Genomic DNA, 144,179 nt, shown 5'->3' on the forward strand with positions numbered 1-144,179 from the left:
TCTCTCTATCCCCCTCTCTCTGTCCCTTCTCTCTCTCCCCCGCTCTTTGACCCCCTCTCTGTCACCCTCTCTCCCTGCCCCCTCTGTCTCTGTTCCATCTCTCTGTCCCCATCTCACTGCCCCCTCTCTCTCTGCCCCCTCTCTCTCTGCCCCCCTCTGTCTGAACCCCGTCCCCGTCTCTGTCCCCCCCTCTCTCTGTCCCCCTCTCTCTGCTCCCCTCTCTCTGTTCCCCTCTCTCTGTCCCCCTCACTCTGTCCCCCCTCACTCTGTCGCCCTCTCTCTGTCCCCTTCTCTCTGTCTACCTCTCTCTACCCCCCTCTCTCTCTCCCCTCTCTTACTTCCCCGATCTTTGACCCCCTCTCTGTCGCCCTCTCTCTCTGCCCCCTCTCTCACTGCCCCCTCTCTCTGTCCCTCTCTCACAGTCCCCTCTCTCTCCCGCTCTCTGACCACCTCTCTGTCACCCCCTCTCTCTGCCCCCTCTCTCTCTGCCCCTCTCTCACTGCCCCCTCTCTCTGTCCCCCTCTCTCTGTCCCCTCTCTCTCCCCCGCTCTCTGTCCCCCGTCTCTCTGTCCCCCCCTCTCTCTCTGTTCCCCTCTCTCTATCGCCTTCTCACTGTCCCCTCTCTCTCTCCCGCACTCTGTCCCCCTCTCTCTGTCCTCCTCTCTCTGTACCCCCTCTCTCTGTCCCCCCTCTCTCTGTTCCCCCCTCTCTCTGTCCCCCTCTCTCTGTCCCCCTCTCTCTGTCCCTCCTCTCTGTCACCATCTCTCTGTCCCCTCTCCCTCTGTTCCCTCTCGCTCTGTCCCCCTCTCTTGCACCACCACTCTGGTCCCGCCCCCCTCCCCTCTCTGTCCGCTCTCTCTCTGTCCCCTCTCTCTCTGTCCCCCTCTCTCTCTATCCCTCTCTCTCTCTCTGACCCCCTCTCTCTGCCGCCTCGCTCTGTTCCCCGCTCTCTGTTCCCCCATCTCTATCGTCCTCTCTCTGTCCCCCCCGTCACCGTCTCTCTGCCCCCTCTCATTCACCGTCTCTCTGTCCCCCCCCCCTGTCCACCCCTCTCTGTCGCACGCTCTCTGCTCCCTCTCTGTCACAGTTTCTCTGTCCCCCTTCTGTGTCCCGCTCGCCCACCCCTCTCTCTGTCCCCCCCCTCACTGTCCCTTCTCTTTGTTGGCCTCTCTCTGCCCCTTCTCTGTCACAGTTTCTCTGTCCACCCTCTCTCTGTCCCCCCCCGTCTCCCCTCTCTCTCTGTCCCCCCCCCCCCGTCTCCCCTCTCTCTCTGTCCCCCCCTTCACTGTCCCCTCTCAGTCACAGTCTCTCTGTTCGCCCCCCCCCCGACCCTCTTCTCTCTGTCCCCCCCTTCACTGTCCCCTCTCAGTCACAGTCTCTCTGTTCGCCCCCCCCCCCCGACCCTCTTCTCTCTGTCCCCCCCTCACTGTCCCCTCTCTTTGTTGGCCTCTCTCTGCCCCATCTCTGTCACCGTCTCTCTGCCCCTTCTCTCTCTGGCCCCCCTCCTTCTGCCCCCTCTCTCTGTCCCCCCTCTCTGTCCACCCTCTCTGTCTCCCTCTCTCTGCCCCCTCTCTCTGTCACCGTCTCACTATCCCCCCTCCTCTCTGTCCCACCTTTCTCTGTTCCCCCTCTCTTTGTCCCTCCCTCTCTCTGTCCCCCTCTCTGTCTGTCCCCCCCTCTGTCCCCCTCTCTGTCCCCCCTCTCTGTCTCCCTCTCTCTGCCCCCTCTCTCTGTCACCGTCTATCTATCCCCCCTTCTCTCTGTCCCACCTTTCTATGTTCCCCCTCTCTCTGTCCCCTCTCTCTCTGTCCCCCTCTCTCTCTGTCCCCCTCTCTCTGTTGCCTCTTTCTGCCCCCTCTCTCTCTGTCCCCCCTCTCTCTCTGACCGCCTCTATCTCCCCACTCTCTGTCCCCCTCTCTCTGTTGCCCTCTCTCGCTGTCGCCCCTCTCCCTGTCCCACTCTCTCTGTCCCACTCTCTCTGCCCCCCTTCTCTCTGTCCCCTCTCTCTCTGTTCCCCTCTCTCTGTCCCCCTCTCTCTGTCGCCTCTCTCTCTCCCTACTCTTTGACCCCCCTCTGTCTCCCTCTCTCTCTCTGTCCCCTCTCTCTGACCCCCTCTCTCTATCCCCATCTCACTGTCCCCTCTCTCTCTCTCCCGCTCTCTGACCCCCTCTCTGTCATCCTCTCTTTCTGCCTCCTCTCTCTGCCCACTCTCTCTCTGCCCTCCTCTCTCTCTCTGCCCTCCTCTCTCTGACCCCCATCCCCATCTCTCTGTGTCCGCTCTATCTCTCCGCTCTCTGACCCCCTCTCTGTCGACCGCGCTCTCTGTCCCCCTCTCTGTCGCCCGCGCTCTCTGTCCCCCTCTCTCTCTCTCTCTGTCCCCCTCTGTCTCTCTCTCTCTCTGTCCCCCACTCTTTCCATCTCCCCACTCTCTGTCCCCCTCTGTCCCCTCTCTCTCCCACCCGCATCTCTCTCTCTCTCTCTGTCCCCCACTCTTTCCATCTCCCCACTCTCTGTCCCCCTCTGTCCCCTCTCTCTCCCACCCGCATCTCTCTATCCCTCCTCTTTGTCCCCCTCTCTCTCTGTCCCCCCTCTCTCTGTCTCCCCTCTCTCTGTCCCCCCTCTTTGTCCCCCTCTCTCTCTGTCCCCCTCTCTCTCAGTCCCGCTCTCTCTCTTCCCCCATCTCTGTCCCCCTCTCTCTCCCACCCGCCTCTCTCTCTGCCCCCCTGTCTCTGGCCTCCTCTCTCTTTCTGCCCCTCTCTCTCTGTCCACCCTCTCTCTGACCCCCTCTCTCTCTCTCCCCTCTCTCTCTATCCCCTCTCTCTCTGTCCCCCCCTCTCTCTATCCCCTCTCTCTCTGTCCCCCTCTCTCTGCCCCCTCTCTCTGTCCCCCTCTCTCTCTGTCCCCCTCTCTCTCTATCCCCTCTCTCTCTATCCCCTCTCTCTCTGTCCCCCCTCTCTATCCCCTCTCTCTCTGTCCCCCTCGCTCTGCCCCCTCTCTCTGTCCCCCTCTCTCTGTCTCCTCTATCTCTCACTCTCTCGCTCTGACCCCTCTCTGTCCCCCTCTCTCTCTGTCCCCCACACTCTCCATCCACGCACTCTCTGTCACCCTCTCTCTGCCCCTCTCTCTTTCCCCTCTCTCTCTGCCCCTCTCTCTTTCCCCTCTCTCTCAGCCCCCCTCTCTCTGTCCCTCGCTCCCTGCCCCCCTCACTCTGTCCCCCTCTGTCTGCCCATATCCCTCTCTGCCCCTCTCTCTCTGTCCCCCTCTCTCTGTCCCCCTCTCTCTGTCCCCCTCTCTCTCTGTCCCCCTCTCTCTCTGTCCCCCTCTCTCTGTCCCCCTCTCTCTCTGTACCCTTCTCTCTGCCCCCTCTCTCTGTCCCCCTCTCTCTGTCAACCCTCTCTCTGTCCCCCCTCTCTCTGTCCCCCTCTCTCTCTGTCCCCCTCTCTCTCTGTCCCCCTCTCTCTGTCCCCCTCTCTCTCTGTCCCCCTCTCTCTGTCCCCCCCTCTCTCTGTCCCCTCTCTCTGTCCCCCTCTCTCTGTTAACCCTCTCTCTGTCCCCCCTCTCTCTGTCCCCCTCTCTCTCTGCCCCTCCTCTCTCTGTCCCCCTCTCTCTGTCCCCCTCTCTCTGTACCCCTCTCTCTCTCTGTCCCCCTCTCTCTCTGTCACCCTCTCTCTGTCCCCCTCTCTCTGTTCTCCCTCTCTCTGCCCCCCTCTCTCTGTCCCTCCTCTCTCTGCCCCCACTCTGTCACCATTTCTCTCTCCCCTCTCCCTCTGTTCCCTCTCGCTCTGTCCCCCTCTCTCTGCCCCGCCCCCCCACTCTGGTCCCCCCTCCCCACTCTGTCCTCTCTCTCTGTCCCCTCTCACTCTGTCACCCTCTCTCTCTAACCCTCTCTGTCTCTGACACCCTCTCTCTGCCCCCTCACTCTGTTCCCCGCTCTCTGGTCCCCCATCTCTATCGCCCTCTCTCTGCCCCCCTCTCTGTCACCGTCTCTCTGTCCCCCTCTCTCTGTCCCCGTCTCTCGGCCCCCTCTCGGTCACCGTCTCTCTGTTCCCCCCCTCGCTGTCGCCCGTACTCTGCCCCCTCTCTGTCACAGTTTCTCTGTAGCCCCTCTCTCTGTCCCCCTCGTCCTCCCCTCTCTCTGACCCCCCTCACTGCCCGCTTTCTGTCCCCGTCTCTGCCCCCTCTCTCAGTCCACCCTCTCTCTGTCCCAAACCTCTGTCCCCCCCTCTCTGTAGCCCTCTCTCTGCCCCCTCTCATTCACCATCTCTCTGTTCCCTCCCCCGTCCACCCCTCTCTGTCGCCCGCTCTCTGCCCCCTCTCTGTCTCCGTATCTCTGCCCCCTCTCTCAGTCACCGTCTCTCTGTCCCCCCCCGTCACCGTCTCTCTGCCCTCTCCCAGTCACCGTCTCTCTGTTCCCCCCCCCTCCCGTCCACCCCTCTCATTCGCCCGCTCTCTGTCCCCCTCGTCCTGCCCTCTCACTTCCCCCCCTCACTGCCCCCTCTCTGTCCCCGTCTCTCTGCCCCCTCTCTCAGTCCACCCTCTTTCTGTCCCAAACCTCTGTCCCCCCCTCTCTGTAGCCCTCTCTCTGCCCCCTCTCAGTCACCATCTCTCTGTTCCCCCCACCGTCCACCCCTCTCTGTCGCCCGCTCTCTGCCCCCTCTCTGTCACCGTCTCTCTGCCCTCTCTCAGTCACCCTCTCTCTGTTCCCCCCCCGTCCACCCCTCTCTGTCGCCCGCTCTCTGCCCCCTCTCTGTCACCGTCTCTCTGCCTTCTCTCAGTCACCCTCTCTCTGTTCCCCCCCTGTCCACCCCTCTCTGTCGCCCGCTCTCTGCCCCCTCTCTGTCACAGTTTCTCTGTCCCCCCTCTCTCTGTCCCCCTCGTCCTCCCCTCTCTCTGTCCCCCCTCACTGCCCCCTCTCTGTCGCCCGCTCTCTGCCCCCTCTCTGTCACCGTCTCTCTGTCCCCACTCTCTGTCTCCCCCTCTCTGTCCCCTGTCCCCCCCTCTCTAACCCCCTCTCTCTGTCCCCCTCCCTCTGTCTCCCTCTCTCTGCCCCCCACTCTCTCTGTCCCCCTCTCTCTCTCTGACCCCCTCTCTCTCTGGCCCCCTCTATCTCCACCGCTCCCTGTCCCCCCTCTCTCTGTTGCCTTCTCTCGCTGTCGCCCTCTCTCTGTCGCCCTCTCTCTGACCCCCTCTCTAACACCCGCCTCTCCCTGTACCACGTCACTGTCACCCTCTCTCGTTGTCGCCCCTCTCTCTGTCCCACTCTCTCTGCCCCCGACCCCTCTCTCTGTCCTTTCTCTCTCTCTGACCCCTCTCTCTCTATCCCCCTCTATCTGTCCCCTCTATCTCCCACCCTCTCTGACCCCCTCTCTTCCCAGCTCTCTGACCCCCTCTCTGTTGCCCTCTCTTTGCCCTCGCTCTCTCTGCCTCCCCGACCCCTCTCTGTCCCCCCTCTCTCGGTTTCCCTCTCTCTGTTTCCCTCTCTCTGTTCCCCTCTCTCTGACCCCCTTTCTCTTTTCCCCTCACTCCTGTCCCCCTCACTCTGTCCCCTCTCTCTCCCCCGCTCTTTGACCACCTCTCTGTCGCCCTCTCTCTCTGCCCCCTCTCTCTCTGCCCCCTGTCTCTGTCCCCCTCTCTCTATCCCCCTCTCACTGCCCCCCTCTCTCTCTCCCGCTCTCTGACCCCCTCTCTGTCACCCTTTCTCTCTGCCTCCTCTCTCTCTGCCCCCACTCTCTCTCCCCCACTCTGTACCACTCTCTCTGTCTCCCTCTCTCTGCCCCCCTCTCTGTCACCGTCTTTCTATCCCCCCTTCTCTCTGTTCCCCCTTTCTCTGTTCCCCCTCTCTCTGTCCCCCTCTCTCTGTCCCCCCTCTCTCTGTCCCCCTCTCTCTGTCCCCCTCTCTCTGCCCCTCCTCTCTCTCTGACCCCCTCTATCTCCCCCTCTCTCTGTCCCCTGCTCTCTGTCGCCCCCTCTCTCTCTGACCCCCTCTCTCTCTGACCCCCTGTATCTCCCCCTCTCCCTGTCCCCCCCTCTCTGTTGCCCTCTCTCTCTGTCCCCCTCTCCCTATCCCCCTCTCACTGCCCCCTCTCTCTCTCTCTCGCTCTCTGACCCCGTCTTTGTCACCCTTTCTCTCTGCCCCCTCTCTCTCTGCCCCCACTCTCTCTGCCCCCCTCTCTGTCCCCCCACTCTCTGTCCCCCTCTCTCTGAACCCCTCTCTCTCCCCCACTCTGTACCCCTCTCTCTGTCTCCCTCTCTCTGCACCCCCTCTCTGTCACCGTCTTTCTATCCCCCTTCTCTCTGTTCCCCTTCTCTGTTCCCCCTCTCTCTGTCCCTCTCTCTCTGTCCCCCCTCTCTCTGTCCCCCTCTCTCTCTGACCCCCTCTATCTCCCCCACTCTCTGTCCCCTGCTCTCTGTCGCCCTCTCTCTGACCCCCACTCTCTCTGCCCCCTCTCTCTCTGTCCCCCTCTCTCTCTCTGACCCCCTCTCTCTCTGACCCCCTCTATCTCCCCCGCTCTATGTCCCCCCTCTCTCTGTTGCCCTCTCTCGCTGTCGTCCTCTCTCTGTCCCACGCTCTCTGACCCACTCTCTCTGCCCCCCGACCCTCTCTCTCTGTCCCTTCTCTCTCTCTGTTCCCCTCTCTCTATCCCCCTCTTTCTGTCCCCCCTCTCTCTCCGCCGCTCTTTGACCCCCTCTCTGTCACCCTCTCTCCCTGCCCCCTCTCTCTCTCTGTTCCCCTCTCTCTATCCCCATCTCACTGCCACCTCTCTCTATCTCCCGCTCTCTAACCCCTTCTCTGTCATCCTCTATTTCTGCCCCCTCTCTCTGCCCCCCCTCTCTCTGCCCCCTCTGTCTGAACCCCGTCCCCGTCTCTGTCCCCCTCTCTCTCTGTTCCCCCTCTCTCTGCCCCCCTCTCTCTCTCTCCTCCACTCTCTGTTCCCCCTTACTCTCTCTGCCCCCTCTCTCTGTCCTTCTATCTGCCCCCCTCTCTCTGTCGCCTCTTTCTGCCCCCTCTCTCTCTGTCCCCCGCTCTCTGTCGCCCTCTCTCTGACCCCCTCTCTCTCTGACCCCCTCTCTCTCCCCCACTCTTTGTCCCCCTCTCTCTGTCGCCCTCTCTCTGACCCCCACTCTCTCACACCCGCCTCTCCCTGTACCACCTCACTGCCCCTCCTCTCTGTCACCCCTCTCTCTGTCCCCCGCTCTCTGTCGCCCTCTCTCTGACCCCCTCTCTCTCTGACCCCCTCTCTCTCCCCCACTCTTTGACCCCCTCTCTCTCTCCCCCTCTCTCTGCCCCTCTCTCTCTACCCCCTCCCTCTCTGCCCCCTCTCTCTCTGTCGCCCTCTCTCTGTCCCCATCTCTCTGTCCCCTCTCTCTTTGTCCCCCCCTCTCTCTGACCCCTTCTCTCTCTGTCCTCCTCTCTCTCTGTCCCCCTCTCTCTGTCTCCTCTTTCTGCCCCCTTCTCTCTCTGTCCCCCTCTCTCTCACTGACCCCCTCTCTCTCTGACCCCCTCTATCTCCCCCACTCTCTGTCCCCCTCTCTCTGTCGCCGTCTCTCTGTCCCCCTCCCTCTGCCCCCTCTCTCTCTCTGCCCCCTCTCTCTCTGCCCCCCAATTCTCTGCCCCCTCTCTCTCTGTCGCCCTCTCTCTGTCCCCATCTCTCTGTCCCCTCTCTCTCCACCGCTCTCTGCCCCCTCTCTCTCTCTGCCCCCCTCGCTGCCCCCTCTCTCTCTGTCCCCCTCTCTCTCTCTATCACCCACTCTCTCCATCCGCCCACTCTATCCCCCTCTCTCTCCCCCACACTGTACCCCTCTCTCTCTCTCTCTCCCTCTGCCTCCTCTCTCTGTCACCGTCTCTGTATCCCTCTTCTCTCTGTCCCACCTTTCTCTGTTCCCCCTCTCTTTGCCCCCCCTCTCTCTGTCCCCCTCTCTCTGTCCCCCCCCCTCTGAACCCTTCTCTCTCTGTCCTCCTCTCTCTCTGTCCCCCTCTCTCTCTGTCCCCCTCTCTCTGTCTCCTCTTTCTGCCCCCTTCTCTCTCTGTCCCCCTCTCTCTCACTAACCCCCTCTCTCTCTGACCCCCTCTATCTCCCCCACTCTCTGTCCCCCTCTCTCTGTCGCCGTCTCTCTGTTCCCCTCTCTCTCTGTCCCCTCTCTCCCACGCTCTCTGACCCCCTCTCTCCCCCGCTCTCTGACCCCCTCTCTGTTGCCCTCTCTCGGCCTACGCTCTCTCTGCCCCCGACCCTTCTCTCTGTTTCCCTCTCTCTGAACCCCTCTCTCTCCCCCACTCTGTGCCCCTCTCTCTGTCTCCCTCTCTCTGCACCCCCTCTCTGTCACCGTCTTTCTATCCCCCCTTCTCTCTGTTCCCCCTTTCTCTGTTCCCCCTCTCTCTGTCCCTCTCTCTCTGTCCCCCTCTCTCTGTCCCCCCTCTCTCTGTCCCCCTCTCTCTCTGACCCCCTCTATCTCCCCCACTCTCTGTCCCCTGCTCTCTGTCGCCCTCTCTCTGACCCCCACTCTCTCTGTCCCCTCTCTCTCTCTGACCCCCTCTCTCTCTGACCCCCTCTATCTCCACCGCTCCCTGTCACCCCTCTCTCTGTCCCCCCTCTCTCTGTCCCCCCCTCTCTCTGACCCCCTCTATCTCCCCCGCTCCCTGTCCCCCCTCTCTGTTGCCCTCTCTCGCTGTCGCCCCTTTCTCTGTTGCCCTCTCTCTGTCGCCCTCTCTCTGACCCTCTCTCTCACACCCGCCTCTCCCTGTACCACCTCACTGTCCCCCTCTCTCGCTTTCGCCCCTCTCTCTGTCCCACGCTCTCTGTCCCACGCTCTCTGTCCCACTCTCTCTGCCTCCCCGACCCTTCTCTCTGTCCCTTCTCTCTCTCTGTTCCCCTCTCTCTATCCCCTCTATCTGTCCCCTCTCTCTCTCCGCCGCTCTTTGACCCCCTCTCTGTCCCTCTCTCTCTGTCCCCCTCTCTCTGTCCCCATCTCACTGCCCCCTCTCTCTCTGCCCCCTCCCTCGCTGCCCCCCTCTGTCTGAACCCCGTCCCCGTTTCTGTCCCCCTCTCTCTCTGTTCCCCCTCTCTCTGTCCCCATCTCTCTCTGCCCCTCTCTTTCTATCTCCTCCACTCTCTGTTCCCCCATACTCTCTCTGCCCCCCTGTCTCTGGCCTCCTCTCCCTCTGGCCCCCTCTCTCTGCCCCCTCTCTCTGTCCTCCTATCTGCCCCCCTCTCTCTGTCGCCTCTTTCTGCCCCCCTCTCTCTCTGTCCCCCGCTCTCTGTCGCCCTCTCTCTGACCCCCTCTCTCTCTGACCCCCTCTCTCTCCCCCACTCTTTGTCCCCCTCTCTCTGTCGCCCTCTCTCTGACCCCCACTCTCTCACACCCGCCTCTCCCTGAACCACCTCACTGCCCCTCCTCTCTGTCACCCCTCTCTCTGTCGCCGTCTCTCTCTCCCCCTCTCTCTGCCCCTCTCTCTCTACCCCCTCCCTCTCTGCCCCCTCTCTCCCTGTCGCCCTCTCTCTGTCCCCATCTCTCTGTCCCCTCTCTTTCTGTCCCCCCCTCTCTCTGACCCCTTCTCTCTCTGTCCTCCTCTCTCTCTGTCCCCCTCTCTCTGTCTCCTCTTTCTGCCCCCTTCTCTCTCTGTCTCCCTCTCTCTCACTGACCCCCTCTCTCTCTGACCCCCTCTATCTCCCCCACTCTCTGTCCCCCTCTCTCTGTCGCCGTCTCTCTGTCCCCCTCCCTCTGCCCCCTCTCTCTCTCTGCCCCCTCTCTCTCCCCCCCAATTCTCTGCCCCCTCTCTCTCTGTCGCCCTCTCTCTGTCCCCATCTCTCTGTCCCCTCTCTCTCCACCGCTCTCTGCCCCCTCTCTCTCTCAGCCCCCCTCGCTGCCCCCTCTCTCTCTGTCCCCCTCTCTCTCTATCACCCACTCTCTCCATCCGCCCACTCTAGCCCCCTCTCTCTCCCCCACACTGTACCCCTCTCTCTCTCTCCCTCTGCCTCCTCTCTCTGTCACCGTCTCTGTATCCCTCTTCTCTCTGTCCCACCTTTCTCTGTTCCCCCTCTCTTTGCCCCCCCTCTCTCTGTCCCCCCTCTCTCTGTCCCCCCCTCTCTCTGAACCCTTCTCTCTCTGTCCTCCTCTCTCTCTGTCCCCTCTCTCTCTGTCCCCCTCTCTCTGTCTCCTCTTTCTGCCCCCTTCTCTCTCTGTCCCCCTCTCTCTCACTAACCCCCTCTCTCTCTGACCCCCTCTATCTCCCCCACTCTCTGTCCCCCTCTCTCTGTCGCCGTCTCTCTGTTCCCCTCTCTCTCTGTCCCCTCTCTCCCACGCTCTCTGACCCCCTCTCTCCCCCGCTCTCTGACCCCCTCTCTGTTGCCCTCTCTCGGCCCCCGCTCTCTCTGCCCCCGACCCTTCTCTCTGTTTCCCTCTCTCTGCCCCCCTCACTGCTGCCCCCTCACTCTGTCCACTCTCTCTCTCCCCCTCTCTCTATCCCCCTCTCACTGACCCCCCTCTCTCTCCCGCTCTCTGACCCCCTCTCTGTCACCCTTTCTCTCTGCCCCCTGTCTCTCTGCCCCCACTCTCTCTGCCCCCCCACTCTCTGTTCCCCTCTCTCTGACCCCCTCCCTCTCCCCCACTCTCTCTGTCCCCCTCTCTCTGTCCCTTCTCTCTCTCCCCTGCTCTCTGACCCCCTCTCTGTTGCCCTCTCTCTGCCCCCTCTCTCTCTGTCCCCCCTCTCTCTATCCCCCTCTCACTGCCCCCACTCTCTCTCCCACTCTCTGACCCCCTCCCTCTCCCCCACTCTCTCTCTCCCCCGCTCTCTGACCCCCTCTCTGTTGCCCTCTCTCTGCCCTCTCTCTCTGCCCCCGACCCCTCTCTCTGTCCCCCTCTCTCTCTGTCCTCCCTCTCTCTGTCCCCCTCTCTCTATCCCCCTCTCAGTGCCCCCTCTCTCTCTCTCCCGCTCTCTGACCCCCTCTCTGTCACCCTTTCTCTCTGCCCCCTCTCTCTCTGCCCCCACTCTCTCTGCCCCCCACTCTCTGTTCCCCTCTCTCTGACCCCGTCCCTCTCCCCCACTCTCTCTGTCCCCCTCTCTCTGACCCCTCTCTCTCTTCCCCGCTCTCTGACCCCCTCTCTGTTGCCCTCTCTCTGCCCCCTCTCTCTCTGCCCCCCGACCCCTCTCTCTGTCCCCCTCTCTCTCTGTCCCCCCTCTCTCTGTCCCCCTCTCTCTGTGTCTCCCTCTCTCTGTCCCCTCTCTCTCCCCCGCTCTCTGACCTCCTCTCTGTTGCCCTCTCTCTGCCCCCACTCTCTCTGGACCCGACCCCTCTCTCTGTCCCCCTCTCTCTCTCTGTCCCCCTCTCTCTGTCTCTCTCTCTCTGCCCCCTCTCTGTCACCGTCTCTCTATCCCCCCTTCTCTCTGTTCCTCCTTTCTCTGTTCCTCCTCTTCTCTGTCCCCCTCTCTGTGTTCCCCTCACTCTCTGTCCCCCTCTCTCTGTTGCCTCTTTCTGCCCCCTCTCTCTCTGTCCCCCTCTCTCTCTGTTCCCCCCTCTGCCCCCTCTCTCTCTCTGCCCCTCTCTCTCTGTCCCCCACTCTCTCTGTCTCCCCCCTCTGCCCCCCTCTCTCTTTCTGCCCTTCTCTCTCTGTCCCCCTCTCTCTCTGTCCCCCTCTCTGTCTGCCCCTCTCTCTCTGACCCCCTCTGTCTCTGACCCCCCCTCTCTCTGCCCCCCTCTCTCCCTGTACCCTCTCTCTGTCTCCCTCTCTCTCTGTACCCCTCTCTCTTTGTCCCGATCTCTCTGTTCCACCCCTCTCTGTCGCCCTCTCTGACCCCCCAATCTCTGTCCCACTCTCTCTGTCCCCCTCTCTCTCTCTGTCCCTCTCTCTCTACACCTCTCTCTCTGTCCCCTCTCTCTCTGTCCCCTCTCTCTCTGTCTCCCTCTCTCTCTGTCTCCCCTCTCTCTGTCTCCCCTCTCTCTGTCGCCCTCGCGCTCTGTCTCCCCCACTCTGCCCCCCTCTCTCTGTCACCCTCTTTCTGCCCCCTCTCTCTCTGTCCCCCTCACTCTCTGTCCCCCTCTCTCTGCCCCCCTCTGTCGCCCTCTCCCTGCTCCCTCTCTCTCTGCCCTCTCTCTCTCTGTCCCCCTCTCTCTCTGTCCCCCACTCTCTCCATCCCCCACTCTCTGTCCCCCTCTCTCTGACTCCCGTCTCTCCCCCCCCACTCTGCACCCCTCTCTCTGTCTCCCTCTATATCCCCTCTCTCTGTGCCCCTCTCTCTGTCACCCTCTCTCTGCCCCTTCACCCTCCCACCCGCCTCTCTCTTCCCCCCTCTCACTGTCCCCCTCTCTCTCTGTCCCCCTCTATCTTCCCCACACTCTGCCCCCCTCTCTCTCTGCCCTCCCCTGTCTCTGTCCCCCTCTCTCTCTGTCACCCTCTCTCTGTCGCCATCTCTCTGTCCCCCTCTCTCTCTGTCCCCCTCTCTCTCTGACCCCCTCTCTCCCTGACCCCCCTCTATCTCCCCCACTCTCGTTGTCCCTCTCTCTGTCGCCCTCTCTATCTCCTCCCTTTTCTGTCCCCCCTCTCGCTGTCCCCGTCTCTCTGTCCCCCCTCTCTCGGACACCTCTCTCATTATGTCTTCCCCTATTTCTCTCTCTCCCTCCCTCACCTTATCTCTCCCTTCCCTCTCTCTCTCCCTCTGTCTCTCCCTGCTCCTTCGCTCTCTCTCCATCTTCTCCCACTCTCGATCCCCCTCCCTCGGTGTCTCTCTCTCTCCCCACCTCCCTCCGTTTCTCTCTGACTCAATCTCTCTCCTTCCTGTCCTGCCCTTCCTCTCTCTCTGACACACTCTGTCTCCCTGGTCCTTCCCTCTCCCTCTGACCTAGAGACTGGGTGTTTGTGGTGAAGCTGTGTGTGGGGGTTGGGCGTGACATGATTGAGAGATGTGGGAAGTGGGGAAATTGGGGTAGAGACGGAATTGCGGGAGGGAGACAGAGATGGCAGGAGAGAGAGAGTGAGGGTGAGGGGGAGAGAGAAGAATGGAGGCAGGTGGAGAAACTCATGTTGGGGTGTGAGAGAGAGAGAGGGAGAGTGAGGCAGAAAGAATAGTGGAGGCAGGTGGAGAAACCGGGGTTGGGGGGGGGTGTCTGAGAGGGGACCAGAGAGAGTGAAAGGGAGAGGAGGTGAGAGAGAGAGACAGTGTGCAGAGAGAGAGAGAGAGGGAGAGAATTGAGGAGGAAGAGTGGGGGTGAGGAAATGGGGAGGCCAGGTTGGAGTGGGGGGGGGGGGAGACAGAGGGAGTTAAACCCAGCTCCTGAGCTCAGGGCGCGGTGCCCTCCCCCTCCCTGAGGACCAGGACTTGGGGCTGAGTCTGTCTCTCTCCAGCTCAGCTTCTCCAACACAAAGACACACAACAACATCGGTCACTCTGCTGCTCGGCACGCTTTAATCAACATTTTTATTGGTTACAAATGGAAGTGATGGATACAGTCAGTGGGATGGTGCCTTTTCTCACTGGCCCCTGCGTTGTGAGAAACATTGAAATGTTTCCCTGTAACCCCCCTGTGGGATAAGGATGGACAACCCAGCGCTACCCTCAGTCTGTGACCATAGCGACAGGCTGCTCCATCGCTGAAACACTGAACTGAAATGAGAAAATCCCGGATGGATTGATTAATGAGGGAATTTGATGGATGGATGGATTTGGGTGAAGGGATATTTCAGCACATTCTTCAGCTGCTGCCTAAACTTAGTCTGGGTCACGGCATAAATCGCGGTGTTTGTGCAGCAACTGAGGAGCTGCAGCATGAAGCCCAATTCCAGCACAAAGGGATGGAGAGACAGAGGGGTATCCACAATCCACAACATCCGGTTCCATATAGAATACAGCATTAACATTGACCATAACAGTATGAAATTGGCCGAGATCACAAACAGTAAAATGATGGATTTTTTTCGGTTTCTCATTTCAGTGTCAGACTGAGCGTCCCCATTGGTGTGAGCGCGGAGTCTCCTGCGGGCTCTGCTGGTCACTACAATGTATCTGACGGTGAGAACATTGAGCAGCAGAACCAGGAGAAATGGGACACACGGGGTTAGAATGTTGTGGAGGAACTCGATTGTGCCCCAGACACTGGAGAATAGAACAGCGAGTGTTCCATCACAAAACCAGGGGATGTTCCCCAGCGAATACCGAGCCGTGAGCATAAAATACCAGGAAATGTTCTTTAAACAGCTCAGCACAGTCACTGCTCCCAGAACCACAGCCGCCGTTTTCTCACTGCAATATTTACTTTTCAGCTTCTGGCAACAAATGGCCACAAACCGATCAAAGGTGAAAGTGACGGTGAACCAGACAGAGCAGTCAGTGGCTGCATAAAGCAGGACGGCGTGGATATTACACACGGGGACGGAGTACAGGAAATAAAACTGTTCCCAATAAACAATGGGAATGTGTCTCAGGATCAGGTCGAGGATAATGACCAGGAGATCCGCCGCTGCCATGGCCCCCAGGTAACGTCTGACACATGGAGACAATCCACAATCTTTATAAAGCAGGACGTAGATGGTCACTACGTTAACTGTGAGGAAGGAAAACAAACCCATTATCCATCAGCCTGGAGGCAAAGGGACCCGTTTGATCGGGAACCCAGTGAGATTTTCAAATGTGTCCCTGTATTCAGGGATTTATTAAAATAATCTGAGCTGGAATAACAAATGGGAAGGTCGGAATTACTGACAAAAATGTGACATAAACCACAAGAAACCCTCCATCCCCAAACACACAGAGACACATCCATAAGGACATATGGTTTCTAGAACATTCCCACACACTCGATCACTGGAGAGCAGACACAGGTCACTCCTTCCCAGTTCCTAATACGGAGGGTGGAAACGTTGCTGTCCTGAAGGATTCTCTCCCAGTTTCCTGAAGGCAAACTGAGTTTGGGAATTCCTGTATTTTGGTCTAAATTGTGGTCGATCCTGTGTCGTGGAGAAATGTAAACGCAGGGAAAACGTATTCCCCCCTTTAACTGCCCGAGGGGCCTTCGGAACAGTGTCTCCTTCTCCCTGGAACGCGATCTCTTCCCTCGGGATCATATCGTTTGTTCAATTCACTGACGTCCGGCCGTTCACAAACAACGTCAGGGACAGAACGTTCCGGGGAATGTCAGTTATAGAATGTCAGGGACAGAACGTTCCGGGGAATGTCAGTTATAGAATGTCGGGGACAGAACGTTCCGGGGAATGTCAGTTATAGAATGTCGGGGACAGAACGTTCCGGGGAATGTCAGTTATAGAATGTCGGGGACAGAACGTTCCGGGGAATGTCAGTTATAGAATGTTGGGGATGGAACGTTCCAGGGAATGGCAGTTATAGAATGTCGGGGACAGAACGTTCCGGGAAATGTCAGTTATAGAATGTCAGGGACAGAACATTCCAGGGAGTGTCAGTTATAGAATGTCGGGGACAGAACGTTCCAGGGAATGTCAGTTATAGAATGTCAGGGACAGAACGTTCCGGGGAATGTCAGTTATAGAATGTCAAGGACAGAACGTTCCGGGGAATGTCAGTTATAAAATGTCAGGGACAGAACGTTCCGGGGAATGGCAGTTATAGAATGTCAGGGACAGAACGTTCCGGGGTATGTCAGTTATAGAATGTCGGGGACAGAACATTCCAGGGAGTGTCAGTTGTAGAATGTCAGGGACAGAACGTTCCGGGGAAAGTCAGTTATAGAATGTCAGGGACAGAACATTCCAGGGAGTGTCAGTTATAGAATGTCGGGGACAGAACGTTCCAGGGAATGTCAGTTATAGAATGTCGGGGACAGAACGTTCCGGGGAATGTCAGTTATAGAATGTTGGGGACAGAACGTTCCGGGGAATGTCAGTTATAGAATGTCAGGGACAGAACGTTCCAGGGAATGTCAGTTATAGAATGTCGGGGACAGAACGTTCCGGGGAATGTCAGTTATAGAATGTTGGGGACAGAACGTTCCGGGAAATGTCAGTTATAGAATGTTGGGGATGGAACGTTCCAGGGAATGTCAGTTATAGAATGTCGGGGACAGAACGTTCCGGGAAATGTCAGTTATTGAATGTCAGGGACAGAACGTTCCGGGGGGAATGTCAGTTATAGAATGTTGGGGACAGAACGTTCCGGGGAATGTCAGTTATAGAATGTTGGGGACAGAACGTTCCGGGGAATGTCAGTTATAGAATGTTGGGGACAGAACGTTCCGGGGAATGTCAGTTATAGAATGTTGGGGATGGAACGTTCCAGGGAATGTCAGTTATAGAATGTTGGGGACAGAACGTTCCGGGTAACTCCTTGATCTGTCCATCACCTTTCCCCCCTACCCACCCCACCAACATGATGTACTGTACCTGGGAACACTGTAACATTAATGGGGTGAGAGACGGAGGGTCCAATCACAGGAATGGGAACTAAAGGCATTGCCAGATCAGCTGAAATGGTTAGATGTACCACATTCTCAATCCACCTCACAGAACCAGCCCAGACACCATACACCCAGAGGAGATATCTGTTCACCGTGGAACACTGTGCAGACCAGGCCTGTGTCCTGCTCAGTACAACCCAGCAATCTGTCCAGATTCATCCATTGCACTGGTCAATACAATCCAGCGATCTGTCCAGAGTGGAACCCTGCGCAGATCAGATCAGGGCATTGGTCTATGAACCCAGACCATATATCTGTCCAGGGCAGTGAGCTGTGCAGATCACAGCAGTGCGTTATCTATAAAACTCAACCAGATAGTCTGACCACCACAGCGACCTGCGCAGTGATCACCCATGAATTAATCTATAAGCCAGGAGCAGTGACCCTCTCAGCATGTAGGACTGTGTACCCCACCCCAGTACATTGATCTGTAACCCTGGAGCAGTTACCCTCCCAACATGTAGAACTGTGTACCCCACCCCAGTACATTGATCTGTAACCCAGGAGCAGTTACCCTCCCAGCATGTAGAGCTGTGTACATCACACCAGTGAATTGATCTGTAACCCTGGAGTAGTTACGCTCCCAGCATGTAGAGCTGTGTACATCACACCAGTGCATTGCTCAGTAACACTGTGATAAATCACTGTCCAGCGTGGGGAAACTTGCAGCCCATGCTGGAAGTGACGGGATGTGCAGCTCCCACCCATTTACAGCTCCCTATCTCCATTGTGCCCTGACAAGGGGGTGCTGTGGGTGTGAACATCACTGCCACAGAGAGGTGGCGGGGAAATCAGTTTAAATATCACCACATGGGAGGGGTTGGGGTATAGACAGAGAAGGGGAGACTGAGAGACAGTGTCATGGAATGATGTGTTCCCAGATTACAGAATGCTGAAATGTAGACACTTGGATAGCATCCTGTATCATGAGACAGGCTTCCCAGGAAAGTTGGGAAAAAGTGATATTGGTGTGAGGTCAGCTGCTGTGTGGTTTTGAAATTACGTTTATGTAATGTTAATAAGTGTCTTTTTGAAACAGTATATTGCTGTAGAGTTGGAGTAGGATAATAAGCAATTAAGAGAAATGAGGTCTCTGAGTTGTGAATAGTTGATGTAAAATGTTCAGTTTCAGGGTTAAAAAAATAAATTGGTGTTTTTATTTAAACAGTGGAATTTGGGAGTTCTCTGTCCCTCATATTTTAACAGTTTACGAGGCAAATTGAGCATTTCTTTATGTTTAGTTTAAATTACCAGATGAACTCAATGTTGTGTCCTAACAATTGCTGTGTGTGTATCTGTGTGTCTTTGTGTGGGGCAGGTCTGGCAGTCTCTGTGGTGCTTAAAGTGATGCAATGCCACCCTCTGCTGGCCTCCCCACGCCACTGCACAGACATTGGCAGAGGATGAATACCAACAGGGATTCATTCAGAGAGGGCGAGGGAGAGGGCAGCTGCTCACAGCACCATCCAAACTGATGTCTTATCCATGGACTGATCTAAATGTCCTTTAAATGTTGTAACTGTCCCCGCTTTCACCACTTCCTCTGGAAGTTCATTCCACACCCAAGCCAGATTCTGTCTAAAATAATTACCTCTCGTGACTTTTGTAAATCTTTTTCCTTGCACCTTAATTATCCCTCAGTTTTGAATCCCCAACTCTAGGGAAAAGACATCAGCCCTTCAGCTTATCTGTTCCCCTCATTATTTTATAAACCTGTGTAAAGTTACCGGAGAATCTCATATTCTTCAGTGAAAAAAGATCCAGCCTCTCCTTATAGCTCACTCCCTCCTTTCCCAGCAACATCCAGGTTAATCTCTTCTGAACCCTCTCCAGCTTAATTATATCAAGGTCAGTAATATCAAAGTGAATAGTCAATGTGTTTTCTAAGGTACGGGGAGACCAAAACTAGAGGATATGGGCTTAAAGTGAGAGGGGAAATATTAAAGTGACCTAAGGGGCAGCTTTTTCACCCAGAGGGTGGTGTGACTATGGTATGAGCGGGCAGGATGACCAGGCTGGACACAGTATTCCAGACGAGGTCTCACCAATGTCCTGTACATCCTCAACATGACGTCCCAATTCCGATACTCAAAGGTCTGACCGATGAAGACAAGTGTGTTAAACACCTTCTTAAACACACTATCTATATAAGATGCAAATTTTAAAGAAGTATACCTGAGGGCCTAGGTCTCTGTCCTACAACACTGCCAAAGGCTCTACTTTTAATTGTATTGGTCCTGCTCTTGTTTGATTTACCAAATACAATTAAAACTCCATCTGCTACCCCTCAGCCCAGTATGTGGTATTACTGCCACCTCCCCCTCCCCCTTCAATTTTAAAATGCCCATCCCTCTCCAGGATGCTTGCACACTCCGGCCTTCATTTTCACAAAGACCCTGAGCTTGGTTTGCCTTGTGTGGTTAGAGGGAGGAGGGACAGATTGCAGACACAGTCAGTGGGGAGGAGAGGCTGGACAGTAATCACCGGCCAGGAAGAGGGAAGTCGCACGTTAGAGTTGGGTAAGAGTGATCGGTGTTGTGGGACCAGAAATTAAGCTCTTCCTTCGTCTCTGCTGTTCAGTAATAAATATCCATTTGAGACCCTTCATTGGGCAGAGTGTGGCTGCAGGATTTCTTTCCCTAATATTGCAGACTACAGATAATAGCGATTAAAGATGTTCATAGTTAATTTCGATGGCACAGTACAAACACTCAACATCCTACAGTTGAGACAAATATCTTGCATTTGCTTAACAATACAAAGTGTTTTGTGTAGTTCAGTAATGGTAACCTGATTGTAATAAATCCACACCGAGCTGAAAGTGGGCATAAAATATAACCCAAAATCTGGGTATGGTAGTGTAGTGGGTAGTGTACCTGCCTCTGAGCCAGAACTCTGGATTTGATTCCAATTCCTGAACTTGTGTGGTAGCATTCCTAGCTCTGGGCTAGAAGGCCTGGATTTAAGTCCTGCCTGTTGCAGAGGTATGTCACAGCATGTCAAAACAGGCTGATGAGCAAACACACAGGAGAATAACGTTACAGCTTTATGGGTATTGCTAGTGTCCCTACCTCTGGGCACAAAGGTCTGGGTGTAAAGCCCACAGATGTGTCTCATGATACATCTGAACAAACTGATTAAAATGGATTTAAAATTGTGACTTGATGGTGAAGGAAGAGGTGTCAGTATTGCAATTTCAGAATTTAGGCCCAGGATGACTGAAAGTCCAGTTATTCGTGTTGATTGAAGTCACATTTCGCAGCAGTAAAGATTTATAAAATCGGAACGGTCCTGGATAGGGTGAGTAGTCAGGGTTTTACCCCAGTTTGGGGCGTCCAAAACTAGAGGGCATTGTTTGAAAGTGAGAGGGGAAAAGTTTGATGAGACCGAAAGGGCACCTTTTCACACAGAGAGTGGTGTGTGTATGGAATGAGCTGCCAGAGGAAGTGGTGGAGGCTGGTACAACTTTACAGATTACTTACAGTGTGGAAACAGGCCCTTCGGCCCAACAAGTCCACACCGCCCCGCCGAAGCGCACCCACCCATACCCATTCCCCTACATTTACCCCTGTACAGAACACTAAAGGCAATTTAGCACGGCCAATTCATCTAACCTGCACATTTTTGGACTGTGGGAGGAAACCAGAGCACCCGGAGGAAATCCACGCAGACACGGGGAGAATGTGCAAACTCCATACTGACAGTCGCCTGAGGCGGGAATTGAACCCAGGTCTCCGGCGCTGTGAGGCAGCAGTGCTAACCACTGTGTTTACCGTGCCACCCACAAACTGCAGCATGTAAAAGGCATCTGGGTACTGACAGACCTGCCGAGCTTTACCAGCAATTTCTGTATTTGTTAAAAAAATGCATTCATTTTAACACAGGTATTCTCAATACATTAAATATTTTATTTTTTTCATGACGCAGGGCAATGTAAACATATTTCAAATTGACCGAGACCATTTTCTGTTAAGGATATGGCTCTGTGTATGACAGTAGCAATGATGCACCTACATGGAACAGGGAATGTGATGGAGACATAGTTCGACAATGTACAAGGAGACCTCACATGGGGTCCAGTTTGGGAAAGGATGATATTATTATGTGATTCAACTCAGAGAGGGAGAAAATGCAATCCTCCTGAGAAGGAACGGCCTATTGCACTCTCCCTCCTTCAGTGTCCCTCACCACAGCAATGTGTGCGAGCTAAAACAAACTCTACAGTCATCGTTACCGTTCTTATTTTTATAGAATCCCTGCAGTGTTGAAACAGGCCCTTCGGCCCAACAAATCCATACCAACCTTCCCAACCCATTCCCCTATATTTGCCCCTGACTAATGCGCCTAACCTAGAATTCCCTGAACACTACAGACAATTTAGCATGACCAATCCACCAAACCTACACAGTTTGAGCTGTGGTAGGAAACTGGATTACCCATTAGAAGCTCACACAGGAAAGTGGAGAATGTGCAAGCTCCACACCGACAGTCACCCAAGGCTGGAATCGAACCCAAGTCCCTGATGCTGTGAGGCAGCAGTGCTAACCACCGTACTACCCATTTAGTGCTCCCTGACCATAATTCATTGGAATCTCCTCATTGCCTAAAGCAAAGGGAATGCAGCCAAATCTAACTCTCCCAGGATGGAATCCCATTGCTAGCAGCTATGTGAGTACAATATCTTCAGAAGCAGAAAAATGTTTTAGACAACCTCAATTTTTACTTTTGTCATGAGTTCCATTAATATCTGGACAAAGTTCTTTCAAATTAAAATTGCAGAAATTTTGTTAATCTGTGTGTGTGTGTGTATGCATGTGTTTGTGTTTGTGTGTTTGTGTGTGCGCGTGTGTGTTTGTGTTTGTGTGTGCGCGTGTGTTTGTATGTTTGTGTGTGTGTGTGTTTAGAAAGGGAAGTACTAGACCATAAGACCATAAAACATAGGAGTGGAAGTAAGGTCATTCGGCCCATCGAGTCCACTCCGCCATTCAATCATGGCTGATGGGCATTTGAACTCCACTTACCCGCATTCTCCCCGTAGCCCTTAATTCCTTGTGACATCAAGAATTTATCAATCTCTGCCTTGAAGACATTTAGCGTCCCGGCCTCCACTGCACTCCGTGGCAATTAATTCCACAGGCCCACCACTCTCTGGCTGAAGAAATGTCTCTGCATTTCTGTTCTGAATCGACCCCCTCTAATTCTAAGGCTGTGTTCACGGGTCCTAGTTTCCTCGCCTAGCGGAAACAATTTCCTAGCGTCCACCCTCTCCAAGCTATTGATTATATATTTGCAATACTCAAACAGTTTGCCATTCATCTTTCCATCATTGTTTGAGTAACATTGCCCTGGATCATAAACGTGTTGTTTTAGCAGATTAAAGTAACTAGCCTGACTTGTTCCTAAAACTGACCCTGACCCAGTGTGAGACCGATATCATCGGCCAATTCACCAACCTGGTTATATTTAACATTTGTTGTGAGCAGTGGAAGAGTGGGACTAGAAAAGGAAACAGTGACCCAAAAAGCCGGGGAACTATAGGCCGGTGAGCCTGATGTCAGTGGTGGGTAAGTTGTTGGAGGGGATTCTGAGGGATAGCATTTACATACATTTGGGAAGGCAAGGGCTGATCGGGGAAGACAACATGGCTTTCTGCATGGGAAATCATGTCTCATTAAATCGGTTGAGTTTTTTGAAGAGGTGACAAAGAAGATTGATGAAGGCAGTTTGGTAGATATTGTCTATATGGACCTCAGCAAGGTGTTCATTTAAAGAACAAAGAGCAAAGAAAATGTACAGCCCAGGAACAGGCCCTCCAGCCCTCCAAGCCTGAGCCGATCCAAATGTACTGTCTAAATCTGTCGGTCAATTCCTAAGCATATGTACCCCTCTGTTCCCCACCTACTCATGCATCTGTCCAGACTCTTCTTAAATGAATCTACCGTGTCTGCCTCTACCACCTCTGCTAGCAACACGTTCAAAATGCCCACCACCCTCTGTGTGAAGTACTTACCGTGTGTATTCCCCTTAAACTTTCCACCTTTCATCTTGAATGCACGACCTCTCGTTATTGAATCCTTCACTCTGGGAAAAAGCTTGTCTCTGTCTATACCCTTCATGATTTTGTAAACCTCAATCAAGTCCCCCCTCAATCTCTTTTTTTCCAGTGAAAATAAACCTAACCTACTCAGCCCCTCTTCATAGCAAGTATTTCATTCTGATTGGTAGACAAATGAGTAAGTTTCAGTCACATGGGATACAGAGGAAGCTAGTCACAATTGGCTTGAAGGAAGAGGGGTATTTTTCAGACTGGAGGCTTGTGAGCAGCAGTGTGCTGTAAGAATCAGTACTGAGTTCACTGCATTTCATCGTTTATGTAAAGGATTTAGATGTGAATATTGGGGCCATTGTTACTAAGTTTACAGATTACATCAGAAAGGCAGTGTAGTAGATTATCTCAGAGTACAACAAGACCACAATTAGATGGGACAAAAGGGCAAAGAGTGACAGGTGAAGTTTAATTTAGATAAATACGAGATTTTGTATTTTGTGAATGCACACCAGGGCAGGAATTATACACTTGATGGTAAGGTCCTGGGGCGTGTTGTGAAACAAAGGGATAGGGCTGCAGGTATATTGTTCCTTGAAAGTGGAGTCGCAGGTAGACAGAGTTGGACAGAACACATTTGGCACATCTCCCTTAATCAGTCAGAGCATTGTGTTTAGGGGTTGTGATGGTATGTTGCATCTGTACAGGATGTTGGTGAGGCCACTTTAAAAATACTGCATGCAACTCGGTTTTCTGCAGAAATGATTTAGACACAGATGTTCCAGAACTGGAGGTTTGAGCTGTAGGGAGAGGTTGATTAGGGTGAGGTGTTTCTCCCTGGAGTGTCAGAGGTTGAGGGGTGACATTATAGAGATTTATAAAATCATCAGGGGCATAGATATTCTGAACAGCCACGTTCTGCTCCCCAGTGTAGGGGAGTCCAGAGCAAGAGAGCATAGGTTGAAGGGGAGAGGGCGAATGATTTAGAAGGGACCTGAAGGTAAATGTTACACACAGAGAGTGGTGTGTGTATGGAAAGTGCTGTCAGAGGAAGTGGTGAAGGCAGTTACAATCGCACATTTAAAAGGTATCTGAAAGAGGAGGGATATTGGCCAAATGCTGGCAAATGGGACTAGATCAGGTTTGATATCAGATCGGAGTGAACAGGTTGGACTAACGGGTCTGTTTCCGTTCTGCATGACGCTCTGATTCTATAAAAAGGATGATGAATAATTCTGAAAGGATCTTTCAAGTGGGAATTCTCTTCACTGGAAGTTTATCGTGCCTCCATGCTCACATTGATTGAAAGCTGCATTAGGTAAATATTTGACAGAGAAGTGAGTCACGGATAATGGGATATAGAGAGCAAAGTGGAGCTGAGACCCCAACTTGATCAGCCACAATCTTAGTGTCTGGTGGAAAAGGCTCAAAGTATCTAATGACCCACTCCTGCTCTTCAGTCCCATTTTTCTGTATTCCATTCAGCCCATCAAACCTGCTAGACAGGAGCAGTTGGAGGCTACTTACTCCTATAACCTGGTGCACAGAAACAGAGGAGACTATTCAGCCTCTCAAGACTGTCACACACGATGTGAGGTGATTTGGGAAATGTAATTGGAAAACCCAGGCTGTTTATGAAAGAGGCTCCTCATCTCTCTTTACAGAGCTTCCCCTCTCTGCAACTTGTGCTCCATTTGTTGGTCATGTTGTAGACCCAGATTCACTGTGAATACAGCCCACATACCTCACCCAGCGATAGCTCACAAAATCCTCTGGTCTCCCTGACTGCAATATGTAATAACAGAACATTCATGAAAATAACACCCACTACCTTTCTAATAACAGAATGTGAGAGCATCAGAAACAGGGGCAGGTCGTTCACTCCCCAGGCCTGCTTTGTCCTTCACTAAGATTGTGGCTGATCTGCTCTCGGTCTGAAATCCTCTTTAATACCCAATGCCTCATAGCCATCACCTCTCTGACAGATCAATATCCATCTAACTCCTCTTCAAATAATTTCAGCCATCTCACTCCCCGAACACTCTTGAGAACAGAAATTGACATTGAATCCCACCTGTTTGATGAAAACACTTGCTGCTCCTATATCATGGTTTATTGATATGAATAAAAGAGGTTGAGACAAGGGTTCAGGTAAAGTGGACTCGCCCTGATATCAAGGCAGTGGTTGCCTTCTGTTGACATCAAGGAGCTTAACAAAACTGGACTTGATGGGAATCAGAGTAAACTCTCCAGTGTTTGGGGTCAAACATGGCACAAAGGAAGATGTTCACCATCTCAGTCCTGGGTCAGCTCTGTGCGAGATCCTCAGGGTAGCTTCCTCTTCACAAACAGCTTCAGCTGTTTCATCAATGTCTCCCGTCCCCACCCTCACCAAAATAAGATCAGAAGTGGGGATGGTCACTGAAGATTCCACAATGTCCGGAACATTTTGTCCCCCCTCAGCTCCTGAACTGGTCTGTGTCCATGTGCAGCAAGACCCAGACTCCATTGAGAGTTCTGCTGTTAACGTGTCAGTAACATTCATGTAACTGCACTGCCTATTGCCACAGTAAAACAAGAGTTCATTCAGCACTTCACAGGAATATGAGGAAGTCATTCAGCCCATTGACACTATTGGAGAAGAACAGGGACAACCCATTCAGTGCCTCCAGCCTATTACTCAGGAAGAGAAGGAGTCTAGTGTGATTGGCCACACCAGAGCCCCTCGAAATATTGGAAGGCAATAGCCTTGCTTCTAATGTTTTATTATTTTAAAGGAAATATAAAGGGTCTGTTCCAGATGCAATGTGACAGCATCAAGAGAAAATTCAGTGAGAGTAGCAGCCAGGAGACATTCCCTGAAGCTTCCAACTCTGTTGAGACCGCTATAGTTTTTGATGTTACTGAGAAACCAAAACCCAGAGATCCTAATCTGTGAGAGCTGGCCACACCCATTCAGTCTGCATTAAAATAAACCTAAGGCATGCCTCGCTGTTACTCAAGTGTCTTAACTAACCAGCTTGGTAACATTCGTTCAATCTCTCTCTTAAAAGAAACCAGGACAAAATAATCTCGTAAAGCTACAGCATCATCACACTTGTCAGTACATCGAGCTATCAAACAGGAACCAGGGGTAACCCAGTCAGGCCCTTGGCCCTGTCCAATCGGACGAGGAAGAAGTCAATCAGCCCCTTGAGTCACTTATACATGAACAGTAGGAGGCCATTCCCACCTCAATACACTTACACGGGGGCAGAATGAGGTAATTGATGCTGATTCCTGATGAATGTCTTATTCATGCAACATCGATTCTCCTGCTTCTCGGATGCTGCCTGACCTGCTGTGCTTTTCCAGCAATCGACGCTCTACTCTGATCCTGGATTAGTGGTGCTGGAAGAGCACAGCAGTTCAGGCAGCATCAGAGGCGCAGTAAAATCGACGTTTTGGGCAAAAGCCCTTTGAGGAAGCAAACTTCTTCAAGGCAGGTATCCTTGCAAGAGGATTCGCAGTAGGGTTAAAATCAACTAGGTAAAAACAATGACTGCAGATGCTGGAAACTCTGATCTCCAGCATCGGCAGTCTTAAGTTTCTCCTAAATGATGCTCCAACATGATGAACAAGTGGAGCAGAGGCTTCACATACAGACTGTTCCACGTTGTTCCTCATGGCTCCATTGCTTATGATACACACGCGGGACTAAAACGTGGTTTTCTAGTGGTGAGCAGAGAAGCTTCATGTCTTGTGTGAAGTCTGAAGAAGGCATCTTCCATCTCTGAGAAAACAGCCTGGTGTTCTTTATGCAGGGCGGAAGCTGGTGGGAATGGCTACCTGTTTCAGATCGAAGGTATTGTGGCTGCTGTTGGGAATTGTAAGCAACATGGCGTTCAGTACGGGCTCACGTGCCGACTGCACAATAACGTGGGGAGAGTTAATTAAGGCATATAAACTATTAGGATAGTCACGTTAGACTGATGAATGGACTCTCTATGTTCAAATAATGCTGACCGTGTTCATGTTGACCTTGTCTAGTGCATGTCCTGTGCAGTGTAACCTGTATGCCTTACTCTGTCCAAGTCTATTTCCACCCTTTGATCTGTCTGGCTATGCTTACTATGATCTGCCTCCACTGCTCATAAATAAAGTGTTTCTCTGTACTGAGATACACGTGACAATATATCAAACCAATTAATCCTGTGTAAAGTATGGAATTTCTCTCCCTGTCAATGTCTCTTTTGGAAATAAGTGATCGCTGCCACTCCTCGTGTTTCAGCATCACCATTTCTTCGTCTCTCACAGCTCTACAGATTAAACACTCAGCGTCTTCACTCTATCCTCATGTTACCATCACCCGTGTCTGTGGTAAGGAGATAATTCCTTACAAAGGAGATCAAATCTGTACAGAGTGCCTCAAATACTCTCTCAGCAAGGCTCTAAAACTGCAGGAAGATGGCTTTACTTATTTACTCGAATCATCTTACAATGAAGGACAGCACACCATTGACTGCACCCATTACTTACACAGGGTTTGATTCGGCGCAGTCAGCATAGACTTGTGAGTGGGAGATCATGCTTCCCAAATTTGTTAGAGTTCTTTGATGAAGTGACAAGGAAGGTTGACGAGGACAGAGCGGTAGACGTAGTCTTTATGGATTTCAGTAACGCATTTGATAAGCTTCCACATGGCAGGCTGCTCAGGAAGGTTACATCGCGTGGAATGCTGGGGGAACTGGCCAATTGGATACACAGTTGGGTTGTTGGTAGGAAGCAGAGGATTCAGTGGAAGGATGCTTGTCAGACTGGAGGCTGGGTCTATAGCTGTTTGTTATCTATGATTATCTATGATTATCTGTGACTGCAGACACATAGACATGGGATAAAACTTTTCAATGATCTCTGAATCAGCCAACAAGACACTCTATTGTGTCAAATTGCTCTGAGGTCTTAAAGGATAAACCTGGAGAGAAAACCTGACCCCAGCCTCAGTATCGGAAAAAGGGGACGGGAAACAGTCCTGTTGACACTGCAGAGACCTCCTTCCTAACATCGGAGAGCTTGTGACAACAATAGACGATAGACAATAGACAAAAGGTGCAGGAGTAGGCCATTCTGCCTTTCGAGCCTGCACTGCCATACAATATGATCATGGCTGATCATTCCTAATCATTATCCTCTTCCTGCCTTATCTCCATAACCCTTGATTCCATTACCTTTGAGAGCTCTCTCCAACTCTTTCTTAAATGAATCCAGAGACTGGGCCTCCACTGCCCTCTGGGGCAGAGAATTCCACACAGCCACCACTCACTGGGTGAAGAAGTGTTTCCTCATCTCTGTCCTGAATGGTCTACCCCGTATTTTTAATCTGCGTCCTCTGATTCGGCACTCACCCATCAGCGGAAACATGTTTCCTGCTGCCAAAGTGACCAATCCTGTCATAATCTTATATGTCTCAATCAGATCCCCTCTCAGTCTTCTAAACTCAAGGGTATACAAGTCTAGTCGCTCCAGTCTTTCAGTGTAAGGTATTCCCACCTTTCCAGGAATTGACATCGTGAATCAACGCTGCACTCCCTCAATAGCCAGAATGTCTTTCCTCAAATTTAGAGACCAGAACTGCACACAGTACTCCAGGTGTGGTCTCACCAGGGCCTACAGCTGCAGAAGAACCTCTTTGCTTCTATACTCAATCCCTCTTGTTATGAAGGCCAGCATGCTATGAGCCTTCTTCACTACCTGCTGTACTTGCATGATTACCTTCATTGACTGGTGTACAAGAACACCCAGATCTCTCTGTACTGCCCCTTCACCTAAATTGATTCCATTGACGTAGTAATCTACCTTCCTGTTCTTGCCACCAAAGTGGATAACCATACACTTATCACATTAAACTGCAATTGCCATCCATCTGCCCACTCACCTAACTTGTCCAGGTCACCCTGTAATCACCTAACATCCTCATCACATTTCACCCTGCCACCCAGCTTTGTATCATCAGCAAATTTGCTTATGTTATTGCTGATACCATCTTCTATATCATTAACATATATTGTAAAAAGCTGCAGTCCCTGCAGGGATCCCTGCGGTATCCCACTGGTCAATGCCTGCCATTCCGAAATGGAGCCATTTATCACTACTGTTTGTTTCCTATCAGCCAACCAATTTTCAATCTAAGTTAGTACTTTGCCCCCAATACCATGCGCCCTAATTATGCTCACTTACCTCCTATGTGGGACTATATCAAAAGCTTTCTGAAAGTCTCGGTGGTACAGTGGTTAGCACTGCTGCCTCACAGCGCCTGAGGCCCGGGTTCAATTCCCGCCTCAGGCGACTGTCTGTGTGGAGATTGCACATTCTCCCCGTGTCTTCGTGGGTTTCCTCTGGGTGCTCCGGTTTCCTCCCACAGTCCAAAGATGTGCAGGTTAGGTGAATTGGCCATGACAAATTGCCCGTAGTGTTAGGTAAGGGGTAAATGTAGGGGTATGGGTGGGTTGCGCTTCAGCGGGTCGGTGTGGACTTGTTGGGCCGAAGGGCCTGTTTCCACACTGTAATGTAATCTAAAAAAAAAGTCCAGGTGCACTACATCTACTGGATCTCCCTCATCCATCTTCAGAGTTACATCCTCCAGAAGATTAGTCAAGCATGATTTCCCCTTCAAAATCCATGCTGACTCTGTCCTATCCTGTTACTACTATCCAGATGTGCAGTAATTTCATCCTTTATAATAGACTCCAGCATCTTTCCCACCACTGAGGTCAGACTAACTGGTCTATAATTTCCTGCTTTCTCTCTCCCACTTTTCTTAAAAAGTGGTATAACATTGGCCACCCTCCAATCCGCAGGAACTGACGCCGAATCTATCGAACTCTGGAAAATAATCACCAACACATCCACGATTTCCCGAGCCACCTCCTTCATTACCCTGGCATGTAGACCATCAGGCCCCGGAGACTTATCAACCTTCAGACCTAACAGTTTCTCCAACACCAAATCCTGGCAAATATAAATTCCCTTAGGTTCAGGTCCTTCAGCCACTGTTACCTCAGGGAGATTGCTTGTGTCTTCCCCAGTGAACACAGATCTGAATTACCCATTTAATTCTTCTGCCATTTCTTTGTTCCAAGTAATATATTCCCCTGTTTCTGTCTTCAAGGGACCAATTTTTGTCCTAACCATTTTTTTGCCTTGCACATACCTAAAAAAGCTTTTACTATCCTCCTTTATATTATTGGCCAGTTTACCTTCGTACCTCATTGTTTCTCTGCTTATTTCCTTCTTAGTAATCCTCTGTTGTTCTTTAAAAGCTTCCCAATCCTCCGTTTTCCCACTTATCTTTGCTATATTATACTTTTTCTCTTTTAACTTTATATGTTTCTTAACATCCCTCGTCAACCACGGCCGCCCATGGTACTGAAGGAGGTGGCTCGGGAAATCGTGGATGCGTTGGTGATTATTTTCCAGAGTTCGATAGATTCGGCATCAGTTCCTGCGGATTGGAGGGTGGCCAATGTTATTAAGAAAAGTGGGAGAGAGAAAGCAGGAAATTATAGACCGGTTAGTCTGACCTCAGTGTTGGGAAAGATGCTGGAGTCTATTATTAAGGATGAAATTACGGCACATCTGGATAGTAGTAACAGGATAGGTCAGAGTCAGCATGGATTTATGAAGGGGATCTTTCTTCATTTTAGGAATGAACTGATCCTGCAACTTCTGCATTATACACAGAAATATCCGCCATTGTTCCTCCACGGTCATCCCTGCTAAGGTATTGCACCATTGAACTTTGGCCAGCTCCTCCCTCATAGCTCCATAATTCCCTTTATTCAACAGAAATGCTGTCACTTCCGACTGTACCCTCTCCCTTTCAACATTTACAGAGCTTTCCCACAGACTATACAGAAGCATCAGGAATGGAGTAGGCCATACAACACATTGAGCCTTCCTCATTATTGTTCCTGTTCAAACATCTCCACAATGCACTTATCCCACACAATGAATATATCCGTTAATGTGATTAACCTTGGGAAGCTATAAAATAGGAAGTGCAATAGTCCCTTTGGTCCATCGAGTTTGCTACCCAATTCAATATAATGATGGCTTGCCCTTTATTTCCACACCATTCTCCTGCTCGCCCACCATTCCTTTTCTGTCTATAAATCCTTATTTATATTCAATGTCCTGGCTTCCAGGTTTGAGTGCATTCCCCAGGTTCACCAGTCGCTGAGTGCAGACATTTATTCTCATCTCATTGCAGAATGGCCTGTCTGTACCTAATACTGTGGCCCCTTGTTTTAGACACCATAGCCTGGGGGATTATCATCGCTGCTTCCAATCCGTCTCCCCCTGTCAGAGCTTTATATATCTCACTGAGATCTCCATCCATTTTCCTAAACCCCATGGAATGCAGGCCCAGTCGCCCCAAACTCTGCTCCCACAACAAGCCTGTCATCACAAAGATCAGTCTGGTTATCCTTCGCTGCTCTCCCTCAATGTCAGGTTTGTCCTTTATGAAGGTACAGAGACCAAACCCGCACACAATACTGCACAGTGTTTTAGATGGGGAGTCACCAAGGCCCTGTATAACTGCAGTACGACACCCTTACTCCTGGACCCAAATCCCTTTGGAATTAAGGTCAGCACACCACTGATCTTCCTAACTGCTTTCTTTCCTGCAATCTTGCTTTCAGTGACTGGTGTACAGGGAGATCCAGATCCTTTGCAATGTTACAGCTCCCCACTTTGTGGGTCTATGTACCCTGGTCAGCGTGCCAATGCCATTCCCAGTATTGACTTCTGGCTTCAGAACTCACTGTGCTGCAGGGACCCCGGAGGGCTGCGAAGAAGGAAACAACAAAAAGGAGCATATGTCCCTTTGTATATCAACATGTTTCAAACAATCCCTTTACAAACGATAGGCTTCCAATCTATTGTTCCCAACAAAGGGCACACCGTCACCTCTACCCACATTGCTCTCCATCTGCCACGTATTTGCCCATTCACTCCACTTGTCTTCGTCGCCTTGAAGCTTTTTTACAGCCTCCTCACCCACTCACAATCCAACATCCTTTAGTTCTGTCAGCAGGTTGGGATATATTGCATTTGATTCCCACAACCAAATGTTTGATGAGTATTGTGAACAGTTGGGGCCTGAGTACCGATCTCTATGATATCCCAGCAACCTTCTTCTGTTACTTTTTAAAATAATATTTATTTCCTCAATCTAGGTGTGATTGGCTGTCCCTGGTTGCCCCTTGAGAAGGTGGTGGTGAGCTGCCTTGTTGAACCGCTGCAGCCCACTGTGGATTCAGTGACAGTAACACCAATGAATGCCAAGCAGCAGTGGTTAGATTGTACTTTAGTGGTGATGGTCACGGTGTGGCATTTGTGTGGCGTGAATATTACTTGCCACTTGTCAGCCCGGATACTGTCCAGATCTTGTTGCATTTGGACATGGCCTGCTTCAGTATCTGAGGAGCCACAAACATTGCTGAACATTGTACAATCATTAGTGAACATCCCCACTTCTTACCTTATAATAGAGGCAAGGCCATTGATGAAGAAGCCCTGAAGATTCATGGGCCTAGGTCACTGCCCGAGCAACTCCTACAGACTTGTCCTGGAGCTGAGTTGACTGGCCTTTATCAACCATAACCATCTTCCTACGTGTCAGGTATGATTCTAACCAGCGGGAAGTTTGCCCCTGATTCCCATCGATTCTCATCTTGCTAAGGCCCCTTAATGCCACACTTGGTCGAAGGAAACCTTGATTTAAAGGGCTATCACTCTCACCCCACCTCTGGAATTCAGCTCTTTTGTCCATGTTTGAATCAAGGTACTGAGATCAGGAGCTGAGTGGCCCTGGAGCAGCCCAAACTGGGCGTCATTGACCAGGTTATTGCTGAGCAGGTGCTGCTTAAAAGCACTGAGACCTTCCACCACTTTACTGATGATCGAGAGTAGACTGATGGGGTGGTAACTGGCCGGATTGGATTTGTTCTGCTTTTTATGCATGGGAGATATTTGGGATAATTTTCGATGTAATTGGGGAAATGTCGTTGTTGTAACAGTACTGGAACAGCTTAGCTAGGGCAGTAACAAGGGCTGGAGAACAACTTTTCAGTACTATTGCCAGAATGTTGTCAGGGTATGTACCCTCTGGGGTATCCAGTGTCTCCAACTGAATCTGGATATCGCATGGAGTGAACCAAATTGGCTGATGACTGGTAACTGAATTCCTGAGGACCATTGGAGGAGGATGAGATGGATCATCCACTCAGCACTTCTGACTGAAGATTGTTGCGAATGCATGAACGTTATCTTTTGTACTGATGTGCTGGGCTCTTCCATCATTAAGGATAGGGATCTCCTCCTCCAATGACTTGTTTAATTGTCCATAACTATTCTCAACTAGAAGTAGAAGGACTGCAGAGTTTAGATCTGATCCGTTGCTTGTGGGGTCACTTAGCTCTGTCTATCACTTATTGATTATGCTGTTTGGCACACAGGTAGCCATGGTTGGTGGCTTCACCAGGCTGACACCTCATTTTCAGGTATGCCCGGTGCTGCTCCTGCCCTCCTGCACAATCCATTGAATCAAGGTTGATCCTCTGACTTGATGGTAATTGTTGTGAGGGGGATATGCCAGGCCGTGAGGTTGTGCTGGAGTACAATTCTGCTGCTATTGATGACCCACAACACCTTATGGAAACCCAGACTTGAGCTGCTAGATCTGTTCTAATCTGTCCTATTTAGCACCGTGATAGTACCACCTAAAATGGTGGAGGTTATTCTCTATGTGAAGATGTGACTTTGTCTCCACAACGACTATGCGGTGGTCACTCTTACCCGATACATCATGGACAGATACTTCTGCAATTGTCAGATTAATAAGGCTGTGGTCAAATATGGCTTATCCGTATTGATGGTTCCTTTAGCACCTGCCGCAGACCAAGTCGAGAAGTTATATCCTTTCGGACCCAACCAGCTCGATCAGTAATGCTGCTGCTGAACCACTCTTTTTGTGGACATTGACATCCCCCACCCAGAGTACATTTTGTGCCTTTGCCACCCTCAGTGCTTCCTTCAAGTGTTGGTCAGCATGGAGGAGTACTGATTCATCAGTTGAGAGAGGCTGGTACATGGTAAACAGCAGGAGGTTTCTTTTCCCATGTGTAAACTAACGCCATGAGACTTCATGGGATACAGAGACACTGTTGAGGACTCCCAGAGCAATTCCCTTCCAACTGTATCCCACTGTGCCACCACTTCTGCTGTGTCTGTCCTGCTGGTGAAACAGGAGATATCCAGGGAAGGTGATGGGGTGTCTGGGACATGGTCATACTCACAGAATCATACCTTAAAGACAATGTCAGGCTGTTGCTTCACAAGTCTGTTTATTTCTATTCACTGTTTCCTGCCAGCTGTCCCATTCTAGAAGCATGTCCATATATTCGCCCCAATCCACTAAGATTTAATTTTGCAAACTGGGCTTGGAGCTTTACCAAAATGTTTCTGAAAATCCACGTGTTTTACCTCCATTGCTTCTCTTTCATTTGTCTCCCAATCAGTTTCTCAAACATAATTCCCATTTTACAAATCTATGTTAGTGTTGTATATGACCATTACTTTCAGTCCAATAATTTCTCCCAAACCATTTACTTACTATGTTCTATGTTCCATGTACTATTTCGTTTTCCCACACCAGACTTGGTTTTCCTGGTATTGTCAGAACGTTCTGTGAAGACAGAACTGAAGTAGTGGATTCATAGTTCTGCCATTTCCCTGTTTCCCATTCTCCATTCTCTAGTTTCAAACTAGAAGGAACCCACACTATTTTTTCATACTTCTCACATTGACATAATTTGACAAGCTATAACAATTCACCCTTATAACCTTTGTGAACATTATCTTCAGAAACCTATCAATTCCTGTCTTAAGCTGCTCAGCTCCACATCATACACGCACAGGAACATAGTCTCTGTACCAACAGAAATACAGCACGATCTATATTAGTCCCACTTTCCAACACCAGGCACATAGCCTTGAATGTTATGACACTTCCAAGTACACTTAACGGTTGAGAGATTAGCCGCGATAACTCCCCTCTCAGGAAGTACATTCCAGACCTCAACACACTCTGGGTGAAAAAAAAGTAATCTTTAAATCCTCTCTGAATGTCAAACCCTTCACTTTAAGGTGTGCTCCCTTGTTCTTGACCCTCTGTCTTAAAGGAACAGCTACTGTCTATCCACCCTGTCCATGCCCCTTGTTAACTTATCCTTCTGAATCACATCCCCCTCAGCGTCTCTGTCCAAAGTAAACAACCCGAGCTTATCCAGCCTCTCTCCATAGCTGATATGCTCCTTCCCAGGGAACATCCTGGTGAATCTCCTGTGCAAGCCCCTCCAGTACAATCACATCCTTCCTGTAATGAGGCTCCCAGAACGACATACAGTACTCCATCATGGACTAAACCAAGCCCTGTATAGCACTTATAATCTACTCCCTGATTAATAAAAGCTATACCCAAGGTTCAATTCTTAACTTGTCCATTACCCTGTTCAGTCACATTCAGGGATGTGTGGAGAAACACCCTCTGAGCTCCCTAGTGTGCTGCCAATCATTGTGTAAACCCCATGTCTGGTTCCTCCTTCCAAAGTACATCACCCCATATTTATCAGATCACATTCCATCTTCCATTGATCTGCCCATCTGATCATTCCACTCGAATCTTCCTGTAAAATCGGAACTTCCTCCTCACTGCCAACCACACGGCCAATCTTTGTGTCAAACACAAACTTACTTATCACAACTCCCACCCCTCCACCCACCCCCCTCCCCCTCCAGATTCACATCTATACCATTTATGAATGCTACAAACAATAAGGGACACAGCACTGATCCCCGTGGTACACCAGGGGACACCGGTCTCCAGTCACACAAACAGCCTTCTCCCACCACCCTCTGCCTCCTGACACAAAGACAATTTTCGTTGTACCTTTTCAAGTTATCTTTGATACTGTGAGATTTTACTTTATTTTTTTCAGTTTCCAATGTGGAACTTTGTCAAAGATCTTGCTGCAAAACTAAATAAGCGACCTCCTTAAACTAATTCAATCAAATTCATTAGGTGTGACTTCACTCTGATAAAGTCATGATGATTATGCCTGATCAAACCTTGCGACTCTGATTGGAGTTGGATTTTCTCCTTCTCTATTTTCTCCAGTAGTTTCCCTAACAGTGATCGAATACTCGCTCGTCCATAGTTACCTTGGCAAATCTCTACCACCCTTACTGTGACGTGGAATCATATTAGCTGCTCTCCAGTCCTCTGGCAACTCCCCTATGGTCAGAATACAATTAAAGACTCCTCCCTTGACTCCAACAGTATCCAGACCTGCGGATTGGTCGAATTTTATATCAGACAGAGCCTCAAACCCCTGCTCGTATTTTACATGAATCGCTTCAAGAGCTTTCCAGTCCATCTTCTTGAATTCTGTACCTGCATCCTCCTTCTCCCAAGTAAAACAGCTGTGATGTTTACATGTACCAATCTATCAATGTTCTCCGGGTTGACGCACTGATTGCCCCTTTGGTTTCTAATGGACACTAACTGTTTGCTGATTATTCTGTTCTACTTGTCCATGTAGAATACCGTGGGATTCTCCCTAATCTCGCCTACTTGCACTTCTCCATGTCCCTCTGTTATTCAGTCCCCTCTATGTTTCTAAATTTCTAAGTTTCACTACAATCACCTCTCATCTTTTGAAACTCGAGACCACAGGCTGAGTTTCCCCATCAGACAATCTTGCCATTTTATGGATTAGTCTGGAAAATATCTTTTGCAGTTCCTCTATAGTCAGTTACTCTATCTTAGATTGGGACTCCAAACGGTACACAATACTCTAAGTTTAGTCTCAGCAACACTATATGCAGCTGGTGCACGACATCTTCTATGTTGCAATTACATACACATGAATGTACACCTAATTTTTCGTTTCCTATTTGCATGCGTTCTTCCCAATTCCTTTCACTTTAACTTTTCTTATGATGTTAGTGGGAGAGTTCTTAAAAAATGATTCTCCTGAATATCCAACCATACGTTATCCATTAGCTCCTCTTTGCGTACGTCCACAAGAATCATCTTCACACCATTCCAAAAAATGTTTGCCACTTATGATTTTAGTTTCATCGATGCATGATCATCCTCCCCAGTTTTCCCATTACCTTCTATATATCCACCAACACGTTCTTTGTAATTCAGCCCAAGAGACACCCGACCGCGGATTACAAGTTACTGATCTGTAGTTCACCACTCTCCATTTCATCCTTTCTGAAACTGTTGGATAATATTTATAACTTTTGCCATATCCAGATTGGCTAAATATCTTTCCAGAATGTATTGGAAAATAACATGAAAATCTGAGATGCAATCAATACGTCTATTGCTGTTTCCTCTGAAATTCTTGTATGAAGTACATCTGATCTGTTAGATTTACAAATACTCAATCTAGCTTCCTTTTAAAAGATGGCCTCAACATTGATAAGAATGATCTTAGATTTTACTTACAGAAGTCCCATGGTCACTTGGTATTTCTGGAAAAATTTCTGGATATTCTGCCTTGAAGATAGACACAAAGAAACTGTTTCTTTCCACTGTGATTTCTCTATTCTCTTCAATAAATTACCCTGTCCGTACACCTACTGTTCCACATTTGACCTTTGTTTTTACTTTTGTTTCATTCACTGATGTATTTGTTTTTTAGCAGTCTTTTTTTTTTAGCAGTCTTTATGTTTTTTTCTTTAGCAGTCTTTATGGTTTTCTTTTGTTTGCATGCTGTTTCGCTTTTTGATTTCCTTCTCAGTTTCTTGGTCATCCGTTGCTGGGTCCTACATTTCTCCGAATCCATTGGCTTACTACAACACTTGGCATTTTCCTAAGCTGCTTCCTTTGACCTAATAAGTACTTAAAGGTGAGGCTGAAAGGTTTAGGTTGGAGAGGAGGGTGGACCAGATTGATGGGAAGGAAGATGAACACATAGGAAAGTTCAAAAGGGGGAGTGTGCTGAGTTGGAATATTGGACTAGGATAAGGTGGAGTTAGGGGAAATGGGGAAACTGGTGAAATCTACATTAATCCCCTGTGGTTGGAGGGTCCCAAGGCAGAAGAGGAACCTTTCTTCATCCATGCTTCGGGTGGTTAGGGTTTGGCGATGGAGGAGGCCCAGGACTCTCATGTCCTTGGCAGAGTGGAAAGGAGAGTTAAAGTGTTCAGCCACAAGGCGGTGGAGTTGGTCAATGTGGCTGTTCCAGCGATGGTCTCTGAAATGATCCACGTGTGTCTCGCTAATGTGGAGAAGACCACACTGAGTTTAAAGGATGCAGTAGATAAGGCGTTCTGTCTCCCTTCATCACCTATCACTTTCAACACCACCTTCATCTACCTATCGCATTCCTAGCTACCTGCCTCCTGCCACACCCCCTTCTCATTTAACTCTCAGCTCCCTTGACCCAGAAGCCTCATTCCTGATAAAGGGTTATGCCCGAAACGTCAATGCTCCTGCTCCTAGTACGCTGCCTGACTGTGCTTTTCCAGCGCCACTGATCCCCAGCAGCTGCAGTGCGCACTTTCGCCTCACACCTTCAGGGCTTGCATGATTCAGATTTATAACAGTTACTTCAAATAAAACAAAAACTACCGTGTACTCAAACAGCATAAAAGAAAAACAATGCATTGTGGTCACTGTTCCCAAAAGGTCCTTTACAGCAAAGTTTTCAATTAGCTTTTCTGATCATCCAACATCAATTTCTAAATAACCTGACCTCCAGCTCAGTGCTCCACAAACCATGCTCATGAAATCCATTTCTCCCAGCATTAGCATTCAGTTGGGTTAACACAGTTTAGATATAATGTAAACAGTACATTATTACTGCAGTAGCCACAAAGTTGTATATCTCATTTTCCTGTTTTATAACCTGCCCAACATTTGTATTGCAGCTTTCACTTTGATATATAACTCCCATCAATGTTTCCTTCTTCTTGCTGTTTTTACGCTCCACATTACAAGATTCTGTAGAATCTGAGCGACGTGGAATTTGGAGAGATTAATGGTAGAGATCATCTCGCCACATCATTTATGATCTTCTTAAGCATCATTGTGACATTTTCTCCAGATCTCCTGTTATGCTGGTGAAGTAGAGAAGGACAATGATCATTCAACAATGCTCTGTATTTCCCCCAGAGAGCTGAGACTGCTCTAACCTGGGTGGGAACCTTACAGTAGGGTGGTAAAGTATTGCTGCTGCTGTACAGGATCTTAGTGACATCACATCTGGAGTAGTGTGTGCAGATTTGGTCTCTTCAATGAAGAAAGGATTTGTTATATTGGAAACAGCTCAGAGATGGTCCCCTCAACTGATTCCTGAAATGAAGGTGCTAACTTATAACAAAAGGATTATCAGGTTGATCCAATAGCCATTGGAGTTTATAAAAATGAAAGAAGATCATATTTCAACATAGATGACAGGAAGGAGTCAACAACTGAAGAGAATTACACAGATAATGGAGGAATCCATTCCGTTCTTCAGCCTCTTACACACGACCAACAGAAGGATATTCAGGCCTTTGACCCTGTTACACCAGAATAGGACGAGGCTGTTCAGCCCTTGGAGCCGAATGTATATTTACAGGAGGAGGCCATTCAGCCCCTCGAATCTATAACACTGGCCCCTGGGTAATCCATGCGGCACCAATATCCTATTACACAGCAACAGAATCAGCCCATTCAGCCACCTCAAGTCCGTAACATAGGAACTGAAAGCGGTCACACAGTGACTGGAAATTTGTTACACTGGGATAACAGGAGGCCATTCAGACCCACTGAGTCTGTTGCAAGAGAATTGGATAAGGATAAAAATTATCTGAGACTTATTTCATGAGAAAGGAGGAGGTAATTCAGACACGTGACTGTTGTATGGGAACAAGAGAAGACCAATCAATCCCTCGGTTCCATTACTGGGATACATGAGGTGACCGTTCAGTATCTCCACCTGTTATGGAGAAATATGAGAAGACCCATCAGCCTCTCAAAATGTTGCACAGCAACGGGAAGTTTCCATAATCCCCCACTCCTCTAACGCATCAACAGGAGGTGGTCATTCTGGCCTTGGAGATGATAACATGGGAACGCCAGAATGACTTCATCCCATCGATTTTGTGCACCAGCAGGAGGATGGGTCCAGTCAGCCACACATACCGCTTATGCAGCAAGTGGAGCACACCTCTTAAAACCCTTTTGCCCATCAAACAGGAATTCAAAGAAAACGTAAAGGTTTTAGAAAGGGAAGAACTTATAATAACTGAATACATTGGGGAGTAAAATGTAACAATAAAGTATTGTAATTTAAGGCAAATTATTAGAATCCATTGTTGTGGACATTTGCAAACGTAAACCACAATTCATCGGAGTCAACATGGTTTTACAAAGGATAAGCCATGATTGAAGTGTTTTCTTGCGTTATTTAAATATGTGACAAACAAGGTGGATAGTGGGAATCCTGGAAATGGAACATATCTGGTCTTCGTGAAGGATTCAGATATGTCGCTTCTCCAAAGAGTGAGTGGTAAGATCAGACAGCATCGGTTTAGGAGTAATGTATTGGCTTGGATGGAGGATTGGTTAACCAACAAAATGCAGTAAGATGGATTAACTGTGTCATTTTCTATTGGAAAATGCAATTTGTTGGGTGCCATAGATTTCAGTTCTCATGCTTCAACCATTTGTGATCGACATTATGACTCGGTTGACGGGATAGAAAGTACTATAGCTCCATTTTCAGATGACACTAACATTGGTGGGAAATTACGTCGGAATGATGATGCAAGAAATTTAAAAACTCAAAGTTTGTGCGAAGATTTGTAGCTCGGGTGCTCGTTGTTGTGGTTCTGTTCGCCGAGTTGGAAGTTTTTGTTGCAAACGTTTCGCCCCCTGGCTAGGCGACATCATCAGTGCTTGGGAGCCTCCTGCGAAGCGCTTCTTTGATGTTTCCTCCGGTGTTTATAGTGGTCTGTCCCTGCCACTTCCGGTTGTCAGTTTCAGCTGTCTGCTGTAGTGGTTGGTATATTGGGTCCAGGTCGATGTGTTTGTTGATGGAGTTTGTGAATGAATGCCATGCCTCTCGGAATTCCCTGGCTGTTCTCTGTCTGGCTTGCCCTATGATAGTAGTGTTGTCCCAGTCGAATTCATGTTGCTTGTTGTCTGCGTGTGTGGCTACTAAGGATAGCTGGTCGTGTCGTTTCGTGGCTAGTTGATGTTCATGTATGCGGATTGTTAGCTGTCTTCCTGTTTGTCCTATTTGGTATTTAGTGCAGTCCTTGCATGGTATTTTGTACACTACATTCGTCTTGCTCATGTTGGGTATCGGGTCCTTCGTTCTGGTGAGTTGTTGTCTGAGCGTGGCTGTTGGTTTGTGTGCTGTTATGAGTCCTAGGGGTCGCAGTAGTCTGGCTGTCAGTTCCGAGATGCTCCTGATGTATCGCTACTATCAGAGGGCAAGCCAGACAGAGAACAGCCAGGGAATTCATAGAGGCATGGCATTCATCCACAAACTCCATCAACAAACACATCGACCTGGACCCAATATACCAACCACTACATCGGACAGCTGAAACTGACAACCGGAAGTGGCAGGGACAGACCACTATAAACACCGGAGGAAACATCAAAGAAGCGCTTCGCAGGAGGCTCCCAAGCACTGATGATGTCGCCTAGCCAGGGGACGAAACGTTTGCAACAAAAACTTCCAACTCGGCGAACAGACCCACAACAGATTTAAAAACTATTTGTATAGGTTGGGTGAATGGGCAAACATTTGACAATGAAAATTAAAGCGTATAAATATGGGGTTATTCAAGTTGGCCAGCCTAATAAAAAGGCAAATTATTATCTAAATGGAGAGAAACTTCAAAGTGCTTAAGTACAGAGGGATCTGGGTGTCTGCTTGCATATCACAGAAAACTTGCTTGCGGGTACTTGAAGTAATGAGGAATGCAAGCATAACTTCAGCGTTTATTTGTAAAAGGATAGAGTAGAAAGGTAGGGAGTGTTGGTGTAGCTATGCAAGGCATTAGTGAGGCTGTAACTGGAGTACAGTTTGGGTGTCCTGCAGAATGAGGTATTTCCATTGGAGGGAATTCAGAAGAGCTTCATTAGTTTGATTCCATATTTGAAGTGTTTGTCTTATGAAGAGAAATTGAGCAGTTTAGGCCTATACTCTCGAGTTTATAAGAATGAAAGGAGAGCTTATTGAGGTCTGTAAAATGCTAAATGTAATTGAACGTATCGATGTGGAGTGGATATTTTTTAATGTGGCGCAATCTCCAACAAGAGACTACAGTTTTAGGATTGAGAGATGGCAGGAAAGTGGAACAGAGGCCGCAATGACATCAGCCGTGATTGTATTCCATGGCAGAGCAGGTTCGAAGGGTTGGATTCCTGACTGATGCTCCTTGTTCATATTCAGCTTTACGACTGTGTTACATAGTAATGGGGGAGGATGATGTATCAAACAGGAAGCAGGCACTCCGGATAATTCAGTCTAAATCAGTTTGACAGAACGTCACCAGAGGAGTCACACAGTGACCAGTGCTGGGTCCTCAACTATTTACAATCTATATCAATGATCAGGAGGATGGAACAGATATACAGATACTGAGTTTGGTCATGTTGCTGTGATAAACAAGAGATTAAATTATCAAGAGAGGGTGGAGGGTCTATAGATAGATACAGAGAGGTAAAGGCAATGGATAATAATTTGGCAGCTGCAATATAACATGATATACGCTATCATATCATTTACAGGAATAATGGAATTCAGTATGTTACTGAAATGGAGAGGGATTACAGAGATTAATGATACTGTGTACTGGGGGGTTCACTCAGACCAGTTCAGACATGAGAGATTTGCTCCATCCTCCGTCACCGAATGGTTACATTGATGGCAACATACTTTGAGATGATGGATATGTCACCCAATCCTGTTTGGAAAGTTCCAGAACATAGAAGCTGAATGAAACTGTGACCGTCACAGCCACTGGCAGCACCGTCCTTCCCCCTGGTGTGAAGCTGCAGGACGTGTTAAAGGAGGTGACACCGCTCTGTGACCAGCTTCTTGTTCTGTCCGGGTCCCCTCACACTCTGCTCCTGGGTTAAGTGGAGCTTGGGAAGCTGTTCCTGGAAAATACGGGGTGGACACAGCAGATCCCTTTCCTCACACACACTCACTGCGTGGTTTCAGAGCTTCTCCTCTCTGCAGCCTCTGCTCCATTTGTTGTTCATGTTGCAGACCCAAATGTTGTAACTACAGTCCCCAGACTCCATCCAAAGTTGGGTCACCAAATCCTCAGGTCTCCCTGAATGTCTGAGGCAGCTCACAGCACAACTTCCAGCAAACCAACCCCAGCCCCTCCACGAACTTTTCAATAACAGGAGTCTGTCAGAAACCCCTCGTCTATAAGTGTTGTGGACCAGACCAGATCCCCACAAAATATTTTAAGAAGGCCGCTTAGACCCAAACCGTTCGTTATTTGGAATATAGATGGGAAGTGTGCGTTCCAGATATGTTGTGACTGGTAAAACCACTCGACATTAAGCAAATATAATCTATTCAAATGATTTAGATAAAATACTATCAAAGAAAAGAACATCTCAGGATGGCTTATATGTTTGAAAACTTACACAAACAATAGATCCCGTACCTTTTTGGCTTACACCGCTGGGCACAAAGACATAATCAAAAACAGATCGATTCATGAAGTTTTCTGATCCAGGGGAAATCAACATCAACAGAGATCTCAGAGAGAAAGGCAGCTAGGGATCATGTATTGACACTTCCAACCCTGCTGGGACCCGAACAGCTTCTGAATGCTGCAGCTAAAAACAAAACGAGGAAACCTGGTCTGGGAGAGCTGGCCACTGCCCTTCCATCGTTACCACCGTTTTAATAAAACCTAAAGGATTTCTCAGTTATTTACTTAAACTGTTTTCAGACAGCAGTTCTGCACCTCTGCCTTTAAAAGCTCTCATCAAAAAAACCCAAGAAAAAATAACCTTTTTCCAGTGATAGTATTCTCACAACTCCACCTTTAATCAAATGATCCATCAATATACAAAAATGGATTCATTTTAGATCTCCTAATCTTCCACTATTAGTAGACTGGAACGAATATATATTACATTTACTCTGAGCATACAAATGTTCACAACTCGATTCGATTTCAGTCATTTTACTCCTGCCACAGAATGCCTTTGTCTTTCTTCATCCAAGTCTCCACAACGTGTCAAAACTTACTTTTTCTCGCCCTGTCACCTGTATAATTTCAAATTGAATGGCAGCAATAATAAGCTCAGTTGAAACAGGCTGGTATTTTTCTCACTAAACTTCTCCGAAAACTTTAAGGGGTCACGATCCGTGATAAAGATTTGTCTCAGGTATGTTATTAGCAATTTAACTGCTGAAATGTTGTAATGCCAACACCAAGCTCAAGGCCTCCTTCCTCACTGTGGAATAAATCTGTTGATGTTTCCACTGGACACTCTGACCACACGTTACATAATGGAGCACTTCTCAGCTCTCCAATATTCCCTCTGAATGACATAGCTCCTCATGTCTCAGCATAAAAGAGTTACATCCTTCTGTACCCCTTAATGCTGTAACCTCTTTACCTGTTACTCCTGGCCTAGGCCAGTAAACCTTACTCTCACACGGATATGTTTTCAGAAGATCTCACACATTCATCTCAATCCCTCACAGAAACCAAACTTTGATTTCTGAACCCAATCACCATCATCAGCAATTTCAGCTTCTAATCTTGCCGTTTTAACTCTCTGCTCTTCCACACGAGTTCTCACGACTGCAGGAAGTGAATTGTTGAACTTCTCCAAAATTAGAGTCTTTCTCAGAGTGTCATAGCTTTGCTCTGTTTTTAATACCATTCCCCACCTTTCAAAATTACTTTGTTTGATTCTTTCAAACACAACGTGCGTTTAACCAGGGATGCTATTTTAGATCCCTGAAACACTGTCGGCTTCTGGCACAAGCTCATATGCACTTCAGATGGCTTTCTTCACCTCCTCCGATAGGGATGCAAATACCTATCAGCTTTGTTTGGATAAACTAAATCCACATGTTCTCTGGCCACTGCACTTGTTTAGCCACTTTCTGAAATGAAATTAATAAGGCTCCCCCATCATTCTCATCAAATTCAGGTAATGCCTGGATGTATTTATACAGTTCCTGATCAGGCCTTTGGCTACCATAGAGTTGCTCAACCTCACTATCCTCTAATGAAAATCCATACAAAGTGAAGAGGAATTTAGAATAACTTAACTATTGGAAAACCTGAGCTGAAAATGTGTTGCTGGTAAAGCACAGCTGGTCAGTCAGCATCCAAGGAACAGGAGAATCGACGTTTCGGGCATGAGCCCTTCTTCAGGAATGAGGAAAGTGTGTCCAGCAGACTAAGATAAAAGGTAGGGAGGAGGGACTTGGGGGAGGGGCGTTGGAAATGTGATAGGTGGAAAGAGGTCAAGGTGAGGGTGATAGGTTAGAGTGGGGTGGGGGCGGAGAGGTCAGGAAGAAGATTGCAGGTTAGGAAGGCGGTGCTGAGATCGAGGGATTTGACTGAGACAAGGTGGGGGAGGGGAAATGAGGAAACTGGTGAAATCCGAGTTCATCCCTTGTGGTTGGAGGGTTCCTAGGCGGAAGATGAGGCGCCTATTGGAAAACCTGACCGAATAATGGATACAGTGTGTTCTACAAATGGACTGTTCAATCTATTAACATCACCTACATATACCCTTTGGCTAAAAGGAAAATTCAGACATGCATTCTTGCATACAGTTCTCCAATCCAGGAGGAAACACCATCAAGTGAGGCTTGAGAGAGAGTAGCAGCTAAGGATAATTTACTAAAACTTCCAACCCCTCTGTGACCCCAAGCACCCGGTGATTGTTACAGCTCCAGAAAAAAACAAACTAGAACGTGTGGTCTGTGCGAGCTGGCCATTGTTACTAGCATTTATTAAAATCCCTAAAAGCCCCGTAAGTTATTTACTTGAGACGTTTTCATTAGGCAGTTTGTCCTTCAAGACCTCTTACTAATAAAAATGAGAAACTAATGATTTATTGAAAAAATTACAGCATTGTCAGGCAATTTAGATGCCTGGTCCTTCACTCAGTGGGCTCCCTCGTGTTACTGATCGCAAGGTCACCTGAGAGGGACAACCACAGGTACAGACCAAGTTACAAGAATGTGTCTCATAACTTCTGAAACACGCCTGTCCATGGACCATCACATGGGACATACCGGGAAGTAAATAACAGCTTGATACACACCATTTCAGTATTTCTGAGCTACACAATGCCAGCACTAGATGCACTAAGGAGACAAAACCCAAGGCCAGGAAAAGATACAGAGGGACAGAAAGAGTCACATTAAAGAAAGAAAGAGACAGTTAATTATTGTGGTTCTCTTCGCCGAGCTGGAAGTTTTTGTTGCAAACGTTTCGTCCCCTGGCTAGGCGACATCATCAGTGCTTGGGAGCCTCCTGCGAACAGTTAATTAACTGAAAAGATGCTGTGGAAATATGGGGGAAAAGACAGGGCAGTGGGACTAACTGGAGAAGTGAGATCTTTGTGAGTAAAATCACAGGAATGATAACATTGAATAAAGCATTGTCAGCTCAGCTGAAATGGTTTGTTACATCAAATTCTGAATCTGCTTCACCGACCACCACAAACAAATATTAACTGGGACAAGATGACAGCTCAGCATGGAGAGCTGTGCAGACCATGCGAGCGTGCTGCTCAGTAAACTGCACTATCTGCCCAGCATGGAGAGCATTGCAAACTTTACTATCATATGCTAACTATCCTCGCATCAGATTACTGCCTGCAAGGGGAAGATTTGCTTTGTGTGTTTGTGTGCGTGTGCGTGGTTGAATGCGAAACTCATTGTTTGAGAAGGAACGCACATGGAGGAAATTATTTTAAATACGAACAACTGGCAGAAGTTTTGTTAGTCAACAAAGAGAATGAGGGAAGTTTCATGGACAGATGAGGTAAAGTGTTTGAGAATGTTAAAGTAAAGCCATTGCCAGACACAATAGCAATATATATCGGCGTGCACATGAATGACAGATGGATGGGAGTTTGGTGTGAGGTCGAATCAGATTTGCTTCAGCAGGTTTGAAGCCGGGAGTGTCAGCAGCAGATTATTGGCGTCATTAAGACTGTATTTCATAGCTCAAGGTTCAAACAGCAGATGGAATAAACCAGTGCGATATATTCTGGACTGGTGAGTATTTCAAGTTAGAAATGGTCAGGGAATGGTGTCAAGAATCAGCTCATAGTCAAAGGGATCACACACGGTTGTGACTTGTTTGCTTCAGCTGCAGATATTGGCCAGGGATAGGATGGAAACAGTGGAAGGAAGTGGAGTTTGTCACCAGAGCAGTAGACGGTGACCTCCATGCTCTTAACAGCAAAGGCAATGATACAATGCATTGTGGTTCTCCCCTGAAACTGAATACATCAACATAGAGACCCGTGAGTAACACTGCCAGAGCAGAGAGCGAAACAGTAATTGAACACGTTCATTGATGTAGTTAGTAGTGGTCTGTAGAGTGAATATCTGGATTGAGAGATTCAACAGAACAATAGTATTACAGTGGTGGAAAGGACGATGGATGAGGACTTGCCATCTGAGGTAGTTTGGGCTGAGGTTAGGAATAGGAAAGGTGAGGTCACCCTGTTAGGAGTCTTTTACAGGCCTCCTAATAGTCCTAGAATCATTGAAGAGAGGATAGGCAAGGTGATTCAGGAGATGAGTGACAGTAATAGGGTGGTTGTTATGGGGGACTTTAACTTTCCTGATATTGATTGGGAAAGCTATAGCTCAAGTTCGTTAGATGGGTCAGTGTTTGTTCAATGTGTGCAGGAGAGTTTCCTGACACAATATGTAGACAGGCCAACAAGAGGTGAGGCCATACTGGATTTGGTTCTGGGTAACGAACCAGGCCAGGTGTTAGAATTAGAGGTAGGTGAGCACTTTGGGGATAGTGACCATAATTCGGTGATTTTTACTCTCGTGATGGAGAGGGATAAGTGTGTACTACAGGGCAAGAGTTATAGCTGGGGTCAGGGAAATTATGATGCGGTGAGGCATGACTTAGGATGTGTGGCTTGGAAAAGTAGACTCCAAGGCAAGAGTGTAAATGATATGTGGAGCTTGTTCAAGGAGCAACTATTGAGTGTCCTTGATAATTATGTACCTGTCAGGCAGGGAGGAAAGGGTCGTGCGAGGGAGCCGTGGTTTAATAAGGAATTGGAATCCCTTGTTAAATGGAAGAGGGCGGCCTATCTCAAGATGAGACGTGAAGGTTCAATTGGGGCGATTGAGAGTTATAGGGTAGCCAGGAAGGACCTGAAGAGAGAGCTAAGAGCAGCAAGGAGGGGACATGAAAGGTCCTTAGTCGGTAGGATTAGGGAAAACCCTAAGGCTTTCTATAGGTATGTTAGGAATAAAAGAATGACTAGGGTAGGAATAGGTCCAGTCAAGGATAGTAGTGGGAAGTTGCGTGTGGAGGCGGAAGAGATTGGGGAGACACTGAATGAATACTTTTCTTCAGTATTTACTCAGGAACAGGGCATTGTCGTCGATGTGAATACTGAGTCACAAAAAAGTAGAATGGATGGCTTTGAGGTATGTAGAGAAGAGGTGTTGGAAATCCTGGAAAAGGTGAAAATAGATAAGTCCCCTGGGCCTGATGGCATTTATCCTAGGATTCTCTGGGAAGCAAGGGAGGAGATTGCAGAGCCATTGGCCTTGATTTTTATGTCCTCTTTGTCTACAGGAGTAGTGCCAGAAGACTGGAGGATAGCAAATGTGGTTCCCTTGTTCAAAAAGGGGAGTAGGGATAACCCTAGTAACTATAGGCCGGTGAGTCTCACTTCTGTTGTGGGCAAAGTCTTAGAGAGAATTGTAAGGGATAGGATTTATGCACATCTGGATAGGAATAATGTGATCAAGGATAGTCAGCATGGTTTTGTGAAGGGCAGGTCGTGCCTCACAAACCTTATTGAATTCTTTGCAAAGGTGACGAAGGAGGTGGATGAGGGGAAAGCGGTAGATGTGGTATATATGGATTTTAGTAAGGCGTTTGATAAGGTTCCCCATGGTAGGCTACTGCAGAAAATACGGAGATATGGCATTGAGGGTGAGTTGGAGGTTTGGATTAGGAATTGGCTGGATGGAAGAAGACAGAGGGTAGTAGTTGATGGCAAAGTTTCTTCATGGAGTGCCGTCACTAGCGGTGTTCCGCAAGGATCTGTTTTGGGACCATTGCTGTTTGTCATTTTTATAAATGACCTGGAAGAGGGGTTAGAAGGTTGGGTGAGCAAGTTTGCGGATGATACGAAAGTCGGAGGAGTTGTTGACAGTGAGGAAGGATGTGGCAGGTTACAGCAGGATATAGAGAAGCTGCAGAGCTGGGCAGAAAGGTGGCAAATGGAATTCAATGTAGCTAAGTGTGAGGTGATTCACTTTGGGAAGAATAACAAAAAGATGGGGTACTGGGCTAATGGTCGGATACTTGGTAGTGTGGATGAGCAGAGGGATCTTGGTGTCCATGTACACAGATCTCTGAAAGTTGCCACCCAGGTAAATAGTGCGGTGAGGAAGGCATATGGCGTACTGGCTTTTATTGGTAGAGGAATTGAGTTCCGGAGTCCTGAGGTCATGATGCAGTTGTATAAGACTCTGGTGCGGCCGCATCTGGAATATTGTGTGCAGTTTTGGTCGCCATACTATAGGAAGGATGTGGAGGCACTGGAACGGGTGCAGAGGAGGTTTACCAGGATGTTGCCTGGTATGGAAGGAAGATCGTATGAGGAAAGACTGAGACACTTGGGGCTGTTTTCATTAGAGAAAAGAAGGTTTAGGGGTGACTTGATTGAGGTGTACAAGATGATTAGGGGGTTAGATAGGGTTGACAGTGTGAACCTTTTCCCGCGTATGGAGTCGGGTATTACAAGGGGGCATAGCTTTAAATTAAGGGGGGGTAGATATCGGACTGAAGTTAGGGGTAAGTTCTTCACTCAGCGAGTCGTAAGTTCATGGAATGCCCTGCCAGTAGCAGTGGTGGACTCTCCCTCTTTATGGGCATTTAAGCGGGCATTGGATAGGTATATGGAGGATAGTGGGTTATTATAGGTTAGGTGGGCTTGGATCGGCGCAATATCGAGGGCCAAAGGGCCTGTACTGCGCTGTATTCTTCTATGTTCTATGTTCTATAATTGTGGCAAGAAGTGTAGACTATATGAAATAACAATAATATAGTCATAACTGGTTTATAGAAATCAAAATCTGGACAGTGGTACTCACCAGGAACATCAACGATATCCAGGAAGGGATAATAAATGTATTGAATAATGAGAAGCGCGTAATAGATCTGAGATGATAATGACCACCAATAAAATGCAGAAAGATACCAAACATAATCGGATAAACTCCTGTCTATTGTTGGAACATTCCAGTCTAATGTTCTCAGATTCTGATCCATTGTTTGAATATTCTAGTTTAATGTTCTCAAATTCTGATCCATTGTTGGAACATTCCAGTCTACTGTTCTAAGATTCTGATCTCTCCTCCCCTTCTTTCTCGATCTGCTGTTCCCTGTCAGTGCTGCCGGTGATGCTCCCGCTCATGTTATGGGATAACACAATGAATGGAGCCCATTTATCATTAATAGATGGAAATCCTCCACTGGCATAATTAGAATCCATGGAGATTGGCATTAATCGCACTTACCGAACAAGTAGTCTCAGTTAACCCGTTCAAAACATCACTTTTCATTTACTGGTTTTGGATGGAATGGATGAGTGTTGCTGAGGGATGGATCATAAATCTAAATCTTTTAAATCTTTTAATTAACTTGTATATGAGAGTATTAACAGGACACTGCAGGGGTCTATATATGTTCCACTCTGTTTATGAAAGGAGGCAGTTATAAAATAATAGATCGACTGTATAAAAAAAAGTCGTTTTGGGCTATTTTCTAGATACCTGAACACAAAGTACGGTACTTATTGACCAGTGTGCGGCCGCTCCTGGTTTTAATGCCCTGTTGTCAAATCCTTTCATAACCTTGAGACAGAACCTTGAGACTGCTGCTCAGGAACAGGCCGAAGCAATTCTGTCCCTATGGGCCTCTTACAGAGGGATAAGAGAAGACCATTCAACCCATATTAGCCTGTTGCTACTTGAATAGGTGGAAAGCTGGAATATTGGCATATTTTGCTGAAATAATCATTCAAAACAAAGAGATGTGTCGCTGCAGCTGTATGAAGTGTTACTGAGAGGGCACCTGGAGTACATTGTGTTGTTTGTGTTTCTGTAACTGAGAAGGGATGGACCTCCATCAGATACAGTTTCATGGCTGCTCGTAATCCACAGGTTGCTGTCTCATTTAATGTCTCGGATCTGTTACACAGGGACAGGAGGAGGCCATGAAGCCTCTTGAGTCTATTTCAGAGGGACAAGAGGAGGTCATTCAGCCTCTCTAGTCTATTACAGAGGGACAGGAGGAGCCTATTCAGACTCTTGAGCCTGTTACATCGGGGCAGGAAATGTTTATTTAACATTCAAGTCTGTTACACATAAATATTAATTTTAAACTAGTTGAGGAATAGGAAAGATCTGATGTAAATATTAAAGTTCTAACTTTGAATAAGGACAATTGTGAAAGTGTTAGGCGAGCCCTGTGAAAGGCACATTGGGATACCTTATTCGCAGGTAAAGGGATGGTTGGGAAATGCAAGGGCATCAAAACGTGGTTTAAGAGAGTCCAGAGCCAACGTGTTCCTATTAGTGAGTTGGGCAAGTCTGGTGGGTGCAGGGAGTGCTGGATGGCTAGATATATTGATGCTCTGGTCAAGTTAAGGAAGGAGGCATATGTCAGGTAAACAGAGCTGAGATCAATTGGATCCCCAGAGGTGTAGAAGGGCAGGAAGTGTATAGTGAACGGTGAAATCGGACCAGAAAAATGTGGCCATGAGATGGCTTTCGAAATAGGGTTAACGAGGCATTGAAGCAACTCTAATAATTGCAAAATATTAACTAGGGAGAGAATAGGGCACCTTAAAGGTCAGTAAAGGCTACCTATGTGTGGAACCATAGGAGATGGAAGGGATACTAAACAAGTATTTCTCCTCAGTATTTAATGTGGAGGAGGTTACAAGAGCGAGAGAATGAAGAAATACATAGTGATATCTTGAAAAGTGTCTATATTACAAGGAGGTGTTGGACATTTAAAAACATATAAAGGTGAACAAAGCCCTGGGACCTGATCAGTTGTATTGCAGAATATTGTGGGAAGCTAGGAAACAAATTGCTCAGCCTTTTGCTGATATATCTGCAACATTGATTGCCACAGGTGAGGTGGCAAAAGACTGGAGAGTTGCTAACATAGTGTCATTATTTCAGAAATTAAGGAAAACCCAGGTAACAATAGATCAGTGAGCCTGGCGTCAATGGTGACTAAGTTGTTGGAGGGGATTTTGAGGGAAACGATGTATATGCATTTGGAAAGACAAAGACTGAAGAGGGCTTTTTAAATTGGAGATCACATCTCACTGACTCGGTGGAATGTTTTGAGGAAGTGAAGAAGATGATTGATGAAGGCAGGACAGTGGATGTTGTCTATATGGAATTCAGTAATAAAACCCAAATGTTCTACATGGTAGACTGGTTAGCAAGGTTAGACTGCCTGGAATCCAGGGAGAGCTCGCCATTTAGATCCAAACTTTTCTTGAATATCGGAGAGAGGGTGTGACAGTTGGCATTTGTTCATTAACTTGGAGACCTGTGACCAGTGGTGCTACTCGCAAACATCAATAGTGGGTCCACTGCCTTTTGTCACTTATACAAATCATTTGCACTTGAGTATATGAAGTATTGTCAGTACGTTTGTAGATAATTCCAAATTTGGTGGTGTAGTCGACAGTGAAGAATGATCTCTCAAAATATAATGAGAACTTAGGTGAGCTGAGGAGTGGCAGATGGAGTTTATTTTCGATAAATGTGAGGTGTTTCATTTTGGCAAGAAAAATCAGGGCCAGACATATAGGTAGGATCCTGTCGAAAGTTGCCAATCAAAGAGAAGTCCATAGAAATTATAGAATCCCTACAGTTAGGAAACATGATTTTCGGCCCATCGAGGCCACACCGTCCCTCTAAACAGTATCCCACTGGACAAACCCCTACCCTATCCCTCTCAGCCTGCATTTCCCATGGCTAATGCACCTCGCCCTCACATCCAAAGGTACTATGCACAATTTAGATGGCCAATCTACCCTTACCTATGTATCGTTATACTGTCGGAGGAAAACATAGCACCCGGAGGAAACTTACAGACACGGGGAGAATGTACAAACTCCGCACAGCCAGTCATTCAAGGATGGAATTAAACCCAGATCGCTGCCCTGTGAGGCACCTTATGGTGCCTTTTAGTCAAGAAAAGCTGTAAAGAATGTGAAGAGGCCATTCAGTCCCTCAATTCCATTCCACAGGAACAGCAGGTGAGCACAGAGCTATTGCAGCCTGTTACACAGGAGCAGGAGGAGGACATCTATTTTCACAAAACTTCGATTAGGAGGCAGTCACTCAGCTGCTGAAGACTGGGAAACAGGAACAGGAGGCAGTCACTCAACTGCTCGAGACTGGGACACAGGAACAGGGGTCAGTCACTCAACTGCTCGAGACTGGGACACAGGAACAGGAGGCAATCACTCAGCTGCTGAAGACTGGGACACAGGGACAGGAGGCAGTCACTCAACTGCTCGAGACTGGGACATAGGAACAGGAGGCAGTCACTCAACTGCTGAAGACTGGGACACAGGAACAGGGGTCAGTCACTCAACTGCTCGAGACTTGGACACAGGAACAGGAGGCAGTCACTCAGCTGCTGAAGACTGGGACACAGGAACAGGAGGAGCCACTCATCTGCTGAAGACTGGGACACGGGAGCAGAAGGCAGTCACTCAGCTGCCGAAGACTGGGACACAGGAGCAGGAGGGAGTCACTCAGCTGCTGAAGACTGGGGCACAGGAACAGGAGGAGTCACTCAGCTGCTGAAGACTGGGACACAGGAACAGGAGGCAGTCACTCAACTGCTCGAAACTAGGACACAGGAACAAGAGGAAGACATTCAACTGCTCGAGACTAGGACACAGGAACAGGAGGGAGTCACTCAACTGCTTGAGACTGGGACACAGGAACAGGAGCCAGTCACTCAGCTGCTGAAGACTGGGAAACAGGGACAGGAGGGAGTCACTCAGCTGCTGAAGACTGGGACACGGGAGCAGGAGGCAGTCACTCAGCTGCTGAAGACTTGGACACAGGAGCAGGAGGCAGTCACTCAGCTGCTGAAGACTGGGACACAGGAGCAGGAGGCAGTCACTCAACTGCTCGAGACTGGGACACAGGAACAGAAGGCGGTCACTCAACTGCTCGACACTGGGACACAGGAACAGAAGGCGGTCATTCAACTGCTCGAAACTGGGACACAGGGAAATCTAGAGGCTACTGAGGCCCGAGGATCCTGTTACGCAGGAACAGGAGGAGGGGACTCACTCCCCACTAGTATGGGACACTGGGAGAGAAGGGGAGTTTGCTTGGAACAAACACAAATATATGAATAAGTTGCATTCGTGGTCCACACAATCCTGCCCCACCATTCGCTAAGACCACGGCTGATCTGATAGTGATTCCCTCATTCCATTTTACGGAGACTGTCCTCTCTGCAGCCTCTGCTCCATTTGTTGGTCATGTTGGGGACCCAGATGCTGCAACAACAGTCCCCATGACTCATCCAGAGGGTCGGGTCTAACCGGATGAGTCTGGATTTGAAGGGTCCAATAACAAGAATGAAAACACAAAATAAAGGTATTGCCAGATGTTTAGTTCTCTCACATTCGCAATCCAACTCACATAACCAGCCCATCCATTATACTTTCAGGATGGAGCACTGTGTAGATATGGCTAGCGTACTGCTAAATACAACCCAGCAATGTCCAGAGTGGAAATCTGTGCAGCCCACACCAATACTTGATCTATAATCATGGTCTAAATGTCCAGCTTGGGGAGCTCTGCAGACTGCACTGGTTCACTCATATATAAACCCAGGCTGATGCATTGTTTGGTAACATTGTGTTAGATCGCTGCCCAGTGTGGGGAAACTTGCAGCCAATGCTGGAAGTGACAGGATGTGCAGCTCCCATCCATTTCGAGCTCCATATCTCCACTGTGCCTTGACAAGGGGTGCCATGGATGTGAAAATCACTGCGACGTAGAGATGTAAATGGAAACAGTTTAAATACCAATAGTTCTGATTAAGGCGAGTATCACACCAGTATTTAAAGTTGAAATACCTGAAATAATATCCAATGAGGTTTCGTGAAACAAAGTAGTTAGAGGGGGTTGGTAATGTTATAATCAACACTATTGCACTATAATTAACAATGTGAATTAGGGGAACAAATATGCAGGGGGACGGGGGAGACTTGCATGAACAATAGGGTTGTTATAATAGGTGATTTCAATTTTCCTAACATAGACTGGGGCTTCCAGATGGTTAAGAACTTAGATGGAACGTAATTTGTTAAGTGTATTCAGCAAAGTTTCCACAATCAGTATATAGAGTATCGTACTCGGGAAGGGACAAACTCGACCCACTGTTGGGAAATAGGGCAGGACAGGTGAAGGAGATAAAGAGGGGGACCATTTTGGTAAAAGTGATCAGAGTTGTATTAGTTTTAAAATAGTTATGGTAGGGACAAAATTGGTCCACAGATTCAAGTTATAAATTGGGGCAAGGCGCATGTTGTTGGTGTTAGACAGGGGATTGCAGGGAATGATTGGAGTTGTTTGATTCCAGGTAAAAGGATCTCGGGCAAGTAGGAGATAGCTCGAGTTCAAGGTTTCCATTTTGCTGTGAGGGTGAAGGTTATGTGAGACTGGAAGAGAGAACCCTGATGCCAAGAGATATTGAGGCTTTGACCAGAAAAAAGGAGGCGTGACTCATTTTCAGGCAGCTTGTATCAAGGGAATCCCTGGAGGTATACAGGGGATAATGTTCCAAATATTTCCCAGTTTCAGGAAAATGGTAGTGTCCCAATGCGTAACACATAAGAGTCACTTGACTCACCTTAATGATATTAAACCAAAAACAACTTCTAAACACGTCTTGTTATAAATACAATTTCGAGCAGAGACCATTTTTACCCTCAGGCGTTATCTTGACCGTTATCTGAACTGTACCACTTTCCTTACTATGAATGTTTCTCTTACCCTTTGTTTGTGACAGTTTCTGTCTTTAACAGTTACACGGTCTCCCACTCAGTTGGCAGGAAGGCAGGTTTGTGATGTAGAGGCAGGGCAACAGCGCCGGTTCAGTTCCTCACACTGACAGAGATTACCATGAAGGGGAGACTCTCTCAGCCTCACCCTATCGCCCCAGATGTGGTGATCCTCAGGATAAACCACCATGAGTGGTCTCCCTAATGAGAGTTTTTTGGGGCTGTATTATATCAAAGTTAGCATTTTAATTTAAAAAAATACTTAAAAAGAGTTTTTTAATATTATAATAAACCAATAACAACACAACTCAAATAACTGAGAAAAATTACATACAAAACAACTTAAAGCACTACACAGACAGAAGAAAAAAACAAAACTACACAATAAATAATCAATAAATAATACAGCTCAGCATAACAAAATGACAGTTCTCGTTCATCAAGAGCATTAACTGATACACATTTTTATGTTCACAGTTCTTCCTCTCTGGGGGTGGGGGAGTTCAGACATCCAACACAACAGAATATTTTTCCTAGCACGGAAAGTCCGGAATGTAAGGATATAATTTTTTCCCATATTCATCTGTGAAAAATAACTTGGGCAGGCCCAGGAAAACAGAAACCAAGTCCATCTCCAATTCAGTCCTCAATACGCACTCTATCACATCTGACACAGTGCACCAAAATAGATGAAGTCTGCAGCAGAACCACAAGCAATGAATAAGAGTGCCTGTAGTCATTCTGCATTTCGGACATGCTGAAGATAATCCCACTTCGCATTTTGAGAGACAATTTGGGGTCAGATAGACCCTACGAAGTATTTTCAACTGCATGGTATGGGTCCTATTACAGATCAAAATCCTTCAAACATTTTCACAAATGTCCTCCCATGTCTCCGAAGTGTTCTGAACCCCCAACTCTCTCTAGCAGACATCACAAAGCTGCACAGTCTCGTCTGAGGGGACACTCTCCAACTAATGATAAAGGGTACTGATAGAGTGTATTCTAAGCAATAAACGCCCTCTTCCCTTTATCGGATCTGTAAGAGTGTGGTAAAAGTGTGTGTGTTCTTTAAATCAAATCTCTGATCTGGGAAAAAAATACAGAAGAGGTCCCTACTAGGTAGTCCATACGTACAAGTTATTTGATCAAATGATATCATTGTTTCTCCATCAAATAACACGTGGTGGCTCAGTTGTGAGCATTGCTGTCTCGCAGCACCAGGGTCTCGGCTTTGGTTCTGGCCTTGGGTGACTGGCTGTGTGGAGTTAACATTCTCGCCGTGTCTGTGTGGATTTCCTCCCATAGTACAAAGATGTGCATGTTAGATGAATTGGTGATTGATGAATCACCCATAGTGTTCAGGGATGTGTAGGTTTGGGCATTAGCCAGGGTAAATATGGGATGGTAGGGGAATGAGTCTGGGTGGGTTACTCTTCAGAAGGTCGAAGTGGACTTGCTGGGCCCAAGAGCTTGTATCCACACTGTAGGGATTCTATTAATTCCAAATCACCCAAACATGGTACACCCCTTACTGCCCACAGTTTAAACCTGGAATCCATTCTCCCAGGATGACAACCCGGTGTACCAATTACAGGGGTAAGAAACATGATTTTGGCTGTATTGCCGTCGATCTGACGCATTGCCATTCATGCTTTAACAATATTGATAATTATTTGGTTATGACAATACTTCATAAATGTTGTCAATTTAGCTAAGAAAAACAGACGAATAAAGGTTCACTTTATCTGATAGGGTTCAATATCTCACAGTATTGATGCCGAGTCCTCAGCAGCCCAGGCACTAACATAGGATAAAAAAAGAGCTTAATTGATAGCTTTTATCTGGGTGATCTACTTCCACCAATCTGTGGGGTAGTTGCAATTTGGTTAGCTTGATAAAGAGTTGCTTATGCTGCCAAATAAAAGAGCTAAACCCGCCATTATGTCTCCTAAATACCTATGTGGGAAACATCAAAGGAAGCATTCACACGAGATATTGTAAATGAGGAAGGACATTCCTTAATAAGAGCTATCCGACCTAGCCAGGATATTGGAAGTGCCTCCCATCTTTGAAGGTCTTGTCAAATAAATGGACATAGTTCACGTTAAATAAATGATCAAAGACGGATGTCATGAATATACCGAAATTGGGAAACCCTCCCCCACCACACCCCCCGTGACCATTTAAAAGGAAACCAGGATTTGCCCTCATCAGGTATTTCCCCAAGACCTCCCACAGGCATGGCCTCCAACGTTGTAAAATTAATCATAGAGCCCGAAAAGGCGACAAGCGAAGTATTGCATTGCATCACGTGAGCTGCCGAAATTGCGGCATTTGACAAAAACATAAGACCATCTGCATACAACATAATTTTATGAGACTTTCATCCCACTTCTGGGGCAGGAATGTTGGGATAATATTCCCAATGGAATCTAAGATTGTTGCAGGGATGGGGAAGAGATCAACCCTCGTGTGCCATTTCTGCGGGTTAAAGAAGAAAATAAAATCCCTACTTGTGAGGTAGATCTGCCTCCAGACATCCACCAGCTCTAGTTCTAGACACAAATCCATTATTTGCTTACATTATAACGAGGGTATTGGGGGACCTTTGGACATTCTGTCCATCGTGGGGCCATAAGACAGTCGAAATCTCTTTCTACAATCATGTGACATGATGCAAGATAACTGAATTTGGAAAATGCATCTACCAGGAATTTAAGAGGGTGCACCGGTTGGCAATAAACATTTAAAATACTGTATTAACTCCCGTAGTTCAAGACTTTGCCATTATGATCCTTCCATGGGTGTTAATACAATCTAGTAATTTAAATGGAAGATTCTTCCTATCCATTATGACTTTTACCCCACTCTTAGTATTAAAATACGAGAAATGTCAAATGCTGTAATGTCAAATGTTCCTTGTCATCAAGGTGCATCTCCTGCAATACGACAACTCCCTTTTTTTAAGACGAGAAAGTATATTTTCCTCTTGACTGGACGATGGTTCCCCTTAATGTTCCAGGTACACCATTTAAGCACATCATTGCACACTGCAGCAACATTTGAACTCTAGAGAATTTCATATCGACTTACACATCGCTGAGCATTAATGACTAAAGACTCATCGAGCCTTAAATCTGTACAAACTAAAACTACTGCAACTAACAAGCTCTCAAAACTTTCCAAAGCTAAAAACATAAAAAAAGAAACAAAATCCAAAGTGCCAATGACACTTGATAGGGTTTTTACGCACCCCCCACCCCCCGACCCAATGGGGACGCTGACGGCCTAGGTCTCTGTTCTACAACACTGACAAAGGCCCTGCTTTTAATTGTATAGGTCCTGCGCAAGTTTGATTTACCAAATCCAATACCTCGCATTAATCCAAATGAAAATCCATCTGCCACCCCTCAGCCCAGTGAGTGATATTACTGCCACCTCACCTTCCCCATTTAATTTTAAAATTCCCTCCCCCTCTCCAGGAGGCCTGCACACTCCGGCCTTGATTTTCACAAAGACCCTGAGCTTGGTTTGCCTTGTGTGGTTAGGGGGAGGAGGGACAGATTGCAGACACAGTCAGTGGGGAGGAGAGGCTGGCCAGTAATCAGCGGCCTGGTATCACGTCATGGTTTTAGGAAGAAGGCAGTCACACGTGAGAGTTGGGTAATACTGATCGGTTTTTTGGGACCGGAAATTATGATCTTTTTCCGTCTCTGGTGTTCAGTAATGAAAATCTATTTGAGACCCTTCATTGTGCAGATTGTGTCTGCAGGATTTCTTTCCCTAATATTGCAGACTACAGATAATGGCGATTAAAGCTGTTCATAGTTAACTTCGATGGCACAGCACTGACACTCAACAAAGTAAATACAATGACTGTAGATGCTGGAAACCAGATTCTGGATTCGTAATGCTGGAAGAGCACAGCAGTTCAGGCAGCATCCAAGAAGCAGTAAAATCGACGTTTCGGGCAAAAGCCCTTCATTAGTTGAGACAAATATTTTGCCTTTGTTTAACAATACAAAGTGTTTTGTGTAATTCAGGAAAGGTAACCTGATTATAATAAATCCACACCGAGCTGAAAGCTGACACTTAAAATATGACCCAAAATCTGGATATAGTAGTGTCGTGGGTAATGTCCCTGCCTCTGAGCCAGAGGTCTGGATTTGATTCCTGAACGTGCGTGGTGGTGTTCCAAGCTCTGGACTAGAAGGCCTGGATTCAAGTCCTGCCTGTTGCAGAGGTATGTCACAGCATGTCAGAACAGGCTGATGAACAAACACCCGGGAGAATAATGTTACAGCTTTATGGGTATTGCCCAGTGATGCTAGTGTCCCTACCTCCGGGCACAAAGGTCTGGGTGCAAATCCCACAGAGGTGTTTCATAACGCACCTGAACAAACTGATTAAAACGGATTTAGAATTGTGGCTTGATGGAGAAGGAAGAGGTGTCAGTATTGCATTTCAGAATTTAGGCCCAGGATGATTTAAAGCACAGCCATCCGTGTTGATTGGAGTCACATTATGCAGCAGTAAAGGTTTATAAAATCAAAATGGTTATGGATAGGGTGAGTAGTCAAGTTTTCCCCCAGATTGGAGTGTCCAAAACTGGAGAGCATTGGTTAAAATTGAGAGGGGAAAGGTTTTGACGAGCCCACGAGTACCATTTCACACAGAGGGTGGTGTACGTCTGGAATGAGCTGTCAGAGGAAGTGGTGGAGGCTGGTACAAATACAGCATGTAAAAGACATCTGGATGCTGACAGACCTGCCGAGCTTTTCCAGCAATATCTGTATTTGTTGCAAAATGAATTCATTTTTACACAATATTCTGAATACATGAAACATATTATTTTGTTTAATGATGCAGCGACATATAAACATATCTTCAAATCGACCGAGACCATTTTCTGCTAAGGATATGGCACTGTGTATGACAGCAACAATGATGCACCTACATGGAACAGGGAATGTGATGGAGACATAGTTTGGACAATGTACAAGGCGACCTCACATGTTTGGGAGAGGGTGACATTACTGTGTGATTCAGCTCAGAGAGAGAGAAAATGTAATCTGCCTGATTACACTCTCTCTCCTTCATTGTTCCTCATGACAGCAATGTGTGCGAGCTAAAACAAAAAAATCTACAGTCATCGTTACCATTCTTATTTTTATAGAATCCCTACAGTGTGCAAAAAGGCCCTTCGGCACAAAACGTCCTTACCAACCTTCTCAGGCTTGCTCCCTTACATTTACCCAGACCGATGCACCTAACCTAGAAACCCCTGAACACTTTGGACAAATTATCATGACCAATCCATCTAACCAGCACAGCTTTGGACTGTGGAAGGAAACTGGAGCAACCATTAGAAGGGGAGAATGTGCAACCTCTGCACAAGTAGTCACCCGAGTCTGGAATTGAACGCAAAGCCCTGGTGCTGTGAGGCAGCAGTGCTAACCACTGAGCCACTGTGATACCCTTGGGCGATCCCTGGCCAGAATTCATTGGAATCTCTTCACTGCCTAATGCAAAGGGAATTCAGCCAAATCCAACTGTTCCAGGATGAAATCCCATTGCTAGCAGTTTGTGTGAGTAGAATGTCTTCAGAAGCAGAATAACGTTTTGAACAATCTCTCAATTTTTCCTTTTGTCATGAGTTACAATAATATATGGACAAAGCGCGTTCAACTTGAAATTGGTGTGTGTGTGTCAGTGTTTTTAGAAAGGGAAATATCGATTTTTATTTGCAATTTCCAAACAGTTTGCCATTCATCTTTCCACCATAGTTTGAGTAACATTGCTTTGGATCATAAACGTGCTATTTTAGCAGATTAAAGAAACTAGCCTGACTTGTTGCTAAAACTGACCCTGACCCAGTCTGAGACCGATATCATCGGCCATATCACCGACCTGGTTACATTTGACATTTGTTGTGAGCAGTGGAGCAGTGGGAATTGAAAAGTAAACATGACCCGAAAAGTTGGGGAACTTTAGACCGGTGAGCCTGATGTCAGTGGTGGGTAAGTTCTTGGAGGGGATTCTGAGGGAAAGGATTTACATGCATACTTATGCCCGAAACGTAGATTCTCCTGCTCCTTGGATGCTGCCTGACCTGCTGCGCTTTTCCAGCAACACATTTTTCAGCTCATACGTTTGGGAAGGCAAAGGCTGTTCGGGGTAGTCAACGTGGCTTTCTCCATGGGAAAGCATGTCTCACTAATTTGATTGAGTTTTATGAAGAGGTGACAAAGAAGATTGATGAGGGCAGTTTGGTAGACATTGTCTACATGGACCTCAGTAAGGTGTTCACAACATTCCAATTGGTAGGCAGATGAGTAAGGTACGGTCACACGAGATAGAGAGGAAGCTAGTCACAATTGGCTTGAAGGAAGAGGGGTATTTTACAGACAGGAGGCTTGTGAGCAGCAGTGTGCAGTAAGAATCAGTCCTGAGTTCACTGCATTTCATCATTTATGTAAAGGATTTAGATGTGAATATTTGGGCCATATTTAGTAAGGTTACAGATTACATCAGAAAGGTGGTGTAGTATATTATCTCAGAGTACAACGAGACCACAATTAGATGGGACAAAGGGACAGGGAGTAACAGATATTGTTAAATTTAGATAAATACGAAGTTTTGCATTTTGGGAAGGCAAATCAGGGCAGAAATTATACACCTAATTGTAAGGTCCTGGGTCGTGTTGTGAATCAAAGGGACATAGGGCTGCAGGTACATTGTTCCTTGAAAGTGGGGTCGCAGGTAGACAGTGTGGTGCAGAACACATTTGGCACATTTGCCTTAATCAGTCAGAGCATTGAGTATAGGAGTTGTGGTGGTATGTTGTATCTGTACAGGATGTTGGTGAGGCAATACTGCGTACAACTCAGTTGCAGAACTGGAGGTTTGAGTTTCAGGGAAAGGTTGACTAGGTTAAGGTGTTTCCCCCTGGAGTGTCAGAAGCTGAAGGGTGACATGATAGAGGTTTATAGAATCATCAGGGGCATAGATATTCTGAACAGCCACGTTCTGCTTCCCAGGGTAGGGGAGTCCAGAACAAGAGGGCATAGTGTGAAAATGAGAGGGCGATTAATTTAGAATGGACCTGAAGGTAAATGTTTCACACAGAGAGTGGTGTGTGTACAGAAAGTGCTGTCAGAGGAAGTGGTGATGGCGGCTACAATCGCACATTTAAAAAGTATCTGAAAGAGGAGGAATATTGGCCAAATGCTGGCAAATGGGACTGGAGCAGATTTGATATCTGATCGGGGTTATCAGATTGGACTAACGAGTCTGTTTCCGTTCTGCATGACTGTCAGATTCTATAAGAGGGATGGCGAAACATTCTGAAAGGACCTTTCAAGTGGGAATTCTCTTCACTGGAAGTTTATCGTGCCTCTATGTTCACATGGATTGAAAGCTGTTTAATTAAATATTTGACAGGGAATTGAGTCACGGGTAATAGTATACAGACAGGAATGTGGGGCTGAGTCCACAATCTTAGTGCGTGGTGGAAAAGGCTCAAAGTATCTAATGTCCCACTCCTGCTCCTCAGTCCCATGTTTCTGTATTCCATCCAGCCCCGCATACCTGCTAGATAGGAGAGGTTGGAGGCCACTTACTCCTATAACCTGTTGTACAGAAACGGAGGAGACCATTCAGCCTCTCAAGACTGTCACACGCTTTGAAGTGATTTGGGAAACGCTGTTGGAAAATCCAGGCACGGATATGAAAGAGGCCCCTCATCTCTCTTTACAGAGCTTCCTCTCTTTGCAACTTGTGCTTCATTTGTTGGTCATGTTTAGACCCAGAATCACTGAGAATACAGCCGCGATATCTCACCCAGAGATGGCGCACAAAACCCTCACGTCTCCCTGCCTGCAACATTCCATAACAGACATTCATGAAAATAACACCCACTAACTTTCCAAGAACAGAATGTGAGAAAATCAGAAACAGGAACAGGTCGTTCACTCCCCAAGCCTGCTTTGCCCTTCACTAAGATCATGACTGATCTGCTCTCTGTCTCAAATCCTCTTTCATACCCAATTCATTATTGCCCTCAACTCTCTGACAGATCAATATCCATCTACCTCCTCTTCAAATACTTTCAGTCATTTGCTCCCCACCACTCTTGAGAAGAGAAATCCTGACATTCAATACCACCTGTTTGAAGAAAACACTTGCTGCTCCTATATCATGGCTTATTGATATGAACAAAAGAGGTTGAGACAGGGGTTCAGGTAAAAATGACTGGCCCTGATATCAAGGCAGTGGTTGACGTCTGCTGACATCAAGGAGCTTAACAAAACTGGACGTAATGAGAAACAGAGAAAACTCTTCAGTGTTGGGAGTCAAACATGGCACAAAGGAAGATGTTCATCATCTCAGTCCTGGGTCAGCTCTGTGGGAGATCCTCAGGGTAGCTTCCTCTTCACAAACAGCTTCAGCTGCTTCATCAATATCTCCCCGCCCCCACACTCCCCACCATAAGATCAGAAGTGGGGATTGTCACTGAAGATTCCACAATGTTCAGAACATTTTGTATCCCCGTCAGCTTCTGAACTAGTCTGTGTCCATGTGCAGCAAGACCCAGACTCCATTGAGACTTGTGCTGTTAAATGGTCCGTAACATTCATCTACCAGCACTGCCTGACACTGCACATTGCCACAGTAAAATAAGAGTTCATTCAGCACCTCACGCTGGTTTCACAGGAATATGAGGAAGCCATTCAGCCCATTGACACGATTGGAGAAGAACAGGGACAGCCCATTCAGTGCCTCTAGCATATTACTCAGGAAGAGAAGGAGTCTAGTGTGATGGACCACACGAGAGCCCCTCGAAAATATTTGAAGGCGGTAACCTAGACTCTATTTATTTTTATTTTAAAGGGAATATAACGTGACTGTTCCAGATGCAATGTGATAGGTCAAACTACTCGGTGTGAAGCTAAACACTATTTATTGAAACACTAAAAATAAAATGAAAGCAAAGAAAGAGGAATTTAGAAAAACGTAATTCTATTGGACAAGTTAACAGAATAACAAATCCAGGAACTATTACTAATGAACTGTTCCAATATAGGAAAATCCCATAAACACAGCCCCTGGCAGAAAGGAAAATTCAGACACAGATTGTCCCAAATATTTCTCCAATCCAGGAATTAAAAACAGCACCAAGAGACAATTCAGAGATGGTAGCAGCCTGGAGATAGTCACTGAAGCTTCCAACTCTGTGGAGACCCCAATAGTTTCTGATGCTACTTAGAAACCAAAACCCAGAGATCGTAATTTGTGAGAGCTGGCCACATCCATTCAGGCTGCATTAAAATTAACCCAAGACCTCCCTAGCTGTTTACTCAGTGGCCTTCACTAACCAGTTTGGTAACGAACATTCAATCTCTCTCTGAAAAGAAACCAGGACAAAATAACCTCTCAAGGCCTGCAGCATCATCACACTTGTCAGCACATCGAGCTGTCAAACAGGAACCGGGGTAACCCAATCAAGCTCTTGGTCCTGTCCAATCGGAAAAGAAGCCATTCAGTCCGTTCAGTCTTTTATACAGGAACAGGAGGAGGCCATTCAGCCCCTAAAGCCACTTCCACAGCAACAGGATGAGGCCATTCAGCTCCTTCAGTCTCTTTCACAGGAACAGGAGGAGGCCATCCAGCCCCTAAAGTCACTTATCCAGGAACAGGAGGAGGCCATTCAGCCCCTGGAGTCTCTTACACGGGAACAGGAGGAGGCCATTCGGCCCCTAAAGTCACTTATCCAGGAACAGGAGGAGGCCATTCAGCCCCTGGAGTCTCTTACACAGGAACAGGAGGAGGCCATTCGGCCCCTAAAGCCACTTCCACAGCAACAGGGTGAGGCCATTCAGCTCCTTCAGTCTCTTACACAGGAACAGGAGGAGGTCATTCAGCCTCTAAAGTCAGTTACAAAGGAACAGGAGGAGGCCATTCAGCTCCTTGAGTCACTTACACAGGAACAGTACGAGGCCGTACCCCCTCAACGCTCTTGCAAAGGGACAGAATGAGGTAATTGATGCTGATTCCTGATGAATGGCTTATGTCCAAAACGTGGATTCTCCTGCTCCTCGGAGCTGCCTGAACTGCTGTACGTTTCCAGCATTATACTCTCTACGACAATCTCCAGCATCGGCAGTCCTCGCTGTCTCCAGATTGATGCTCCAACATGATGAACAAGTGGAGCAGAGGCACAGTAGTGCACAGAAAGACTGCTCCACGTTGGTCCTCCTGGCTCCGTTGCTCATGATAAACACGAGGGACTTTAACGTGGTTTTCTAGTGTTGAGGAGGGAAGCCATATGTCTTGTGTGAAGTCTCAAGAAAGCACCTTCCATCTCCGAGAAGCCAGCCTGGTGTTCTCTATGTAGGGCGGAAGCTGGTGGGAATGGCTACCTGCTCTGATCGAAGGTATTGTAGCTGCTGTTGGGGATTGTATGCAACCTGACGTTCAGTACGGGCTCACACGCCGACTGCACAATAACAAGGGGAGAGTTAATTTAGACATATAAACTATTAGGAAAGTCTCGGTCAACTGATGAATCGACTCTCTATGTTCAAATAATGCTGATCTTGCTCTTGTTGATCTTGTTGAGTGCTTGTCTTGTGCAGTGTATCCTGTATGCCTTACTCTGTCCAAGACTATTTCCACCCTATGATCTGTCTGGCCATGCTTACTATGATCTGCCTCCACTGCTCATAAATAAAGTGTTTCCCTGTACTGAGGTACATGTGACAATAAATCACACCAATCAATCCTGGGTAAAGTATTGAATTTCTCACCCTATCAATGTGTGTTTTGGAAATACACCTGCGACACCTCATGTTTCAGCATCACCATTTCTTCGTATTTCACAGCTCTGCAGATTAAACTCTCAGGTACTTCACTCGACCCTCATGATACCACCATCTGTATCTGTGGGAAGGAGATCATTCCTTACAAAGGAGATCAAATCTGTAGAGAGTGCCCCTAATGCTGTCTCAGCAAGGAAGATGGCTTTAATTACACACTCGAATCATCTTACAATGAGGGACAGCATTCCATTGACTGCACCCATTACTTACACAGGGTTTGATTCAGAGCTGTCAGCGTAGACTTGTGAGTGGGAGATCATGCTTCCCAAATTTGTTAGAGTTCTTTGATGAAGTGACCGAGAATGTTTACGAGGACAGAGCGGGAGACGTAGGGTCTCGATGGATTTCAGTAAGGTCTTTGATAAGGTTCCACACAGCAGGCTGCTCTGGAAGTTTCCATCACGTGGAATGCTTGGGGAACTGGCCAATCGGATACACTGTTGGATTGATGGTAGGAAGCAGAGGGTTTAGTGGAAGGATGTTTGTCAGACTCGAGGCTGTGTCCATTGCTGTTTGTTATCTATGATTTGGTTGAGAATGTACAAGGCAGGATTAGTAAGTTTGCAGATGACACTAAAATAAGTGGTTGCATGACCAGTGAGGAAGTTTATCAAAAATTGCTGCAGGACTTTAATCAGGTGGGGAGGTGGGCCGAGAAATGGAAAATGGAATTTAATATAGAAGTGTGAGGTCTTGCATTTCGGAAACTCAAATCAAGGTAGGAGTTTCACGGTGAATCGGAGGGTCTTAAGGGGTGCAGTGGGCACAGAGACCTTGGTGTTCAGTTGCACGGTTCTCTGAGAGTGGAGTCACAGGTAGACAGGGTAGTGAAGAAGGCTTTTGGCACATTGGCCTTCATCAGGCAGGACATTGAGTATAGAAGTTGGGAACTTATGTTGAAGTTACACAGAACTTTAGTAAGGCCGCATTTGGAGTATTGTGTTCAGTTTTTGTACCCTTGTTATAGGGAGGTTGTTATTAAATTAGAAAGAGTGCAGAAGAAATTTACAAAGACGTTGCCAGGACTCAGTGGTCTGAGTTATAGGGAGAGGTTGGACAAGCTAGGACATTTTCTTTAGAGTGTAGGAGACTGAGAGAGTCCTTATACAGCTGCATAAAATCACGAGGGGTATGGATAGGGTTAATGCTCTCAGACTTTTTCCAAGGTTTACAGAATCGAGGATTAGAGGGGATCAGTTTAAGGTTAGAGGGGAAGGAATAAAAGGGAACCTGAGGGGCCACTTCTTTACACAGAGGCTGGTACATGGATGAGCTGCCAGCAGACGTGGTTGGGGGGCTACATTAACAACATTTCAATGCATTTGGATAAATATGTCGATAGGAAAGGACTGGAAGGATATGGGCCAACTGCAAAGAAATGGGGCTAAAGTGAATGGACATTTATAAGGTGGAGATGAACCCCTCTGTTAATTAAAGCCAAACACCCAGAAAAGCTCGCCTCACCTCGTAATCTGTTAAAATATGAGCGACACAGATCTCCTATATTCCACTATTTTAACAAAACTTAACAAGTTTGTTTCTTAACTTTAATAGTGAACACTAAACAGCAACTATTCACAAATACAACCCCTCTTTTCCTAGCTACTTTCTATCTGACTCCAACTCTGTAAAAATATGCTGTTCCAACAGCCCACATATTAAACATTACAATCTCAAGACTATATAGTTTCTATCTTCCCTGCTGTGTTCACTCTATCAGCTGATGATCTCCCTGGGTCTTTTTATATTGCAAGTAGGTTTACATGAACATGTGTCTTTGATAGAGAGTGTTTGAGATGGCCAGTTCGCACTCCTGCTCTACAGCAGTTGCTCTGCTGTTGGATGGCAGGAGCTTTCCCACCAGTGTTCAAAATGCTAGGTTTGCATACTCCCCATGATATAGCAATTCTCATAATTTGGTTGCTTACCAGGTGTCCAAATAATAATATTCAAATTCTGTTGGCTTCTGGTTTCCTGAGCGTTATTTAAACTCTTTGGTTGCGTTTGAATGGCTGTCAAAACAGCAACCATAACTCAGGTATCCATATCTCAGCTAATGGTGACATGTGAAACAGTTTGACCTTTTGCTGGCATCTGTGGATTTAATTTCTATTCGGCAAAACCCGTTCTGTTTCAAAGTGTCCATACATGTTTTTGGCTTCATAACAACTCCCCGCTTCTGGAAATAAAGTGAACCAGCAGAATGAAAAGATGGCTACATTTCTTTTCCTCTAATTCTTAATCCCAATTATATGAAATACGAAAGTATTAATCTCAGTTATAACATTCATATTAATTCTGCACACCATTATAACACTGGAATAAGGCAAATCTTATCCACACTTTTTCCTTTAAATCCGCGATAGCACATCTGCTATCACATTGTAGGAGCCTCAGCATGTACATTTTGTAAGTTTAAAGTCGGTAAGGTAAGACTCCAATGAAATCGTCTCATATTCTGCTCTTTAACTGTTCCAAAAAATGCGAGAGATTTGTCATTGTCCACAACCATCTCCGATAATTTGTTTGTCATATACACATTAAAATATTGTCAGGCCAGTGCGAAACATAATCATTCTTGATCACTTGCTAAAGATCACTACATCATACAGATAAACTGCACAATTTGTTCATCTGGCCACAGCTCTTTTCCTGAGTCTTAAATATGGCTGGTGCATTATTCATCCAAATGAAATACTCGATTAAGTTTTTCTGTCATCTCCAGTGTCTTTACTAGATAACTTAACTGGCTCCACATTTTTTTTTTAATTTGAAAGGGGCCACTAAACCTGGCTTTGAAGAGATTTCTTACTACTGGTGGCAATACTAATACGTCATTCGCACGGGAAGTCCTCAAAGTTTCAGAGTTTTTATCTGCCACCTGCTTCACTCTATGTTGTGCTCTTCAGATCCTATTTAGCTAACTCACCTACTCCATTCACTCTCTCCTTCACCTCACACACAGAATCTAAGTGTGAGATTTCCGACTTCGGTCCTGTCAATTTATATTTTATTAATTTCAAAGGTCCTCTCACTTCACAAACGAATATTAACTCAGAGGAAGAAAACTGAGGAGATTTATTTGGGGCATCTCTAATGGCAAACAATATAATGGGACACCTTTCTTCCAATCATTCGGGTAACCATAACAGTACGCTGTTAACATGGTCTTCAGCGTCTGGTGCTAACTTTCCAAGGCTCCCTGGGATTCAGGTTCTGACGCACTTGATTTAAACTGCTTATCCTGAACCTATCCATGACTTCATAAACAGCTGAGCGGTAAAATGAGATCATTGGTCTGACTGAATCTTACTGCCTAGCCCACAGCGAGTAAAGAAAGCTACCAACTCCTCCATCTCATTTTTTATCTTAACATTCCATAATGGAATTGCTTCTGGAAATCTGGTAGACACATTCATTATTGTCAGTAAATATAGTTTTCCACTTCTATTTTAGGAAGGGGAGCTACACAATTAACCATAACCCACGTGAAATGTTCTTCGAATGCAGTAATTGGCAAGAAAGGTGCTGGTTTTATTACTGCCTGTTACTTACCTACCATTTGGTATGTATGTCATGTACAAAAAAAACCACGTCCGTGTGCATTCCAGGCCACTAGAAATGCTTCTGTACCTTAGCCTGAGTCTTCTGTACACCTAAGTGACCGCCTGCAATTACTATATGTGCTAGCCATAACATTGTATGCTACAGGTAACACAACGTGGTGCACTTCGTCCCATTTCCCTTCTGCACTAACCTATTGGGGTCTCCATTTTAATTTTAGGATTCTACCTTTAAGTCAATAACGTGTATATATCTGTTTTAAGTCCATTAGCCTTTCAGGACTAAACACCTCTGCCTGATCCTCTGCCTGTTCAGTTTTTTTTCTGCACCGTTACATCAACAGGGTGTCAGTTCACTAAGCGTCAACTCATTTGCCTTTTTCTTTCGTTTTTCCTTCCTGCTGTAACTTTTGAAAGTGGGATCTTGTTACTACACACTCTGGAAAAATTCCTGGGTACTTTTCTTTCAACACCTCAATTCCCTAATCTTCCGTTGTCTTCTTCACCACAAGGGTTGCGTCTCCCACCTCGCCTCCTGCTAAATCGTTCCCAAGAACAAACTGTATTCCGAGAACTGACACTCTGTTACTCACTGTCACTGCTACTTCCCTAATCTTGATTTGGCACTGCATCCTGATGTTACACAAGGGAATGCTTAATTTCTGTCCCCATTCTACAAATTATCACGCTCTTGATTAACATGCCAGAAAGAGTGAAACTACTTTCATCTCTTACTATTAGCGGCCGAGGGAAAGTGAGGATTGCAGATGCTGGAGATCAGAGTTGAAAAGTGTGGGGTTGGAAAAGCACAGCACATCGGCAGCATCCGATGGGCCGGAGACTTAACGTTTCAGGCATAAATCCTTCATCAGGAAGTGGGAGGTAAGGGAGGGGGAAGGAGGTTGAGAAATAAATTTGAGGGTGGGGGTGGAGCTGGGTGGAAGAGAGCTTGGAAGGCGATAGGTAGATGCAGGTGGGGTGTGATGGTGATAGGCGGACAGGAGGGTGATAGGACACCTATCGGTGGTAGGACAGCTGGAACCCTCAAACTGTACATCAACGTTGACTTCACCAAATTTCAGATCTCCCCTCCACCAACCTCTCCCAGATCCAACCGTTCAACCCAGCACTGCTCTCTTGAACCGCCCTAACTGGCCATCTTTTTCCCACCAATCGACTCCACCCTCCCCTCTGACATATCACTATCACTCCCACCTACATCTTCTTATTGCCTTCCCAGTGACCCTCCAACCAGCTCAGCTACTACCCTCGTATTTATCTTTCAGCCCCCTTGTCCCCCCACCATGTTCCTGACGATGGGTTTCTGCCTGATATTCGATTGTCCTGCAGTTCGGACGCTGCCTGATCTGTTGTGTTTTTCCGGCGCCTCACCTCTCAACTATTAGAGACTGAGCAGATCCCAAATCTCACAAAATTATATCTTCTTGTCCTTTTTCCCCTGTTCTTTCTGAGTAAACTTTATCTACAGAGGCGAATTCTTTCAGAGATCAGGTACTAACTCCATAACCAGCCCTTACCTCGGCTGTGCACTCTCCTGCATGATCCTCGGCTTTTCTTGGGGTCTCCTTTACCAGTTTCACTGATTCCGCTGGGCTTAGCCTCTTCTACCACATCTTTCCTCAAAGTGCCTTCATTCAACGCCCATCACGGTGTGTCCCAGCTTACTGCAGTGAAACCACCTTTTCCCTGAGCCCTTCTGAAACCATTGGCACTGTCATTTTATGTTTTCCACTCCCTTATAGTGAGAACACCTGAGGCCTTTCATCACCTTTCAACCTCTTTGGGCTTCTTTTTCACCTGTGGTAAAGTATTGTGCGTTACTCTTCGCTTTGTAATGTGTGATCTTGCCTTCTCCCAATTTCTATCCCTCACAGGATGAAAATCCTGCCAGAAATTAAATATCATCCCATGCCCCAGTGCATATTTACCTGCCCTTTCTGACGTGCTTCTCACTTCTTGAACTTTCGGTACATTCACATTAATTCTTACTATCTCTGTAAGTGAGTCTTTTATCTTCTCCAGCAAATTAATCTTCCGTCAAGCCTCACAGGCCTTATCTATTTTTTAGGCCAGCACCAACCTATCAAAATGACTGTGGTTACTTCTTTCAAACTCAATATAAGACTGACCTGGTTCCGTCTCTATTTTTCTGAACTTCTGTCTATATGCTTCTAGTACCAATTCATAACCAATCAAAATTGCCAATTTGACATCTTGATAATCTCTTTACCCCCCATCTGATAGCGCTGCATCTACCTCACCAGCTGTGCCCACCAGCTTAATCTGAACTAGCATTACCCACAAGTTCACTGGACACGTCATCTGACGAGCCATTTTTTTCAAATGAAATAAAAAAGGTTTTGACATTTTTCTCAACGAAAAATAGCAAGTTATTTACATAGTTTTATACATCCCTATGTTCTCCCTTCACCTCCATCCTGTTAATTTAACTTTCTTGTCTAATTCCCAACTTCTGAATTTCAAATACTCACTCTCTTTCTTTTACCTCTCTTTCTGTTTCTTCTCTCTCTGTTTCCTTCCCTTTATTTATCTTCTATTTCCAGTTGCCACATTTGCAATTTAAGTTTTTATAACTCTACTGCAGTTGCCTATTTCTCTGATACATCAAAGTGCTTAACCAACTCCATTACAATTTCAGCTTCCCTTTTCTTCCTGGCTAAACCCAATTCCAAACTATTTGCTAATTCTAAAAAATGTCCTCCTTCTGTCCTTCTAAACTTCCTTGGAAAATTTGGGAACCTCTTTAGTAATGTTAAAAGCCATTTCCCTCACTTTTGATTTAATCAACCACAAGTAACAAAATTAAACGAATTTTCCCACTGGTTTTATTTGAAGATCAAAATCACTAATTGCAAAGACTTGGAATTTGCTGGGACCTTTTGTATCCCAAATCTGTTCACGTCTGTCCAAATCCCATATAACAAGGCCCCAAACTGTTATGACATCAATGTCGAATCCCTCTGTTAATTAAAACCACACACCCAGAAAAGCTCACCTCACATCATAATTTGTTAAAACGTGAGCGACAGAGAACTCCTAAATTCCACTAATAAACAATTTACATGTGTGCAAGTTAGCTCGCTGAGCTTGAAGGTTTGTTTTCATAAGTTTCGTCACCATGGTTAGGTGACATCATCAGTGAGAGTCTCCGCTGAAGCTCTGGTGGTATGTCCCGCCTCTCTATTTATAGATCCTGGTTTCTTAAAGTGGGTGATGTCATTTCCGGTTATTTGAACAAGACAATGTAGACAGGATCTAAATCGATCCGTTTATTGATGGACTTCTGGTTAGAATGCCATTCCTCTAAGAAGGTCCTTGCGTGTCTTAGCATGTGTGTGTGTGTGCTTTGTCCCAGTCAAAGTAGTGCCTTGCTTTATCTGTATGTATGGAACATAGTGATAGTGTGTCATGTCTTTTGGTGGCGAGTTGGTGTTCATGTATCCTCGTAACACGACAACAGGACATTTCAATGGTGGAAAAGTGATTTTATATACACTGTTTAATCAATGTGTGTGCAGTTAAGTAACATTTTTCACATGTGCACAACACATTATAAATGAACAACAGAGACACAGTTAACGAAAAATGATGCATATGATGTATAAAATTGATAAAACATTAAAACATGATTTGATCCTCTCAACGTTCCCTCCTTTTCTGGAATTCCCAACTCTACTCTCTCATTCTTACCAGGATGTGTGCTCCAAATTCTTGATTCTAGTGTCCCAACTTATTTCAGTTAATCCCCTTGAATATATTGGTCTGTTGGGTTCTTTCCAAAGTTAGTGTCTGTCATATAATCGGAGATAAATATTCTGGCATCAGACTCAGCATTTGAACATATTTCTCTGTTGTACATGCAATGTACAAAGGACCACAGCACACAGGCATTGCCAAAACATTGGGGGATGTTCATCTATTTCTTTCGATAATGTAGTTTTCTCATTTTCCACATCTCCATATCAATATCCTCTCCTTTGTTTCTCCCTTTGTATCTAGTTAAGAAATCCACCAATTATTCTTCGTGTACCATCTCTTAAAACTCCTTCTTTCAGTTTATATCTAATGCACTCTTCAAGATGTAATGTGGTTATAATTAAGCAATGTAACTACAAAGACATGCGGCTGTAGCTGGCCAGAGTTAATTGGAAGGGGAGCTGAGCAGGAAATACCATGGAGCCGCAATGGGAGGAGGTTCTGGGGATAATTCGGAAGATAATACCAGAATGCAACCCCAATAAGATGAAACATACTCATGGGAGGACAAGGCAGCCATGAGTTACAAGGCATCAAACCAAAAGAGAAAATATACAATGTGGTGAAGATGATTGGGAATCCAGAGAATTCATTGGCTCTGAAACTACATAACGCTGGCATTACTGACACTGCAGAGCTCTTAATCGTGATCAGGGAGAGAAACAGAGGAAACACATTCACTTTAAACACAGAAGATGGTATTTCTCAAGGAAAAAGATTCAGGTGAATTAAACATTTGAATTAAGATCAGTTAAATGCTTTTGCGGAATGTATCAGATTGGAAGCAAGACCCGGGGAGACAGACCCTCAGCAGAATGAGAGTTTGAAAATGGAAGTATTTCCACATCAGAAACCAGGTTAGATCACTGAGTGCAGGGCTGATGGGTGAATAGGTCTCAGTGAGAATTGGGGAACAGACAACAGAATTGCATTGCAGCTATTGCAGCTCGAAACTGCTGGACCACAGCAACAGGAGAAGCAGACCTGCATTCAACCACAACCTGAAACTTTTTGCCAGGATAACACTTCAGTCTGTCATTGCCATCAACACCATCTATGGTTCAGTGACGAGCGTGGGTGAACATGTCAGAACTTTAACCTGATGCTAACTCATTAAAGCTACCAGACTTGACCAACAGATCTGAACGAAGCCCTGCAGTCCTGTGACGTTCAGTTATAAAATAGTGATGGACAATTAAACGAATGACTGGAGGCAAGGTCTCCACAAACATCCCCATCCGAAATAATGGAACATATCTGCACATCAGTGTAAAAGATAAGGATTTTTCATCTGCACCATCCTCTGCCAGAAGTATTGAGTCGATGATGCACCTCACTCTCATCATGATCCCCACAGAATCACAGATGTCAGTCTTCAACCAATTTCAATTGCTGCAGGTGACATGAAGAAACAGCTGAACACAGTGGATATGACACAAGCAATGGGCCCTGACCCCATTCCTGCAATCGGACTGAAGACTTGTGCTGCACAACAAGCTGTGTCCCTGGGGAAGCTGTTTCATTCCAGCTCCAACTCCGACATCTCGCTGGCAAAGTGGAAAATTACTCAGCTCAGTCCCGTCCCCTAAAACGGGAATAATTACAATCTGACCAATTACCACCCCCTCAGTCCCATCACGACAGTCAAATCGGTGGGAGTTCTTTTTGACAGAGCTGTCAAACAGCACAGAAATAACCAGCTCAGTGTGGTTTCCAATAGGTCCCCATGTGGAGATGGTGCTGTTGTGGAAATGTCACTGGATTACTAATACAGACCAGGCTAATGCTCTGGCAGCGGGTGGATGTTAAAAGCAATTAATAAAATATCGTGATCTAAAATCTGGGATCAGTAACAGTGACCTTGGAGCCAATATCGATTGTAAACAGAATTTCCTTCTCCAATGTACTTTAGGAAGTGAATCTCCCGTGATTTCCTGGGCTGGCCTAAAACTGACTCCAAAGACCCTGACATGTGATAAACATTTCAATGGTCTCTGAAACGGTCAATCAAGGCACTCATTTGAATCTAACTACTCCGAGGTCTGAAAGGATGAAACCGGACAGAACATCCGGCCTCAGCATCATTATCGGAAAAGGGAATGGGAACACAGTCCTGTCGACACTGCAGAGACCTCCTTCCTAACATCTGAGAGCTTGTGACAACATTTACAGAGCTTTCCCACAGACTGTACAGAAACAGCGGGAAAGGAGTAGGTCATACAACACATTGAGCCATTTGGTCCAACGAGTTTGCTACCCAATTCAAAGTAATGATGGTTGGCCCTTCATTTCCACACCGTACTCCTGCTCTCCCCCCACCCCTTTACTGTCTCTAAATCCTTACCTATAATCAATGTCTCGGTTTCCAGGTGCGAGCGAATTCCCCAGGTTCACCAGTCTGTGAGTGCAGACATTTATTCTCATTTCAACGCAGAGTGATCTGCTTCAAATCTGACTCACCCTGTCAGAGTTTTGTATATTTCACTGAGATCTCCACTCATTTTCCTAAACCCTGTGGAATACTGGCCCAGTTTCCCCAATCTCTGCTCCCACAACAAGCCCGTCATCCCAGAGACCAGTCTGGTCATCCTTCACTGCTCTCCATCAATGTCAGGTTTGTCCTTTATTAAGTGAGGAGACCAAAACTACACACAATACTGCACAATGTTCGAGATGGGGTCTCACCAGACCCTGTACAGCTGCAGTAAGACACCCTTTCTCCTGGACTCGCATCCCCCTGAAATGAAGGTCAATGCACCATTTATCTTCCTCACTGCTTTCTGTTTCTGCAATATTACTTTCAGCGTCTGGTGTACAAGGAGATGCAGATCCTTTTTAATGTTGCAGCGCCCCACTTGGTGGGTCTATATACACTGCTCAGCGTGCCAATTGACCTTCAATGCCATTAGGGAGGGAATTCCAGGATTCTGATCCAGCGACTATGAAGGAGCGATGGTATATTTTCAAGTCAGGATGGTGAATGGCATGGAGGGGAACCTGAAGATGACAGTGTTTCCATACATCTGCAGCCTTTGACCTAGATTGACGTGGTCGTGAGTTGGGAAGATGGACTCTGAGGATCTTTGGCGAATCATTTCATTGCAGCATATAGATAGTAAAACACTGCTGCTGCTGAGTGTTGATGGTGGAGCATTGTGGATGAAGGGACAGTCAAACTGGCTGCTTTGTCCTGAATGGTGTAAAGCTTCTTCAGTGTTGTTGGGGCTGCAATCATCCAGGCAAATTGGGAGTCTTCCATCACACTTCTGACTTATGCATTGCAGAGTATGGACAGAATTTTGGAAGTCAGGACGTGACTTACTCGCCGCAGTATTCCTAGCTTCGGACCTGCTCTTATAGTTACTGTGTTTATGTGGCGAGACCAGTGAGTTTCTGAGTAATGATTACCCACCAGGACTTTGATAGTGGGGGATTCAGTGATAGTAACACCATTGAATGCCAAGGGGCAGGTAAGATTGTATTTTATTGGTGATGGTCATGGTCTGGCATTTGTGTGGCCTGAATATTACTTGGCACTTGTCAGCCTGGATACTCTCCAGATCTTGTCATATTTGAACATGGACTGCTTCTGTATCTGAGGAGCCACAAATGTTGCAGAACATTGTACAATCATTGGCGAACATCCCCACTTCTGACCTTAAAGTGGAGGGAAGATCATTAATAAAGCAGCCCTGAAGAAGTTTTCGGCCACTGCCCGAGGGACTCCTACAGACTTGTCCTGGAGCTGAGTTAAGTGACCTTCATCAACCATGACCACCTTCCTACGTGTTAGGTATGATTCTAACCAGCAGGGAGTTTGCCCCTGATACCCCTTGATTCCAGTGTTGCTAAAGCCCCTTGATACCATACTTGGTCGAAGGCAGCCTTGATTTAAAGGGCTATCATTCTCATCCCACCTCTGGAATTCAGCTATTTTGTCCATGTTTGAACCACGATAATGAGGTCAGGAGCTGAGTGGCCCTGGTGGAGCCCAAACTGGGCGCCATTGACCACGGTATTGCTGAGCAGGTGCTGTTTAAAAGCACTGAGACATTCCCCCACTTTACTGATAATCGAGAGGAGACTGATGGAGTGGGAATTGGCCGGATTGGATTTGTTCTACTTTTTATATACAGGAGATACTTGGGGTAGTTTTTCACATAACCAGGGAAATGTCATTGTTGTAACTGGATTGAAACAGTTTGGCTAGGGGAGTGGCAAGTTATGGAGCACATGTTTTCAGTACTATTGGCAGAATGTTGTCAGAGTATGGACCCTTTGGAATATCCAGTATCTCCAACCGTTTCTGGATATCGCGTGGACTGAATCTCATTGGCTGATGACTGGTAACTGAATCGCTGTGGACCACTGGAGGAGGTTGAGATGGATCACCCACTCAGGATTTCTGACTGAAGATTGTTGCGAATGCATCAGCCTTATCTTATACATTGAGGTGCTAGTCTTTTCCATCATGGAGGAAGGGGTTATTTGTGGAATCTCTTCCTCCACTGGATTGTTTAATTGTCCTCAACGTTTCTCAACTAGATGTGGAAGGACTGCAGTGCTTAGCTCTGATCCTTAGCTCTGTCTATCACTTACTGCTTATGCTGTTTGGTGCACAAGGTGTCCTGTTTGGTGGCATCACCAGGCTGACACCTCATTTTCAGGTATGCCTGGTGCTGCTCCTGCCATCCTGAACGTCCATTGAACCAATGATGATCCTCTGGATTGATGGTAATTGTTGTGAGGGAGATATACCAGGCCATGAGGTCGTGTGGGTGTACAATTCTGCTCCTATAGATGAACCACAGAACCTTATGGACACCCAGACTTGAGCTGCTAGTTCTGTTCGAAGTCTGTCCTATTTCGCACCGTGATAGTACCACCCAAAATGGCGGAGTTTATTCTCAATGCGCAGGTGTGACTTTGTCTCCACAATGACTATGCGGTGGTCACTCTTACCAATACTGTCATGGACAGATACTTCTGCAACTGGCAGATTAGTAAGGCTGTGGTCAAGTCAGTATTTTCGTCTTGCTGGTTCCTTCACCACCTGCCACAGAACCAGTCTAGCAGTTATATCCTTTAGGACCCGGCCAGCTCGATCAGTAATGCTGTAGCTGAGATACTCTTGGAGGTGGACATTGAAAGCCTCCACCCAGAGTACATCTTGTGTCCGTGCTACCCTTAATGCTTCCTACAAATGTTGGTCAGCATGGAGGAGTACTGATTCTTCAGTTGAAAGAGGCTGGTACATGGTAATCAGCAGGAGGTTTCCTTTCCCATGTGCAAACTAATGCTATTAGACTTTATTGGATACAGAGTCAGTGTTGAGGACTCCAAGAGAAATTCCCTTCCAACTATATCCCAATGTGCCGCCACTTCTGCTGTGTCCGTCCTGCTGATGAGACAGGAGATATTCAGGGAAGGTGATGGGGAGTCTGGGATATAGTCTGAAATGGATCATCCACTCAGCACTTCTGACTGAAGATTGTTACAAATGAATCAGCCTTATCTTATAAACTTAAGTGCTGGGCTCTCCCATCATGGAGGCAGGGGTGATTTGTGGAATCTCCTTCTCCAGTGAATTGTTTAATTGTCCCCAACGTTTCTTGACTAGATGTGGAAGGACTTATACCTTACAGAACCTTAGAGACAATGTCAGACTGTTGCCTGACGAGTCTGTTTATTTCTATTAACTGTTTCCTGCCAGCTGTCCCGTTCTAGAAACATGGCCATACATTAGCCCCAATCCACTCAGATTTGATTTTGTAAACTGGGCTTGGAGATTTATCATTTTTTTTCTAAAACTCAACATGTTTTACATCCATTGCTTCTCTTTCATTTGTCTCCCAGTCTGTTTCTCAAACACAATTCCCATTCATAAATCTATGTTAGTGTTATGTATGACCATTACTTTCAGCCCCAATAATTTCTCCTAAACCATTTCCTTACTACGTTCTATGTTCCATGTACTCTATAATTTTCCCACACCAGACTTGGTTTTCCTTGTATTATTAGAAAGTTCTGTGAAGACGGAACTGAAGTAGTAGCTTCATAGCTCTGCCATTTCCCTGTTCCCCATTCTCCATTCTCTGGTTTCAGCCTGTAATGAAACTGCACTTGTTTTCTCATATTTCTCACATTGACATGATTTAACAAGTTATTACAGTTCACTCTTATAACCCTTGTGAATATATTCTTCTGAAACTCATCAATCCCTGCCTTAAGCTGCTCAATAATTGACCTTCCACACCAGACACTCACAGGAGCATAGACTCTGTGCCTAGAGAAGTACAGCACGATCAATATTAGTCCCAATTCCCTCCAGCAGGCCCATAGCCTAAAATGTCATTACACTTCCAAATGCTCGTCCAAGTACTTTTTAATGATTGTGAGGTTACCCGTGATAATTCCCCTCTCAGGAAGTAATCCCAGAACACAATAACCTCTCAGTGAAAAAAAAGTTTAAATCCTCTCTGAACCTCAAAGTTTTCACTTTAAAAGTGTGCTCGCTTGTTCTTGACCCTCTGACTAAAAGGAACATCTGTTGTCTATCCACCGTGTCCGTGTCGCTCATCATCTTATCCTTCTGAATCACGGGCCCCTCAGCTTTCTCTGCTCCAAAGTAAACAACCCGAGCTTATCCAGCCTCTCTCCATAGCTGATATAGTCCATCCCAGGGAACATCCTGGTGAATCCCTTCTGCACCCTCTCCAGTACAATCACATCCTTCCTGGAATGTGGCTCCCAGTACTACATACAGTACTCCATTTTGGACGAACCAAAGCCCTGTATTGCTCTTATAATCTACGCCCTGATTAGGAAACACAACACCCAAGGTCCACTTCTTAACTAGCCCATTAACCTTTCCAGTCACATTCAGGGATGTGTGGAGAAGCACACTCTGAGGTTCCCAGTGTGCTGCCATTCATTGTGTCCTCCCCTGCCTGGTTCCTTCTCCCAAAGTGCATCACCCCATATTTATCAGGGTTACATTCTATCTGCTATTGATTTGCCCATCTGACCATTCCATCTGCATCTTCCTGTAACTTCAGGCCTTCCTCCTTACTGCGAACCACCCAGCCAATCTTTATGTCAAACATACACTTACTTATCACATCTTCCCCCGATCTCCATCTGGCCCCTTCCACATTCACATCTTTTTTTTATGAATATCACAAACAATAAGGGACACAGCACTGATTCCTGTGGTACACTAGGATACATTGGTCTTCAGTCACACAAACAGCCTTCTCCCACCACCCTCTCTCTCCTGCTACTAAGACAAATGTCGTTGTAATTTGGCAACTTATCCATCATATTGTGAGATTTTACATTATTTTTCAGTTTCCCAGGTGGAAATTTGCCAAAGACCTTCCTACAATACTAAACAATCGACCTCCTCAAACTAATTCAATCAAATCCATTGCATGTGACTTCCTCCTGATAAAGTCATGATGATTATCCCTGGTCAAACCTTGCAACTCTGATTAGAGTTCAATTTTCCTTCCCTATTTTCTCCAGTATTTTCCTAAACAGTGATCTAATACTCGCTCGTCTATAGTTCCCTGGTCAATCTCTCCAACCCTTACTGTGAAGTGGAATCGTATTAGCAGTTCTCCAGTTCTCTGACACCTCCCCTATGGTCAGATTCTAATTAAAATATTCAGTCAGGGTCTTTCCTCCCTTGACCCCAACAACCGCCTGTGATACAACTCATTCAGACATGGAGATTGGACCAAATGTGTACAGAACAAACCTCAAATCCCTGCTCGTATTTTACATCAATCTGTTCAAGAGCTTCCTAGTCCATCTTCTTGAATTCTGTAGCTGCATCCTCCTTCTCCCAAGTAAAATAGATGTGAAGGTCTCATGTAACAATCCATAAATGTTCTCCAGCTTGACACACAGATTAACTGTTTGCTGATTATTCTGTTCTACTTGTCCGTGTAGAATATCGTGGGATTCTTCCTGATCTCGCCTACTTGTACTTCTCCATGTCCCTCTGTTATTCAGTACGCTCTATGTTTCTAAGTTTCACTGCAATCACCTCTCATGTTTTGAAACTCGAGATCACAGGCTGAGTTTCCACATCAGACAATCTTGCCATTTTAGGGATTAATCTGGATAATACCTTTTGCAGTTCCTCTGTAGTCAATATATTCTTTCTTAGATTGGGACTCCGAACGATACAAAACACTCTAAGTGTAGTCTCATGAACACTCGATGCAGCTGGTGCACGACATCCTCTCTATTCCAATTACATTCACATGAATGTAAACCTAATTTTTACTTTCCCATTTGCATATATTCTTCTCAATACCTCTCGCTTTAACTTTTCTTATGAGCTTACTGTGTGAGTTCTTTGAAAAGAAAAGCTCATGAATATCCAGCTATATGTTATACATTGGTTGTTCATTGCCTATGTCCACAAGAATCATCTTCAAACCATTCTAAAAAAATGTTTGCCACTTCTGGTTTTCCTTTCATCGATACATTCCCACACTCCCCAGTTATGTTATTACCTTCTAATTATCTAGTAGCATGTTCTTTGTAATCTTGTCCAACAGACACCTGACTGTGGATGGCAAGATAACTGGTCTGTAGTTCTCCACTCTCCAAATTCATCCTTTCTTAAACTGTTGGATAATATTTTATAACCTTATCCAGGTTGGCTAAATGCCGTTCTCTTTTTGATTTTCTTCTCAGTTTCTTAGCCATCCTTTGCTGGGTCCTACATTTCTCTGAATCCACTGGCTTACTGCAACACTTGGCATTTTTCTAAGCTGCCTCCTTTCATCTAATAGGTAAATGAAGGTGGGGTTGAAAGTGATAATCGGAGAGTAGGGTAGACCAGATTTATAGGAAGGAAGGTGGACACATAGTAACATTCAAAAGGGCGGTGCTGACTTGGAAGGTTGGAGCGAGATAAGGTGGGATTAGGGGAAATGGAGAAATGGTGAAATCCACTATGATCCCCTGTGGTTGGAGGGTCCCAAGACAGAAGAGGAGGCTTTCTTCCTCATGGCTTCTGGTGGCTCAGGTTTGGTGATGGATCAGGCCTAGGCCCCTCATGTCCTTGGCAGAATGGGAAGGGGAGTTAAAGTGCTCAGCCACAAGGCAATGGAGGTGTTCAATGTGGCTGTCCCAGAGATGTTCTCTGAAATGATCCACAAGTTGATGTTCTGTCTCGCCAATATAGAGAAGAACACATTGGGTTTAATGGATGCAGTAGTTGAGGTGTTCTGTCTCCCTTCGTCACCTATCACTTTCAACCCCACCTTCATCTACCTATCACAATCCCTGCTAACCTCCCCCCTGTCGCACCCCCTTCTCATTTATCCCCCAGTCCGCTTGGCCCATAAGCTTCATACCTGATGAAGTGCTTATGCCCGAAACATCGATTTATCTGCTCTTAGTATGCTGCCTGACTGTGTTTTTCCAGAATCACACTCTTCGACTCTGATCTCCAGCATCTGTCGTCCCCACTTTCTCATCACTCCTTCATGGCTTGCATGACTCAGATTTATAACGGTTACTTCAAATAAAACAAAAACTGCCGTGTACTCAAACAGCATAAAAGAAAACCAATACATTGTGGTCACTGTTCCCAAAAGGTACTTTCCAGCAAAATTTTCAATTAGCTCTTCTGCTCACTCAACACCATTTCCTAAATAACCTGATCTCGAGCTCAGTGCTCGACATAATGTTCATGTAAACCATCTCGCACGTGGTCACGAAATCCATTTTTCCCAGCATTAGCATTCAATTGGGTTAACACAGTTTAGATATAATTTAAACAGTAAATTATTACTGCAGTCGCCACAAAGGTGAATATCTCATTTCCTATTTTATAACATGTCCAGCATTTGTACTGCAGCTTTCACTTTGATATATAACTCCCATTAATGTTTGCTCCTCCTTGCTGTTTGTGCGCTCCACCTTACAAGATTCTGTAGAATCTGAGCGACGTGGGCTCTGGGGAGATTAATGGTAGAGATCATCTCACCACATCATTTATGATCTTCTCAAACATTAATTTATCCAGATCTCCCGTTATGCTGATGGAGTAGAGAAGGACAATGATCTTCCAACAATGGTCTGTATTCCTCCAGAGAGCTGAGACAGCTCTAACCTGGGTGGGAACCTTACAACAGGCTGGTAAAGTGTTGCTGCTGCTGTAAAGGGTCTTAGTCAGATCACATCTGGAGTAGTGTGTACAGATTTAATCTCTTCAATGAAGAAAGGATGTTGTTATATTGGAAGCAGCTCAGAGATGGTTCCTTCAGCTGATTCTTGAAATGAAGGTGCTATCTTATAACGAAAGGGTGATCAGGTTGACCCAGTAGCCATTGGAGTTTACAAAAATTAAAGAGTGTCCTATTTCAACATAGATGACAGAAGGAGCCAACAAGTGAAGCAAATTACGCAGATAGTGGAGGAACCATTCCGTTCTCCAGCCTGTTACACAGGAACAACAGGGGGATATTAAGGCCTTCGAGCCTGTTACACCAAAACAGGACGAGGCTAGTCAGCCCCTGGAGCCTGATATACATTTACAGAAGGAGGCCAATCAGCCCCTTGAGCCTATAACAGTAGGCCATGCTGCACCAGTATCCTGTTAAACAGTAACAGGATCAGTCCATTCAGCCTCCTCAAGTCTGTAACATAGGAACTGGAAGAGGTCACACAGTGACTCGAGCTTGTTACACTGGGATAACAGGAGGTCATTCAGACCCACCGAGTCTATTTCAAGGGTGTTGGATAAGGATAAAAACGATCTGTGACTTCTTTCATGAGAAAGGAAGAGGTAATTCAGACACATGTCTGTTGTATGGGAACAAGAGAAGACCAATCACTCCCTCGGTCCCATCTCCAGGATACATGCAGAAACCGTTCAGTATCTCCACCTGTTATGGGGAAATATGAGAAGCCCCATCAGTCCCTCAAAATGTTACCCAGCAACAGGAGGATTCCATAAGCCCCCAACCCCCTAACGCATCAATGGGAGAAGGTCATTCTGGCCTTGGAGACATCAGCATGGGAACACCAGAAAGACGTCAGCCCATCGAGATTGTACACCAGCAGTCAGTCACACATGCCTCAAACAGCAATTGGAGCTGATATCTTAAAACCTTTTGCCCATTAAACAGGAATTCAAAGAAAACGTAAAGGTTTTCAAAAGGGAAGAAATTATAATAACTGTTACATTTGGGCGTAAAACGTAATGATAAACTATTGTAATTTAAGACAATTATTAGAATCCATTGTTGAGGACATTTGCAAAGTTAAACCAAAATCCATTGGAGTCAACATGGTTTTACAAAGGTTAAATCGAGTTTGAAGTGTTTGCTTGAGTTACTTAAAGATATGACAAGCAAGGTGGATAGTAGGATTCCTGGAGATGGAATGTATCTGGTCTTCCTGAAGGCATTGGATGTGTCACTTCTCCAAAGTGTAAGTGGTAAGATCAGACAACATGGGTTTGGGAGTAATTTATTAGCTTGTATTGAGGATTGGTTAACCAACAAAATGCAGTCAGATGGAATAAATGTGTCATTTTATTTTGGAAAATGCAATTTGTGGTGTGCCATTGATTTCAGTTCTCATTTGCGATCAATAGTATTACTGTACTCGGTTGACGGGATAGAAAATACGATACCACATTTTCAGATAACACTAACATTGGTGAGAAATTACTTCAGAATTATAATGCAAGAGATTTAAAACTACATGGATAGGTTGTGTGAATGGGCCAACATTTGGCAAGGAACATTAAAGTGAATAAATATGGGGCTATTCAAGTTGGCCAGTATAATAAAAAGACAAATTATTATCTAAATGGAGAGAAAGTTCAAAGTGTTTAGGTGCAGAGGGATCTGGGTGCCTGCTTGCATATCACAGAAAACCTGCTTGTGGGTACTTCAAGTAATGAGAAATGCAAGCATAATTTCAGTGTTTATTTATAAAAGGATAGAGTAGAAAAGTGGGGAGTGTTGCTGTAGCTATGCAAGGCATTAGTGAGGCTGCAACTGAAGTACAGTTTGGGTGTCCTACAGAATGAGGTATTTGCATTGTAGGCAATTCAGAAGAGCTTCATTAGATTGATTCCATATTTGAAGTGTTTGTCTTATGAAGAGAAATTGAGCAGTTTAGGCCTATACTGTCGAGTTTATAATAATAAAAGGAGATTTCATTGAGATCTGTAAAATGCTAAATGTAATTGAAAGTGTAGGTTTGGAGAGAATTTTCTTTCCTGTGGCACAATATACAACAAGAGACGAGGGTTTAGGATGGAGAGATAGCAGGAAAGTGGAACAGAGGCCGCGTTGACATCAGCCTCATCGAGAGTTTGGATTCCTCACAGATGCTCCTTGTTCTTATTCAGCCCTTCGACTGTGTTGGATAGGAATGGGGGAGGCCTGGGTATCATCCAGGAAGCAGGCACTCAGGATAAATCAATCTCAATCAGTTAGACAGAACGTAAGCAGTAGGGTGACACAGTGACCAGCACTGGGTTCTCAACTATTTTCAATCTATATTAATGATTAGGAGAATGGAACAGATATACAGATGCTGAGTTTGGTGATGTCGCTGTGGTAAGGAAGTGATTAAATTATCAAGAGAGGGTGGAGAGTCTGCAAATAGATTCAGAGAGGTAAAGGCAATAGATAATAGTTTGGCAGGTCGAATTTAGCATGATATCATCTATCATTTCATTTACAGGAATAATGGAAGGCAGTATGTGACTGAAATGGAGAGGGATTACAGGATTAAATGATACTGTGTACTGGGGGGTTCACTCAGACCCGTTCAGACATGGGAAGTTTTGCTCCATCCCTGATCGTCAGCTCCCAGACACTCCAAGTGACCCCATTGCTCTCCGTACACATGTAATACTTTGATGTGGTTGGTTGGAGATGGGGATGATGTTTTGAAATGTGCATCAAGGGGACGGCCTTTATCCAAGATATATTCATTTCTTTCTACGTGGAGACCCGATGACGATGGGAATGGCTGACTGCTTCTGAATGAAGAGGCCGTGATTGCTGCCAGGACAGTGGGTATTCACCAACATGAAGTACTGTGCATGGACACACTGTAACATTAATAGAGAGAGAGCTCCTTCAGTTCCTCTACCTCTCCCTATTGATATAGTTACTCCGCAGATGCCATGTACACCATCGGGAATCCCACTATACTTGATACACCCGGCAGCTCCCTGCTGTGGAAGAAACAATGTGTTGACCTCATCCACCATATACATACTCCGTCACCGTATGGTGACACTGATGTTGAGATACTGGGAAATGATGGATATGTCACCCAGTCCTGCCTGGAAAGTTCTGGATCATAGAAGCTGAATGAAACTGTGACGCTAACAGCCACTTGCAGCACTGTCCTCCGCCTGGTGTGAAGCTGCAGGCCATGTTGAAGGAGGTGACACCGCTCTGTGACCAGCTCCTTGTTCAATCAGGGTCCCCTCACACTTTGATCCTAGGTTAGGTGGAGTTGGGAAGCTGTTCCTGGAAAACCCGGGGTGGATACCGCAGATCGCTTTCCCCACACACCCTCACCGCGTGGTTTCAGAGCTTCCCCTCTCTGCAGCCTCTGCTCCGTTTGTTGATCATGTTACAGACCCAGATGTTGTAACTACAATCCCAATGCTCCATCCCGAGTTGGGTCAGCAAATCCTCAGGTCTCCCTGAATGTCTGAGGCAACTCACAGCACAACCTCCAGCAAACCATTCCCCAACTCCTCCACTAACTTTTCAATAACTGGAGTCAATCAAAAACCCCTCGGCTACAGATCCCCGCAAAATATTTTAAGAAGGCCGCTTAGACCCAAAGCTTTCCTTATTTTGAATATAGATGGGAAGTGTGCGTTCCAGATATGTTGTGACTGGTCAAACCACTCGACATTAAGCACAATATAATATAATCTATTCAAATGATTTAGTTAAAATCCAATCAAAGGAAAGAACATTTTGGGATGGCTTATATGTTGGAACACTTACACAACAATAGATACCGTACCTTCTTGGTATACACCGCTTGACACAAAGATATATTCAAATACAGATTCTTACATGCAATTTTCCGATCCCGGAGAAATCAACATCAACAAGAGATCTCAACGAGAAAAGCAGCTACGGATCATGTATTGAAACTCCCAACCCTGCTGGGATCCCCAACAGCTTCTGAATGTTGCAGCTAAAAACCAAACGAGAAGACCTGGTGTGTGAGAACTGGCCACTGCCCTTCGATTGTTACCACCGTTTAATGAAACCTAAAGGCCTCCTCAGTTATTTACTTAAACAGTGTTTCGACAGCAGTTCTGCACCTCTGCCTTTATAACCTCTCTTCAAAAACAACCTAAGAGAAACTAACCTCTTTACAGTGATAGTATACTCACAACTCCTCCTTTAATAAAATGATCCATCAATATACAAAGATGGATTAATTTTAGACCTCCTAATCGTCCTCTATTTGTAGACTGAAATGCATATATAGGTAAAAACAATGACTGCAGATGCTGGAAACCAGATTCTGGATTAGTGGTGCAGGAAGAGCACAGCAGTTCAGGCAGCATCCGAGGAGCAGTAAAGTCGACGTTTCGGGAAAAAGCCCTTCATCAGGAATACAGGCAGAGAGCCTGAAGGGTGGAGAGATAAGTGAGAGGAGGGTGGGAGTGGGAAGAAAGTAGCATAGAGTACAATAGGTGAGTAGGGGAGGGGATGAAGGTGACAGTCGGGGGGAGGGTGGAGTGGAGAGGTGGAAATGAAGATAGACAGGTAAGACAAGTCATGGGTACAGTGCTGAGCTGGAAGTTTGGAACTGGGGTGAGGTGGGGGAAGGGGAAATGTGGAAAATGTTCAAGTCCACATTGATGCCCTGTGGTTGAAGTGTTCAGAGGCGAAAGATGAGGCATTCTTCCTCCAGGCTTCTGGTGGTGAGGGAGCGGCGGTGAAGAAGGCGCAGGACCTCCAGGTCCTCGGCAGAGTGGGAGGGGGAGGTGAAATGTTAGGCCACAGGGCGGTGTGGTTGATCGGTGCTGGTGTCCCAGAGATGTTCCCTAAAGTGTTCTGCTATGAGACGTCCAGACTCCCCAATGTAGAGGAGACCGCATGTCGAAGGCTCCTTTAGGGCCTTGGATGGAGGTGAGGGAGGAGGTGTGGGCGCAACTTTTGCAATTACTGCAGGGGCAGGGGAATGTGCCAGGATGGGAGGGTGGGTTGTAGTGGAGCGTGGACCTGACCAGGTAGCCACGGAGGGAACGGTCTTTGCAGAAGGCGGAAAGGGGTGGGGAGGGAAATATATCCCTGGTGGTGGGGTTCGTTGGGAGGTGGCGGAAATGTCGGTGGATAATTTGGTTTATGCGAAGGTTGCTAGGGTGACAGGTGAGCACCAGGGGCGTTCTGTCCTTGTAACGGTTGGAAGGGTGGGGTCAGTGGGCGGAGGTGCGGGATGTGGACGTGGTGCGTTGGAGGGCACCTTTAACCACGTGGGTAGGGAAATTGCGGTCTCCAAAGAAGAAGGCCATCTGGTGCGTTCTGTGGCAGAACTGGTCCTCCTGGGAGTAAATACGGCAGAGGCGGAGGAATTGGGAATATGGGATGGCATTTTTGCAAGAGGAAGGGTGGGAAGAGGTGTAATCCAGGTAGCTGTGGGAGTCGGTGGGTTTGTAAAAACTGTCAGTGCCAAGTCGGTCGTCATTAATGGAGATGGAGAGGTCCACGAAGGGAAGGGAGGTGTCAGAGATGGTCCAGGTAAATTTAAGATCAGGGTGGAATGTGTTGGTGAAGTTGATGAATTGCTCAACCTCCTCGCAGGAGCACGAGTTGGCACCAATGCAGTCATCAATGTAGCGGAGGAAGAGGTGCATATATATATTACATTGACTCTGAACATACAAATGTTTACAACTAGATTCGATTTCAGTCATTTTACTCCTGCCACAGAATGCCTTTGTCTTTCTTCATCCAAGTCTCCACAACGTGTCAAAACTTACTTTTTCTCGCCCTGTCACCTGCATAATTTGAAATTGAATGGCAGCAATAATAAGCTCAGTTGAAGCAGGCTGGTATTCTTCTCCCTAAACTTCTCCAAAAGCTTTAAGGGGTCACGATCAGTGATAAAGATTTGTCTCAGGTATGTTATTCGCAATTTAAATGCTGAAATGTTGTAATGCCAACGCCAAGCTCAAGGCCTCCTTCCTCACTGTGGAATAAATCTGTTGATGTTTCCACTGGACACTCTGACCACACATTACGTAATGGAGCACTTCTCAGCTCTCCAATAGTCCCTCTGAATGACATATCTCCTCATGTCTCAGCGTAAAAGAGTTACATCCTTCTGTATCTCTTAATGCTATAACCTGTTTACCTGCTACTCCTGGCCTATGCCAGTAAACCTTACTCTCACAGGGATATGTTTTAAGAAGGTCTCGTACATTCTTCTCAATCCCTCACAGAAACCAAACTTTGATTTCTGAACTCAATCATCATCATCAGCCATTACAGTTTCTAATCTTGCCGTTTTAACAGTCTGCTCTTCCACACGACTTCTCACGACTGCAGGAAGTGAATTGTTGAACTTCTCCAAAATAAGAATCTCTCTGAGAATGTCACAACTTTGCTCTGTTTTTAATATCCTTACCCACCTTTCAAATTTACTTTGTTAGATTCTTTCAAACTCAATGTGCGTTTAACCACGGACGCTATTTTAGATTCCTGAAACACTGTCTGTCGGCTTCTGGCACAAGCTCATATGCACTTCAGATGGCTTTCTTCACCTCCTCCTACTCCCCAGACACCGCCTCCGATAGAGATGCAAATGCCAATCAGCTTTGTTGAATCAACATGTTCACTGGGAACTGCATTTGTTTAGCCACTTTCTCAAGTGAAATTAAAAAGGCTCCCCCATCATTCTCATCAAATTTAGATAATGTCTGGATGTATTTAAACATAACCCCATCAAGCCTTTGGCTACTATAGGGTTGCTCATCCTCACTATCCTCCTCATCCAGCCTACCGTCTACCTTCATCACCACCTTCTATGCCCACTTTCCTCTCTAATTACTAACCTTTGAAGTTAAATCTCTCTGCTTTTCTTCTTTCTTAATCTCTCTTTCTTCTTCATTTCCTGTTCTTTAATTTCTACTTTTCAACATAATTCAAACTGTTTCAATTCCTTCTCATGTTCACGGTGCCTCATTTGAAATTGAATTCTCGCCATTTCCAAAGACTTTGATGGCGCTTCCACCAAATGTAATTGCTGAGCTATAGCTGTAATCATCTATCATTTTCTCACAAACAAACGCAACCCCAACTCCAGCCTGTCTGCCAATTCCTACAGCTTTGCCTTCATTACCTTTTGTAAAACACCCAACTTCACTTCTTCCACACCCAGAGAACTCTCAGTGACTGAAAGAATCTTTATACACAAAATACTGTTTAAACCAACTGAATTCAACATCGGGCACAAGAGACACTAACAGCTACCATCCGCGACCTTTGAACCCAATAGCTTCCCGGTGCGTGCTCTCCAGTGTCTGCATGAGCTTATTCTGGATTCGCTGGTTTCCTCCCACAATCCAAAGGTGTGCATGACAGGTAAATTAGCCATGCTAAATTGTTTGTAGTTTTCAGGGATGTGTGGGTTCGGAGTAAATGTGTAACAACAGGGTCGAGGAATGTGTCTTGGTAGGTTACTCCTCGGAGGGTCGGTGTGGACTTGTTGGGTCGAATGGCCTGCTGGCACACCGTAGGGATTGTAATTCTAAACCCAATTTGGTGTTACCGATTTAGAACCAAACAAGAGACCCCAGTTTGCTTTGGACCAACCAGACTGCCTCAAACTATTTTAAGCAGGTAGCTTGGATACGAACCTTTTCGTATTTTAAAGGTAGTTGTGAAGTGGGTGTTCCAGATGTGATGCTACACGTCACACCACTCACCATTAATTAAACCACAATATATTTAAACATTCTAATGATAAGCCATACAAAATGAAGAGGATTTTAGAATAACTTAACTATTGGAAACATTAACCAAATAATGGATACAGTACCTTCTACAAATGAACTGTTCCAATATACTAACATCACCTAAACACACTCCATGTTAAAGAGGAGCATTCAGACATACAGTTCTCCAATCCAGGAGTAAACCGCATCAAGTGAAGCTTCAGAGAGAATAGCAGCTCGGGATAATTTTCTAAAACTTCCAACCCTTCTGGGACACAACCACCTGGTGACTTACAGCTGTAAGGAAAAAACTAGAAAGCCTGGTCTATGCGAGCTGGCCATTGTTACTACTATTTATGAAAAACCCTAAAAGTCTCGTAAGTTATTTACTTGAGCCATTTCAGTAGGCAGTTTGGCCTTTAAGACATCTTGTTAAAAAAAGAGAAAATAACCTTTTATTTTTAAAGAAAATGACAGCATTGTCACACAATTTAGATGCCTGGTCCTTTACTCAATGGGCTTCCCCGAGTTACTGATCGCAAGGTCACCTGAGTGGGGCAAACACAGGTACAGTCCAAGTTACAAGGATGAGTCTCATAACTTCTGAAACATGCCTGTCCATGGCCATCACATGTGACATACCGGGAAGTGAACAACAGCCTGACACACACCATTTCATTGTTTCTGAGCTACACAATGCTAGCACTCGAAACATTAGGGAGAGAAAACCTAGGGAAAGATACAGAGGGGCTGAGAGATTCACATTAAAGACAGAAACAGGCAGTTAATTAACTGGGAGGAGGTTGTGGAAATATGGGGAAAAAAGACAGAGCAGTGGGACTGACTGGAGAATGTAAGATATTCGAGAGTAAAATTACAAGAATGAGAACTTTGAATAAAGGCATTGTCAGATCAGCTGAAATGGTTTGTTACATCAAATTCTCAATCTGCTTACAACAACACCACAAACAACATGAACCGGGGCAAGATGACAGCCCAGCACGGAGAGCTGTGCAGAACATGCGAGTGTGTTGCTCAGTAAACTGCACTATCTGCCCAGCATGGAGAGTACTGCAAACTTTACGATCATATGCTAACTATACTCGCATCAGATTACTGCCTACAATGGGAAGGTTTGCTCTGTGTGTGTGTGTGCGCGCGTGTGTGTGTGTTCATCAGAAACTGAGAGAGAGTGCGTGTGCGTGCGCGATTGGCGTGGTTGAATGCGAAAGGAACACACGTGAAGGAAACTATTTTACATACGAACAACTGGCAGGCTTTTGGATAATCGACAGAGAGAGAACGAGGGAAGTTTCATGGACGGATGAGGGAAAGTGTTTGAGAATGTTAAAATAAAGGCATTGCCATACACAATAGCAATATACTCGGCATGCACATGAATGACAGATTGATGGGAGTTTGGTGTGAGTTCGAATCAGATTTGCTTCGGCAGGTTTGAAGCCGGGAGCGTCAGCAGCAGATTATTATCATCATTAAGACTGTATTTTATAACTCAAGGTTCAAACAGGAGATGGAATAAGCCAGTGAGATGCATTGTGGAGTGATAACTATTTCAAGTTAGAAATGGTCAGGGCATGGTGTCAGGAATCAGCTCATGGTCAAAGGGATCACCCACACATTTATGACTCGTCTGTTTCAGCCGCAGATATTGGCCAGAGATGGGATGAAAACACTAGAAAAAAGTGGAGTTTGTAACCAGAACAGTAGACAGTGACCTCCATGCTCTTAATATTTAAATAACAAAGGCAAATATACAATACATTGCGGTTCTCCGCTGAAACCGAGGAGGTCAACATAGAGACCCATGAGTAACACTGCCAAAGCAGAGGGAGGCAGTAATTGAACACCTTCATTGATGTAGCTAGTAGTGGTCTGTAGAGATTGAACATGAACAATAATAGTGGCCAGAAGTGTAGAATATATGAAAGAACAGTAATACAGTCATAACAGGTTTGTAGAAAAAACCTGGACAGTGACACTTACCAGGAACACCAACGATAGCCAGGAAAGGATAATAAAAATATTGAATAATGCGAAGAGCATAATAAATCTGGAATGACAAGGACAACCAATAAAATGCAGAAAGATACCAAACATAATCGGATAAACTCCTGTCTATTGTTGGAACATTCCAGTCTAATGTTCCCAGATTCTGATCCATTTTTGTAACATTCCAGTCCAATATTGTCAGAGTCTGGTCCATGTTTGGAACATTCCAGTCTAATGTTCTAAGAGTCTGATCTCTCCTCCTCCTCTCCCTGGGTCTGCTGTTCCCTGTCAGTGCTGTCGGTGATGCTCCCTCTCATGTTATGGGATAACACATTGAAAGACGCCCATTTATCGTTGAAAGATGGAAATCCTCCACTGGGATAACTAGAATCCACGAAGACTGGTATTATTCACAGTCACTGAACAAATAGGATCAGTTAACCAGTTCCATACATCACTTTTCATATCATTATAAAAGGGAACAGTTACTGGGTTTGAATGGAATGGATAAGGGTTGCTGAGGGATGAACCATAAATCTTTCAATGTTTTAATCATTTTTTTCCTTGCATACGAGAGTATTAACAGGACAGTGCAAGGCTCTATATATGTTCCACTCTGTTTATGAAAGGAAGCAGTTATAAAATAACAGATCGGCTACATAAAAAAAAACGTCGGGTGGGCAAGTTTCTAGATACCTGAACACAAAGTATGATACTTATTATCTGGTGTGAGGCTACTCCTGCTTTTAATGCCGTGTTTCCAGAACCTTCCTTAATCTTGAGACAGAGCACTGAGACTGCTGCTCAGGAACAGGCCGAAGCAATTCTGTCCCTATGGACCTCTTACAGAGGGATAAGAGAAGGCCATTCAATCCATATTAGCCTGTTGCTACTTGAAAAGGTGGAACGCTGGAACATTAGCACATTTTGCAAACAAAATCATTCAAAATAAAAGGAATTGTCGCTGCAGCTGTATGAGGTGTTACTAAGAGGGCACCTGGAGTACATTGTGTTATTTGTGTTCCGGTAACTGAAAAGGGATGTACCTCCATCAGATATAGTTTAATGGCTGCTCATAATCCAAGGGTTGCTGTGTCATTTAATGTCTCGTGGCTGTTATAAAGGGACAGGAGGAGGCTATTCAACCTCTCGAGCCTGTTACAGAGGGGCAGGAAATATTTACTTAACATTTCAAGTCTGTTACAAATAAATATTAGTTTTATAATAGTTATGGAATAGGAAAGACCTGATGTAAACATTAAAGTTCTAACTTTGAATAAGGCCAATTTTGAAAGAGTTAGGCGAGCCCTCTGAAAGGCTGATTTCGATATGCTGTTCACAGGGAAAGGGATGGTTGGAAAATGCAAGGCCATAAAAACTTGGATCCAGTGAGTTCAGAGCCAACGTGTTCCTATTAGTGAGATGGGCAAGGCTGTGGGTGCAGGGATTGCTGGATGGCTAGATATATTGATGTTCTGGTCAAGGTAAGCAATGACGCATATGTCAGGTAAACAGAGCTGAAATCAAGTGAAACCCCAGAGGAGTATAAGGGCAGCAAATGTATAGTCAATGGTGAAATCGGGCCAGAAAAATGTGAACACGGGTTGGCTTTAGAAATATGGTTAACGAGGTATTGACAAATTTCTACAAATCTGTTCGTGGCAAAAGATTAACTAGGGAGAAAATAGGGCACATTAAAGATCAGTAAGGCTACCTATGTGTGGAACCACAAGAGATGGAAAAGATATAAACAAGTATTTCTCCTCAGTATTTAATGTGGTGGAGGTTACAAGAGTGAGAAAATGAAGAAGTGTATAGTGATATCTTGAAAAGTATCTATATTACAAGGAGGTGTTGGACATTGGAAAACACATAAAGGTGAACAAATCCCTGGGACCGGATCAGTTGTATCGCAGACGATTGTGGGAAGCTAGTAAAGAGATTGCTCAGACTTTTGCTGATATATCAGTATTATTGATTTCCACAGGTGAGGCATCAAAAGACTGGAGAGCTGCTAACATAGTGTCATCATTTCAGAAAGAAACGAAAAACCAGGTAACTATAGACTGGTGAGCCTGACGTCAATAGTGACTAAATTGATGGAGGGGACTTTGGGGGAAAGGATGTATATGCATTTGGAAAGACAAGGACTGAAGAGTGCTTTGCACATTGGACATCACGTCTCACTGACTCGGTGGAATTTTGTGAGGAAGTGATGAAGATGATTGATGAAGGCAGGATAGTGATGTTGTCTTTATGGAATTCAGTAAGAAAAGCAAAATGTTCTACATGGTAGACTGGTTAGCAAGGTCAGACTGCCTGGAATCCAGGGAGAGCTCGCCATTTAGATCCAAAATTTTCTTGAATATTCAAGATAGGGCGTGACAGTGGACATTTGCTCATTAAACTTGGAGACCTGTGACCAGTGGTGTGCCACAAAAGTCAATAGTGAGTCCACTGCCTCTTGTCACAGATACAAATCATTTGCAATTGAGCACATGAAGTACGGTCAGTAAGTTTGTAGATAATTCCAAATTTGGTGGTGCAGTCGACAGTGAAGAATGATATCTCAGAACAAAGTGGAAACTTGATTAGGTGAGCCGAGGGGTGACAGATGGAGTTAAATTTAGATAAATGTGAGGTGTTGCATTTTGGCAAGACAAATCAGGGCAAGACATGTAGGTAGTGCCCTGTCGAAAGTTGCCAATCAAAGAGAACTCCATTGAAATTATAGAATCCCTACAGCGAGGAAACAGGATTTTCGGCCCATCAAGGCCTCACCGTCCCTCGAAACAGTATCCAACTGGACAAACCTCTACCCTATCCCTCTGAGCCTGCATTTCCCATGGCTAATCCACCTCGCCTACACATCCCAGGGTACTTGGGGCAATTTAGCATGGCCAATCTACACTTGCCTGTATATCTTTGTACTGTGGGAGGAAAACGTAGTACCCGGAGGAAACTCATGCAGACACTGGGAGAATGTGCAAACACCACACAGGCAGTCATTCAAGGATAGAATTAAACCCAGATCGCTGCGCTCTGAAGCAGCAATGCTAGTCACTGAGCTGCTGTGTCACCTTGTGGTGCAGGTTCTCCGTTCCTTGAAAGTGCCGTCACAGGTAGACAGCGCAGTGAAGAAGGCACTTGGTGATCTTTCCTTTATTGGTACTTGCTTTGAGTCTATGCGTTTGCAAGACATGTTGCATCTGTACAGGACATTGGTTCGGCCACATTTGTAATACTGCTTTTAATTCTGGTCACCCTGCTGTCGGAAAGATGTTGTCAAACGTGAAAGCGTGCAGAAGAGATTTAAAAGAATGTTGCAGGTGTTGGAGGGTTTGAGCTACAGGGAGAGTTTGAATAGGCTGAGGCTATTTTCAAGCGTTGAAGCTGAGGGGCCATCTTAAAGAGGTTTATAAAATCATGACGGGCATAGATAAGGTATGATTCGGAGGAGCTGGTGTTGGACTGGGGCGTACAAAGTTAAAAATCACACAACACCAGGTTATAGTCCAACAGGTTTAATTGGAAGCACACTAGCTTTCGGAGCGACGCTCCTTCATCAGGTGATTGTGTGATTTTTAACATAGATAAGGTAAACAGTCAACGTCTTTTCCCCAGCATAGGCAAGTCGAAAATTACAGGACAAAGGTTTAAGGTGAGAGGAGAAAGTTTTATCAAGGGAAATGAGGTACAATGATAGACTGCTGTGTGTATGGTTTGAGCACCCAAAAGAGGTGGCGGAGCCACACACAATTACACCATTTAAAAGGCATTTGAATGGGTACGTGCATGGGAAGTGTTTAGAGGGATATGGGCCAGGTGCTGTCAAGGGGGACAAGATAAATTTAGGATATTTGGTCAGAATGGACGGCTGGATCAAGGGTCTTTTTCCATGCTGTACATCACTGAAACTCTGTTGACTCTTGAGTGTATAACACAGGAACCGGAAAAGGCTACTCTGGTTCTGAATTCTGTCAGTCAGCTTGTTTGCTCAATTACTGAGAGTCAAATACAAAAATACATCATTCAGATTTTGATGGTGTTGTGCAGAAACAAGAGAAAGGCTTTTAGTCAAGAGAAGCTGTAAGGAATGTGAAGAGGCCATTCAGTCCCTCAACTCCATTCTACAGAAGCAGCAGGTGAGCACAGAACGATTGGAGCTTGTTAGTCGGTAGCAAGAGGAAGACATCTACTTTCACAAACTTGGGATTAGGAGGCAGCACTCAGTTGCTCAAGACTGGGACACAGGAACAGGAGGGAGTCTCTCAACTGCTCGAGACTTGGATAGAGGAACAGTAGGGAGTCACTCAACTGCTCAAGACTCTGACACAGGAACAGCAGGCAGTCACTCAACTGCTCGAGACTCGGACACAGGGACAGGACGCAGTTACTCAACTGCTCGAGACTCGGACACAGGGACAGGAGGCAGTCACTCAACTGCTCGAGACTCGGACACAGGGACAGGACGCAGTTACTCAACTGCTCGAGACTGGGACACAGGAACATGAGGCAGTCACTCAACTGCTCGAGTCTGGGAAACAGGAACAGGAGGGAGTCATTCAACTGCTCGAGACTGGGTCACAGGAACAGGAGGCAGTCATTCAACTGCTCGAAACTAGGGCACAGGGAAATCTGGAGGCTAGTGAGGCCCGAGGATCCTGTTACGCAGGAACAGGAGGAGGTGACTCCCTCCCCACCAGTATGGGACACTGGGAGAGAAGTGGAATTTGCCTGTTACAAATAGAAATAGATGAATAAGTTACATTCGTGGTCCACACAATCCTGCCCCACCATTCACTCAGACCATGGCTGATCTGATTGTGATTTCCTCATGCCATTTTATGGAGACTGCCGTCTCTGCAGCCTCTGCTCCATTTTTGGTCATGTTACAGACCCAGATGCTGTAACAACAGTCACCATCACTCATCCAGAGGGTCGGGTCTAATCGGATGAGTCAGGATTTGAAGGGTCCAATCACAAGAATGAAAATACAAAATAAAGGCTTTGCCAGAAGTTTCGTTCTCTCACATTCGTAATCCAACTCACATAACCAGCCCATCCATTACATATTCAGGATGGAGCACTGTGTAAATCCGGTCCAGAGTGGTACACTGTGCAGCCCACACCAATGTTTGATCTACAATCCTGGGCTAAATGTCCAGCGTAGGGAGCTTTGAAGACCGCACTGGTTCATTCATATATAACCCCAGGCTTTTGCATTGTTCGGTAACACTGTGTTAGATCACTGCCCAGTGTGGGGAAACTAGCAGCCGATGCTGGCAGTGACAGGATGTGCAGCTCCTATCCATTTACAGCTCTATGTCTCCACTGTGCCTTGACAAGGGGCTCTGTGGGTGTGAAAATCATTGCAAAGGAGAGATGTAAATGGAAACAGTTTAAATACCAATGGTTCCGATTCAGGCGCATACCACTCCAGTATGTAAAGATGAAATAACTGAGATAATGTCCAGTGAGGTTTTGTGGATGGTAAAAAGAAGTAAGAGGGAGGTGGTAATGTTACAGTGGTTGCGCTATAAGCCTCCAAATAATCAATGCGAATTGGAGGAACAAATATGCAGGGAGACTGGGGAGACTTGCAGGAACAATAAGATTGTCATAATAGGTGATTTTAATTATACTAACATGGACTGGAACGTCCAGAGTGTTAAGGACTTAGATGGAATGAAATTTGTTAAGTGTGTTCAGGAAAGTTTCCATAAGCAGCATATGGAGGGTCCTACTCGGGAAGGGACAAACTCGACCTACTGTTGGGGCATAGGGCAGGATAGGCGACAGAGGTAATGTGGGGGAGCATTTTGGAGCTGTATTAATTTTAAAATAGTTATGGGAGTGACAAAATTGGTCCTCAGATTCAAGTTCTAAATTGGGGCGAGGCCAATTTGTTGGAATTAGACATGGACTTGCAAAGATTGATTGGAGTAGCTTGTTTCCAGGCAAAAAGATCTCTGGTAAGTGGGAGTTCTTTAAAATTCAAGGTCTATATGTGCCTGTGAGGGTGAAGGGAAAGTGAGGCAGGAAGAGAGAACCCTGTATTACAAGAGATAATTAGGCTCTGACCAGCAAAAAAGGAGGCGCGGCTCAGGTTCAGGCAGCTGGAATCAATGGAATCTCTGGAGAGACACAAGGGATACAGAAGTTTACTGAAGAAGGAAATCAGGAGGGCGAAAAGGGGGTATGATATAGCCTTGGCTGAGAAAATTACAGTGGATCCAAAGATGTGCTTTCAGTATAGTAAAGAAAAAGAACGACTAGAGAGAAAGTAGGACGCCTTAAAATCCAAAGTGGGCATTCATGTGTAAAACCACAAGAGATGGGCGAGGTCCTCAAATTCCCCTCTGTATTTACCATGAAGAAAGACATGAAGATCTGTGATCTTTTGGAGGGGTTAGTTGTCATATCATGGTACCGTTCAGATCAGAGTGGAGGTGCCGTTGGGCATAGTAGAATGCATAAAGTCAGATAAATCTCTTGGTCCTGACCAGATATATCCAAGAGCACTGCAAGAGACGAGAGAAGACAGGTCAGGGGCCAAGGTCCCGGAAGACTGGGCGGTAACAAATGTGGCCTTATTCAAGAAGGGCTGCAAAGAAAAACCTGGGAAATATAGACCAGAAAGCTTCCCATCTGTTTTAGGTAAACCACTTGAGAAGATTCTGAGAGATAAGATATGCATGCATTTGGAAAGACAGAGTTTGACTTGAACAGTCAGCATAGCTATATGCATGGCAGATCATGCCTTACAAATTTTGTTCGAATTTTTTGAGGAAGTGACCAGGAAGGTTGACGAGGGCAGGGTGGTGGACATATTCTATATGGATTTCAGTGAAGTCTTTGATAAGGTTCCACATGTAGGCTGCTCGAGCAGGTTAGATCGCATGGACTCCAAGATAATCTGGTAAATTGGCGACACAATTGGCTTAGCGTTAGGAAGCAAATGGCTATGGTGGAGGGATGCTTGTCGGACTGGAGGCCTGTGACTAGTGGAGTGCCTCAGTGATCGGTCCTGGGCCCATTGCTGTTTGTTATCTATATCAATGATTTGGACCAGAGTGCACAACGCAAGGTTAATAAGTTTGCAGATGACACTAAAAAAGTAGGCATCCAGTGAGGAACATTATCAGAAATTGCAGCAGTACCTTGATCGGCAGGGGAAGTGGGCTGAGAAATAGCATGTGGAGTTTATTATAGATAAGTGTGACGCCTTGCATTTTGGAAAGTCAAATTCAGGTAGGAGTTTAGTGATGAATGATAGTGCCTTAAGTAGTGCAGTGGAACAAAAGGACGTTGGAGATCAGGTGCACGGTTGTCTGAAATTTGAGTCACAGATACACAGGACAGTGAAGAAGGCTTTTGGCACACTGGCCCTCATCAGCGCATTGAGTATAGAAGTTGGGACATTGTGTTGCAGTTGTACAGGGTGTTGGTAAGGCTGCAGGTAAGGCTGCAGTTGGAGCATTGGTTTCAGTTTTGTTCTCCTTACTGTAGAAAGGATATTATTGAATTAGAAAGAGTGTAGTAGGAATTTCAGTGATGTTTCCTGATCTAAAGAGTTTAAGTTATAGGGAGATTATGGACAGGTCAGAACTTATTTCTTTACAGCCTAGGAAACTGAAGGGGTTCTTATAGAAGTGTAGATCTTATCAAATTGTGAGGGACGTGCATCGGGGTGAATACTTCAAGTTTTTTTCGCAAGGTTGGGGAATCGAGTACTAGAGGACATCCGTTCATGCTTCGAGAAGAATAAAATAAAAATTAACTCGTAGGGGCAACTCTTTTACACAGATAATGGTACACATATGGACTGAGCTGTTACACTAACAACATTGAAAAGGCACTTGGACAAATACACAGATAGGAAATGATTAGAGGATACTGAGCAAGCGCAGGGAAATTGGATGAGTGTGGATGTACATTTTGTTCAGCATGGAACATCTGCGCCGAAGGGCCTGTTTCCGTCTGTAGAACCGTATGACTGCAAATACGTGCGTTTTGTGATAGAGAAAGGGAGGGGGAGACCGAGGAAAAAATGTCATGGAAAGATATGTTCACTGGTTCCAGAATGCTGAAATGAAGACATTTCGATAGTATCATGCAATACGGGTCAGTATTATGAAGAATTATGAGTGAATGGTATACTAGTGTGAGTTCAGGCGATGGAGAGTTTTGAATGAGAATTTGTCCTGCAGCTTTGCAACTGGGAGGGAGGACTACAGAGTCTTCGACACATTGAGCTGTATACAACAGTAATTTGTCTCAAATTCATTTTCATTGACTGTGACAGAGGGATTGTCTGTACGAAGCTGAGCTAGATTCCTGGTGCTATCTTATCGAACTTACCTCATTAGCTACCTACTCACCCCATGGTGTCCCTCTTATTCAATACCAGCCCGATTCTCCCACCCATCATGACTGGAGGTACACAAGTAGCCAGGGTGCCCCTGGATATTCCGTGATCCCTGGCACTGGTGCCATCTTTAAAAGGCCAAGGGGCACACAGTTGAGCTTTCTCAGGTTGGTGCTGCCTTGCACAGATTACCCCGAGCATGGCATATAAGGGGCAATTACACCACAGCTTGTTGATGGAGCATGGCGGGCATAGTGGATGGGCTAGTACAGAGGGGGACCATTCCCTTCCCAGAGGGGGCCATACCACCAGACCTACCGAGCATGGTCTGTGCTCACCACCCAGCTCAGTGCAGTATCTGCGGTCTGAAGGAATATCCAGCAATACAGGACAGGCATCAATAACCTTCCCCATTCTGCCAGGGTAAGTGTCACCGTATTCTCTCTGTTCCCTCACAGTCACTGTATATCGGTTATAGCACCGAACCCCAAACAAGGCTCATGGTCCAACACGCTCACTGCAGCGCCTTCTCTCTCTCTCTCTCGTTTGCAATATCCACCCCCCCCCCCCGCCCCCCCATTACAGTTGTAGAATATTCTGGGGAATACCACTTATTGAAAATTCCAGATGATGTTCCAAATAATTCCCAGTTTCAGGAAAATGGCAGTGCCCCAGTGTGTAACACATAAGAGGAAGGAGTAGAGATGTACGTTTTTCAAACCACACACAATTCAAACCACGCTGAGGTCATTCAGCCCTTCAAACTTGCTCTAGCATTTCATCAGGTCCGGCTGACTGATGGTTTTCTCAGCTCCATCTTACAAGAACTTTCAGTCATTCAACTTCCTGGGTTCCTGTCACTGACCAGACGACACTCAAGCACTTTTACCCCAGTTTTCTTTAGGTGTCTGTTTGAGGGCATTTCCCATGGAATGCACTCTCCTCACAATATATTCCATCAGCTATATACTTTCATGCAACGGTCAGCATGCTTTACACAGACCAAACAAAAATCTACACTTTTTTCGTTATAGATGTCCAATCACACTTAGTAATTCTGGTTATTTCACTTGACTAACCTTAATAATATTAAATCAAAGACAGCTTCTAAGCGCGTCTTGTTATAAAATACAATTTCGAGCAGAGAACGTTTTTACCCTCAGCCGTTATCTTGACCGTTTTCTGAATTGTACCCTTTTCATTGTTGTGAAAGTTTCTCTTGCCCTTTGCCTGTGACTGTTTCTGTCCGTAACAGTTGCTCTGCCGTCCCTCAGTTGGCTGGACGGAAGGTTTGTGATGTAGAGGGAGGCCAACTGCGCAGGTTCAGTTCCTCACACTGACTGAAGTTACCATGAAGGGAATGCTCTCTCAACATCACCCCATCACCCAAAATGTGGTGACGCTCACGGTAAACCAGCATGAGTGGTCTCTCTAATGAGAGTTCTTTGGGACTCTATTCTATCAATGTTAGCATTTTAATTAAATAAAAATAGTAATTTTATTGAAAAAGAGATTTTTAATATTATATTAACCCAATAACAACACAACTCAAATAACTGATCAAAATTACACTCGTGAGCATGTACATACAAAATATGTACATTTAAAAACACTAAATAGACAGAGAAAAAAAAACAAAAATAAACAATAAATAATGAATAAATAGTACAGCTCAGCATAACAAAGCGATAGCTCTCGTTCTTCAAGAGCATTAACTGATACACATTTTTATGTTCATAACTCTTTCTCGCTGGATATTAGATTCATTAGGCCATATCGTCATGACTATTCACAAGCCCTTATTAACGTGACAGATCAGCCTGTATCGTGGTAATCCAAAAAGGGCTGCCATGTCTTATATAAGTCTCTGTTTTTTGATGCACCATACTGGTGAGAAAGTCCAAAGAGATATTCTCCATGAAGAACTTACGACGACCCAACAGACCCGGGGTTTTCAGATATCCAACCCAACAGAACATTTTTCCTAGCACAGAAAGTAAGGATATAATTTTTCCGCATGTGCATCTCTGTAAAGTATCCGGGGCAGGCCCAGGAAAAGAAAAACCGGGTCCATCTCCAATTCAGCCCCCAAGACCCACTCTATCACAGCTAACACAGTGCTCCAATATATTTGAAGCCTGCAGCAGGACCAAAAGCAATGAGTAAGAGTGCATGTAGTCATTCTGCATTTACGACATGCTGAAGATAATCCCACTTTGCATTTCGAGAGACAATTTGGGGTCAGATAGACCCTACGAAGAATTTTCAACTGCATGGAATGGGTCCTATTACAGATCAAAATCCTTCGAGCATTTTCACCAATATCCTCCCATGTCTCCGAAGTGTTCTGAACCCCAACTCTCTCTTGAAGACATCACAAAGCTGCACAGTCTCGTCTGAGGGGACACTCTCCAACTAATGATGCAGGGTACTGACAGAGAGTGCATTCTGAGCACTAAGCACCCGCTTCTCTCTATCCGATCTGTAAGAGTCTGGTAAAAGTGTGTGTTTTTTTTTAAATCAAATCTCTGATCTGAAAACAAAAACAAACAGAAGAGGTCTCTACTAGGTAGTCCATACTTACGAGTTATTTGATCGAATGATGTAATTCTTTCTCCCTGAAATAAAACATTGTGGCTCAGTAGATAGCATTGCGGCCTCACAGCAACAGGATCCAAAGATGTACAGGTTAGATGAATTGGCTATTGATAACTTACCCATAGTGTTCTGGGATGTGTAGGTTGGGGCATTAGTTAGGGTAAATATAGGATGGTCGGGGAATGGGTCTAGGTGGGTCAAAGTCGACTTGTTGGGCCCAAGGACCTGTTTCCACACTGTAGGGATTCTATTAATTCTAAATCACTGAAGCAAGGTACACCCCTGGCTTCCCACAGTTTAAACATGGAATCCATGATCCCCAGTTGGCAACTTGGTATACCAATTATAGGGGTAAGAAACAAGGTTTTGGCTGTATTGCCCTCGATCTGACTCATTGCCATTCATACTTTAACTTCATTAATGATTATTTGGTTATGACAATACTCCATAAATGTTGTCATTTTGTCTACGAACAACAGACTAATAAGGGTTCATTTTGTCTGAGAGAGTTCAATATCTAAACATATTGACGCCGAGTCCTCAGTGGTCCACACACTAACATATGATAATAAAGAACTTAATTGACAGCTTTTAATCTGGGAGATCTACTCCCCACAATCTGTGGGGTAGTTGCAATTTGGTTAGCTTGATAAAGAGTCGCTTCTGGTGCCAAATAAAAGAGCTAAACCAGCCATAAAGTCTCCTAAATATCTGTCTGGGAAACATCAAAGGAAGCATTCACACGGGGTATCGTAAATTAGGAAGGACATTCATTTTCAGAACAGCTATCTAACCTAGCCAGGATATTGGAAGTGCCTCACATCTTTGAAGGTCTTTTTTTAATTTTGTCAAAGAAATGGACATAGTTCACGTTAAATAAATGATCAAAGACAGATGCAATGAATATACTGAAATAGAGAAAGCACCCCCGTGACCATTTAAAAGTAAACCAGGATTTTCCTTCAAAATCAGGTATTTCCCTGAGACCTCCCATAGGTATGGCCACAAACTTTGTAAAATTAATCTTAAAGCCCGAAAAGGCGATAAGCGAATGAATGCATTGCATCACGTGAGCTGCCGAAACTGTGGGATTTGACAAAAACATGAGACCCTCATCTGCATACAACATAATCTTATGTGACTTCTATCTTAATTCTGGGGCAGGTATGTTGGGGTAATATTCCCAATTGTGCAGTATGCCACCGTGTCTAAGATTGTTGCAGGGATGGGGAAGAGATCAACCATATTGTGACATTTGTGTGGGTTAAAGAAGAAAATAAAATCCCTACTTGTGAGGTAGTTCTGCCTCCAGGTATCCACCAGCTCTAACCCACTAATTGCTTACATTATAATGAGGGTATTGTGGTACCTTTGGACATTCTGTCCACCGTGGGGCCATAAGACAGTCGAAATCTACTTCTACAATAATGTGCCATGATGCAAGATAACTTACTTTGGAAAATGCATCTTTCAGGATTTTAACACAGTGCACCAGGGGGCAATAAACATTCAAAAGACTGTATTATTTCCCATAGTTCGAGACTTTGGGAATGATCATCCTTCCGTGAGTGTCTAATACAATCTAGTAATTTAAATGGAAGATTCTTCTTCACTAGTATGGCTTCTCCCGTACTCCTAGTATTAAAAGACGAGAAATAAACCCGATCAAATCCACCCTGCTATAAGGTCAAATGTTCCTTGTCATCAAGGCGCATCTCCTGCAATAGGACGACATCCACTCTCTCTGTTTTAAGACTAGAAACTTCATTTTTCCTCTTGACTGGCAGATGGCTCCCCTTAATGTTCCAGGTACAACATTTAAGCACATCATTATCCAGAACACACTGTAGCAACATTTCAACTCGAGAGTTTCACATCGAATTACACATCGCTGATCATTAATTAAGAAAATACTCATTGGGCCTAAAACCTGCCCAAACTAAAACTACTACAACTAACAAGCTCTCAAAACTTTCCAAAGCTAAACACATAAAAATTCAAAGAACGAAATAAAATCCAAAATGCCAATGACACTCGATTGGGGAATTTACCCCCCACTGCCCACTGGGGATGCTTACATATCTCAAAACTTTATCTTCTGCCCGCTACCAATATGGAATCCAAGGCAATTAACAACAAACATCGGGCTTGAACTGCCCTTCGGTCGGCACTTAGTCATGACAACTACCTTTGTAACTCCCTCCAGCTTGAGCTGCACCCCAGACACAAGCAAAGAAAGAGAAAAAGAGTAGTAATACTAATGAAGATGTCAAAAATGAGTACTCTACCCACTCCCGGCTATAATTTAACACTGGTTAATAGCAGAAAAATCCAACAAAAATTCTATCTAAAATGACTATCTAAATATCCAGCTTACTTTAAAATGTCCACAAAGTTTTCACTTTCTCTGGAGAGTCAGACGAGCGTATGGATCCATTGAAAGCAATATGGAGCACCGCTGGGTACCGTAAGGAATACTGAATCTAGAGTTCCCTTATTCTTCTCTTGATATCATCAAAAGATTTTCTTTCCTGAATCACCGCCGTTGAAAAGTCCTGAAAGAAAATAATCCTGGAGCCCTCGTGAATTAAACGCATCGGTTCTGGAAGATTCCATCAGTCTTTGTTTGGCCCCATAACTATGTAATCGCACAAGGGCAGGATGAAGGCGTTGGTCTGAGTCTCACTTCCGCACCGTAACCCGATGAACTGTCTCACTCTTCACCCGTCCCTCCTCAGTTTTGAAGTGAAGGAATCGCTGCAGCCTGTTCTTGAAAAAACTCACCGGCTGACCATCTTCTGTCCGCTCCAGCAAACCGACGATGTGAATATTCTTCATCTTACCCCTGTTCTCGAGGTCGTCATCTTGTTCAGTTAAGGGGCAGACCTAATTTTCAAGGCTGACGATCCTCTCCCGAGAGAAATCTATCACGGTCTCTGTCGCTGCAGTTCGGCGCTTGGCATCGTCTGTTCTGTTTCCAAGGCTGTCAAGTTGCTGCTCATGTTTTTGGAGCACGGCTGAGAGCGGCTTTAGCCACTGCTGAACCCTTCTTCAATCATGGCTTCAATCATTTCACATAACTTGGTGAACTCAGTGACCAAGGCCTGGTGAGGCCCTGGGTCTATGGAACGAGCAGAGTGGGTTGCAGCTGCAGCCTCAGGCAGGCTCGATGCTTCTGATGGGTGCACCGTGTGTTGGGACTTACTCGATCCTTTCCCACGTTTTGTCATTTCCACTTGATAAAACGGGATGACTAAAGATTCTATCGCTCTTTTAGTGTTGAATTTTAAGTAAATGGCTTGGATGGGGTGGGTTAGAGAACCACTTTGCCCGTGTGTTGATGCAGAGCCCAGCATGGATCGCTGCCATCTTGTATTCCCCCTTAACATTTTATCGATATTATCATTTCATTTTGCATTATATTCCTGGAGGTTCTGAAGCCGTGTTATTTGATACCACTGTCTACATTTCCCCCCACACTGCACATTGCTGCCCATTCCTCGATAATCCTTGCCTCTGTTGTTATTTATGAACCTTCCACCTGTGCCTTAAAAATATTCAATATTTCTGCCTCCAATGGTCTGTGGGGAAGAGAGTTCCAAAGACTCACAGCACTTTGAGAAAACAATTATAAACATTATGATCTGAGTGTGAGATTAGTTTTTTTGTGTCTCCTTATGTGAGAAAGGATATAATTACACTGGAAGCAGTCCAGAGATATTTCATTTTACGTATTCCTGGGGTGAAGGGTTTATATTATGAAGGCCTTAACAGGTTACTCTTGGAATGAGAATGAAACATATAAGACCTTGATAAGAGTGGATTAGGTATGTATCCACTGAGTATTTGTATTGTCCAAATTTATTGTCATTGTCATAGAATCTCTACAGTGTGGAGGCAGGGCATTACGTCCATTACGTCTGCACTGATTCACCAAACAGCATCCCACTTGGACGTGCCCCCCAATCTTATCCATGTAACCCTGCATTTCCCATAACTAACCCACCTAACCTACACATCCCTGGGCACTATGGGCAACCGCTTTAAACTGCACATCTTTGGACTGTGGCAGGAAACTGGAGCACTGAGAGGAAACCCACACAGTCACGGGGAGAATGTTCAAACTCAACATAGAGGGTCGCCTGAGGTTGGAATTGAATCCAGCTCCTTGGTGATGTGAGGAAGCAGTGCTACCCACAGATCCACCATACTCCTCCGTTAGTTCTGTCAGTAACTTGTGGCTGACTAAAGAAATCTGCCTGACTTGTTCTTATCATTGAACCTGACCCAGTCTGAGACCTTTAACATCGGCCATATCACCAACCTGGTTACATTTAAAATTTGTTGTGAGCAGTGGATGAGTGGGACTAGAAAAGGAAAGAGTGACACCCCCCATCCTCAGTCACAACTGGAGTGAGAAAAAAATCACAAAGTGGGAATTCATTCAAGTGGGAATTCTCTTTCACAGAAGTATGGGATGGCTGAATCTTTATATTATATCGAGGCTGGCTTCGTCTGATTTTCCATAGACAGGTGAATCAGGGATAATGGTACAAGGAGAGAAAAGTGCAGCTAGAACCACAATGAGATGAGCCATGACCTTATTTACTGGTTGAGTCGTGTCAAAGGGCCAAATGGCCCACTCTGTCCCTCAGCCCTATGTTTTGATGTTCCATTCAGCCCTTCGGACCTGCTACATAGGGGCAGATCGAGCCACTCCGATGGTTAGGTGCAGTTTTTGTAATGTACTTGGAAAATCCAGGCTGGGTCAGGAAGTGACACTCACCCCCAATCTCTGTTTCCAGGCTTCCCCTCTCCGCAACGTCTGCTCCAGATGTGGGTCATGTTACAGACCCAGATTTGCTGTAAATACAGCCCCTCTTCCCCCACCCAGTGCTAACCTAAACAAATCCTCTGCTCACCTGAATGTAGCATTACACAACACAACTTCCGGAAAAATAACCAGTTACTTTGCAAAAGCATAACATGTGAAATTAATAAATAAGAACAAGAGTAGGCTATTCGGCCCCTCAAGATTGCCATGTAATTAATTACAAACATGGCTGATCTACTCCAGGTCTAACTCCACTTTCTTGCCGACTCCTTGTATCCCTCCACACCTCTCTGGGTTAGGGAATCCCAGACCATCACTACCTTCTGAGAGAAAACATCACTTTGCATCTCAGATAGAAATCGATGTTCCATATTCGGTATCTATGTCATCGAGTTCGAGACTCTACTCAGGAATGGTAACAACTTCTCAACATCTACCTTCTCCAGTCCCTTCCGTGTCTTGTATTTTTCAGCAGGATCACTCCTCATTCATTTAAACCCCAATGAATAATCGCCTCTCCACTTTACAGATTCTCAATAACACAACCCTTTCATCGGTCGAAGCCGGCTAATGAACCAAACTAGTTACTTGCTGCAACAACATGCTAACTTTATGTTTCATACACAGGAGCACTCCAATGCCTTTGTACTGTTCTTTTTCTGGAAGTCCTCTCCATTAAATAACAGCCTGCCTTTTGATTCTCAGTGTCATCCTCAAACTCGGATGTATATTGCACTCAGCTCCCTCCTTCAGGCTATCAGTATAGAGTGTAAATAACTGATGCCATCGGTCTGATAGCTGTGGTCCTCCAGCAGATATACCTTTATCATGAAGATCCATTAATCCTGACTCTCCGATTTCTATATGTTAATCAATCATCATCCCATGTTAATACATTCTCCATCATCCTACGAGCTTCTGTCTTGTGTGAGAACTTTTATTTTGTAATACCTTGTGGAAAAACTCTGGAAAGCCTGGTGTCTAATAGATCCCCATTATCAAGTCCGCTTGTTACATTCTCAGGCATCTCCAGAAATACTTTGCATGATTTTACAGGGCAAAATATAACTTCCCTTTCACAAAACCACTCTGAACCTGTGCGAAGCTTTTCTAAATGTCAATGTGAGCCAGGTTTTCCAAATTAAGCTAGTCCCATCTGCTTTCATTTGACCAATATGCCTCGAAATGTTTCCCATCCATATGTTTGTCTAAATGAGTTTTAAATGTGTTAGCTGTACTGGCATCTATCACTCTTCCTCTGGCAGCTCATTCCATACCCACACCACCCTCTGTGTAAAAACATTGCCCCTGCGTCCCTTGTAAATTTTCCCTCTTTCACCTTAAACCTATGCCTTCTTCGGCTGAACTCCCCCATCCTGTGGAAAAGACCTTGGCTTTCACCCTATCCATACCCCTCATGATTTTAGAAACTTCCATAATGTCATCCCTCAACCTTCTACACTGCAACCAATACTAACTTCAAGAACAAGCATTTAAAGATAAATACTGCAAATTTGAAATTATAGTAAACATGACAGGTAAACAATACTCAGTACAAACTTCGTATGATGATTTGTGTTTCTCCATATTACAATACTAAGGCAGCATGAAACGCTTCCTCGTGCCAATAAGATGTCAAGCACCTGATATCCTTTGTCTAAAGGGGGCGATGATCTCGACAGTGAAAACGTATTTATGGCCAGATCTTTATAATGCCACATACTCAACATTCTCCCTCCTGGCCTCCCTATGACCTTGGGTGATTGTGTCTTGTTTATCTTGCACTCAATAGAGAGTACTCCTTTCTCCATTCACACCTTAATTTAAACCCATTTTATATCATCTTCTCATTCACCACTGCTAAAAGCCGGTTTATCTTTGCCACGCCCTTTTTTCCCTGTCACCGATCTCCCACCTCTGGAAAGCTATTACAAAGCCAAGGTTCCAATCCTTTTCAGTTGTGAAGAAGTGTCACACTGGGCTTGAAATGCTAACGCTGTTTCTCTGTCTCTGCAGATGCTGATAGACCTGCTGAATTTCTCCAGAAATGAATAGGCACGGAACAAATTTTCACAAAACAAATGGCATTGGATACTGGTAATAAAAATACTAAAATTGCTTGACAAACTGGGAGCTTTGTCGAGGGTCACTGTACCTGAAAGATAAACACTGCATTCATTCCAGAAGATGCTGCAATTTCTTCAGCAATTTCTGTCTTTGGACAATTTCCAAAGAAGTATGTCAAAGATGCTCAAACATCCTGTCCAACATGGAGTGCCGTACACTGGGAACTGAACAATAATGCATGGTGGACAAGTTCCTTGACTCTGAAACTACATTAGTCTGGCATCACTGACACTGCAGAGCTCTTAATCATGGTCAGGGAGAAAAACAGAGGGAAACACATTCACTTCAAATACAGAAGTTGACATTGTGGAAGAGAAACGATTTCGATCATTACTTTAAATGGATTGAGTTAAAGTAACAAATTAGAGGCGTGACACCAGGGAGAGGTCCTCAGCAGATTGAGAATATGAAAATGCAAGTGTTACCGCATCAGAAACCAGGTTAGGTAGAGAATACAGGACTGATGGGTAAATGGGTCTCGGTGTGAATTGGGGGACAATCAGTAGAATTGAATTGTAGATATTGCATCTCAAACTGTGTTATCATTTGATGCTGTAGCAACAGCAGAAGCAGAACTGTATTCAACGACAATCTGTAACATTTTCCTGACGATAATTCATCAGTCTACCATTACCATTAAGCTGATCCATGGTTCAGTGATGAGTGTGGGTGAACATGCCAGGGTCGGAATCACGTGGACCTAAACCTGTTGACAACCCATTAAAGCTACCACACTTAACTGGTTAAATTCCGACCAGCAGAACTAATTTCTGATGGAGCGGGGAAATGATCCCAAGACTAACAGATCCGATCTAAGGTCTGTCCGTCCTGCCAAATCCAAACAATAATATCGATGGACTATTAAACAATTTACTGGAGGAGAGGACTCCACAAATATCCTCATCCTAAATATCGGAACAGTTCTGTACGTCAGTGAAAAATGCCAAGGATGTGGTGTCTGCACTATCCTCAGCCAGACGTGTTGAGTGGATGATCCACCTCACACTCATCATGATTCGCACAGAATCGCAGATGCCAGTCTTCAAGCAATTCGATTTGCTGTACGGGCATGAAGAAACAGCTGAACACAGTAGATACAACAAAGGCAATGGGCCCTGACCCCATTCCTGCAATAGGACTGAAGACTTGTGCTGCACAACAAGCCGTGTCCCTGGGGAAGCTGTTTCATTCCAGCTCCAACTCTGACATCTCCCTGGCAATGTGGAAAATTACTCAACTATGTCCAGTCCCTGAATAGGAGAATAATTACAATCTGACCAATTACCACACCCTCAGTCCCATCACGACAGTCAAATTGGTGGGATTACTTTTTGATGGAGCTGTCAAGTAGCACCGAAATAATCAGGTCAGTGTGGTTTCTGATCGGGCCCCATGTGGAGATGGTGCTGTAGTGAACATATCATTGGATTACGAATCCAGACCAGGATAATGCTCTGGCAGCTGGTGGAAGTTAAATATAATTAATAAAGTATCGAGACCTAAAACCTGGTGTCAGTAATAGTGATCTTGTGTCCAATGTTGATTGTAAACATCAATCTCCTTCACCAATATTCTTTCAGGAAGTGAATCTTCCGTGCTTTCCTTGTCTGGCCGAAAAGTGACTCCAGACGCACAGACATGGTCTCTGAATCGGCCACGTGAGACACTCAATTATATCAAACTACTCTGAGGTCTTAAAGGATAAAACCTGACAGAACACCCGGCATCAACCTCGTTATCAGAAAAGGGAATGGGAAACACAGTCCTGTTGACCCTGCATAGACATCCTTCCTAACATCTGAGAGCTTGTGACAACATTTGCAGAGCTTTCCCACAGACTGCACAGAAACATCGGGAGAGGAGGAGGTCATTCAGCACATTGAGCTTTCCCCATGCTATTTCATGGCCGAACATCTCCTCAATGCAGTTTTCCCCACACAATGTTCATATCCCAAAATATGTTTAAACATTATGAACTATAGTGCCTTCGGCCCATCAATATATAGGGAGTTCTCTGATAGTGCTTGTTTATTAAGTGCCATTTGACTGCAATGCGATTCGTGAACCGCTTTCTATAAAGTGAACTATCATCCCTGCTTCCAATCTGTCACACCCTGGCAGAGTTTTATATATCTCACTGAGATCTCCACTCATTTTCCTGAAGCCCATGGAATACAGGTCCAGTCACCCCAAACTCTGCTCCCACAACTAACTGTCATCCCAGAGATCAGTCTGGTCATCCTTCACTGCACTCCCTCGATGTCAGGTTTGCCCTTTATTAGGTAAGGACACCAAAATTGCACACAATACTACACATTGTTCGAGATGGAGCCCCAAAAAGGCCCTGTACAGTTGCAGTAAATGACCCTTACTCCTGTATTCTAAATCCCCTTGAAATGAAGGATAATAAACCATTTATCTTCCTACCTGCTTTCTGCTCCTTCAATATTGCTTTCAGTAACTGGTGTACAGGAAGATCCAGATTCTTTTCAATGTTACAGCTCCCTACTTGCTGGGTCTATGTACACTGTATACAGCGTGCCAATGCCATTCCCAGTATTGGCTTCCGTGTTCAGAAGTCACTGCCCTACATAGACTCGGAAGGCTGCGCAGAAATAAACAAAAATGCAGCTTAAGTTCATATATGTATCAACATTTTTCAACCGATCCCTTTTCAAATGGCAGGCTGCCATTCAATTGATCCCATCAACGTATACAACCTCTCATCTCTGCCATTGCTCTTTTTCTGCCAGATATTTGCCCAGTCACTCCACTTGTCTCAATCAACTTGGAGCCTTTTTGACATCCTCCTCATCCACTCACAAGCTGACATCGTTTAGAGCTGTCAGCAGACTTGGGAATATTGCAATTGAGCTCCAAAACCAAAGATATGATGTGTATTGGGATTAACTGGATCCCAAAACCCGATCCTTGTTATATCCTCCAAGCCTTCCATTCAAAAAAACATGGTTTTGTTCATACTCACTATTTCCTGCCAGCTCTCCCATTCTAAAACCATGACCATATATTAGCCCCAGTCCCATAGGATTCGAATTTGCACAATAGGCTTGGGGCTTTATCAAAAATCTTTCTGAAAATCCACTCGCATTGCGTTGATACCTTCTCCATAAGTTTGCTAAAAGCCATTTTCTCAAACATGATTCCTATTTTATAAACCTCTGTTGACTTTGTCTATGCCCATTAATTTCAGTCCAATATTTTTTCTAAAACGTTTTAGTTACTAATGTCAATCTATTCCCTTTTTCTCACCAGACTAAAGTTCCCTAGTATTGCGAGGACATTTTATTTTTGTGTTTTTTTTTTGTTCTTCTGTGAAGGCATAACCGAAGTATTTGCTCCATTGATCTGCTATTTCCCTGTCCTCAATTATTTTGTATTAGACTGTAAGAAAGCTGCACCTTTTTCTCTTAATTTTGCCATTAACTTATTTTCAGAAGATATTACAAGTTCACTCATATGCACTGTGATAAGATATTCTTCAGAAACCCATCAATTCCTATCATAAGCGACTGAATGATTGACCTTCCACAGCCATACAATCACACAAGCACAGACTCTGTACTATCAGAAATACAGCGCGGCCTACATTAGCCGAACTTTCCAACACAAAACCTGTCGCTGCGAATCTTATGGCATTTCAAGTGCACAACCATGTATTTTCTAATGGTTTTGAGGTTACCATGACAATTCTCCTCTCACAAAGTGCATCCCAGACCCCAACACACTTTGGTTGAAAAACATTCCTCAAATTCTCACTAAGCCTCAAACCCTTCACTTTAAAGGTGTGTCCCTTTGATTAAAAGGACCAGCGGCTGTCTATCCACCCCATCCATATCCCTCGTAATCTTATCCTCCTGATTCACGTCCCCCTTAGCCTTCTCTGCTCCAAAGTAAACAACCCGAGCTTATCCAGGCTCTCTCCATAGCTGATATGCTCCATCCCAGGCAACATCCCAGGGAACATCTCCTCTGCACCCCCTCTAGTACAATCACATCCTTCCTGTAATGTAGCTCCCAGAATTACACACAGTATTCCATCTTGGCTAACGAAAGTTCTGCATAGTTCTTATAATCTATGCTTCGATGTGTGAAGGCTATGTTTACGCTCCCGTACGCTTTCTCAAATTGTGTGTTACCCTGTCCAGCCACATTCAGGGATGTGTGGATTAGCACTCTCTCAGCTTCCTAGTGTGTTGCCATTCATTGAGTCCTCCCCTGCCTGATTCCTTCTTCCAAAGTGCATGACCTCATATTTATCAGGGTTACATTCCATCTGCCATTGCTCTGCCCATCTGACCATTCCATCTGTATCTTCCTGTAACATAAGGCCTTCCTCCTCACTGCCATCTACCCGGCCAATCTTTGTATCAAACACAAACTTACCTATGACACTCCTCACGCCTCGTCCATATTCACAGCTGCATCCTTTATGATAAGGTTTAAAATCAGGAAACATCAGCTTATAGTCAACAGGTTTATTCGGAGGCACGAGATTTCGAAGCGCTGCTTCTTCATCAGGTGATTGTGAGCTTTGATGAAGCACTTCGAAAGCTCGTGCCACCGAATACACCTTTTGGCCTATAACCTGGTTTATGCAATTTTTAGCTTTGTCCACCCCAGTCCAACACCAACACTTCCGAATCCCAAATATTAAGAGACACAGCACTGATCCCTGTGGTACACCATTGGACACTAGCCTCCAATCCCACAAACGGCCTTCTACCACCACCCTCTGTCTCCTACCACTAAAGTTGATTTGGTTGCACCTTGGCAAGTCACTGATGAGTCCTACCTGTTACCTGGTTATTCTGTTCTGCTGGACACCCTTGGAGAATATCTGGAGATTCTCATTAACCTTGCCTGCCAGTAGGTTTCCATGCCCCTGTATTAGTCAGTCCCCTGCAAGTGATAAATTTCCTCCTTATTGTAGCCTTAACTGGCCTGTCCCCGATCCTGCCATTATAATGCCTTGACTGTGGAATAGACAGCGAGGGAAGCGTCGTGTTAATTTCCAACTTGTCAGATGTTTTGTGTATTTTCTAAATTTCACTGTGACCCACCTCTCATTCTTTGAAACTCTCGAGAACACAGGCCGAGTTTCCTCATCAGGCAATTTCACCATCTGAGGGATTAATCTGGAGAATGCACTTCCTCTCAGGTCATTATATTCTTTCTGAGATTCGGTCACCAAAACTGTACAGAATACTCCAGGTTCAGTCCCATCAACACGCAGTGAAACTGCTTCAACAAGTCTTCACATCAATGTTCTGACTCCCCTAAATGAAGGCGAACCAAACTTTAACTTTCCACTTACATATGTTCCTCCAAATACCCTTCACATTCATTGCATTTACGAACTCACTGAAATCTTATAGAAACCCTTCCGAAAATACAATATATGCCACTTCTACTGTTTCCCCGTTATCTATGCTTTAAGAAACATCTTCAAACAATTCCAGAGTTTATCAAGTATGATGTCTCTTTCAGAAATGCATGCTGATTCTCTCCATTATTGCTGTTAATTCTAAATAGCAAAAAGGTCATCCTGTGTAATAGATTCCAACAGTTTCCCTACAAATGTCAAGTTAACTGGTCTGCAGTTCTCCACACTACGTCTTTTTCCCTTTGTAGCTGTTTGGATCCCTTCCATTCATCTATACTTTATACACAATAGTTTCCAGTCTCTGCAGAATGTACAGGAAAATAAAACAAAGTCATCGACAATGCAACTAATACTACTATTGGTGGTTTATTTCCGACATTTTGATGTGAAGAACATCTGTTTCGTCAGACTTAGCAATGTTCAATCCAGCTCCATGTTCAAGTACTACCTTGTTACTGATATGAATTGACTTTATGTCTTTTGCTCCAGGAGTCCGATATGATCACTTGGTATTACTGGGTGACTTTCTGGATCTTCCTCCATGAAGACAGATGCAATGTAACTGGTTGTTTTCTTGGCCATTTCCTCTCCCGATTACAAATTTCCACAGCTGAAAATGTGTTGCTGGAACAGCGCAGCAGGTCAGGCAGCATCCAGGGATCAGAAGAATCGACGTTTCGGGCATAAGCCCTTCTTCAGGATTCCTGAAGAAGGGCTTATGCCCGAAACGTCGATTCTCCTGATCCTTGGATGCTGCCTGACCTGCTGCGCTGTTCCAGCAACACATTTTCAGCTCTGATCTCCAGCATCTGCAGACCTCACTTTCTCCTACAAATTTCCACATTTGGCCATGCTTTTATTTTGTTTCCTTTGAAATATAGATCGCAGATTGATGCAGTCTTTGTGTTCCTGTGTGTTAGCAGGTATGTTCTCTTTTTGATTTCCTTATCAGTTTCATGGCCTTCCTTTCCTGGATCGTTAATTTCTGAGAATTTTCAGGTTTCCACAATAGCTGGAATTCTTCTGAAATCACTTCCTACGGTGAACATATTTTCTAATTTGTTATGTTAACCATCACTGAGTCACTTTCTCACTCTTTGGTGTTTGTACCTGAAATAAATAAATGCATGTTTCAGACTTTTCAGTATTTCTAAAAACTCCTGGTCCCGACCAGTTATATTCAGGAACACAGCAGGAGGATAAGAGGATAGAGAACAAATTGCGGGAGCACTGCTTGGCTCTTTTCTATCATCGCTGGCCAACGAGTGCCGTCCTGGACGATTGGAGCAAAGCGAATGCTGAGCCCTTATTCAAGAAATGCTACAAAGATAAACCTGGGAACTAAAGACCAGTAATCCTAAAATCTAGTGGGTAGGTTACTTTAGAAGATTTGGAGAGATTGGATATACATGCATTTGGAAAGACAGGGTGTGGTTCGGAGTAAGATTAGAATGGTGCTGGAAAAGGTCAGGCAGCATCCGAGGAGCAGGAAAATCGATGTTTCGGGCAAAAGCCCTTTATCAACTTCAGCACGGGAGTTTCTGCAAGGGAGATCATGACTCACAAATTTGTTGGAGTTCTTTGATAAAGTGACCAGCAACGTTGAGGAGGTCTGGGTGGTATACGTAGTCCAGATTGATTCCAGTAAGGCCTTCAATAAGTTTCCATGTGGTACGTTGCTCTGGAAGGAGAGATCGCATGGAATTGAGGGGGAGCTGGCAAATTAGGTACAAAATTGCATTGATGGTTGGAAGCAGAGATTAATACTGGAAACATGCTGGTCAGACTGGAGGTCTGTGAATAGTGGAATGCCTCAGGGATTGATGCTATTACCACTACATATTACATATATCTATGATTTACATGAGAATGTACAGGCATGATTTGTAAGTTTGAAGATGGCACTAAATCAGGAGGCATCAAGGAAAGTGAGGAAGGTTATCACAAATTTCAGAAATTACAGCAGTATCTTGATCAGCTGTAGAAGTGGGCTGAGAAATGGCAAATGGATTTTAGTATAGATTAATGTAAGTTCTTGCATTTTAGAAAGTCAAATCAAGTTTGGAGTTTCATGGTGAATGGTTGGGTCCTAAGGAGTGCAGTGGAACAGAGGGACCTTGGAATTCAGGTGCATGGTTCTCTGAAAGTTGATTCAGAGGTAGACAGTGAAGAAAGCTTTTGGCACACTGGCCTTAAGCGGTTTGTATCACTGAGTATCGAAATTAGGGATTTATGATGCAGTTATACAGGATGCTGGTGAGGTCATATTGGTAGCGTTATGTTCAGTTTTGTTCACTTTGCTATAGGAAGGATGTTATTAAACTGGAAAGAGTGCAGGAAACATTTACAAGGATGTTGCCAAGGTCTCAATGGTCTGAGTTACAGAAAGAGGTTGGACAAGCTAGGTCTTTTTACTGTTGTGTGCATGAAGCTGAGGGAGGATCATATTGAAGTTTATAAGATTATGACAGGCATGGATAGAGTGAATGCACCCAGTCTTTTTTCCAAATGTTGGACAATCACAGATTAGAGGGCATCAGTTTAAGGTCAGAGGGGGCAGAATAAAAGGGAACCTGAGGAACAACTTTTTAACACAGGGGCTGGAACGCATATGGAATGAGAAGTGGTGGAGGCGGATACATTAACAATATTTAAAAGGCATTTGGGCAAATACATGAATAGTAAAGGATTAGAAAGATACGGGACGATGGCAGGGACATGGGGTTAGCGTGGATGGGCATTTTGGTTACATTGGACCAGTTTCGGCTGACGGGCATGTCTCCGTGCTGTCTGCCTCTATGTCTCTAACAACCATTGCTTGTTTCCCACTGAATGTTATATTGTACATTCCTAATTTACTGAAGATATCTTGACACTCTAGCCTCCGGTCTTCCATAATGTTTGACTAGAATATTCAAGCATTCTATATTGTATGCAGACACCTTGTAAACTGCACCTTATAAATGCTATTATTCCTTAAAAGCTGCTTCAGACCAAGGTTAATAAGTCGTCCTTCTGACCACACAACATCAAATTCTAACTAACCTGCTCTCTAGTTTGCTTCACAAAATACTCTTCAACCCACCTCATATACACTTACGGAACTTATTTTTCACAGCTTCAGCAGTCACTTAGTTAACGCTGTTAACCATCCAATAAGACTGCGGTATCCACAATACTTGCCTATCTAATTTCCAGGGCATATGATGCTCCGATTTTCTGCTACCGTTTTGGTTTCGATATATAACACACCAATATTTGCTTCTCTTTGCTATCTGTAAACTCTACCTAAACTGATTCTGTGGAAGCTGAGGGACAGGTCTGTGTTGTTATTAGTGACAGATTTGGACAAGACATTCGGGGAGCCTCACCTCGACACTGAGATGATCTGAAGAAATGTCCTGCAATACAGGATAAGCATCCATATCCTCCCCGCTCTGTCAGGATAAGAGGTACCATATACTCTCTGCTCGCTCACACTCACTGTATATCTGTTATAGCACCTAACCCCGAACAAGGTTCACGCTCTGTCTCCAAACAAGGCTCAGGCACTACCACTCTCACTATTGAAATCAGCAACTAATAATACTATATGGATTCAAAACTGTCGACTGACTCATTCCAGACACCTCACAACTCCCCCCACCTACAAAAGCACAAACAGCAGGGTCATCCATTCACACTCTCCTTCCATCCCTTTCTCCCATTCCAGGAGAAACTGCCTGGAATAGGATATAAACTCCAAGCCGGGTAGTGGAGTGCCCGATATCTGTTCCCTCACTCCCCTCCCCCCGTCATATGGGGAGGACACTTAAAGAGCTGGAGAGGATCAGGAAGCCGCATGTGGAGAACCTGAAACATCCACGTCCTACTGACCAGTTAAGGAGCAATGTTCAGTGAAAGACAATTCTCACTTTAAACCCACTGGCAGCTCCCACAACAGTCAAAACAGTCCTTTCACTTCCAAACAAAAACCACAGATACCTCACTGCACAGAGACGCAGACACAGAAATACACAGACGAACACATACAATACTTACAAGGAGATAGGCATACACACACACATATAAACACACAGAGACATATACAGTCACATACAAATAGACATAAATACAGATAACAACACAGGCTGAAACACAGACAGACAGATGTAGACGCACAAACACATAGATAACAAGCACACGGACACACACATACGCAGGTACGCACACAAACACAAAAGGGCACAGACACACACACACACACATACAGATACACGCACAAACACTTACTCACATACAGACACACAGAGGCACAGACAATAGTGTTATTAAGACCCAAGTCGATATGTTTTTGATTTGTAAGGGGATCCATGATTCCAAGGAGAAGGTAGAAGAATGAGGCCGAGGTACTAATAAGAAATTATTGAACAGAATTTCAGACTCAATAGGCTGAATGGCCTCAATCTGCTCATTTCCCTCATGCTCCTGCGGTATTATGCGATCAGGCATTCTCTTCCTGAGACAGCAGCAGAGGCTAGGTGTGATAGATATTTGATTGGAAAGGGTCAGTGGGAATGTGGGACAGGTTTACTTTTATTCCTAATTATTCTGTCCTTGTGTCTGAAAAGAGGTATTGACTTGATGTTCAGTTAACACAGTTTTAAAATAACAGTTGTCCCACAATGAAATAAGGACGTCCCTTTCACTTTAGTGTTGTGCTACCTGTGATGTCCTCATCCTCAGGGAGCAGTGAAGACTCGGTTATAGAAGATATTCCAGGCAGAGCTCGACTGATCTTTACTGGACAGAAGGGTCAGTGTTTATTGGGAACAGACAGGAAATGGATGGTCAGGCACACTCGGATCAGCCATGAGCATTCTGAATGGTACAGCCGAATGGGCAACGTCTGCCCCTACCCCATGCGTTCCCTCAATCCACCCCTCGAGGCTGTTACAGGGTTGGTGACCACTCCATTAAGTCAGACAGGATCGTTCCAATGAGACAGGAGGAAACCATTCTGCCCCTCTAAGGAATTACACAGAATATAGAATGAAGTAATTCAGCTCGTTCAGTACACTACAAATTCGAGGAGGAGGCCTTTCAACCCACCTGAGCTGCTACACAGGAACAGGGGCGCTGTCGCTAACAGGAAATAGAGAGGAGAGACAAATGTTTATTTTCAGGCTGCAAAGCTGTAACTGATGGAGTGCCTCAGAGATCACTGTGGGGTTATCAATGATCAATAATCTGTATCAAAGATCTGGAGGAAGGGGAGGGAATAGCTTGGAGCTCAATTAGCTCATACACCAAGATGGCCATTCAATGTGTCGTCAAATGGAGGTAGTGAGTCTGCAAAGTGAAACAGGCAGGGAAGGTTAGTGAGCAGACCTTCAGCAGAAATAACTTAACGTAAGTTGTCAATTTTGGCATGAAGGTAAATTATATTTTGGCATAAAACAATGGTAAATAATTTAAATGGAGAGAGATTTCCGAACTCTGTGATACAGGAGGTTTCCATATTCTTGCGACATGAATCACATGAAGTCAGATGCAGCAAGTGATTTGGAAGGTAAGTGGAATAATGCTGTTTTTGGCAAAAGGTATCAGGTTTAATTGCAGGAATGTTTAACTGCATCCGTACAAGGCATTGCTGAGACCACACTTGATGTACTGTGTGCAGGATTGATTCCCTAAACTAAAATAAAAAAGATATAATTCTTTTCGAAGATTTTCACAGAGGTTTCCCTTTACTCATTCCTGGAATGCCGGCCTTCTTTTATGGGGGATTATCCGTTTTGATCTTATCTGAGAAATAGTATTTAACCATCCATGACTTTCTGAAAAGTGTATCAGCTGGATGCATCTTATCTCCTGTCAGGGAGACTAAAGCTAGAGAATAAACTTTAAGAAAAACATGCATTGATATTAACACAAATACTATGAAGACACCTACCAATATTATAAATTACACAGACACATGTAAGCATGTCTTCAAATTATAAAGTGGGGATTTTTTTTGCGATTGGAAGAATTGTGTACAACAAGAGCAATGACGCATCTGCATATAATCGATAATCAGGTTTTCCAGTGAATGTTCCAGGAGATCGCACATGGTCCAGTTTGGTGTTCAGTTGACAAAATTGTACGTTCCAACACAGAGAGGGAGAAAAATGTTCCCTGTCTGAGAAGGAGCAGCCGATTGATCCCTCTCTCTTACTTTGTTCCGCCTGATAGAAAAGTGTGAGATCATAAAATCCTTGCGTCATCTTTACCACTTGTGAGGGGATTCCTGGTGAGGACTCATTGGAATCTCTCCACTGCCTGAAACGAAGGGAATTCAGCCAAATCCCACTGTTCCAGAAAGAAATCCCACTACCAGTAGCTTGTGTGAGCAGAACAACTTAAAAGGCAGAATAACATGTTGGGGCACTCTATTATTTTAACATTTGTTATGGGTGCAACTTTCTGTGTCTCACATTTTTCTAAAAAATGGCGGGGTCTGAGACCTAAATCATTGACCACCTCACTAAACTGGCTGCCTTTACGCTGGGTGTAACCAGTGGAGACGTGGGACTGGAAAAGGACATAGTGACTCTCCAACATTTGTTGGAACACAAATGAGAAATTCCCAGAAGGCTGTTCAAGTGGGAATTCCCTTCCGCAGAGGATTGTGGTGCCTGGATGTTTGCATTTATTCAAATTTGTTTTCGGTATGTAGTAAAATGGTATACAGACAGAAACGTGCTGCTAAGACCAAAAGCACATGGAGCGGTGATAAAATATCTAATGGCTCACTCCTGCTGCTCAGTCCTGTGTTGCTATGTTCTATTAAACCCCCCACAGCTCCTGCAAGGAGCAGATGGAGGCCACTTGCTACAAATACCTGGTCAACAGTAACACAGGATCTCATCAGTCCCTCAAGATTGTCACACATGGTTTGGTGTCGGTTGGAAAATGTTATTTGTTTCGACAGACGCTTCTTGTCTCTTTACGAGTGTTTCCTCTATGCAACTTGTGGTTCATTTGTTGATGATATCATCGACCCAGATTCACCGTGAATACAGTCCCCATACCTCAACCAAAGATGACTCACAAAATACTTTACTCTCTCTGATTGCAACGTTCAATAAAAGAACATTCAGGAAAATTACAGCCATTAACTTTGCAATTGCTGAATATGAGGACAAAAGGAACAGGATCAGGTAATTCGGATGATCAAGCCATTGCATAACATCATGGCTGAACTACCGTTGACAGTAACTCCTCTTTTTTAAGCCCAATTCTTCACCCCTTAGCTATCTGACAGGTCAAAAATCCATCCAACTCCTCCTTAAATACTTTCAGCGATAAAGCTCCCCTAGCTCTCCCGCCCAGATAATTCCTGACAGTGATTACCTTCTGTGAGAGGAAAGCATTCCCGACACATGCACTGTCACCTATTGATATGAACAAGAGGTGAACACAGGGGCTCAGGAAAGAGCGAATGGCTTTGATACCAAGGCAGTATTTGGTTGAGGATGGCATCGGGACCACCTACTTATTTGAGCTGAATGTGGACGGGCTCTTTCAGAATACAAATAAAGAAGTTTGGGGTCAGTTGCCAACAATCCTTTCAGTCCCGGGACATCTCTGCAGGACATCCTCAGGTTAGCCTCCTCAGCACAAACATCTTCAGCTGGTCCATCAATGTCTTTCCCCATTATAAGATCTGAAGTAGGCATGATGACTGAAGATCACAGAATGTTCAGAACAAATTGACCCCCATCAGCTCCGGAACCATTCTGTGTCCATGTGCAGCAAGACCCGGAGAGCATTCCGGTTTGTGCTGTTAACGTGTCGGTAAAATTTATGTAACAGCACGGTCAGACACTGCACATTTCAACAGTTAAAAGAGGAGCTCATTCAGCATCTCAAACTGGTTGCACACGGGTATGAGTTAGCATTCAGGAACAGGAAGAGTGACAGCACATTAAATATTCCTGCCTGTTACACAGGAAGAAGAGTGGTCTGTTCAGTGCATCGAGCTGTTAAACAGGAACAGGCAGAGCCCAATCAGACCCTGAAACCTGTTCTATGAGATCAGGAGGATGCTATTCATCCCCACGTGACAGTTATACAGGAACAAGAGGGGGTCACTGATATTCCAACATGACAAACCAATGAAACCGAGACTGCACTGATAGAAGACTCCATGATGTTAATCATGGTTCCATTGTTTGTAGAACGTGTGCTGCTTTAACATAGTTTGCTGGCAATGAGGAGGGAAGCTAAATGATTTGTGTCAACTCTCAAGGAGGCATTTTTCCATCACCGAGAAGACACACCCTTGTTCTCCATGGAGGTCAGAATCTGGTGGGAATAGTTAACTGTTTTAGCATGAAGGTATTGTGGCTGCTGTAGGGATTGTGGATAACGAGACTTTCAATGCAGGACCATACACCAAATTCACTGTATTAATGTGGGGAGAGATTATTCAAACACTGGCCCTCTGTCTCTCTCATGCGACATGGGAATTGGGTGTGGATTGAGGGGAATATTTTCAGAGGCTCTCAAACTATCGACAATCATGCAACCCGAGTAAAAAAGAAGCCATGAAATCTTTCACCGTATCAGTGTCTATTTAGAACATCGTGAGTGACTGTCCCTCCCCCTGAAGTTTCAATGCAATCGCCTCTCATTCTCTCACAACGCCAGGGATTAATCTTCACTGTCTCCTCGTGGTACCATAATCCCTGGAATTAGTCTGGTGAAACTCCATTGCATCCTCTTTGTGGCAAGGCGATCATTCTTTATAAAGAAGAGAATGTCTGTCCACAATATCCCAAATGCTGCCTCAACAATACTCTCAGCGACGATCATAAAATCTCTTTTTCCTCTTAGGCATCTCAGTTTCTTTCCTGTGGCGCAAAAAAGACTTTCCTTCTCTCTATAATGCTGGCAAGTGTTAACACTTTTATAATGAAGGTATTGTTGCTGCTGTCGTGAGTATGGACACCATGACGTTCATGGCAGGATGACGCATCAATTGAACTCTATTAATGTTGGGAGAGTTTATTCAAAAGCCTGAATCTCTGTCTCTCTCTCTCTCCCTCCCTCTTTCCCCGCTCTTTCTCTCTCTCTCTCTCTGTCTCTCTCTCTGTCTCTCTCTCTCTCTCTCTCCTTTCTTTCTCCTCTCTCTCCCCTCTCTTTCTCTCTCTGTCTCAGTTTAAATAGTGGGTGGGGTGGTTGGGTGGAACGTTCTCAGAGGCTCTAAAACTATCGAGAATCATGTGATCTGAGTGGGAAAAAAAAGCCATGGAACTTATCACCATATCAGTGTCTGCTTAGAACATCATGAGTGATTGTCCATCCCCCTTAAGGTTCAATGCAATCACCTCTTATTCTCTCACTGAGCTTCACTCATTACTCATGGTGCCATCATCCCAGGGTTTAGTCTGGTGAAACTTGAGAGAAAGTCTATCCACAGTACCCCAAATACTGCCTCAACAACACTCTCAGGGATGGTCAAAAAACATATTTTCCCTCATTTAGACATCGCCATTTATTTCATGTGCCACAAAAAGCCATTCCTTCTCTATGCACTACGACTGACATGGAATTTATAAGTCCCTGACATCTGTACGTCAGCATCAATAAAGCCAGCACCAGAGATACCTATGGAGCCGTGCATCACTCTCGGGGAGAATTTCAATAAGATTGAATACACCTAAAATAGGGGATGATCACGTACCTGAATGGAAATGAGATGCAGCAATACAGAAAACAGGCAGAGAAAGGGAGCTTTCTTTACCTTTATTCTTCTCTCACAGGATGTATGAAGCCCTGGTCAGGGCAGTATGTTGTGCAGATCTTGAACTGAGTGGCTGGTTCAGCTGTTCCACAGTACCATAAAGAGTAAAACGCATAGCTTTGGGTTTGTAGTGTCACAACACAGGAGAAATCTTCCTGCTTAATTAAAACCAGCAACAGAGAAAAGATTTATCCCATGCAGTAATCTGTGATAATTCTAGAGTCCAAATCTATTTAAAGTAAAAAATAACAACTTTATTTCTTAAAGTATAACAGAGAATAATAAACGAACAACTATTTACAACTTCTTCCTCTAACCTGTCTTTTACCTTCCCCCTCCACAATACTAGTCCGATTAGACTCCTAATTAAGATTTACAAAACAAAACTTCTTTTCTCAAAACCAGGAAGCTTTCGGTTCTTCTCCATATTCCTGTCTTCTTTTCGTCTTGGGGACTCTGCTTCACCAAATACGAATCAATAAAGGTACCTATAGGAGAGCTATATTTCAGACAGTCTTTGCACGCTGGTAGCTCGACAGTTCTTCTCCCATTTTTTCAATTTTCCATGGTCTTGTACCGCCAAACTATTGGATTGTATCATTTGCTGTTAGGATTGTCAATATAATAAATTGAAACTTGTTTGGAGGTGGGTATTTTGGGGTATAATTTAAAATGGTTTGCTGAATTTGTTTCAAGACAATGAGCTAATCGGGTTGTTCGACCAAATGTTACATTATATCTATTGTTCAGAACTCTTGGTGCTGTCAGGTTGTTATTGTTGGCTTTTAATTCTCTAAAAGGTACAGTACACCCACGTGTTCATCACAGAAGTCACACGGAAACCTGAGGAGGGAATCATGCCACATTGACTTCCCTAAAGATCATGAGGCAAGCAGATTGGTTTTTATAACAAATGATAATGGTTGCTATTAAACTCCCCAATTTCAACAGACCATTATTCTGTGGCTCTAGATTATGAGTCAATGGCTTGACCACCATAAACTGACTTCCCTTATGTGCAGAGAACAAGTTAAACATTCTCAATAGCAATTATTTAGTCACGGACATGGTTACTAAGAACGTGAAACTGTTGCATCCTGATTTAACAAAGGCACGAATGGTTTATTCAGATATTGCACTGAGACAGAGGACGAGACTGGGATATCATGATGGTGGTATTGGACAGGATTGGTGAGTGAGGAGGACATGGAGATGTAAATCTGTGAAGGACAAAATGGATTATGGAGTTTGAGAAGAGTCTGGTTCCTTCTTGCATATCAATGAGTAATTTATAAATCGTAGTTTGATAGTTATAATATATAAGGAAATGAATTTTTGTTTGGAACTGAAGATATTGACTTGCACTTTACAAAATGTACATATCATGAGCCGAAATTCAGTTCAATCCAGTTTAGTAGACAAATATAATGACTTACCAGGAACACCAACTATCGCGAGGATGGGATAGTAACCACCTTGAATAATCCAAAGGATATCCTGTATCCCATATGCTAATGATATCCAAGGCTGAGAAAGCCAGTAAAGACCCCCGGATAAACTCCTGTCCATTGTTGGAACATTCCAGTCTAATGTTCTCAGATTCGGATCCATTGTTGGAACATTCTAATCCATGGTCCTCAGATTATGAACCATTATTGTAACGTTCCTGTCTAATGTTCTCAGATTCTGATTTCTCCTCCCCCTCTCTCTCGAGTTGCTGTAAGTGATGCTCCTACTTACACTATGGGATTGCACATTGAACAGAGCCCATTTATCTTTCAACGATGGAAACTCTCCACTGGGATAATTAGGATCCACGGAGATTTTCTTTAATCACAGTCACTGAACAAATAGCTCAATTTAACCTCTTTGAGTTCAATATTGATTTTATTCAAATTCAAAAGAACGTTCAAAATTTACTCATTTAGGTTAGGATATGTGGGGGTGGCCGAGGGAGGGAATATTGGAGATGGTAGATTGATTGCGTGTAATCATTCAATCTGCCTTGGATATGGGAATAATGTCAAAGGATTGTCAGAACATAAACAAGATTCGCCGTTTATAAATAGAAACATCCAGTCTGTAACTACTGATCAGTGATTATAATGTCAGTAAAAAATGGAGAGAACTTTTCTAGTCCTTAATCTGACAGGCACACGTGCCTCCGACAACAGGAGCTATAACAGACAAATGGCATGGATATGTTAACAGAGAATATGATATGACACACAATTCAGATGGTTAGTCGAGGATCAGAGAGGGCATGTGATTGTCATGCTGTTAATGTTGTCGATGTCAATCAACTGTGATTAAGTACCATGCACTGGTTTTCAATTTGAGTGTGTTTATGTTATTGGGGACATGGCTGCAGAGACTGGAGGGAGGGAACATGATATTTACCAGTCATCAGTACTGGGATGTTACTCTTTATAAATCATAAGAAAATCAAATTCCAGGAGACATCTCCAATGGGGAGTGAGGAGAGCCAATATTAACCATACGACCAGAAGACATTGGAGCAGAAATTTGGCCATTCAGCCCATTGAGCCTGCTCCGCCATTCAATGATGGCTGTTAAGCTTCTCAACACCATTCTTCCACTTTCTATCTGTAACCCTTCATCGCCTTTACAATAAAGAACCTATCTGTCTTACTCTTAAATACACTCAATTACCTGGCCTCGACAGCCTTCAGTAGCAGTGAATTCCCTAGATGCACCACTCTCTGGCTGAAGAGGTTCATCTTTATCTGTGTTTGAAAACGTCTTCTCTTTACTCTGTCCCCTCGGTCCTAATCTCCCCTCCATTGGAAATATCTTCCCAAAATCCACCCTGTTCAAGTCATTCAATAGTCTGTAAGTTTCAATTAGACCTCCTAATATTCTTGTGAACTCTATCAAATATAGACTCAGAGCCCTCAGATGTACTTCATATGTTAAGCTTTTCATTCCTGGGACCACTTTCGTGAATCTTATAGGAAAATGCTCCAGGGCTAGTACATCCTTCCTGAGATATGGGACCGAAAACTGTGCACAATAATCCAACTGTAGCCTGGCCAAAATCTTATAGAGCCTCAGAAGTACATCCCTGCATTTATATTCAAGCCTTCTTGAAATAAATGGAATCATTTCATTTGCCTTCCCAACTGCTGACAACCTGCAGGTTTACCTTTCAAGATCCCTGGACTAGCACCGCCCCCCCTCCCCCCCCCACCGAGTCTTCTGAACTTGCTCGCTATTTAGAAAATAGTCCATGCCTTTATTTTTCTGGCAAACTGTATAACCTCACACTTGCCCACGTTATACTCCATCTGCCACTTCTTTGCTCACTCCCCTAACCTGTGCAAATCCTTCAGCAGGAGAAAGCGAGGACCGCAGATGCTGGAGATCAGAGTCAAAAAGTGTGTTGCGAGAAAAGCACAGCCAGGCAGGCGGACTCTGAGGAGCACAATATTCGACGTTTCAGACATAAATCCTTTATCGGGAATGAAGCTGGTGGGCGGAAAGTGGTTGAGAGATGAATGGGAGGGGTTGGGAGGAAGGTAGCTTGGAAGACAATGGCTAAATCGAGGTGAGTGGTGAGAGCGGAAGGTGGAGTGGATAGATGGGAAGGAAGATAGACAGGTCAGACAGTTCAACAGGGGGTGTTCAGTTAGAAGGTTAGATCTGGGATAAGGTGGTGGTAAAGGAGATGAGAAAACTGGTGACATTGCGCTGGATACCATGTGGTTGAAAGGTTCCAAGGTGGAAGACGACGCGCTCTTCATCCAGACGTCTGGTGGCTAGAATGCAGTGGATGAAGCCAAGAACTTGCATGTCCTTGGAGGAGTGGTGGGAGAGACGAAGTATTCAGCCACAGGGAAGTGGGGTTGTTGGGTGTGTGACGGAGAGTGTTCCTGAACCGTTCTGCAAGTTGACGTCCTGTCTCCCCAGTGTAGAGGAGACTAGGAGCAATGGACAGAGTAGCTGAGGTGTTTGGATGCACAGGATCTTCTCTGCCTGATGTGGAAGGATCCTTTTGGGCCTTGGATTGAGGTGAGGAGGAAGTTGTTGGCACCAGTTTCATACCTCTTGTAATGGCAAGGGAAGGTGCCGGGAGTGGAAGGTGGCTTGTTGGGGTGTAGGAGGGGGGACGCGTGAACTAACAAGGGTGTCGTGAAGGGATTGGTCTCTGCAGAATGCTGATAGGGGTGGGGAGGTAAGTATATCTCTGGTGGTGTGGTCTTACTGTTGGTGGTAGAATTGGCGGAGGGTGATATCCTGAGGTTGGTGGTCTGGAAACCGAGTATCAGAAGGGTTGCTAGAGGGTGCTACTGCACCCTCCTGCAGCTGAACCACCTCTTCGATGTTACCTATCCCTCTATTCCATCTTTGCACTGTTGGAAAACTTAGTCAGAATTCCCTCAGTTCCTTCATGTAGACCATTAATGCACAAAGCGAATTGTTGTGGTCCCAACACTGAGTCTTGAGGAATACCACTTATCACTGGATGCCATCCTGAGAAGGACACTTTTATCCCCATTCTCTGCTTTCTGTCAGACAACCATGCATCTATCCAAGCTAGCACCTTGTCTGTAACACCAGGGGCCCTAATCTTTCTCAATAGCCTCCTGCGTGGCACCTTATCAATGGAATTTAGAGAAGCAGGTGGATAACATCTACTGGTTCTCCTTGGTCAAATCTGCTCGTTACTCCCTCAAAGTATTCCAGCTGGGCATGACCTCCCATTGATGGAACAATGCTGACTTTGCACTATTTTGCTAAATCCAAGTATTCAGAAATCCCATCCTTCACGATGGATTCCAGGATGTTACCCACAAACAAGGTTAGGCTAATCAATCTGTAATTTTCCATCTTCTGCCTAAACCCCTTATTAAATGGACTGTCACGTTAGCAATTTTCCAGCCATTCCTGATTTTAGTCATTCCTGAAAGATTACCACTTTCACTTTCACTACCTCTTCAGCTGTGTCCCTTACAATTCTGGGGTGTATTCCATATGGTCCCGGTGATTTATCCAAATTCAGGCCATTCAGCTTTCTAGCATGTTCTCCTTGGTGATGACCACCATACTCAGCCCTGCCCTCTCACTCTCTTCAATTTTTGAGAAAGTACTCGTGTCTTCCACCATGAACATTGATGCAAAGTTCCTCATTAATTTCTTTGTTTTCCACTACTGTCTCTCCAGCATCATTTTCCAGTGGTCCATATTCACTTTTCGCCTCTCTTTTGCTCGTTATATATCTAAAGATCCTCTTCCAGTCTCCTTTGTATTACTGGTTAGCTTACTTCCATATCTAATCTTCTCTGTCCTTTTTTTCCCCTCAGTTAGTCTTTGTAAGTGTCCCAATTCTCTAGTTTCCCACTGCCCTTCACCATATTATACACTTGCTCTTTTGCTTGTATGCAATCCTTGACTTCCGTCGTCAGCCCCGGCTGCCTCATCCTCCCTATACCATGCCTCTATTCCTCGGCAAGAATCCCTGCTGTGTCTCCTGAATTAATCTCGGAATCTGCTGCCATTGCTGTTCCCCTGTCTTTCATGCTTGACTCCTCTCCCAGTGAATTCTACCCAGCTTCTCCCTTATGCCTCTGTAGTTGCCTTTATTCAGCTGAAATACTGTTACCTCTGATTCTATCTTCTCTCTCTCTATCAAATTGCAGAATAAATTCAATCATGTTCTGATCATTGCTTCCGAAGTTTACCTTCACCCTAATCTCCCTTACGAATCCTGCGTCATTAAATCCAGTATCATTTGTTCCCGAGTGCGCACCATCAGATATTCCTCCAAAAAGCCATCTCATAAACATTCCTAAAATTCCTTTTCTTGCGAACCACTGCCAATCTTATGTTACCAGTGCCCCTGCATGCTGATATCACCCGTGATTACTGTACTTTCCCTTTTCTACACATCTTTTCTATCTCCTGGTGTATCTTGTGCCCCAGCTCTTGACTACCCTTTGGAGCCCTGTACAAGGCTTCAACTGTGGTTGTCTTACCTTTGTGGTTCCTCAATTCTATCCAGGCTGATTCTACACCATCTGACCTTACTTCCTTTCTTACTATTCATTTAATCTCAATTCTTGCTTATAATGCAAATCCACTCCCTCTGCCCACCTGCCTATCTTTTTGATAGGATAAATATCCTTAAATATTCAGATTGCCTTGCAGCCACATCTCTCTGATGCCCATCGCTTCATACCGGCTGATTTAATTAGATTAGATTAGATTAGATTACATTACAGTGTGGAAACAGGCCCTTCGGCCCAACAAGTCCACACCGACCCGCCGAAGCGAACCCACGCATACCCCTACATTTACCCCTTACCTAACACTACGGGCAATTCACCTGGCCCTGCACATCTTTGGACTGTGGGAGGAAACCGGAGCACCCAGAGGAAACCCACGCAGACACGGGGAGAACGTGCAAACTCCACACAGTCAGTCGCCTGAGGCGGGAAGTGAACCCGGGTCTCTGGCGCTGTGAGGCAACAGTGCTAACCACTGTGCCACCGTGCCGCCCACAAGCGCCACAAGCTCTGCGCCACAAGCTCATTTACCTTATTCCTTATACAGCATGCATTCAGTTATAACCCCTTCAGTCCTGCATTAACCGTCCCTCTTCTCATTGTCATTCATTTGTGCAGTGTGCTTGAAGTTTGATATGTTAAACATTTCCAGATGCTCTATCATATTTGTGTGTGTGCTGGAGACTTTAATAACCTCTCCTGAGTTCTGTCCTCTTACCTCCTCTTTTAATTCGTCTTTTCTAATTAAACCCTATAACGGCACCCCCAACCCGCACACACACAAACACACACACAGACACACAATCACACACACACACACACATATACACACACACATACACACACATACACACGGATACACACACACAGACACACACACACACACACACACACACACAGACACACACACACAGACACACACACACATACACACACTAAGGCACACACACACACACACACACATACACAGACACACACAGACACACACACACGCACACGGACACACACACATACAACACACAGACACACACACACACAGACACACACACACACTGACAGACACACACACACACACATATACAGACACACAGACACACACACAGACACACATACATACACACACAGAGACACACAGGCACACACACACAGACACACACACACATGCACACACACTCACACACACACATATACACACACACATACACACACAGACACACACACACATACGCACACACAGACACACACACAGACACACACACACATACACACACAGACACGCACACACAGACACACACACATACACACACACAGACACAGACACACACACAGACACACACACAGACACACACTCACACACAGACACACACACATACACACAGACACACACACACAGCCACACACACACACAGATACACACACATACACACACAGATACACACACACAGACACACACACACAGACACACAGACACACAGACACAGACACACACATAGACATACACACACAGACACACACAGACACACACACACATATATATATATACACACACAGACACACAGACACACACACACACACACACACACACACACACACACACACACACACACACACACACACACACACACACACACACACACACACACACACACACACACACACACACACACACACGCTCCTAATCAGTTTAAAGCTCTGTCTCCAGCCCTGGTTAGGATTCACTCGGACTCTGGTCCCAGCGCGGTTCAGATGACGACTGTCCCATTGGAGCAGGTCCTTTCTTCCTCAGTAATAAAATGTGTTTATTCAACACAAAATACAAGGATAAAAAAGCTTTTCTGTACATACCAAAATATGAAAACTACAAAAAGACAATATTATTAAAATATACTTACTATGTGGAGCTATATAAATTGTAATGTGAATTACAAAACCATGGAAGTGGTGTGTAGACTTTATCAATCATTATTTGAGCCAGAGCTGAGGTCCTGATTTCCCCTCTGCCAGTGATTCCCTTCACTGAGACTCCCCCCTGCCTCTCACGCAGTGTCGAGAGTGGCTACAAGTTCCTATTGGCCCAGCATATTTAAATTAATCCACCTTCTCCCTGGAAGCAATCTATTGGTCTATTGGATTGTGTTTAACTGTTAGCAACTCAGCTCTGGGATGTTATTGGCGATAAATGATCTGGGATGACAGCCAGTATCAGCATGGTGTTCATTGGGTATGGCACCAGACAAAGGGCTTACAGTCTGTGAGAGTTTCTAAGAAAAGTTTCTGTGTATTTCTCTTCATGCTGTCTCCTTATCTAACTTCACGTTCGTCTGACACCCCTTGCTCTCACTCACTCTGTCGCTCCTTTTATTTCACTTTGTTTATCTCACTTCACTGTCTTTCTCTCTGTTTATTCCTCTCCCTCTCAGTCTAGCTCCGATCATTCCCTCTATTTTCAAGTTGTCATTCTGGTGAGCTCATGAACGCATGGTGAGCTGAATGGCCTCCTTCTGTGTTGTATTAATTCTGAAGTTCTCTGACCACAGTAACAAGTTTTGGTGCCTGTAGAGACAAGCTGGTCCAGTGAAGGACACATTGGACAATTAACCATTATCTCTTCCTATTTTCTGACATGCAGCGACATCGAAATATCTGTTCAAACAAACAGATTCCTCAAATTAAAATCAGCACACTTCAGATTGCCAGGCCACTGTGTTCAGTACCCTCTGCCTGTTTTTTTGTTTTGTTGGTCTTAGCTGTACTGGGATTAGTTTCTAACTCAGTCTCTGTACCTGTGGCCTACTGCTGTGATTCCACACACCCCTCCCCCACCGCCGCCACACACTAGTTTAAACCCTCGTAAAGGACAATAGCAAACCTGCCTGCCAGGAGATTGCTGCCAGTTCAAGTCCATCCCGTCCATCTTGTCTATATCCTACCAACCCAGGAATCCCAATGATCCACTTATCAGAGAGTGTTATCAGTTCATGTGCATCCCGTCCTTCTTGTATGTATCCTACTGACCCGTGTATCCCAATAATCTACATATCGTAAATTGCTGCCAGTTCAGGTTCATACGGTCCATTTTGTGTATATCCTACCGACATGGGAATCCCAATGATCCACATATCGGAGGTGCTGCCTGCTCGACCAGCACTTTGATCGTGTATTTAACTGTGCTACCTTACGATTCCTAACCTCACTCACACATGACATATTCTAATGTCTCCAAAAGTCAAATAACCTTTCAGCACAACTCCAGCAAGGCATTTTCTTTAATCTGGATAGACTTGATAATAAAAACTTAAGTGTGACGTCAGGAAAGTGAGACCACTAAATCAGTCCAGTGATCACCGGATCTGATATCTATCCCCGCCACCAAACCTGTTTGACAAGGCATACATATGGACCATCTATTTGCAGATGGACGAGAATAAGCAGAAGATTAGAACATGGCAGAGCAGATGGATGTAATGCAGCCTTTTTACTCTGCTTTGATATTCTGTTGAATTCTAGTTATTCTGTTCCTTTCAATGGGTCTTTACCCAGCATCCCCAGCGGATCAGAAAGTTACCAGTGTCATTGTGTGCACAGTCCTGCGAAGAGAGTATCCAGTGCCAGGCAATGGGGTGTGAGGTGGCCCAGGGGTGGCACAAGGAAAGGCTGCATGTAGTGCCGATGGACTGAGTGAACTGAGAGAGATGGAATGGGCATTCAGGGACACTGCACTCAGACACGTGGCCGGGCAAGATTCCTAACCACCCAGGGAACTCATGAACCACGACTGCTTTAACAAAAACCTGTCACATTTGCTGCATTTCATCATCGAACAAAAGCAAAAATATTGTAGTTGGTAGAAATCTGAAGCAAACACAGAGACGTATTGTAGAGAAAGAAAAGAGTTAATGCTCCCAATGCAGACACGGGAAGAATGTACAAAGTCCACACAGACAGGGTCCAGAGATTGGAAATGAACCCAAGTCCCTAGCACTGTGAGGCAGCATTGTTGTGTCACCAGGCTGGCCAATGCTGGATAATTGGGGATAGTATAGTTAAAATCATAGATACTGTTCTCCGTGATCGGGATTAAGAGTTCGGAAGGTTGTGTTGCCTACATGGTGCTCGGGTTTGGGATATATCATCTGGGTTGCAGAACTTGAAGCGGGAGGGGAATGATCCAGTGGTCAGGGTCCATGTAGGTACCGACAGCTGGACAAACAAATGACAATGAGAAGAGCGACGGGTAATACAGGACTGATCTATTATATCGGAATGTATGCTGTCTAAGAAATAAGGTAAATGAACTTGTGACTCATCCATAAATTGGCAGGTACGACATAGTGGACATTACAGTGACATTGCTGCAACAGCATCAGGATTCAGAGCTGAATATTCAAGGATATTCATCCTGTCGAAAAGATAGGCAGTTGGGCAGAGAGATAGAGTTGTCTCAGTATTAAGAATGGAATTGAATCAATAATCAATAAGAAGAAATGAAATAAGGTCAGATGGTGTAGAATCTGTGTCGGTAGAATTGAGGAATCAAAAAGGTGAAGAAATGCAGTTGGAGTTATATACAGGGAGCTGGGGTATAAGATACACCAGGAGCTAGAAAGATCTGCAGGGAAGGCAAAGTTACAGTGGGATTTTATTATACAGTTGGATGGGAATTCAGACTGATGGTGATTGGCAGGAAAAGGAATTTGTGGAATGGCTTTTGGAGCAGCTTATGCAGGCAGACTAGATGAGGGGAGCTGAAAATGACAGTGATGATAATATGATTGAATTTACTCTGCAATTTCAGGTGGAGAAGTTAGAATCAGAAGTAACAGTATTACAGCTGAATAAAGGCCATTGCACAGACATGAGTGAGGAGCTGGGTAGAATTGACTGGGAGACGGGCCCAGCAGGAAAGACAGTACAACAGCAATGGCAATAGATTTTTGGAGTAATTCAGGATACAACAGAGATTTATCCTGAGGAAAAAGAGGCTTATATAGGGAGGATGGGACAACCATAGCTGACTAGGGAAGTCTGGTATAACATAAAAGCAAAAGAGAATTGATATAAAGTGGCAAAGTGCAGTGGGAAACCTGAGGATTGGAAAGCTTACAAAGACAAAACAGAGGGCAAACAAAATAAAATTAGGAGAGAGATTATTAAATATGGGGGTAAGCTAGCCAGTAAGATAAAAGAATAGTGTAACAGTTTCTTTCGATATATAAAGTGTAAAAGAGCGGCAAAGTGAGCATTGGACTGCTGGAAAATGGTACTGGAGAGATAGTAGTGGGGAACGAGAAAATGGCCAAGGAACTGAATAATTACTTTGCATCAGCTTTCATGGTGGAAGGCACAAGTAATACCTTAAACATTCAAGAGATTGAGGGGCCAGAACTGAGTATGATGCCCCCCACCATGGAGAACATGCTAGAAAAAAATGTAATAGTCCGAAGGTGGTTAAATAACCTTGACCAGATGACTACATCCCAGTATTATAAGGGAGATAGATGAAGAGGGAGTGGAGACACTCGTGGTTATCTTTCAGGAATCACGAGAGTAAGGAACGATCCCACAGCACTGGAAACCCACGAACGTGGCACCCCTTTTTAATAAGGGAGTAAGGAAAAAAACAAAACAAACACCATTTTAACCTCTGTCATGGGTAAGATCCTGGAATCCATTGTGTAGGATGAGATTTCTGAATAGTTGAAAGCGTTTGGTAAAATAGGGCAAAGTCCGAGGACACAGCCTTAAATGAAAGGGAACACTTTTTAGAACAGAAATAAGGAGAAAGTTATTTAACCATAGAATGGTGACGCTATGAAATTTATTCCCCCAGAAGGCTGTGTGGTCAGGTCATTGATAATATTTGACACGGAGATAGATAGTTTTTGATTATCCAGGGGATGAAGTGTTACGGGGAGAAGGTCGGAGAATGGGTTTGAGAAACCTATCAGCGATGATTGAATGAGGGAGCAGACCCGATGGGCTTACTGTCCTAATTTATGCTCCAATGTCTTATAGTCTTCTGGTTCTAAACCTTAAGGAAGTACGTTGCATCTCTGAGAAGATAGATTCATGTTCTTCATGAAGGTCAGAAGCTGTTGGGAATACTTAACTGTTTTAAAATGAAGGTATTGTGGCTGCTGTCAGGGTGGTGGATAATATGACATTCCGTGCAGGATCACACACCAACTGCACTATATTAATGTGGGGAGAGTTTATTCAAAACTTGGACCTCTCCGTCTCTCTCAATTGGGAGTAGGCGTTGGGGTGGGTGGGCGGAACGTCTGCCCAGGCACTTAAACTATCCCGAATCATGCATCCTGAGTGAAATAGCAGTCATGGAAATTATCACCTTCCCATTGTCTGTTTATAATATATGGAGTGATTGTCCATCCCACTCAGGGTTCAATACAACCACCTTATTCCCTCACAGCGCTACAGATCAACCTTCACTCACTCCTCATGGTGCCATCATTTCAGGGATTAATGTGGTGGAACTCCTCTTCACCCACTCTGTGGTAAGGAGATCACTCCATATTAAGGAAAGAAAATCTGTCCACAATACCCCAAATACTGCCTCAACAACACTCAGGTTTGATCACAATAATTCATTTCCCTCACTTAGCTGGCTCCATTTCTTTCGTGTGACACAGGAAACAATTCATTTACAATGCACTGCCACTGATGTAGAATTTAAAAACATCCTCTCATCTGTAGGTCAGCATCAATACAGCCAGCACCAGAAGTGCCCAAGGAGATGGTCATGACTCTTGGAAGAGACTCGCTCACAAAGAATACATCTAAAACAGTGAATGGTTAACTACCTGAATGGAAACGAGCCGTTGGAATATGGGATGCAGGCAGAGGAAGAGAGCTACCTTTCCTTTTGTTCTGCCCTCACGGGATGTGTGCAGCCATGGTCAGGCCAGCATGTTATGCCGATCTTGAACTGAGTGGCTGATTCAGGACAATAAATAGCAAAACAAATTGCCGTGGGTTTGCAGTTAAACAGAGACGTGACCAGAGAAGGATGACCCACCGCCTTCTCTAATGGGTATAAGGCAAGCCGATATCAACAGATTACCATTCTGTGGTTCCAGAATACGAGCCAATGACGTGACCTACAATACACTGTCTGCCCATCTTTCAGATTTTGTGCAGAGAACAAGTTAAACATCTGAAGTGCAATTATTTTGTCATGGACACGTGGTTAGAAGGGACTTGAAGCAGATATATGTGGAAATAACAAAGTCACAAACGATGTTTTATTCAGGAATTGAACTGAGGCTGAGGAGGAGACTCGAACGTCTTAATGGTGATACTGGACAGGATTGGTATGTGGGGAGAATATGGAAATGTACACTTTGCAGGAGAAAACGAATCAAAGAGGTTGAGAACAGTGTGTTTTACTCTCACGTATTGGTGAGTAACATGTAAATAATAGTTTGCTAGGTATAATTCTTAAGGAATGGAATTTTTGATTGGAGCTGAAAACGTTGGCTTGCACCTTCACAAAATCTACATATCATGAGCATCGAATCAGTTCAGACCGTTTCACTAAACAGACAAAGTGACTTACCAGGAGCACCAACTATAGCAAGGATAGGATAGTAACCAGCTTGAATAACCAGCAGTCCATATTCAATCCGCGATGCTAATGATATCCAAGGCTGGGAAAGCTTGTAAAGACTGTAGGCTAAACTCCTATCCATTGTTGGAACATTCCAGTCTAATGTTCCCAGATTTCCATCTCTCCTGCCCTTCCCTCTGAAGCTGCTAATCCCTTTTCTTGCTGTTGGACATGCTCCCGCTCACACTATGAGATAAAACACTGAAAGCATTCCCTTATTGATAGAAGAGACAAACTGTCAAGGGATGCATACGATCCATGGAGACTGACATAATTACAATCGCTGAACAAATAGCTCCAGTTAACCCTTTGAATTCAAAGCTACATTATTGAAATCCAAAATAACGTTGAACATTTATGATTTCTGGGTGTGATATGCAAGTGTGACTGAATGAAGGAATGTTGAAGATGGCAGATTGATTGTGTGCACTCATTCAGTCAGCCTTGGATATGGAAGTAATGCCAGAAGCTTAACGGAACATAGACATGCTTCTCTGTTCATAAATACAGAAATAAATCCCGTAACTACTGATCAGTCATTGCAATGTCTGTAAAACATTGAGAAAACAACTATCATCCATGATGAGATAGCAAAATCTGCCAATAAAGAAAACCCTGGGTTACAACAAACAAACGGCATGGATACGCTAACAGAGAATTGCACGTGACAAACACAGTTCAGATTGTTATTCCAGGATCAGAGAGGGCAGCTGTGGGTCATGCTGTTGATGTTATCGATGTTAAGGAACTGTCATGAAGTGTCATTTAATGGGCTTCGATTACATTGTGATTATGATGTTGGGGAAAAGACAGAAGACGGAGAGGACAGGGGGACATGGCTGATTAGATTGGGTGGAGGGACGGTGATGTTCCCCAGTTACCAGAATTGGAATGTTACTCTTTGTAATTCATACGAAGAACTGATTCAAGAATACATCTACAATGAGGAATTAGCAGAGACAATATTAATGAAATGTGTTCATGCAATATAAAATACAGGAACAAAATGATTTCCTGCACCCACCAATATATGCAAAGTACAAAGGGATAAGGTTGTTAAAATACACTCCTGATATTGAGCTATATAAATTGAAATGTGAATTACATAACTAGGAAAGTGGTATGCAAACTTTCTCAATCATTATTTGACCCACAGCTAAGATCGTGATTTCACCTCTGTCAGTGAATCTCCTCACTGAGATTCTCTGGCCTAGTCTCTCAGACAGTATCGGTGTGGGGGAGGGCGTCGTGGAGGTGGGGTGGTGGTTATCATTTCTTGCTGCTCTTAGCACAGTCTATTTAAAACCTCTGCTTTCTCCATGGAACCAATCTATTGGCCTAATGGGTTCTGTTTAGCTGTCAGTAACCCAGCTCTGTGATATTGTGGGAAATAAATAATTTGGGATGACAGCCAGTATCAGCACAGTGCTCACAGTGTATGGAGCCCAGACAAAGGGCTTGCCGTCCAGAGGAATTTCTAAATAAAGCTTCTAAATATTTATCTACCGTAATGCAGTCTTCTGATCTATCTGACTTCACCCTCATCTCACACCTTTTCCTCTCGCACTCAGTCAGTCGCTCCCCTTTCTATCCTCTCTCAGTTTATCTCCCTACACTTGCTTTCTCTCTGTTTATTTCTCTCTCACACAACCTCTCTTCACAAACTCTCTCTATCTCCAATTGTGCAGTTGGAGAGCTTGGACTCCACAGTGGGCTGAATGGCCTCCATCCATGCCATAATAATTGAGGTTCTCTGACCCACAATAAATACTTCCTGGACAGACCTGCTGGTCCTGTGACAGGTACAGTGCACAATCACCCATTATCTTTTCCTGCTCTTCTCTCGTGTACAGCTGCCTTGAAATGTCTGTTCAAACAAAACAGACTGAATGAAATCCGAGCAGTCGAGAAGACGTTCATGAGTATGTATTTCAATCAAGATTTAATGAAGGATGAGATTCCAGAATAACATAAGCAATGAATGAAAAACAGGGTAACACAGGACATGGCAGCTGAGTACAACATGTGTTTACAAGTAGGTCTCTTGGTATTACCAATAGATTATCGATCCAGAAATATCAGCTCCTGTTCTGTGGATCCAGGTGGAATCCCGCCACTGCAGATGGTGGAAATTCAATTCAATAATGTAAAGATGTCCCTGGAATTAAGAATCTACTGATGAGAATAAAATCATTGCCGATTGTCAGAAAAATCCATCTGGTTCACCAATATCCTGCAATGAAGGAATCTTCCATCCTCACCTGGTCTGGCTGACATGCAACTCCAGACCCAAAGCAATGTCATTGACTCTCAATCGCCCCCTGCAATCGTCTAATGAGTCATTCAGTTGTACCAATCGCTACATTGTTTGAAACAAATGAAACCGGATGGAACACTTGGCATCGAAATGGGAACCAGACAAGTCAACATTCGAAACATCAATGTAGAACCTGCAAAGTCTTCCTTACTAATATCTGAGGTCTAGTGCCAACATTGGAACAACTGCCTTACAGACACGTTAAGCAACAGCCTGATATAGACATACCCACGGAATCATACTGTAAGAAATGGGAAAATGTGTTGTTTTTCAAGGGAGTATATGATGGATCTAGGAAAGTATTAGGGAAATGTATATTTACTTTTAATGCGGATTAAAAGTACTAAATTTAATGTAGAATTATTAAAGAAATGTTTAAAACAGTAGTTTCAGCAAAAAACCTAAGATTGCTGAAACATATAAGCGAGGCACTAAAAGGTACATTGTTAAGATGTATGTTCAAGAATGGAATGTACCTATGAACAATGAAAGATATTACAAAATGGAAGAAGGGAACATCAAGATACAAGTTTAGCCTTATGTCAGCACATACAAGGGGGAAAATTGCCAACTTGAAAAGAAGGGGGCAATGGGCGTGGAGTATAGATGAGCAAAGATGAAATGGTAAGAAAGATTGGGTAATGTAGGGATCGGAAGAGGTGGCCTCACGTAGCTCAAAAAGTATAACTGTGTAGTACTTTGAAATCTCTTGCCTTCAATTGCTTTCTGAAATTGGGGTCCTTTCTTGCAAGATCGTAAAATAAATTGTCTTGTTTCCAGCTTTGGTGGTCTCATATAATTTTATTGAGTTTGTTTCTTACAGATTTGAGGGCTCGTCCGGGATGCCAAGCTCCTGTCGCTCGGCAATTTCGGAAAAATCGGAGAAGGTGAACCCACCGATTTCGGCAGTCTCAACTTTCCCCCATTGCCGCGGCGGCTCGGGCGAGCGAGATCGGACTGAGAGACCCTGGAAACAAGACGTGTAGACGCGACGCGACGGGTTCAGTTGGG

The 144,179-nt window shown here is 45.2% G+C and overlaps 1 protein-coding gene across 1 annotated transcript; it reads right to left on the bottom strand.

Moving 5' to 3' along the window:
• Positions 1 to 13,623: 13,623 nt before the first annotated feature.
• LOC148135254 (putative G protein-coupled receptor 139) lies at positions 13,624 to 98,973 on the bottom strand. The gene is made up of 3 exons (XM_087985034.1): positions 98,960 to 98,973; positions 94,087 to 94,331; positions 13,624 to 14,531 (listed from the first exon to the last, which is right to left on the bottom strand). The coding sequence occupies exons 1-3, from the start codon at positions 98,971 to 98,973 to the stop codon at positions 13,624 to 13,626; spliced, it is 1,167 nt and encodes a 388-aa protein (XP_087841160.1).
• Between the last annotated feature and the right edge of the window lie 45,206 nt (positions 98,974 to 144,179).

This window comes from Chiloscyllium plagiosum, unplaced genomic scaffold (genome assembly GCF_037043375.1).
Source record: "Chiloscyllium plagiosum isolate Xiang-an unplaced genomic scaffold, Cpla_swu_hap1 HiC_scaffold_50, whole genome shotgun sequence".
NCBI lineage: Eukaryota > Metazoa > Chordata > Chondrichthyes > Orectolobiformes > Hemiscylliidae > Chiloscyllium > Chiloscyllium plagiosum.

What these genes read in the sequence shown, in the direction of transcription:
- LOC148135254 (XM_087985034.1), bottom strand. An exon ending in GGCTATCGTTGGTGTTCCTG is followed by an intron (nt 14,532 to 94,086) that starts GTAAGTGTCACT and finishes CCTTCCTCACAG; the next exon opens with TTAACGTAGTGACCATCTAC.